We start from the raw sequence: 139,543 nt of genomic DNA on the forward strand, positions 1-139,543 counted from the left end.
CCCAGTTTGCTTGTGGGTAGTGGAGGAAGTCACTGAAAGTCAGCAGAAAGCTGAACAAGCGACATTGTTCCCTCTCAGACTCCTCCCCCACATACAGCATCACAACACAGTGACCTGGGTTGTCCTGCCCTGGTGAATACCTAAGGCTCCACCCCTTACTATATAACAAGTGCACTAACACACACACACACACACAAAGGCCCAAATGAAAGAATGGATTTAAAGCTCCAGAAAAAATAGAACTAAGCAACGAAGAGATAGCCAACCTCCCAGACGCACAATTCAAAACACCGGTAATCAGGATGCTCACTGAAATGGTTGAGTATGGTTGCAAAATAGAGGAAAAAGGCTATAAAAAGTGAAATAAAGAAAAATGTACAGGGAACCAACAGTGACACTAAGGAAACTGGGACTCAAATCAACAATTTGGACCAGAAGGAAGAAATAAACATTCAACCAGAACAGAATGAAGAAACAAGAATTCAAAAAAATGAGGAGAGGCTTAGGATCCTCCAAGACACCTTTAAATGTTCCACCATCTGAATCATAGGGGTGCCAGAAGGCGAAGAGGAAGAACAAGAAATTGAAAACTTATTTGAAAATGTAATGAAGGAGAACTTCCTCAATCTGGCAAAGGAAATAAACTTCCAAGAAGTCCAGGAAGCTCAGGGAATCCCAAAGAAGTTGGGCCCAAGGAAGCACACACCAAGGCACATCATAATTACATTACCCAAGATTAAAGATAAGGAGAGAATCTTAAAAGCAGCAAGAGAAAATGAGACAGTTACCTACAAAGGAGTTCCCATAAGACTGTCAGCTGATTTCTCAAAAGAGACCTTACAGGCAAGAAGGGACAGGCAAGAAGTGTTCCAAGTCATGAAAGGCAAGGACCTATATCCAAGATGACTCTGTCCAGCAAAGCTTTCATTTAGAATGGAAGGGCAGATAAAGTGCTTCCCAGATAAGGTCAAGTTAAAGGAGTTCATCATCACCAAGCTCTTATTATATGAAATGTTAAAGGGATTTATCTAAGAAAAAGAAGATCAAACATACGAACAGTAAAATAACAAACTTGCAGCTATTAACAACTGAACCTAAAATTTTTTTAAAAAAAACAAAAAAACTAAGCAAACAATTAGAACAGGAACAGAATCCCAGAAATGGAGATCACATGGAGGGTTATCAGTGGAAGAATGGGATGAGGTGGGGAAGGAAAGGTACAGAGAATAAGAAGCATAAATGGTAGGTACAAAATAGACAGAGGGAGATTAAGAACAATATGGGAAATGGAGAAGCCAAGGAAGTTATATGTATGACCCATGGACATGAACTAAGGGGTGGGCAGGGGATGTTGGTCAGAGGGGCATACAGGGCAGAAGGGAATAAAAGGGAGAAAATAATGGGACAACTGTAATAGCATAGTCAATAATATATATATATATATATAATTGACTAAATACATTTATTTATTTATTTATTTATTTATTTATTTATTTTAAATCCCAGAGCTAGAATGGATCTCTGAGGTAATCCAGAATATAGACAGATATTCCACAGATGAGGAACCAGAAGTCAGAGAGAGGCTTTGCCCGAAGTCACACAACAGCACAGTGGTGTGGCTGAGACGTGAACCCCAAACCATCAGGACCAGTCACTTCAGTGTCTGGTCATAGCCAATTGTCGTGTGGCCATGGGAATAATTTTCATGTCCAAGTGCAGGCCCCTCTCCAGAGAACAGATGAACCTGGGCTTGAAATCCCTGCTCCACCACTGTGTGTCTAAAAGTTACAACCTCTCTGCCTATTTCCTCACCCAAAAATTGGGGCTCAGAAATTACCCTAACATCCTGTGGTCATCATGAGGCTCACATGATACACTGCAGGTAAAGTCTCAGGGCGGAGTTGGGCCCCTGGCAGGTGCTCCCTGCATAACGAAGATGGTCCTTCATCATCATCCTTAGGTCTCAAGGGGCCCCACTGCCCGATTTGCTTAGGGGTGGGGGACCAGCAGGAGGAACAAGGAGAGATGTGTGTAGGGCTTTGGGGCAAGAGTAAGGCCACTTCCTGCTGGAGGAAACACTGGAAGACTCGCTGGAGAAGGTGGCTTCAAGCGGAGGATTCAAAGCTCCATCTCTCTTGTCCTGAGGCCCCTTAGGGGCTTCCTGAAGACGGCAGGGCTCATAGGAGGCACCCTGCCCTGAAAGCCAATCCAAATCCAAGCTTCTAGCCTGGGTGTCTTGGCGGTAGGTCCCTCACCTCTCTGGGCATCTGCAAAACAGGGCCAGAGAGGACCAGACCACCCTCCCTTAGAGACGTCTTCCAGCCCTGACCTTTTGCAATTCCATCCATACCCATTCCCTGCAGTATCCAAATCTTGCCACTGGGAGGCAGCAGGGAACTGAGCTGGAGTCCCCCTCCTCCCAGCTGCTGAGGCTGGGGCTACTGCTGGACAGTCCCTCCCCCAGCACCCCCACATGCTCCGTTGGCTGTCCAAGGAACCAGAACTGGGTGAACACACGCATCCAGACATTCTATCCTTCCCACAGCCCTGCAGAGCAGCCACTTTTCAGATGGGGAAACTGAGGCCCAGAGAAGGAAGGACTTGTTCAAGGTCACACATCAGACAAGGCAGAGCCAAGTCCCAGCCGTCTTTCCCAGCCCCAGCCCCGGAGCCGAGGCCACATTGAAGGGAGGGTTAGAGTCAGATCAACTTGGGCTGGGACCCTGGCGCCCCACCCCTGGCTGTGAGCTCTGAGCAGGTCACCCACCCTTCTCTCTGATGTCAGCTTATGGAAGTGCCTGGCACATGAAGCCACCACTTCCCCCAGCAGATTTTACCGTCCACGAGAACAGACACTTGTCTATCTTACTCACGCCGGCCTCCCTAGAGCCTGGAGGCCCTCTCCCTCCAGGGCCCTGCCTGGGACTCCATGTAAGGGTCGCCCTCCTCGAACCTGTTCCACCACCCCAGATCAACTCTTTCATTTGCTTCCTCCCCCTGGCAGCCCTGCCTGGTGCCCACACCCACCCAGGCCCTGAGGCAGGGCTCCTGCTCACCCAGCCCCCCTTGCTCCCATCTTGCAGCTGCCTTGTCTCTGCCCCTGCCACTTTCTCAGACCCTCTCTCCTTCTGGGCCCCCACTCTACACAACATGCTGTGTTCACAACAACGGCAGTTTTTTATTTCTCTTTTGTCTCCCTTCCTCCCCCAAAGCAAAACATGCTTCCACACTCCTAGGAGAAAATGAAGCTCCGGAAGAGCAGAGCAAGCAAAGGACAGTGAGCATGTGGGGCCCAGCCACACCGCCCACAGTCCCCCTCTTGTCAGGGCCTCCAAGAAGGGCTCTGGTTTTTGCAGAGTAATTAAATGTTGATCTTTATTCTAGAGGGTAAATAGGGCAGAGGGACACAAGAGCAAGAGGGAGAATGAAGGAAAGGAGAAAAGTAAGCCAGAGGTAAGCAGAGAGACTTGGAAGGAGAGGAGCCAGAGGGGAGAGTGTAGACAGCGAGAGAGGAAAGAGGAGAAGCCGGAACAAGGCTCTCTGCCTGCAGGGAGCTCGGGGATGCAGCTGCCTACTCCGACCACAAGCCCTCCAACCAGCTCCCCTGACCCCGACCCCACCAAGGATGGGGACCTGGAGGGCCGGGGGGCAGGAGCTCCTACTCTAGTCAACTCGTCCTTGGGCAGCTCCTCAGGTGGGCGTCTCTGAGTGCTGGGTCTGGCTTGTCTGGGTGGGCACCCCATCGAGAGGTAGGACCCCAGTGTGGAGGGCTGGGAGCCAGCCAGCAGCAAATCTAACCCCAGGGCTGGGAATCACGCCCCAGCTCCTTCCTGAGCATGGAAATGCTCCTGGTGGGGGGAGCGTAGGGGCCATTCTCTCATCTGTCTACATCATTCCCCAGGGCGCTGGGCAGTGTGAGTGGGCGTGGGCGGACAGGGGCATCTGGGGGGAAAGGGCAGGCATTGTGTCAGTGACAGGTGTGTGTAGTGTATGTGTGGCGTCTAAGGCTGTGTTGTGTGTGTCTCTCCCTGTGAGTGTAGTATAAGGCCAGTGTTTGGGTGTGACTGGTATTGCAGGGGGGTTCTCTGCCCGTGAATGTGCGCACACACACAAGTGAGTGTGTGCAGTACGGGATGCAAGTCTTGTCTCTGTGTACACGGGTAAGGGATGTGAGTTTGTGCACAACCCCTACCCATGTGCTGTCTGTGGTGCATTCATGTTTCCCTCAAAGCAGGTCTCCAGCTTTGCTCCTGGCCGAGGGCCGCCAACCCCCCGGCTCCTGTGAGCCAGAGTGACAACCGGCCCTCAGTGTCTCTCCAGCAACAATAAAGTGACAGAGACCAGCCCCTGAGCCAGTGGCAAGGAGGGTTACGTGACTATAGTTCTACCACCCAGCTATGGCAGGGGCGACCCACGGAGTGAATCCCCTGGAAAGAAAGGAGCAAGCTCTTGTGGGCACCCTGCCGTACCTTGAGACTCATCCACTGAGCCCTGACCTGGCTCGCATCCTGAATGAGGACCTTTATTTAGAGACAGGCATTAATGTCTCATGTGGCCAAAGTTATTTTCCTAGCTCTGCACCTCAGTTTCCTCGTTTTCCCACTGGCAGTCCTTTGGAGGGGTGAGCATTACATCGATGGTGGTGCCCTGTAGCTCCTCTGACCCAGCGACGCGGAAGAGCCTCAGCTGCTGCCACCAGCCAGCCCCCACTCCTACCCAACACTTTCAGACCAAGCATCACTAATTTCTGCAGCCTTCATAATAAATGGCATTGTCAGCACAATGACATCTTCCTCATCTGCTGTGAGGCAGATGAGTCCCTAAGCTTGCTCACTCACTCCCTCTCACGCATGCCCAGCCCAGTCTCGTTAAACTGTGCGGACAGGCACCGTAGCCCAGACACGGGCTCCCGCCACGCTTCCCAGTCTCCCCGCCCCTCATCCATGGCAGGGCCCAAAGGAAGCAGTCATGAACATTTGCAAAGGCATAAATCAATAAAAATATTTAATACTTTCTCTGTGCTAATGCAGCAGGCACCAGCTCTGCTACTCGAGACCACAGTCAGTGGATCGATGTGGTGTAGAAAATATCATCTGTGGGGAGGACTGGGTGAGTGCAGCTGGAGGGGACTCAGTCGTGAATGTCGATGACCAGCGGGCACAGGTGGGGTGAGTGTTTGACACCCATGGTGAAAGCAGGTGGGCAGGGCTTGTGGGCTGTGACCTGCTGGACATCGTGGGAACCTGGGCCAGGCTGAGGTGTGTGGTCCGTCGGGTAGGCAAAGCGCCTGGCCATGCTGTAGATGGGGCTGCGGTTCTGGTAGACAGACGGCTCGGGTCGGCTGTGCATGGCTGGCCCGGGACCTCCTGCCACATCCTTCTGGTAGAACCAGTTCTGGTCTGTGGAGGCCAAGCTGTAGCAAGGAGCAGCTCGGCTGACGGGGTTGCTGGGCCCCAGCAAGCGCGGCAGATGGTAGCTGTTGGGGGCCGGATTGGGGTCCATCACTCTGTATGGGCACCGGTAGCTGAACGTGTACTGCGGCGCCCTGCGTTCCCCAGGAGGGTGGGTCTCCTCCAAGTGGTAGTGGCAGGAGGCTGGGGTGGAGCTCAGGCCTGAAAGTGGGTGAAGGCGGGGAGCTGAGGCCTTGATCAACCTGACGTGACTTCACTAGAACCTCCTTAGCTTTGGGCAGGGACGCAACCAAGTCTGCAGAGGGCTATGGGCAGCGGAGGGACTTGGGCCATCCTGACATCAGAACGTGACACTGTTGTTATAATACGAAAACCACAAGCGTCAGCAGAACATCACCCTTGGGCTATCAGCATTCCGACATCATCCCCGCGACAATACCCTAAAACCACCACCACAGCCCACCAGCTCACTGCTACGGCAATCGTGCTGCCCCAAATGAGCCCCCTTTCTATCATCACGATCGCCCTGTGACATGGGTGCATGATGTTGGCTTCAAGATATTAAGTGCTATGACGCAGACATGGTGGCATCGGCATCTTGATGTGACATTGCAGGGAGATGCCAGCATCCACAGACACACCTAGAGAGGGAAGTCATGGCCCCTTGTCCCTGCTCAGGTCCTAGGGGTACAGACCGCCCTCCTTCCACCTCCCGAGCCCCGTCCCCTCCACCGTCTTACACAGGTTAGAGATGCGTTCTTCCACGGGTGCCTGAAGGCAGCTGGACATTCCAAACCGAGTTATTTTAGGATCCAAGAAGTAACAAGGCCCGGGGCTGCATGTGTCTGTGATCCCTGCAGGGCAGCCAAGGAGCTCAGTCAGCCTCAGAGGCTGCCCCAGAGTGGGCCTGGACTGTGCCCAGGAGAGAACCTCCTCCCGGAGAGACCCTCCTCCCCGAGAGAAGAGCTAAGGGTTCCCTTTCGATCACTCGGGGTCTTTGGTGTTTTGGGAACTTAGGTTTCCCCATCTGTAACATGGGGCTTTCAGCATGCTCAGGGGCTTGCTCAGAAGGACAGACGAGATAGCAGACACACAGTAGCTTGGCTCGCAGGCCAGGGGTCGGCCCAGGGGCCGTAATAGGGCACAGTGGCTATTGCTAGGGTTGGAAAGGGTCCCAGCCTCAGCCAGGGGTTCCCCTGCTGAGGTGGGATGTCACCCCAAGGAGGGGCCTAGAAGCCCCCCCGATCTCAGGCCCCACATACATACCCCTGCCCAGCCTCCCCTTCCGCTGGCCTTGGCCAGCAGCCTCAGCTCTTCTGTGGCTCTCTGCTCCCACCCTTCCAGGGGGTTCTAATCCTCCCCACACTCTCTCCCCACTCCCCAGCTATTCCTACTCAGCTGCTGTGGCCAGTGAACCCACAGTAGCCAGAACTGAAGGGCCCCAGCCAGCAACCAGACAGGAGATCCCGATCTGCCAGCTGGACAACAACAGCATCCTTTCAAGCCCCCTCAGGCAGCTGAGTTGGGAGACACCTACACAGTCGCCTCTGTGGTGGGGCGGCCCAATGGGCATCTCTGCTGACTTCCTTCTGGACCCAGCAGATCACCTTGTTGTCCAGCTCAGGGCCGGCCTGGGTTCCCAGGGCCCTGCAGCTCCAGATAAGGGTCCCCTTCCTCTCCCTGCCACCTCTGAACTTACAACAATAATAACCCTCTACCCAAGGGGGCACCGGGCATGGGGGGCACTCACGCTTCTCCGAGTGCCGCGTGTGCAGACTGTAGGCGGGTTCCCGGAACATGGAGCTGTCGTGGCCCAGGTGGCCCGTGCAGGATGGCCGCAGGTACTTGGCAGGCCCCGGACCTGCGAGGACAGACCAGCAGATCAGAGGCAGGAAGCCCCCATACAGTGCCACATGTGGGTCTTTGCTCCCTCGTTGCCCCAACCCCACCATCAAGCTGCTCCCCTGAGTGACAGGCAGTGCTCCCAGACAAAACATAGTTTCTCTTGGGCAGGCAACGAATAATAAGAAAGGAAGTAGTTACAATTAGCTGAGAACTTATTCTGGGCCAAGTACTACACTAAGCATTTATATGGATTATTTCAGTTAAGCCTCCCAACAACTCTGTAAGATCGAGATGACCATTTTTCCCATTTTACACATGAGAAAACTGAGGCCTAGAAATGTCCATCTGCCCAAAGTCACACTGGTATGTGAACATTCTCAACCAGCCAATAGAGCCCCAACATTTATTCACATACTAAACCACCTTCCACATAGAGCGATAATCAGTCATTAACAATGTAGTAAAAATTAGTATTTTTTTTAGGTTTTATTTATTTGTTTTTAGTGGAAAAGGGAAGGAGAAATAGGGAGAGAAACAGCGGGGCCAAAGAGAAACATTGATCGGTTGCCTCCCATGTGCCCTGATTGAACAGACACCTTCTTGTTCTGCAGGACGACACCCAGCCAACTGAGCCCTGCCCGTCTGAGCTAAAAATTAGTATCGCTGCTTTCATTTGAGAGTAAGAGTCCAGGGAAGTGAGGAAAGCTAGAGCTGGGCTGAAGGCGCCAGTGAATCCCCAGCCTTTTTCCAAAGCTGTGTTCACTTCACGCCTCCTGCTGCCCTTCTTTCCTACCCACCTACCCCCCAAAATTCCCAGCTGCTAATCGCTGCTGGCAAGGCTCAGCTTGGAGGCACAGATCGTCTGTGGGCTTCAAGGAGAGATTGTAGGAGGCAGGGCTAGAGGGCTGGAACACCTTCAGCAGTGCTGAAGAGAGAGGAAGCGGCCCAGGCTCAGTCAGGGCAGAGGGGTCCGCTCTCACCTTTGATCATGCTCACAGGGGGCTGCTTTGCCTCCTGCCATGAAGGCACCGGCGCCTTCTTCTCTGGGTGCTTCCCACTGAGCACAGAGCTCTTGGACCCCTTGGGCAGTTTCATGGCCAGGGCCAAGGAAGGGGCAATAGCAGCTCCTCTAAGCAGCAGACAAGGAACCGGGCTTGTGTGGGTCCTGTCCCAGGTGCCCCTGCCTAAGCCCCTGTGTCCACAGTCTCCCCCACTTCAGAGGTGGCTTGGGGACTGAGAAGGAAGACAGTACTCCAGCCTGCGCAGCTGAGACCGTCTGGGGTGCAGCTGCCACAGGGCCCAGCAGGCAGGAGCTGGAGATGACATCACTGCAGAACTTAGACTGTGAAGCCCAGTGTTTATGTCGGTCCGTTGCCATGGCGCCGGAGCTGTGGTGTAGGGATTCCATGCTGGCAGCTCAGTTATGGAAGCCTGAGAACTTGGCCCCACTGCCCCTTACCCCCACCCTGGCTACATAGCCTAAAGGGTCCCCAGGACCCTGAGTCACTGAAGGGAGAGGGAGAGGTGGAGCGACAGGGCCAGCTCTTTACTCCTAGTAGGTACCCTAAGACTGGGGAAAGGCATAGAAAGAATGGGTCAGTCGTGAGTCAAATGTTCCTGCAGCCCGCACAGCCCCCTAGGGTGACCCTTTACCCCCTACCCCTCCCACCTATCTCCCCAGTTTCCCACCTGTGACCTCCCTTGCACCAAAGTCTGTTTTTCCTTGGGAAAGGATCAAGCCAATTATTTCACACTAAGGTGTAACTGTCTGATAGCTTCCTAGACTCCAATCCCAAGGCCAGTGTCTGTGGAAACCCATGTCCAGCTCAGGGAATACTTGCCTGCTGCTGGTATTTCAGGCAGAACATGAGAAACAGATAAAGGAAGATGCAGGGGTGGTGCCGAGGCCTTAAGAAACCACTTCCTGTGCCTGCGGTCAGGAGCCACCTAGGGTGGTAGGGTGCGAGAGGAAATGCTGAGTGGTAGGGAAGACTCCCAGTGGCCGTGTGGTTCATGTGTGAGCCCCAGGGCCGAACAAATGCTGGAGACTTCTTCATCCCTAAAAGCCCAAGGGTTTGGGGGGGCCGGGGGCCTGCTGGCACCCACCAGTTCATAGCTCAGATGGGATTTGATGGAAGCCAGAGGGAAGGGTTTCCCTCTTGGGAATAGATGAGAGCTGGCTATAGAGAAGGTGTCTGTAACAGCCCCAGCACATAGATAAGAAACTGAGGCCCGGAAAAGAGAAGGACTTGCTCCAAGTCTCCCCTCACATCGGTAGCAGAGGCAGAACCAGGATGAAACCCCATGTATCTCTGGATCTTCGCCTCTCACCGAATGGAAACCAAAATATGCTGTGCACCATTCCCCCCGGCAGGCACAGTAAGGAGCAGACCAGCCCTGCAAGCTCCGAACAGCGTGTAGGGGTCCACCCCAACAGCAGCAGACCTGCCCATGCCCCTCACATCACCCACAGAGGAGCCGAGCCTCTGATTTCTGGAGAGGCAACGCCTGGCAAGGTGGGGACTGGCCCGGCTTCCACTGGCCTGGGGCCACAGGCAGTGCCGCCTCCACACCCCCATCCTCGTCAGATTTTCCTGGAGGAAGCTGTGGGCCCGCCGAGCCAGAGCCCTGATGGTCCCCTCATGCCAACGAGGGCCGGATGTGGGGCTGGGACTTCCACCATCTTGGTCTGGGATTCCCACCCCGGGAGCCTTCCTGACTCTTCCCTCCTCCTGCACCCCTCCTGTCTGTCCCCCGCATGCACACTCCTCTCAGAAAACCCGAGCCACTCTACACCCCTGCTTCTGCTCCAAATGCTCCCCGCCCTCCAGCATTCACAGACACCTAGCTCACCCAGAAGACAGCCATCCGTCCTTTCCAAAGCTTCCGTCTGTCCCCCATTGCCCTGTCCCTCCGAGTCCAAGGTAGAGAGGGCCCTTGTCTCCTCGGGGCCCACCCGGCACTGACTCCTCCCTGTCAAAAGCACCGCTCCTCCAAGGGTTCCGGCATCCAGAGTGCCCCTCCTCACCTCCTCACAGCTGCCCTCTGTCCTGGCTCAGACGCCTGGTGGCCCTGGCTCATGGTCTTCTCCCCCACCTCCCCAATTCCTGCCGTTAACCTTGTGGCTTAGGTCTCCCCGGGAACCTCCACCAATCCTTTGGCCTCCCAGCTGCCAGACCTCCTCATCTCCAAACACCTCCTCTCCCCTCCCGCTCAGCCACCCTCCCCCAGCACATCCTGGCCTTCTCCCCGCCTCCACGGCACTAACCATCTGCCTCCCTTGGGAGCACCAGCCCACAACTCCACCTCGCTCACACTAGTACCTGCTACCACAGAGACCCTGTCCCTGACCCTGCACTTTCTCCCCATCCTTCAGTTCCCTCCTTGCCAACTTTTTTCCTGATGAGTCACCAGGACTGCCTTGTCCACCTGCCCAAGGAAGCTAAAAGCTCATGGCCTCTAAACCCTGGACTTGCCTTAGAGCCACTCAACTGCCCATGTCCACTCAGGTGGCCTCCCTCTCCAGAGGTCATTTCAAGCACGGCTCATTCCCCTGTTCATGCCTGGCCCCCCCCCTCCAGCCCCTGCTCCCCCCCTCAGCTGAGAAGAGAGAGGCCCCTCCCTGCCACACCACCAGTGCCACTGGCTTCCACTGTCACCTGCTTCCACTTCCCGCTGGGGCTGGGAAGGACCCCCCACCCCACTAAGGCTCCGCCCATCTCCTCTGCCTCCTCAAGAACATTTTGCTCTCTGCAGTCCCTTTCTTTGCTTTCACCCCTCATCTGGCCCCCTCACTAGCTCACTCTATACACCCTACGTTCTTCCATCTATCACAGACCAACTCCCTGGCCCCACACACCTCTTCGTCATAGCCTGGGTCCCTCTCCTCCAGTCCACAGGCAAACTTCCCCAAAGTAGCATTTTCCTGTTGTTGCTCTCGCCTCCCTTCCACACTTCACCCGTGCCCAGCTAGCCTCTCAGCAGCCCAGAACCAAACTGACTGGCCTCCCTCCTCCCTGCAGTACCTCCTCCTAGTTCCAAGATGTTCTGGTCTTCCTCCCATGTCCCCACTGCGCCTGCACAAGCTTTCTTCCTGGCTCCTCTTCCTCAACCTGACCTTTCAGTGTTGGCACATGCTTATTACTTGCAAAGGGAAAAACAGCAGCTTTACCGGGAGAACCCTGACAGGCACCACCTCCACCAAGTGAGCTACGTTAACACCACCCGCCATGGGGCAGAGAGGTGCTGTGCGCCTCCAGAGAGGGTGCGCTGAGAAGGCCACAGCATCGCCTCTGGGCTGTTCCCACCAAAGACGCCCAATCTGAATCCAGTTATGAAGAAGCCAGATAAACTCAAATCAAGATTCACTTTACAAAATAACATTCCCATGGGGTGGGGAGCAACCGGGGCGGGGGATTGAGCAAAATGAAAAAGGGAAAGAACTCCTGGGCAGCAGTGTGGGGATTGCCAGGGGGAGGGGTGGGGCCAGGGGGAGGAGGGTACCGGGGGATAAATGGTGATGGAAGAGACCTGACTTGGGGCGGTAAACACACCACACAGTGCACAGATGACGGGTGGTGGAGTCGTGCACCTGAAACCTGTACCGTTTAGTTAACCAGTGTCTCCCCGATGAGTTCAACAACAAGGAAAAAATATACAAACAGAAAAAAATAACACCTGTGAAAGGTCATGGAAGACAAACACGGAAGCACTTGTCCAGATTAACAGTAACCCCAGAGACAGGCCAGCTAAATGCCACACAGGAGCCAGAACTTTCCTTCGCTGCCGAGGATGCTATTGGGGAAATCAGCAGGGCTGGGGAAAAGCCTGTGGCTAGCTCAGAGTATTGTACCAGTGTCAACTTCCTGATTTTAATCACTGCGCTCTGATTATGAAAAAGAAGGTCCTTTGTTCTTAGAAAACACACCCTCAAATATCTAAGGAGAAAGGAACATTACGTCTGCAACTTACTCTCAAATAGTTCAGGAAAACACGTGTATGCGCAGAGAAAAGAATTTAAACTGTGGTGCAATATTAACATTTGGGAAATCTAGGGGAAGAACATGTGAGAAATATTTATAGTGGTCGCGCTAGTTTTCTGTAAGTTTGAAATTATGTCCAAGAAAGTTAAGAGAAAAAAATGTTGATGCGCCCCAGTCTGGGCCTTCCTCTCATCCACCGCCCTCCTTTCGACTGGGTAGTCTCTTCCTCTCTTGTTGCTTCCGTCTCATCATCTGCACCCTAATAATTCCTGGATATATGCCTCTGACCAACACCTTTTCAGGAGTTTTAGACCCACATATCTGACAGCCCGCACAGTGCCGCCTGGGTGTCTCACAAACACCCCAAAATCAACATGCCCAAAGCTTTTGCCATGAGATGCCCCTGAGCCCGTGTATCTCAATGAATGACGTCGCCATCCATCCATGTGCACAGGCTATGTCCTAGGCATCTCACTGTCCCTAATCACTAACAATCATCCACCAATCACTAAGTGACATTGGGGAGCCTGGGAGCTCCCAAAGGCAGAGTTTCTGTCATTTGCTCTTGTGTCCCTGACCCCCAGCGTAAGGTAAGTGCTTGAGAAATATTGTTGAATGAATGAATGAGCAGATCCATTGCTTGATCAGGAAACATCACTCCTCCTCAAGGGAGCGGAGTCTTACTTTCTGAGTCCCAGACGCACTTTAGTTCTGGCTCACGGGACTGCCAGTTACAGCTGGGCAGGTATTAGTTGTCTAGTGCTGCGTGACAAACTGTCCTCAAAACCCCAGCCCTGTCTGTGGGTCAGGGGTTCAGGAGTGGCTTAGCTGGATGGTTCTGGCTCCAGGTCTCTCGAAAGTGGCAGTCAAGACGTCACAGGTAGGGGCTGCAACCGTCTGAAAGCTTGGGTCTGGCAGATCCATTTTCAAGACGGCACTGCCATGAATGTGGACTTGGGGCTGCCCGTTGGTGAGAGAACTCGGTCCTGTCTCCATGGGTCCTCCACAGGCTGCTTAACTGTCCTCGAGTCACCGTGCCTGGCTTCCCCTGCAGCACTCAGTCAGAAGACAGCGAGGCAGAAGCTTCCATGTCTTTTATGATCTCCCCTTGGAAGTCACAGTCCATCATTTCTGCAATGTCCTATTGACCGTGCAGGTCAGCCCTATTCAATGTGGAAGGCGGCTATGCAAGGGCACTCGTGCCAGAAGGTGAGGGCCATCTTGGAGGCTGGCTACTGCAGGGTTTTACTGCACACGCACACCTAGCCACCAGGGCAGAAATCCAAGCCCTGTGTTCTTGTGTAGAGCGGCATACCCACCACTCCCCACCCAGGCTGAGCACGGCCCTGCCCGCTGGTTCCAGCTGGCTCTTGGTTGTCAGTCTTGCCTCTCCTTAAAGGGACTCACAGCAGTCATGCAGACAGCAGGACCCTGGTATTAACACTTCCCATCAACATAACCACCAGGCACTGCCCTTCACAGCTTATGAAGCCCCAGCACCTCCGTTGGAGGACATCATCCAAACACCATGGTGGTTCTACAATTTACAGGTGAGGGGAATGGTGCAGAGAGGTGCAGTGACTCACCAGAGGCCACACAGAAAGGCTTGGCAGAACCAGACTTCTGGCTTCTAACCCTACATTCTTTCCACTGCCGTGCCCTGCCACCAGCTCAGACTCACGTCCCCCGACACCCACTGAAGCCTCATTCACAATCCCGAGCAGGAATTTCTCATCCACATGGGAAGACCTCCCCAGTCCTGGACTCTGAGCCAGGATATGCATGGATTTCCCATTCAAACGGGGACTGACCATCCCCGTCCCGGAGGCTCTCTCTGCAGGAAGCCGGATGTCTGCTGGTAGCGCACGGCAGGGGTTAACAACATGAACCAATATTTAGAAATAGTGCAACCCCAGGGGAAGTCAGCTGCGGCCAGCTGGTCATAGCCACTGTAGCCGCGGCCTTTGTGGACGTGGTGTGGAGGAGGAGTGTCTGCTCCTGGGAACAGAGGCGCTGAGAGGCTCCTCCCACCCCCAGTCTGGCCCCCCAGTAGGGCTTAGGCATGGCTCAGACCCTGTGCCTGGCCAAGGCACAGTCCCGCCACTGGCCTTCAGTCCACAGCCAGCTCCCGAGGGCAGCGAACAAAATTTTTCAGCTCCTAAATTTTGTAATTGTTGGGAGTAGCTGCCACACCCCTTCTGTGCCTGGCCCCTGCACTTGGAGTAGCTCCATCAACACCTTCAGCCTACAGCTGGAGCAAGACCACTCCTAGCAGAGGCCCCTGTCAGAGGCCCAGGCCCGGGGCCCACGCTGTGGAGCTCCTGCCCATGAGACTCCAGGGCCACAGAATCAGGGCCGGAAGCCTGTGTCCCCTTGCATTGTAGTGGCCTGAGTTCTGTGTCTGTGGCTCAAGTACCATCCCATCTAGGGCACAAGCACCCGCCCTTTACCAGCAAACGCTTTGGCTACAGGATCCTTGGGTGGGGCCCAGGCGGTCAGGGTGCAAAACATAGAGGCATTGAGAGTGCCAGGCCCTGGCCAAGGCTACTGCCAGAGCGGGCACTCTCCGTCCCAAAGCATCGAGGGTAAGCGTGACCAGGAGGCCCTGGTCAGCTCTACTCAGGGCCAGAGCTTCAGGGTCTTGGGGGGCACGCTAAAGAGGCTGGGGAGGGAGCAACTGAGGAGCAGGCAGCAGGCACTGCCCAGTCCAACAACTTGCTCTGACACAGTGGGAGGTGGTCAGGGACCAGTTCAGAAGCCACACAGGGTCCCAACTTTCCGCCAGTCTGCCTGGCATCACGGCTCTCAGCACCGCTCTGGGGTGTAAACGCTGGACTGCAGGCTGAGCCGAGGCCAGGCCTGTGTGTGCCAGAGCCCCAGCAACACTCCTCCTCTACAGCCTCAGTCTTCTCATCCGTGGAAAGGGAACACTGTCTCCAGACATACCACCTCCCAGGGTTGTCAGAAGACCAGGAGAAGTTTTGAAAACTGGGAGGCCCAGCAGAGAAGCTGAGTTTCCGTTATTTTTCTGGGCCTGTTTCTCTCCCTAGCGAGCAGCAAGGTAGGTGGGGCTTTGAGCTAACACTGACTCCATTCTGAACTGCAGCTGGAGGCTCCACAGTGGACTGCTGGAGGTAAATCTGTGTGCGTAGCGATCGGGCAGAAGGCAGAAGATGGAGAGGGGGAAGAACGGCAAGATGGGGTGCGTGGAAGACTCCACCCAAGTTTTTGATTCATAAATAAGCAAAGGCCTTCTCCAATCTTCTTTTTTCATTCCTAAAATTAAAGCTCTATTCCTCCAAACACAATCTTCCCAGCAATCCCCACCCCCATGCCCCAGGCCCACACTTGGCCAGTAATTAACCCCTAACAAGCACCAGGTGCCTTACTGACTTGGGGAGACAGAAAAAAAAAGGGACAAGTTGTGGGATCAATGGTTTTATTGCCACTGAGACCAGCTGAGCACAGCCCTGCCCCAGGCCTTTTTTAGGGTGAACAAGATGGGACTTGTTAGATTTGCCAAAATTCCCACAGAACAGCAGCAACTGGCTTCCTAGTCAGCCCCAGAGTGCACTTATTGAGCGCCTACTAGAGGCAGCTGCCTCTGAAGGGGGAAGTTCAGCCTTCAAAGGGTTTTCCTTTAAGGGAGGTAAAGAGTGTAAAACCATGTGTGAACCGGAAGCACAACAGAAAAGGAGAAACAGGGAGGAGCATTTGCTGAGCTCTTGCTTTGCTTTACCCCGGGCCCTGGGCTAGGCCTTCGAGGTACATTAAAGCATTTAACCCTCACAAATCCGATTTTAGAAGTAAAGAAGCCAAGCCACAGATAGGTAAAGCCACTCGATCAAGTTTGGACAGCCAAGTCTTTAGCTGGACACCATGGAATTAAGAATCCTCCCTGCCTTGTAGGTGAGTGTAGACATCTCTCTTTACAGACTGGGGAACTGAGGCCCTCCCTGCATGGCAGAGAAGGTCAAGGTGGACAGCTGGAATTTGAAATCAGGGCTGGGTTCGAGACCAGTGCTCACAACCACCTCCCAGACCTGGGCCGCCACGCTGTGCCATGGTGGGCGGGGTGCTGGGCTGGGGGTCAAAGGCCTGGCTCCAGCTCTTAGCAGCTGTGGATACTTACTCAAGTCCCGTAAGTTCTCTAAGCCTCGGTTTCTTCATCTGAAAATGGGGCTCAATTTTGTTGTAAACTGAAAAGCTTGTAAGCATCGTGGGGATGTGACTGGTCAAGGGGAGATGTTTGGGAGACTGTACTAAGTGGGAGGGAGTTGAGGGTGGGCCGAATCAGGCAGGTGTGACAGAGAGATTGTGATGGAAGAAGGGAGAGCACTCCAGGGGTGCTCTGCCCCCCATTTGCTGGACATAAAAACTGAGGCCTGGCAATGCTGATGCTGGGGCCGGCAGGAAGCAGGCAGAGCCTCTAGGCCCTTGAAGCTCTGCAATAATATGGCATTTTCTCCTCCTATTTGGGACAAGGATGATGTTGTTGCCTGGGAAGGAGCCAAGAGGAGCAGGGCCCCAGCCTGAAGCTGTTAGGTAGGAGCTAAATCCAGGGCCAGATTTCCAGGAGGCAGCCCCAGAAATTTGAAACATCAGATTCAGGAGCCAGGACGCCTGCAGTCCTGGTACCAAATGGCCAGGGGCCTCATCTCCACCTGGGGGCCTTGGAAGGAACTTCCAGCTCTGAGCCGGTTTCCTACTCCATGAAATGGGGGAAGGGTTGTTCTACCCACCTTGCAGAGCTATTTTGAGGCAAATGATACCATGGAATTGAGAACCCTTCCTGCCTTGTGGGTGAGTGTAGAACATCTCCTTTAGGGACTGGGGAACTGAGGCCCTCCCTGTATGGCAGAGAAGGTCAAGGTTGCAACACCAATGAGCACAGAGCCAGTGAGAAACCTCAGGCTGGTGCCTCTCTGCACAAATGGGGTCCGAGGAAACCTCAGAGACAAAGAGGACCCACAGCAGTCTGCGGGGTGGGGTCCTTTCTCCTAGGCCTGGTGTGATTGCCCTGCCACCACCACCAACCCTTGCAAGAGCAAAAGAAGAGAGAAGCGCATGGGCTGGCCCAGCCCACGTGGGTCTGGAGTCCTCTGGGACTCCGGTCCAAGGCTTCAGAGTGGAGCCTGGGTCTGACTGAGCTGTAAGGATGCCCTGGCCCCTGCGTGGGGAAGAGCAACCCAGCACGGGCCCTTTAAGAAGGTTGGGGAGGGGGGCAGGCGGGGAGACCCGGCCTGGTGAAACCGGAGCGCTGGTCTGGTCTGTCCGCTGCCTGCTCCGCCCCCCAGAGTTAAGTAGGCGGCAGGCACCGGGAGCCCAGCCCACACCAGAAGAGCCTCGCTCTCTCAACTGGAGACTTTGTTGCCCAGGTTCTGGATCCTGCTGGGCTCCTCTCAAATCCTGCCACCAGCCTGCTGCGATGCACCCAGGCCCTCGGCTCGCAACTCTAGCCCCTGCCCTGGCCCTGGCTTTGACCTTGGCTATGTTGGCAGAACCAGCATCTGCAGGTAAGTGAGGGGCCTGAGACATCGACCCAGAATGGCAGGAGCTGTGGCGGGTTCCTTAAAGAAAAGGGGCAAGAGGGCCCAGAAGTGGCCCCCAGACCATGAGGCAGGGAGACTGCACTCCTGCTACTCCAGGCTGGGGTCTCTGGGAGTTCCAGCAGCCATAGATGCCCTCCGTCTCAGGGCTGCATGGGCTCTGGTTTCCTGAGCTTGGCCCCAGAGTGGGGTTGCCTAGGGCAGAGCTCTGTCCAGGACAGTTCTCCACACCTAGAGGAGCCACCTCAATGCCACCTGGGCTCCCTGAGCCCAGCAGGCTTTCCGTGACCATGTGGTGTCTGAAGGACACCCAGTGAGAAGTACCCCAGCTGCAGCCACCCGGGCCAGGAATGGGGAGTCCTGCAAAGTGAGAAATGAGGAGAGAGCCACCCTGCCCCACCCTATGCTAGGGGTTGGGGGCACAGGCACCTCAGCCTCCACCTCCTTCAGCTGCCTCCCAGCTCTGCTCCTGCCCCTCCTACTCCTACTCCACTTGTAACCAGGTGAATTTTCTGTCTGGCTTCTTCATCACCACCTTCCTCCTGCCCTGCTCTTCCTCTTTCTGTCTGTCTCTCTCCTCTCTCCTCACTGAGAAGACCTGGTGGGTGACAGGCAGGACCACCCACTCTCCGGCTGCCTAGATGCAAGGATGGTGCCTCTCCATATCCTACGCTCCAGCAGGGGCTCGTCCCCCAGACAGCCCTGGGCAACTTCCCTGTCCCAGGCACTGGTGGCTGACCCCAGCAGAGACCTGATAATAGTTTGCCTTTTGAAGGGTGCTAGGGTATGTGTCCTCTCAGTCACAGTGCCAGAAATCCCACCATTGCGTATTCTCCCTTTAGCTAAGGCATAGTCTAGTTATTCCATAAGAACCATGGCCTCGTGAATGAATTAGTGCTTCAGCCTACAGATTTCGGGACCGTTCCCAAGGGCAGCTTTGAGCAGAGGAAGGGTTGAGTCTCCCTTCCAGGAGCCCAGGACATGAGAAGGGAAATGAGTCAGGGGAAGACCCCCCACACATAGGGTGAGTCAGAGCTGGGTCCCCAGGCTTTCTGCCACCATTCCCAGGGATCCCATCCTCCAAGACCTCAGCGCCTGGGTGATGGGCTGGGCCTTTAAAGAGGTGGAAAAGGGGCAACGGAGGTGACTGGGGAGGTCTTCTCATGTAGTTCCCCAGCCTCCAGCCAAGGGAAAGGCTCCAGTACCACCACTTCCTTGGGCTTCAACTGAAAGCCCCTCTCAGAATATCCTCAGCGTTGACATCGTGAAGGCACCATGCTGGGCAACGAGGAGTACACAGAATGCGCAGGCTGAACTTGGGTTCATTCAGGAGGCAGAACAGCAAATTAAAACTCAAACAGCAATTCCTATCATTTCCTTCAAGATCCAGAAAACAGAGTACGGAAAAGAGAAATGCAGAAGCACGCTGAGGCGAGACAGAGGGTGACCCGTGGGCTAAGACTGGGAGGGTGTGAAGGAGTCGGCACTCCAGGAAGGGTCTCAGGGAGCAGAGGCCCTGAGCGTGAGCACAGAGATGCTGAGCCAAAGGCCTGGCTGCGAGGCTCATTTTGAGCACAAGCCAGGAAAAGCAGTTGCACTTGGCACAGAACCCTTAAATGGCAAAATGCAGCCCACTGCCCGTGGCCTCGTGAGGAGCCACCAGAGGTTTGAGGGAGGAGAGCCGCATGTGGTAGTGGGGCTTTATAATGTTGAACCAGCTCCTGCCTTTAGTTAGGAAGGACTTGAGAATGGATAGGGGGTGGGTGAGCTGGTATCCCCTCCCCCTCCCAGGCAGAGCGGCCACTCCAAAAACCCATCTCTGTCACCATGCCTGTCCTTGCTCCCTGTCCTGGTCTCTGCAATAGGGGAAGCCCCTGCCTGAGGAGGGTGTCCCTCCCACCACCCATGGACACCCCTGGCCCCAAAGGCCCTCCAGATTGACACATAGTAGGCATTCAGGTCTCATGAGCCCTGAGAGTCGAGCACCCTTGGAACCTTCCAATTGTACAGACGTGGACACGGAGGCCCCAGGTAGGAAGCAAAGTGCTGTGAGTCCCACACAGGAGCCCAGCTGCTGGGGAAGAGCTCCCAGTCCTGCTTTGAGGGAGTTCCTGCCTTGTGTGGGGGCTAGGCTTGGGCCACTCTGAGTAGGGGTGACAAGTACGGCATGCAGCCCCTTCAGAGCACTGTGGGAGGCCCTCAGTAGAGTGACAAGTATTGGGGAGACTGGGTTTGAGCTGATGTGGAGAGGCAAATCCGGAGGTCAGAGTAAGCACAGGGCATGCAGGGCCAGTGGCTTGGCATAGGTGCCTTTGACAGGTAGAAGGTGAGGGGCTAAAGAGGTGCCTGGAAGGGAGGATTCCTGTGTAACCTGGGCGGGGGGGACTCTGAACTAACGGGGGCGTCTGAGAGAACATGGGGGGATCAGGTGCAAGGAACTGAACCAGGGCAGACTCTGAGGGTGGTCTGGGGCGGGGGCGGGGGGGGGGGACCAATGATGTTGGAGACAGCCTCTGAGCCACACGCACGCTGCCCTGAGCCTCTGGGGCAGGGCAGGGGCCGGGGCCCTTGGCCCAGGCCACCGAGACTCTGGAAAAGCTGTTCCAGAACCAAGTATAACTGAACCCCCAATGTTTGCCTGCCGACCTGGGCGGGACAACAAGGGCCTTTCAGCACAGCCACCTAGGGGGCCCAGAGGGGCCAGGCCAGGTGGTCCAGGCCACTGGCCATGGCTAGCAGGGAGTGGGTTGTGTGGGGCGTTCTCAGAGGAAGTATATAGGCTTCGTCCGGGAACTGGGCGTGCTGCCCAGGAGGGGGCCTGCAGGGGAGGGCCAGTGGGAAATAACCCTGACTGACGTGCACACTCGGGGACGCACACAGATGGCGGTGCACACGCGAACACAGAGAGCCTAGTGCACAGCCAACCTCACTCACAGACCGGGTGGTGGCTGCTGCCTCCTACCTGGGTGCTGCCTGGGTGAAGCAGGTGAGGTCAAGATGGGGGGACGGGTGTGATGTTGAGACGTGGCTCCTCTTTGGTGCCCGGAGTAAATGAACAATAGGGCCTTTGGGTCCAGAACTTCAGCCCACTCCCTCCGTGGTCCTCTGCTCCTTCGATTCCTGGCCCCGCCCAGCTCCCCTTTGCCTCCAGCCCCAGCATCTGTCCAGTTCTATAGAGCCAGAGTTCTAGAGTTAGGGTTCCCCCTCCAGGGGCAGGCGCGGGCTGTATTTCAGAAGTACTGCATTGCCAATGTTAATGCGTGCGTAGGAGTCATTTTTGAACAAGCTGAATTGGTATGAACAATTTTGTACTTGGATGTTCTCTGGGGCAGGGGGTCCTAGTTCTTCCTGCTTCTCAGGAGAGTCCAACTGCAATCCAGGGGGAGGAGGCAGCTGTGTTATAATAGCAGGCCCTACCTGCAGAGACAGCCCAGGGGAGCGCCCACCACACTGCTGCAGCCTCACAGTCCTGCGCGCCAAGGAAACCCTGTTTCACAGTTGAGGAAATGAGGCTCGAGGCCCAGGCGGGGTTGGCATCAGGTCACTGAGCACACAGCTCCCACAAGGGCTGGCCCTCCAAGTCACAGCCCGGTGGACAGCCACCCACCAGGAGGCTCAGGACCCCAAGCAGGGGAGAGAGATCTCTCCAAGGCCCCTAGATCTCTGTTCCCATCTCCCTGGTCCCCTTCCACACCCCCTCACCTCTCCAAATTTTCTCTGCTTTCTGAAAGAATAGGTAAATACTCTTCAAGAAAGCCCACTCCTCCTCCAACAGCTGAAATGGCAGAGGAAGCCACATTTGTCTCAGATGCAGCGTAGTGGCTCTGGGGATGCCACAGCAAGGTGACCTGGTGGCGTATTTTAGACAGGACCTATCCTGTGGACCATGTCTTCCACCCACTCCGCTCCTGCCCAAGCCCTGCCAGCTCCCAGCCTGTGAAGGAGCTGGCTCTGCCGGGCCTCCCACCACTGCTCACGCTAAACTGTCTCAGTGTGTGTCTCTCCCATGGCTTAACTGTCGTGGTGGGTCAGCAGGACCCCCTCCCCTCCCAGACCTTACTGCAGAGACTCCCCACCCCAGGCCTGCGCCCACGTTCCCAGGGAAACCAGGGCCCAGAGAGGGGCAACTGCTCTCTCAGAGTCACAAGAAAGTCCTTAGCAGAGTAGGGGTTGGGCCTCTCTGCTCTTTGTCCTCGTACCCTGGTTTGGGTGTGGCCACAGGGCCAGCAGCTGCCCAAGGACAGACAATGCCTTTCTCAGGGGTCTCCACTCTCTCGCTGCACACCCGGGACTGGGCCCACAAGGGGCGTAGAGATCACTGAGCCAACCAGGGCTTTGCAGACTCTGCCCAAGGTCCTCCGGGGCTTCACATCCATATCTGGGGGTCTGGGATACATGCTCCACTCTAATTCATGCATAGCAGCTCTGTGAGCATATGGTCATAGATTGAGGGGGTGTTTTTGATAAAGTGTTCTATGGCAGGAAGGAAGGGAGGAAGGGAAGAAAGGAAGGAAGGATGGAAGGAAGGAAGGAAGAAAGGAAGGAAGGAAAGCTTGAAAACCAATAAATTGCTTTGGGTTAAAACATACTGACAGCAGGGGAGATTCAGGTCAGATACAAAGAAGAACTTCCTGGCTTTCAGAGAATCCAGATCGTGATTACAACCAAGGACCCCCTAACAGCTGTCCTTCCCCAGGTGGAGCATAGTCTGGGAGCCCAGCAGCAGGGAATAAAACACAGTCCCAGCTTCCTCCCAGCCAGGCGTGGAGGCCTAGCTTATCCGGTCCCCGAATCCCATTCCTACCCTCCTAGAACCAAAAGGAACATTCCTAAACATCCAGGTAGGCAAGACCCTCATGGTGCCCCCTGCCTGCGAAGGCACCATGGCTGGGCTGGGCCCCTCCTCCACTTCATATATCAGCCTCTACCTTCAAGGTGATCCTGGGCCCCACAGCCTGACCGATGAACTACATCATCAGACAATAATCCATAACCCCTGGGGCCTTCAACCTTTGCCCAACCTGTTCCCCGCAACTGGGTTTCATTTTTCCTCCCCGCCCTTAGAGGTCCAGCTCCAGCACCACCACCTCCGGGAGCCTTTCTGACCATTGGCTGCTGAGGCCCACAGCCTGGTTCTGAGCCCCTGCCCTGCATCTCTACGAGGTCACAGACCTTCCTTCCCCTTCCCACACATGGCCTTGGTCTCCTGGTCCAGGACCTGCGTCAGTACGATGCCCAGCGCGCATAGGCACACAGTGTTGCTCAGCGCCCTGGCTCAGCGCCGAGCAAGAAGAGTGTTCTGCTGCCGCTGAGACAGAAGTTCTGGGGAAAGCCCCCACTTCAGGACACACCGACCCCGCGCCCCCCCTCCCCAGAGCAGAGCCCCTGGCCTGAGCCAGCCTGCTCTCTGGGGACTCAGAGGGGGCTGGGAAGAGGAGACCCACTTCCGTTCCCACCTAAGAGCAACGCTTCCCGCCCGCCCCACCCCCACATTTCAGGAGGGGAAACTATAAATATCAGTGGGCCCAGGATGTTGATTCCCATGACAGCAACCCCTCCTTGTCCCTTCCCTCATGCATAGTGGCGGGACCAGTCCAGCTCTCCTGCCGCTGAAGGCCAGCCAGGCAGGCCTCTGGCCCAGACACACACACACACACACACACTCACACACACTCTTCCCACCGTGGTCAGGGAAGGAACGAATCACCCTTTTTGGGCATCTTGGAACAACTAGAAGTAAGCTCCCCTTCCACCCTCAGTTCTGACTCAGGCCCCACCTCCCCCCACTGAGAGTATTCAGCTCTGGGAACCTCCACAGGGCTGGGGGAGGAAGAAGGCCAAGCACCTAAGGGCAGTGAGCAGTGGTAGAGAGCCTATGATTTAACTGCAGTCCTTTGACCGGAGGCCTTGGGCAAGTGACGTGGCCCTTCTGGGCCTGTTTTCTCCTCTCTGAAATGGACGAATAAGGCCTACCTCCTCCGTTTGTTAAGGATGAAAGCCCTTTGCCTGGAGTAAAGGCTTAGTTAGGTAACTGCTCCCGAGATTGCTGTGACTCTATTCCCATCTCCTTCCAGAATGCGGAAGCCCTCACAGGATGAGGGCTCCTGCCTAGGAATCTGTTACAAAGGTCCCAAGGTAGGGATTGGATGTGGTGGCCCTGCGAGAAGGTCAGTGTGGGACAAAGTGACGTGGAGGAGCGGAGGTAGGCTTCTCAGGGAGCTGTCAGCCAGGACCCCTCAGGAAGGGGGATCAGGAGGGGGACGTGCATCTGAGAGGCCTACTGTGAGGAGAAGCAGGGCAGCCCCTCCCAGCTCCGCCCCAAACCCCAGCAGTCCCTGATGGAGATCACTGAGCCGGAGCAAACTATAACCCATGTGTGTTGAACGAATGACCGAAGGACATTGGGACTGACCCAAGAGCAGATGAGTGGGACAAATAGAGGGCCGGGCCCCAGAACCTCCTACATGATGGGGAGCCTAACCATCTGTCTTGCCCCCATCTGCCCGCCCCTTCGGGGCTGCTCTGGAGGTAGGTATGGGCAGAAGGCCAGGGCCATGAGGTGGCTCAACTGCCAGAGTTCCCATGGGGCTGTTACCACCACTCATTATGCAGTAGAGGCTGCACAGTGAGGAGCAAAACACAGGCTGAGGGAGTGAGGGACCCTCTCTGCCCTGGGCTGTCTGGAGCCACTGGGGTGTTGGTGAGGAGTCCCTGGATGTGTGAGATCCAAGTGGGAGACATAAGGGAAAGTGAGTCTCAGGACATGAGAAGCCCGGGCACGTGCCTGAGGAACAATCCGGATAAGAGTCTGGCCAGGGTCTGGGCCCCCAGCTCGAGCCCCCAGCATGTGAGGGTCCTCTGCCATCAGCACTGCAGGGGCGACTCTTCTCACCTGACCTTGGTGCAGAGCCCGGCTGGCTCCCCAGATGTGCACTCATACAATCCAGGTGCCAGCCGCCGGCTGAGGCTCCATTTCTGGGCATCTGGCGCCCACGTGCTTCCAGCCACCCATCTGGAGCCCAGCTGAGCCCTCTGTGGGCAGGTACAATTGCCCCTCCTTCTCCATGGGGGACGTGTTCCGAGACACCCAGCAGATGCCCAAAACCACAGGTAGTATCAAACCCTATATATACCATAGTCTTTCCTAAACAGACACACCTTTATTGTGCTTCACAGATACGGTGGTTTGTTTGTTTTACAAATTGAAATTTTGTGGCGACCCAGCATTAAGCAAATCTATGGCTGTCATTTTTCATATTATGGATAGCATTTTTTAGCAATTAAATATTTTAAATTAACGCATGTACACTGTTTTTCTAGACATAATGCTATTGCACACTTAGTAGACTATAATATAGTGTAAACATAACCTTCATATGCATTGGGAAACCAAAAACTTCCGATACCTCATTTTTTGGCCATATTTGCTTCATCGTGATGGTATAGATTCAGACCCTCAATATGTCCCAAGTATGCTTGTAGATACATTTTCGCCTAAAGGAGACACTCTATACCTTTTCCTTTTTAAAAAGATTTTATTTATTTATTTTTAGAGAGAAGGGAGGGAAGGGAGAAAGAGAGGAAGAGAAACATCAGTCAGTTGCCTCTCACAGGCATCCTAACTGGGGACCAAACCTGCAACCCAGGTATGTGTCCTGACTGGGAATCTCCCAACCGACTGAGGCACCGCAGCCAGGCCGCACTGCTAACCTTGCACTTCGGGGCCGTTAAGTACAGTCAGGGGGACTGGAACACAGCAGCTGACCTGATCGTGGAGCCAGCTAAGTGACGAAGAGGTGGGAGCATGTACAGCACGGAGGGGCAAAGGGATGACTCCTCACACTACTCAGAACGGTGCACACTTTACAACTTGTGAATTATTTCTGGGACTCCCATTTAGTATTTTTGTATCACGGTTGACCACAGGTAACTGAAGCCACAGAAAGCAAAGCCACAAATAAGGAAGGACTTCTGTACTCAGATGGGAGCCTGTCCCTCTTAAGTGTTGACAGCCCTGGGGCAGGGGAGATGTAGGAACCTGAGCCAGCTGTATAGGTCTTGTGTGAGACACCTGGACTGCTGTGTGGCCTTGGGCAGACTTCTGTCCCTCTCTGGGACTGTGGGTAGAATCTTCATTCTCCAAGGCCAGCTCTAAAATTCCGAACTCAAGCCTCATAGGAACAGAACAGGGGACTCTGCTTCCGTCCAGAGGGAGACAGAGGTTTGTTCTGGGCCACACAGCAACCTGGGCTGGGCCTGGGAAGGGGCTGAGGCGGCCCAGCCCGCCAGAGCTCCCTGGCGTTGGGACTCCACTTTCCTTTGCAGCATGGGCCCTGTGGCTCTCCCAGACTGAGAGTAGTAGCTCCTGTCCATCCCCAGTTCCCGTCTTCCACTCCCTGACTCCAGCCCCACCCTATCAAAAATAAACCCAGACCACCCCACCTTGTACCAACTAGGCCCACCCAACCCCTCCAGAGCCAGCTGAGTCATCGCTTGGAGATGCTTCTTTTTTAAACTGTCTGAGTCACCAGTCCTGGCTTTGGCTCCCTGACACATGCCCCAGGCTACAGCCCCCAGTGGTCCAGCCGAGGGAGGGGTCAGAATAGAGGCTGGCAGCAGGTGTGAGCTCAGACTACAGCCTACACCTGTCTCACCTCCAAGCCTAGGCTCTCCCACCCTAGCAATCCAGAGCTCAGACCTGCCCTGGGCACTCCCGGTGCCCCCCGCCCCTTCTGCCCAGGACAGTCCCTTGGGGGTTTTGGTGACAAAGCCCATCTGCATTGGCTGTGCTCCTACAGGATTTCTCTGCCTCCACATAGGTTTGGGCCTCCCACCCTGAGATTGCCAGGAGCAAGGGCCTTTGGGTACCGGGCCCTGTGGGGAAGGGGTGGGCATGGCCTGACTTTCTGAGGTAAAGGCCATGGAGATGCCTGATCCCTGCCCTTCCCCGCTGGATCCAACTCCGACTCTCTCCGCACTGCCCAGAGACCCAGGGGGACGTTCTGTGGGTCAGACGCCCCACTTCAAACCTTCCCTCGCTGCCTGTGTATCCCCCTTCCTCACCCAGGGCCAACTGGGCTGCAGACCTCCCCCCATCCCTGTCTCTCTCTCCATCTCTGTCAGCCCCCTCTCTGGCCTCACTCTATTCTTCCTTTACCCAGTCCCAGGGGCAGTCCAAAGTGCTCCCTGACATTGGGCACCTCCTCAACTCCTTCTCTGCCTTCCCCATAGACATGACATACCTCACCTCCACCCATTCCCACAGGGACTCGGGGCCCCAGGGACCAATCCAGAGGGAAAGTTTCCATCCTCCTCACCCAAGTCCCCTCCTTCCCCTGTCCCCAATTGCAGCTACATCCTGTCCCAGGGAATGTCAAGATCCCACAGGCACTTCCTTGGCCACTGAGAATGGGTGGGGTGGGGGGTGGGGGAGGCGGGAGAGGCCACACCCCCAGCCCCTGTGGAGCCTGCACAGCCCCAGATCCCATCCATCTCCTGTCTGTGGCTATGGCTTCCAGCTATAAATAGGGGCTGGGATTCTATTTTCTTTAAAAATAAGCACCAGACTGTGTCACCACAGGCCCAGAAAAGCACTCCCTGGCTGGGCAGGGTAGGGACATTGTGTCCAAGCCCCTGCCCCTGGGCAGTGCAGGGAACTGGAAAGAAGCTTTGGAGGTGAGACAAGGTTGGGGAGAGCTGGTCAAGCCCCCAGGCGCGGCCCTTGCCAGCGATCCACCAGCGATGGGGCAGCCCTTCCCACCCTGCTGCTCCCTCCCTCTGCGCTTCCTGTCTCCTCCACCAAGCAGCCAGTCTTGTCCCAAGGCTCACGGTGTTCACGGAAAGAGGTGACAGTGACATGAATCCCCAAGGCACAGCTGAGCACCTGTGTGTCCCCAATGCAGAGGAGCTCTGGGCTGTGGGGAGGAGTGCGGAGAGCTTTTCTGAAGGAGCGTGAGGCCGTTTCACAGGCAGAGAGGAAACGAGAGCTCACTGGGTAAAAGGCCAGGAGCTGGGGCCAAGCAGGTGTAGGTGGAAAACAGCCAAGGCCGGGTGAGGGTACTACGGGGGTGTCCGAGGGGGGTGCACAGGAAAGCCTGTGGAGCAGGAGCAGGGTCACCCAGCACCCGACATCAGTGCTGTGCCAGAGGGTTGGGGCTCAATCATGGGGCAATGGGGAGCCACGAGGGCTTCCAGGCAAAGAAGGATGGTGGAGTGGTTTCCATTTTAGGTTAACTGTGGCTGCTATGAGCAAAACAAGGCGGAAAATGTATTAGGCCAGGCAAGAGATGATGGCCGTCGCCTTGCGGGGCAGCACAGAAGAGCAAGAGGGAGGAATGGGTTTGAAGGAGAATTTAAGGGCAGGATGGGTGGACTGTGAGGAGGGAGGAGGAGACTGTCTGAAACAGCTTTGAGATTCCTGCCCGGAAGTAGGTGGGTGGTGGGGCCTTCGCCGGATGGGGAGTGGGTTCGGGGAGCGATGACACAGACTCTGGCTTGAGGTGGATGGGCTTGGGTTTAGGGGCTCCTAGAGGTGTTCCTGGTACAATGTCTAGGGGGCATTGGCAGGTGCCAGAGGTAGAGGTGTGGAGACCATGGCAAAGAGGTGGTGCCTGAGGCCAGGAAAGAGATGAACTAGCGAGTGTGGTAGGGTGGGCCCAGCTCGGAGGTGTTGACAGACTGGGGGGTCTACGGAGTCAGTGGGGGTGCCAAGAGGATTCAGGCCCATGGGCAGGTGGAGAACTCAGTCTGGGGACCTCTGGGGCAGCTGGTTAGCACAGAGGCCACCAGCAAGGGCAATGAGGTTACCTGGTCTACCTTCCCAGGCCTCACGTTCCAGCCAGCCTGCCGCCAGTACGGGAGCTTCTGCTTTTCCGGTCTGCTACCGGCTCTGCCGATAGAAAATCATTCATATGGGCCAAATGCCACCTCCACTTGGTCCTTCGATGCTGACGTTTCTCTATCAGCACATGTGTGTGGTTGTCCTGGATGACAGACACCGTGGGCCCAGGACACGGGCTCTGGGCTCTATCCTCAAGAGCTTCCAGTGTGGCCAGACCTGTGGTCCCTTAGGCCAGAGGTAGCTCTGCTGTAACCACTGTAGTGACCGCTGGGCGGGGTGGGCTGAGCCAGCCAGGGGCCAGGTGTGTGTCAGTCTCCCACCCCAGGTCCCTTTCCACAGATGGGAAACCGAAGCCAGAGAGGGGATGGCAGCATGTGACTCTGAGTATGTGTGTGTGTGTGTGTGCGTGCGCACACACAGGTGTGCATGTATGTTGGGGGGGCTGTGTCCTCTGTTTCCCCCAGGTCTCCTGGACATGGGACCTCTGTCTGTGCCGTCTTCCTACCCCCTTTCCTGTATTCAGACGGGAGAAGTAAGGCAGGGATAGCGGTGGCTTCTCTGAGGCATGTAGCCTGTTGAGCACGAGCCGGGTCAAAACGGTCCAGACCTCCGTCCAGACCAACAGTCATGGCTTCCACTGTCCCCCGGTCCCAGCTCACACACTCACTGTCTCCAAGCCCAGCCTGCCAGGCTCAGGGAGGCCCTGAGACCCCGGTCCAATAGCCTACCTTCAACTCTTTCTCACCGAAGAGCAGAAGGGAAGGGATTCTGCCAGAGGGGGGTTGGCCCCTCAAGCTCCTGGGAGCAGTCTTCGCACCCTGGGTGCAACCCAAACCTCCCACCACTCGAGCCTCTTCCCTGACCTCTAAGAGCTCAATGGGCTGGTGGGTCAGGGAGAAACGTGCTCTAGGACTGGCTCACTTATCGCTGTTGTCTGGAACATGCCACCCTCAGCCAGCCCCCGAGAAGGTCCCTCCCTGACCCACCAGGCCCCAAACCAGACCCTACCCAGCCACGCTGGGGAGGCCAGCTGCCAAACCACTCATGGAAAGCCAGTGCTTCCCCCTGCCTCCCTCCCACCCTCTCCACCCCACTCCCCACCCCCCCACAACCCTGAAATAAGGAGGCTTGAGGACAGGAGGGGAAAAAGTGTGTCTTCCCCAGGCAGGGGGCCAGTTCTCACACCCAGGCAGATGTTCCACTCCCAAGTTCCACATAGCGACCAACACGCTTCCCTGAGACCCACAGCATCACACTCCACACTGCTCTTTAGGCCCTCACACAAGTAACCGCCCTCCCTGCCTCAGGTTCTACACCTATAAAATGGGAGCAATCCCACAGGGACCCGGCTGGGGTGGGGGGCTGGGCAGGCCCAAGGCCAGGCCAGCTCTCACCCTTCTTTCCAGAACCACTGTCTTAGCCCGGTCACCTGAGATAAGGGACCATATTTCCTCCAGGGCCAGGAAAGCCAGGGGAAAGAGGACGTGAACGAGGGCCTAGGGCTCCTCCCCTGCAAGGAGGAAAATACAAGGCAAGGAAAAGCCTCTCTGGACTGCTCCAAGCCACAAAAGTCCCACCCTTCCGTGCCTGGAGCTTGGAGAACAGTAGGCTCCCACAAACACTCCACTGCTGGCCCTGCTTCCTCCTGCTCCAGCCTTCCAGCCTGGGTGGACTCTGGGCCCCTTCTTCCAGATAAACCTCTCATTTTCTCTCTCACATCCTCTGTGCCCCACGTGGTCCCAGGATAGGGACACAGGGCTGAGAGCCCAGGGCACCAGCCCTGCCCCGTTGGCATCTGTGGGCCAAGCTCAGCATCCCATCCCACTGGTTCCCTGCTTCCTCTCCAGGGGCACTCGCCTTCCAGAGGGGGCCCCTAAGTTGGACATGTTCCTCCGTGCGTGCCCCATAGCACAGGTGGCCTCCAGGCACTTGCTTAGAGGACCATTAGCTGACGTCAGTGACCAGGGTCAGGAAGCCATTGTTCTGCCCTGTCCTCCTTGGCCTGGCAACCAAACACAAGGTCAAGTACCCCGAGACTGAGTCTTGTGGCTCAATAGTTCTCAAAGGAGGGACAGGGCCACCTGGACCACAGCCGAGGTGCCACAGTGCTAAGAGGTAGAGACGGTGGTCTGCCCACAAGCACAGGAGCCTGATGTCCCCACACGTCACTAGGGCAAGCTGTTGCCTCCTGAGGGGAACAGGGGCAGCTGCTGTTTTCAGTGCCCTGTGACACTGAACTCACCTGCTGCTGTCCCTACGGCCATGCCTTATGTGGGCGCTGGCACGCCCTGCATTGCGGACTCAGTCAGGAACCAAGGATGGCGGCGCTGAGCACTGAGGGTCTGCAGCCCCAGCCCTGGCAGGGAGCGAGCCCTCTTCAGCGTGGCTCTTGCAACGCCGATGTCACCACTGCAGGCAGGTGACGTTGTGCCTTTGGTCTGACACGAAGTCTGTCCTTGTAACTTTGCCCCTTGTTACCTTTGAAGGCAACAGGCATGGGGGAGAGTGAAAGTTAGGGCTGAGCTTTGAACCTTGGGGGTGGGGGGCCATAGGACATGCTGAGGGAAGGGCTGACACCTGACTAGACACAGTGACAGCTTCTCCCTTGCCCAGGAGTCCAGAGAGATGGATGTGGCTGGCCAGGAAGGGCCATGGGCCAGTATTCAGAGCACCAAATCCTCCCTTGTCCCACACTCAAATCCACCATTACCCACTGTGCAGGGGTGCGGGGTCTGCGCTGCCCTGTGGGACTGAGTCCTCATCCCGGTGTGTTTGCTCTCCCAGCTCTGCAATGGGAGGGGACAGCCCAGGGATCACCAGCCCTGCCAGGCTGTGAATCAGAGGGAACTTTTCACCCTACTCCTGCCTCCTCAGAGGTCCCCTGGCTTGGGGATCTGGCATGAGGTCCAGAGAGCCTGGTGACCTCAGGGAGGGCCCCGCTGCAGGGGAAGGGCACCTGGCCCATCCCTGCTCTCACACAGGGCCACTCCCACACACATCTCTGAGGGAAAACAAAGAATCCTTCATCTTTGCCTTGGCCCTCCTGGAACACCCCACCCCACAGCCCCTCAGACTCCCAGCCAGGGGGACTCTCCCAGTCTCACCCCCTCCTGCTCTGGGGTCTGGAACCAGGATTTGTCACCGCCGGTGGCAAAAGCTATGGTGCAAGGGCCCAGCTTCACCTCGAGCAGGAGCCCCTCCCTGCCCACTGGCCGGTGGTGCCCCTCCTCACCCTCCTCCACCCTGTCCACAGTAGCAGGCACCCTGCCCACATCCTGCCTTCTCTGTCTCTCGTGGGCTTTTCCTCCTCCATCTCCCTCAGGCCTCAGTCTGGACCCCCAAGCTCAGTCTTTGCGGAGGGTCTTCATTTTCCATACTCAGTTTTAATATCTTTCCCTGGCTTTCTGTCTTTTCCCAGGTCGGCTCTCCTCCTCTATCCCCATCACTCCAGTATTGTATTTGTGAATGATTGAATGAATGAATGAATGAATGAATTTACATTGTTCCACCCTCATCCCACCCATCTCCCAACTCCTGCCCCATCTTGGCACCAATGTGTCCCTCCTCGACACACACGTGTCCAGGTCTCTCACCCACCACCCTGACTGGGCCCAGGCAATCCCCTCCAGCCACCCTGCCCAGTAGCTCTGGGCTCCAAACTCTCTCCCTTATAAAGCCAGGCAGCAGCAGACACCAAGGAATGCTGCTGCCCATGACGCATGCTGGCTGTGGGCTGCCGGCTGCCCCCAGGCCACCCGGAATGCAGCTGGAGCTGGCACACAGAGACTGATCGCCAGGGAGGGGTGTGCTGGGGTGGGGGTGCCCAGACAGGTAGCAGGGCCAGGAATGCAGGTTTTCTAAGAAGTGGAAGCCAAGTTCCCCACGGCAGGCAGAGCTGCAGAGAAGAACTTTGATAGTGTGGAACCCATTGAGCAGGAAGTGGGGATGCAGGGCTAACAGTGTGGAACTGATTCCCCGGGAAGTGGAGACCCAGGGCTGAGGGGGCAAGAGGCCCCAGCCAGGCTCCCTAGACTGCTGTGGAGCAAGGGTGATGCTCCCAGCTACCACCAGGATGGGACAGAGGGAAGAGGGGAGGCCAAGACAAAGACAGGGGGAGGTGACAAAGCAGAGGCAGGACAGGCAACAGGGTGACTGAGAGGCCAAGACAGAGACAAAGACAGATGGGACAGAGCCGGGGAGCCAGGCTGGCTAGCCCTAGGGGTTCTGAAGACTCAGAAGGAGCAGGGTCTGCAACAGCCCCCGGACAAGAAAGGCACCCGTGTGCGAGACCTACCCCTAGGGGTAGGGGCCGCCTGACAGGCACTTACTGTGCCCCTTGTCCCAAGAACCTGTTGACAGGCAGACAGTTGGGCACCATGATGAAAGTAAGCCTCATGTTTGTGGTCCCCCGGGAGCAGGGACCAGATCCCCATTCATGAACACCCTACGAGTGCCTCCAGGGAGCCGGAAGATGCCCACGTGACTGTGCTCTGCAAGAGGGTGGCTCGCTAGGGGCCCATGTCGGAGGAGGGGCTTGGGAGGGAAGGACACAGGCTCTTTCTGTGTTCCCAGCCCTTGTCTTGGGAATAGGGATGGAGCCACCCAACCCTGGGCCCAGACAGCAGTGCCCTGTTCGTGGGCAGGAAGGGTGGGATGTTACGGGTCTTTTCCACCTTCAGTAAATGTCTCGGGTGGATGGGCGCTGAGCAGGAGGGGCAGGAACCCTCCAGGAACACAGAGCTCCTTTCATGGAGCTGGCGTAGCCTAGTCATGGCGGGTAGGCACCGAGGGGCAAGACAGGCCTGGGCACAATCGCCGCTCTGTCCTGGCAGCTCCCAGCCCACACACGCACACATGCACCAACACACAGCCTTACATAAATCCTAAACACACCCAGCAGCCACCCACACACTTGCACACACATGCAAATACACATCTCTGGAGCCCAGGACACTCGCCTATGTGTCTTTTTCCAGGCAGAGAAACCCATACCTGGGGGGCTCTTCCCATGCCTTCCCTTACCCCAGTCCCTGTGGCCGTCCTGCTCCCCACATTTCAGAAGGACCAGCACCACCCACAACACGAACCCTCCACAGATCCACACGCAGATGGGGTGGGGCCTCCATCACTACTCCCCAGCCAGGAGGAGGGAGGAGGGGGAAGGAGTGCTCATTTTACAAAATGCTGAACCGGAGGCCTGCACGGGGCGCTTCTCCAGCCGCTGCAGGCCTGAGCTGGTGTTTTGATGAATCATGGGTCTTCTTCACCCAAGAGTCCAGGGAAGGCCTCTGGGCAGTGCAAATGCCTCCTCTTCCCCCACCACCCAACACCCCATCAGGCCACTAAGCTTGGCTTGTGCGTGTTACCTTCCCCCCTGTTCCTCTGTCTTCAACTTTCCAGAGCCTATGTACTTCTGCCAGGTGCACACTTGTCCTCGCTACCCATTCATTCTCCTCCCTCTCTGCTCCTCTACACCCCCCAGGAAGCCCTTAGGGATTGACCCCTAGTTCATTACTTCTTTTTTTTTAATCCTCACTTGAGTACACACTTACTGATTTGAGAGAGAGAGGAAAGGAGGGAGAGAGAGAGAGATCAGTGTGAGAGAAAGAAACATTGATTGGTCCCAATGGTGAATGGAACCCGCAACCTAGGCATGTGCCCCAACCAGGAATCAAACCTTCCACCTTTCAGTTTATGGAACGGTGCTCCAACCAACTAAGCCACACTGGCCAGGGCTAGCTCATTACTTCTTCATCCTGCACCCCCTCTCCATTCAAAGTCCCTTTCCCACTGCCCTCCCTCCAGGGCAGAGATGCTAGGTTCCAACTGCAGCCCATCAGAGACAGTAAGAGGAGCAGAAGAAGGAGACCAGGAAGTGGGGGGGTGGGAGTGGGGGTGTAGGGGGCACTGTCAGAGTTTCCAAAACCCTGGCCAGCAAGGCCTCAGAAACCTCTGCTGGGGCAGGGTGGAGGGGCTGCCTGGCCTATGCACTCCCAGCCCAGCACAAGGCTGCTTGTGTGAGTCCTTCCCGCCTGGTCCCACTGGGAACGGCAGGGCCCAGCCCCTCAATGAGTCCATTCAGACTCCAGCCTTCTGGAAAGTACCTCTACTTCCTGCTGCCCTCCCACTTAGGCCCAGAGAACCAGGCCAGGCTGGCCTGCTCCGAGGGCACTGGAGGCAAGGTGCTCAGTGGTTAGGGCCAGCCAGCCACTTCAGTTCCTGCCTGGTCATAGCCCTGACCTTGGCCATACTCCAGAAGGTTTATATCCACCTTTAGCAAAAGGGAGTGTGGATGGGTATGTGGGCTCAACTCCCACGCAGGACTTACTCCTTGTGCGTGGCAGGCAAGTAAATGTTTAACAACCGCCTGTCTGGGAAACAGGGAGCCCTAACTTGTCATATTGGCCTCTTTCCCTGGTATAAATATTCTCGCTGAGCAACATCACCTGGCTCACAAAATCTCCAAAAATTTACAGTCAGCTCTTGCCAGCTTCTATGACCTCTGGCCCACCATGATGGTGGCCCTATTCTGCGGGGACCACATACCCCACCCTCTGCTCTGTGGCTGCCCTCAGTGTAGTGTGCTGCATTTTGTTCTAAAGAATCAGTGCTCTGCTTAGCCGGGTAGCTCAGTTGGTTAGAGCATCGTCCTGATACACCAAGGTTGCAAGTTCGGTACCCGGTCAGGGCACATACAAGAATCAACCAATGAATGCATAAATAAGTGGAAGAGCAAACCCCTCTCTCTCTCTCTCTCTTTCTTTCTTTCTTTCTCTCTTTTCCTCTCCCCTCTCCCACTCCCTCCCTCCCTCCCTCCCTCTCTTCCTCTTTCTCTCTAAAATCAATAAGTAAAATTTTAAAAAAGGAATCAATGTCCTTGCATATAAGTCATCCCATAGGTGCCCAGCACCTGCCAGTCCCTGGCCCATCCCTCACCAACACTGAGGTCTTCCGGGCCTCCCAGGCCACAAGGCCCAGATGGTTTCTCAGTTCTTATTTGACTCCTTTAGCTTTCCAAACTAAGGCTCTGATGTGTCCAACAAGTGCTGGCAACGGGGTGATTAGAGGGGATGCCGGCCCAGCCCAGGTACTGGCTGCCTTAAGGTGTGCACGCCTCGGACCCCTCCGGAGGCTACTTCCTCAGGCACGTGTCAACCGACACAGGCTGGCCCAGGCCGGGCAGGTAGGTAGCTGGTGCCAGACCATCCCTATAAAAGCCATAGGCCTTTCCTCACTCACACATAGTTTAAGGGAAGCCCAGCAGAGATGAATCATCTCTTCAACCATTCCTGCCTGCCCTCCCCAGCCCCGGACATCTGTGGGACAGACTCAAAGTTATATTTGGCCCTAGTCTTCACAAAGGAATAGACCAGAAATTGTGGCAGCTGGATGGAGGTCCAGGGAGGCTAACTTCGGGAAAATGCCTGGAAGGAGGTGGTGTCCCAGTGTGAGACACAAAGGACACTGCGCAGTGGCCCTTCTGCCTTGCGAGGCCCGCTGGCCTGCCCAGCAGACCTGCGGCATCCTGTAGGCCTTGACTTCAATATCGGGCCCAGGCTTGGAGAACCCGGCTGCCGCCATTCCTGGCTCCCTGGCCATGGTGGAAACAATGGGGCCGGATCTGACTGCTCATCAGGGACCATTAATAGCTCAATGCAGCGTGGAGGGATGCAGGAAGTTTTGGCCCATTTGGGGTCCAGCACTGCATGTGGCCTCCATCTGGCTTTAGAACCTTTGTTCCTCTGTGGACTCAGGCCAACAAGCCGCCTCTGCCACCCCCCAGAGGCAGCTAGCTGGGAGCATGGCTCAAGAGAAAAGCGAAGATGGGTGGGCTGCCTGACAACACCAGCAGCAGGCCTCCGCCATGGCCCCAGCCTGCCCACAGAGGTGGGGCAGAGCATGGGAAGCGTGGCCAAAACGTAAGGGCACTTAGGAGAAGGACTCTGAGTGGGGGTCAGTGTGGGTTCTTCTGGAACTCCAGTCCTGGGATCTGCAAACACCAGGCAAGTGGTCAAGCCAGTCATGGTTTCCCTCTGGGCCAGGGAGGGGCCAGACCCAGGATGGAGATTCTGCTGGACCCCAGGGGAGGAGAGCCATGGCTGGCAGAGGCCCCTAGCCCTGGAACCTCTGAAGAAGAGACCCAAGTTGCTTGGAATTGCTGGGTCTGGCCTTCTTCAGAGGTAAGATCTAGGCTGGGCCTTACAGCCACATGGAAGAACTATGAGGGTGTGCAGCATAAGACCCTTCCCCGAAGCCCACCTATCCACTCTGTAGCACCTCCTCCTCCTCCAGGCAAGGGCCTGGGACTTGACCGAGACCCCACTCTCACACAGCCTCGTTCTTCGGTGAAAATCACCTGGAGGTGTTCGTGGCCACGGTTCTGACCGACATAGACCTACAGCTGCAGTTCTCCACGTCCCAGCCCGAAGCCCTACTTCTCCTGGCCGCAGGCCCAGCCGACCACCTCCTCCTGCAGCTCTACTCTGGACGCCTGCAGGTCAGTGACAGCCCCCGGCCGGACTCTAGCTTTCGATGGCCCCTAACCAGCTGTGCGGCCTTGTGCAGGTCGTTCTCCCCTTGGGGTCTCAAGTTCTCCACCGTGAGGTGGCCAACAGCATCCCAAAGCTGCGAGTCCCTCCTGCTCTCCAGCCTCACGTCGCAGCACGACCGAAGCTGGCCCTTTGGGGGCTGAGATGCCTTTCGGTTCCCTGGTTGTCTACGGCCTCTTGCTGCTAGGCCTTTTCTCACCCCACTCCCTCTGCCTGGTGCCTGCTCACCCACTCCCTGCACCTTCCTGCCTCTAGCCTGTCCTCAAAGTCTCAGTGTGAACCCTCCAACCCCACCCCAGAGCTAACCCGGGCTCTGTGTAACCCCAATCATGCCATGACTTTCTCACCTTTCCATTTCATCCTTCGAGTCACCACAAGCTATGCTGCAAGGATTCTTTGGCGCTCTCTTGAGGCTCCCCCCTAACCATGAAGGGTTTGAGAACCCAAGGTCTTGGTCCAAGTGAGAGCCCTCTGCTTCCACACCCCACTGTGGCCTAGTCGTCCACCAGTCCATCTGCTGCTGCCATTGCTCCTCCCTGCCGTAAGGTGTCACTATTGAACACGGCCTGATATAGCCCGGTCCTTACAACCTTCCTCTCGGTCAGAAACAGTGAGGCCACACCCCTACCGAGGGGCTCCATACCTGGACTCCCAAGGTCTCGGTCCTTAATGCTCTGCTATTTCAGCTCCCCTACTCTGCCACCAACCGTCCTACTATGTGGTTGGGGGGAGCACTGCACCAGAGTCAGCTCTGGTGTCCATGTTCCTCCTCTGCCCCAAGGATCTCCCCTACTTTAGGTCAGGGAGCTCTTCTTACTAAACCTTCATGACGCAGAGCCTCTGACTGGGCTCCCCACCCCTGAACAGTGAGCCCAGCCGCCTCTGTGACTGCCGCCCCCGCCCCTACCCCAAGTTTGCCCCACTCAGGGCCCTCAGCAGAGAGTTTCCAGGTGCCCATGATACAATCTTATGTATTCCAAGGTAATTTTTCTGGCACCTCTCACCCAGAAAAAGAGGGAAAAATAGCCCAAGCTGGTGTGGCTCAGTGGGTTGAGCGCCGGCCTGCAAACCAAAAGGTCACCTGTTTGATTCCCGGTTGGGGCACATGCCTGGTTTGTGGGCCAGGTCCCCAGTTGGGGGCATGCAAGAGGCAATGGATTGATGTTTCTCTGGCACATCATTATTTCTCTCCCTCTCTTTCTCCCTCCCTTCCCCTCTCTCTAAAAAATAAATAAAATCCTTTTCAAAAAAAAAAAAAGAGAGAGAAAGAATAAAAAACCCAGGTTGAATGTCTAGGACAGCATCTTCTACATGTCAGGTATTGGTGGGCAGGGACCACCTCTGACTCATATTGGGGTCCAGAGCCTGTCCAGGCCCACCAGGGATAACTCTGGTGAGTGCTTATGGAGTGAGTAAAGAGAGAGCGGGAAGGAGAGAGGGGTGGCGTGAGAAGCCTTTCTCCCAGGCCCTCCTCTGCAGACCCCAAGCATTCCTGGGAACCCACCGTGCTTTTGCAACAGAAGGGCTAGACTCACAGTGCCATCTGCCCCAATCACTGTCTCTCCTCAGGTCAGACTTGTGCTGGGCCAGGAAGAGCTGAGGCTGCAGACGCCGTCAGAGGTGCTGCTGAGTGACTCTGTCCTCCACACAGCGGGGCTGAAGGTATCCGACGGCTGGGCCTTGTTGTCAGTAGATGGGCTCCTCAACACTTCCGCCCCAGTGCTGGGGGGCCCTCTGGAGGTCCCCTACGGGCTCTTCATGGGCGGCACTGGAAGCCTGGACCTGCCCTACCTGAGGGGAGTTAGCCGACCCCTGAGAGGTTGCCTCCATGTAGCTACCCTCAATGGCCACAGCCTCCTGCAGCCGCTGACCCCAGATGTGCCTGAGGACTGTGCTGAAGAGTTTTCTGCGGGGGACGACGTGGCTCTGGGCTTCTCTGGGCCCCACTCCCTGGCTGCCTTCCCTGCCTGGAGCACTCAGGTTGAGGGCACCCTAGAGTTTACACTCACCACGAGGAGCCAGCAGGCACCCCTGGCCTTCCAGGCAGGGGGTCAGCGTGGGGACTTCATCTACGTGGACGTATTTGAGGGCCACCTGCGGGCCGTGGTGGAGAAGGGCCAGGGCACTGTGCTGCTCCACAACAGCGTGCCTGTGGCTGATGGGCACCCCCATGAGGTCAGTGTGCACATAGATGCTCACCGGCTGGAAATCTCTGTGGACCAGTACCCAACACGCACTTCCAACCGTGGGGTCCTCAGCTACCCGGAGCCTCGCGGCAGTCTCCTCCTCGGGGGGCTGGATGCAGAGGCCTCTCGCCATCTCCAGGAACACCGCCTGGGCCTGGCACCAGGGGCTGTCAGCGTCTCCCTACTGGGCTGCATGGAGGACCTCAGCATCAACGGCCAGAGGCAAGGGCTCCGGGAAGCCTTGCTGACTCGCAACATGGTGGCCGGCTGCAAGCCTGAGGAAGACGAATATGAGGAGGACGCTTATGGCCCCTACGAAGTTTTCTCCACTCTGGGACCTGAGGTTTGGCCAGCCATGGAGCTGCCTGAGCCCTGCGTGCCTGAACCTGGGCTGCCTCCCATCTTTGCCAACTTCACCCAACTGCTGACCATCAGCCCCCTGGTGGTGGCTGAGGGTGGCACAGCCTGGCTTGAGTGGCGGCACGTACAGCCCACCTTGGACCTGAGGGAGGCTGAGCTGCGTAAATCCCAGGTGCTGTTCAGTGTGAGCCGCGGGCCACGCCACGGCAAGCTGGAGCTGGACATTCCAGGCGCACAGGCTCGGCAGATGTTCACCCTCCTGGACGTGGTGAATCGCAAGGCCCGCTTCATCCACAGTGGCTCCGAGGACACCTCGGACCAGCTGGTGCTGGAGGTGTCAGTGACGGCTTGGGGACCCGTGCCCTCCTGCCTCCGGAGGGGCCAGACTTACATTCTGCCCATCCAGGTAAACCCCGTCAATGACCCACCCCGCATCGTCTTCCCGCACGGCAGCCTTATGGTGATCCTGGAACACACACAGAAGCCACTGGGCCCTGAGGTTTTCCAGGCCTATGACCCAGACTCCACCTGCGAGGGCCTTACCTTCCAGCTCCTCAGTCCCCTGGCTAGCAGCCCTGTGGAACGCCGAGACCAGCCCGGGGAGCCAGCAACCGAGTTTTCCTGCCGGGAGCTAGAGGCGGGCAGCCTGGTCTATGTCCACCGTGGTGGGCCTGCCCAGGACCTGATATTCCGGGCCAGTGATGGGCTGCAGGCCAGCTCCCCGGCCACACTGAAGGTGGTGGCTGTCCGGCCAGCCATTCAAATCCGCCACAACACAGGGCTGCACCTGGCCCAGGGCTCCGCTGCACTGGTCTTGCCCGCCAACCTGTCAGTGGAGACAAATGCTGTGGGACAGGACGTGAGTGTGCTGTTCCGAGTCACCGGGGCCCTGCAGTTTGGGGAGCTGCAGAAGCAGGGGGCGGGAGGGGCAGAAGGCACAGAATGGCGGGCCACACAGGCCTTCCACCAGAGGGACCTGGAGCAGGGCCGGGTGAGGTACCTAAGCACTGACCCACAGCACCGCACCGAGGACACGGTGGAGAAGCTGGCCCTGGAGGTGCAGGTGGGCCAGGAGGCGCTAAGCAATCTGTCCTTCCCAGTGACGGTCCAGAGAGCCACTGTGTGGATGCTGCACGTGGAGCCACTGCACACTCAGAGCACCCGGCAGGAGGCCCTCACCACAGCCCACCTGGAGGCCACCCTGGAGGAGGCAGGGCCAAGCCCTGCCACTTTCCACTATAAGGTGGTTCAGGCCCCCAGGAAGGGAAATCTGCGGCTCCAGGGCACTCGGCTGTCAGAAGGTCAGGGCTTCACCCAGGATGACTTGAAGGCTGGCCGGGTGACCTATGGGGCCACAGCTCGTGCCTCAGAGGGGGCTGAGGACGTCTTCCATTTCCGCGTCACAGCTCCGCCACACTTCTCCCCCCTCTACGCCTTCCCCATCTATATTGGCAGCGACCCAGATGCTCCGGTGCTCACCAACGTTCTCCTGTCAGTGCCTGAAGGTGGTGAGGCCGTCCTCTCCGCTGACCACCTCTTTGTCAAGAGCCTCAACAGTGCCAGCTATCTCTATGAGGTCATGGAGCGGCCCCGCCACGGGAGGTTGGCATGGCGAGGGGCACAAGATAAGACCACCACGGTGACATCCTTTACCAACGAGGACCTGCTGCAGGGCCGGCTAGTGTACCAGCACGATGACTCTGAGACCACGGAAGATGACATCCCGTTTGTGGCTACCCGCCAGGGGGAGGGCAGCGGTGGCATGGCCTGGGAAGAGGTACGTGGCGTCTTCCGAGTGGCCATCCAGCCAGTGAATGACCACGCTCCTGTGCAGACCATCAGCCGCATCTTCCACGTAGCCCGGGGTGGGCGGCGGCTGCTCACTACAGAGGACGTGGCTTTCAGCGATGCCGACTCTGGCTTTACCGATGCCCAGCTGGTGTTGACCCGCAAGGACCTCCTCTTTGGCAGCATTGTGGCTGTGGCTGAGCCCACGCGGCCCATCTACCGCTTCACCCAGGAGGACCTCAGGGAGAGGCGAGTGCTATTTGTGCACTCAGGGGCTGACCGTGGCTGGATCCAGCTGCAGGCATCTGATGGCCAGCACCAGGCCACCGCACTGCTTGAAGTACAAGCCTCGGACCCCTACCTCCGCGTGGCCAATGGCTCTAACCTTGTGATCCCTCAAGGAGGGCAGGGCACCATCAACACAGCTATACTCCACCTGGACACCAACCTGGACATCCGCAGTGGGGACGAGGTCCGCTACCACGTCACAGCTGGCCCACACTGGGGGCAGCTGCTCCGAGCGGGACAGCCAGCCGCAGCCTTCTCTCATCGGGACCTGCTGGATGGGGCCGTTCTCTACAGCCACAACGGCAGCCTCAGCCCCCAGGACACGCTGGCCTTCTCTGTGGATGCAGGGCCGGTGCACACCGATGCAGTCCTACGTGTGACCGTTGCCCTCGAGGGGAGCCTGGCTCCGCTGCACCTGGTTCAGCACAAGAAGGTCTATGTCTTCCAGGGGGAGGCGACTGAGATCCAACGGGAGCAGCTGGAGGTAGAGGGGGTGTGGGCCTTCGTGCGCGTGTGCTTGGTGTGCCTGTGGTGGTTTCAGAGGACGGGTGTATATGCTTTCCTTGCATGTGTGCGTGCCCAAGGGTTTCTGGGGAATTCGCTGCACATAGCTGCCTGTCTGTGTGTGACGTGCTGCGACTGACTGTGCAAATTCCTGGGCCCCCCCAGACCCCGAAATCTCTGAAGTTGAGCCTCAGAACCTGTACTCTACTAACAATAATTTCTCTGAGGAGTTTTCATGGGAACAACTTTGAGGACTGTAGGCCTTGGAAACAAGACCTTAGCTGCCCCCTGGGCTCCCATCGCCTCAGCCCTTTTCCCAGACCCCAGATGCCAGGACCCATGGGCTGGAGAGGGCTGCTGACCCCCCGGGAGCCTCATGGAGCCGCTGTGGGCCTCCCAGCAGGCCCACCAACCTGCTATGTGACCTCAGGCCAGTCTTTTGCCCTCTCTGGGTCTTATTCTCATGCACCGCCAGTTTCTGAGCCCCTTGCGGTTCTGGCTGTCTGGACTTTCGGGCAGAATGTGAGTAAAAATGTCTGGCGTCAGGCTGTCTTTGCCCTGGAGGAAGCGGCGTTTAAACCAGGTTTTGAAGAGTCTTCCTGGGTTTCCCTATCGGGAGATGGGGAGAACTGTAGCACAGGCCGAAGAGACAGTCCAGGCAAAGGCACAGAATCAGGAATGGAAATTCGGGGGTGACGATCAGGTGAGGGAGCACCCGGCAGCCCTTGGTCTAGACCGAGTCCACCATCCCCGCAGAGCCTATGGCATCTCAGCGTCTGGTGCCTCTGAGAAGAACGGGGTGCTGTCTGGCGGTGGGAAGTGGCAACAGTGGGGGTGGGGCGAGCGTGTGTCCTTGTTCAGACGTCAGTGTTTGACGAGGTCACATGTTTGTGTCACTGAATCTGAGGATGTGTCATTGTGTGCATCTCAGGCAGTGTGTCTCAGAGGCCACGATGGCCTTCTTCTGTGCCTCTGGTGAGTCCCCCTGACCCTCTGTTAACCAGGCAGCCCAGGAGGCAGTGCCGCCTGCAGACATTGTGTTCTCAGTGAAGACTCCCCCGAGGGCCGGCGACCTGGTAATGCTGTCTCATGCCACCACTGCGGCCGAGCTGCCCAGCCTGGACCCCGTGCGAAGCTTCTCTCAGGAGGCAGTGGATGCGGGCAGGGTCCTGTACTTGCACTCCCACCCTGAGGTCTGGAACGACTCCTTCTCCCTGGATGTGGCCTCAGGCCTGGGCGCTCCCCTTGAAGGTGTCCACATGGAGCTCGAGGTGCTGCCTGCCACCATCCCACTGGAGGCACAGAACTTCAGTGTCCCCGAGGGTGGCACTGGCACCCTGGCCCCTCCACTGATCCGCATCACGAAGCCCTACTTCCGCATGCTGCCAGACCTCCACCTGCAGGTGCTAGAGTCACCTCAGCATGGGACACTGCAAAGAGAGGGAGACCCTCAAAATGAGACCCTCAGCACCTTCTCTTGGAGAGAGGTATGCTGTCAGGGAAGCCCCGGGGGAAAGCCCAGTTCTGGGGGCAGAGTGGGGTCTCACACACACACATGCCCCACCAGCCCTAGGGATGCCCAGTCTGGGGATGCGAGCAGAGAGGAAGCATGGAGCCCACCTTTGCCGGGCACGTCTGTCCCAGATGCCTTAGCTCATTCCTTCTTCACTGGGCAGGTAGAAATGACCATTCCCCATTTCCTTCATCCCTTTACTTCCTCCCTCTGGGAGAAAGGGTTGTCCCCACCGGCAGAACCGGAAGCTCTGAGGGACTCAGTCTCCTCCCGCTCCCAGGGCAGAGCAGGAGGAGAGCTGTATGTGACTCCTAGCTCTGGGCCGGCCCGTAGGTGGAAGAGCTGCTGATCCACTATGTCCACGATGGGAGCGAGACTCAGACAGACGGCTTCATCCTGCTAGCTAATGCCTCAGAGGTCCGCCGCCAGAGCCATCCGGTGGCCTTCACCATCACCGTCCTTCCTGCCAACAACCAACCCCCCATCCTCACCGCAAACACAGGTCTGCAGGTGAGAGCGATCTAGGACTTCCTCCTGCTCCCCCTCCTGGAGAGAGGCCCACCACACAGCGTCCCCTCTCTGAGCCTGAGTTTCCCCCACCACCACCACCTTAGAGTAGGGACACTGCCCCGTGCCCCAACAAGTTGTTGGGGAAAGAGACGAGCTGTTGCGCTGAAAATGGAACACAGGTGTGAGGCTTTGCTCCCGGACACTTTGGAAGACCTGTAGACAGCCTTGTGAGTGGCCACACTCGGCCCTGCTCTCTCCAGGGCTCACCCTCAACAGAAGGGGTTTCTGTGGCTTAGGACCAAACTCCTGAAAAAAGTGCTTTCAAGCCCTCGAGGGCTGACTCCAGGTGCAGAGCCATTCCGTTCCCCACTTCCACCCTCAGCAAGTGAAGCTCACAGCTCGGTTTCCCCAGCCCCTGCCCCCTACACGGGGCACAGTGCTGCTGCTGCTGCTATCCAGCAGAGGTGAAAGTTGAAGCAGACAGGTGGCAGAACTTCTCCGCAGTCTTGAAAGGAATCATAGGTGGAACAGAAAGAGTGTGGCTTGACCAAGGCCACCCAGCAGGAAGGCAGATGGGTAGGACCTTGAATGCTGACTTCTAGGGTGTGGGCTGCAGGTCAGCAGGAGCCTTGGAAGCTTCATAAGAGGGCTGACAGGCTGTCTGTGACATGCACACTGGGTATTTTGTGGGAGCAGACCGGTGATAGGGAGACCAGCAAGAGCCGTGAGGGCTGACGGCTGCCCAAGGACCACAGGCAGGCCATGCTCTGTGGAAGCTCAGCCACCAGGTGGCGCTATCCACATTGTTCGTGCCAGGAACCTCTATACAAAGTGACCCTCCTCCTAGACCTCTGGCGGGGTCAGCCTGGGGCTGGGAGAGGGAGCCGGGCATCCCAGAGGGCTCAGTTCTCCAGGTAGGGAAGCCCCTCCCCAATATTGCTCACAAGCCGCTAACTCAGCAGGATAAGTCACAGGGCTCTGGGAACAGATCCTGCCCTGCTGGCAGGTGGGGGCGGGGGGGGGGGGGGGGGGGGGGGACTTCTGCATCCAGGTGCCCCTCACCCTCCCTTGGGGGCTGCTAACTGCCTTGACCCCAGTGCGGCTTCAGCTCTTCCTGCCTCCCACCTGCTCCCTCACCTGGAAGGGAAGCCCATTTCTAAGTACCCTGGGCAGGCAAAGTCACTGTGCCCATAGAGTGCCCCGCCCCACCCGCACTCACTGTGGAGGGTCTTGGGGACACCTGCCCTACCCCTGAGACAGCCAGACTGAGCAGCGCTGTTGAGCAAGCTTTGGGGTCTTTAGGGGTGAGGAGTCTGTGAGGCAAGAGCTGGGAGCTTCCTGAGGTGGAGGGATGTGAGCTGCCCTTGAGGGACAGCCCAGGTTAGGGCAGATGGGAGCAGGGAGCCTGGGCGTGGGGCCGGGCAGCAGGGAAAGGTAAATAGCGTGGGGCACTTTGTGCAGGGGGCCCAGCATGGCCGGGGGGTGGGGGCAGAACCTTCACAGCCCTGTGTCCCCAGATGTGGGAGGGGGCCACAGTGCCCATCCCTACCGCAGCCCTTAGGGGCACGGACGGGGACTCCGAGCCCGAGGACCTGGTCTACAGCATCGAGCAGCCCAGCAATGGACGGGTAGTGCTGAAGGGGGCCCAGGGCACCGCGGTGCACAACTTCACACAGAGCCAGCTGGACAGTGGGCTCGTGCTGTTCTCACACCGAGGTGGGTGCCAAGAAGGGGGGGCCCTATGAGGGTGGGGCCCCCGAGGGTGGGCATGGACAGTGAGACGCAGCTCTACATCTGACCTCAGGGGCCCTGGATGGAGGCTTCCGCTTCAGCCTCTCTGACGGCAGGCACACGTCCCCTGGACACTTCTTCCGTGTGACAGCCCAGAAGCAGCTGCTCCTTTCGCTGGACGGCAGCCGGACGCTGACTGTCTGCCCAGGTGGGTCTGCCAAGGGTAGGTGGCACGCCAGGGTCAGGGTGCCTCTCCAGCAGTCACAGACCTCGCCCTGGCTCCTGGGAAAGTCTGACGGGCCCCTTTTGCCTCTCACAGGGTCTGTCCAGCCGCTCAGCAGCGAGAGCCTGAGAGCCAGCTCCAGCACAGGCACCGACCCCCACCGCCTACTCTACTGGGTGGTGCAGGGGCCTCGGCTTGGCCGGCTGCTCCACACCCAGAAGGGCAGCCCTGGGGAGACCCTGGGGAACTTCACTCAGGCCGAGGTAAGGGCCCAACTCTCAGCCATGGCCCAGGTGGCCCGCTCTGCCACAGACTCGCACGTGGACACGGGTACCGGCTCCAGCACCATTTGCACACTTCCCTGGGCCTCCTGCTGTCCGGGTCATGCGTGCCTTGCCCTCCAGAAGCCACTAGGCCCAAGCAAACAAGGCTTAGTATTCTATAGTGAGAGTCGTTTTTTATCACCATAAAAAACGTCCAAACCTGCAAGAATTTTTATGAGTTTAATTGAGCCAATCTGACAATTGCCCGGAAGCAGAATCTCAACTGATGAAGAAAAGGCTCCATAGAATGGCAGTTATTTTATATATCAGAATCCAAGGGGAAGCTATAAGGGGGTTACATAAAATTCATTGATGATAAATTAGGGAGGTGGGGAAAAGCAAAGTGGGAAAACCCTGGGATTGGATAAAAGGGAAAAAGAATAGACACAGACTTCTTTTATATAGACCAGTATAAGACAGTTAACAGTTATTAACATGATAGTAAGCCCTGGCCGGTGTGGCTCAATGGATTGAGTGCCAGCCTGAGAGCCAAAGGGTCACTGGTTCGATTCCCAGTCAGGGCACACTCCTGGGTTTTGGGCCAACACTCCAGTAGGGGGCGTGCGGAAGGCAACCACATATTGATGTTTCTCTCCCTCTCTTCCTCCCTTCCCCTCCCTCTAAAAATACATAAAATCTTTTAAAAAACAAATAACATGACAATAATAACAACATATTCTGGTGGGAGATTGTGCCCTGAGGGGTCTGGAAAAGGGATTACTCAGACATTCCAAAGGTGTGTTGTTATAGGTACAAAAAGATAACAGACAGGCTCAGTCCAGGAGGATACCAGCCTGGGACATGACTGCCTGCCATGACTCACTTTCAGTTCAGAAGTTTTCATTTCAGACCATCCTATGTGGTTACTTTAGGTCTCTGAGTTCGTAAGGCTGCCCTGCAGGGTACAGGCCTCCCCTGAGTTTGCCAGGTTTAGTATATGGCCCCTTTTTTGTCCACACATCCCCCTTTTGCTCATAAATTAATCCAAAGGATGCATCGATGACCAACCTTTTGGTTGGATAACAGGGTACCACGGTGTTAGGAAGCCTCATTCCTAGAAGTCTTAGTTCGTCTTGCCAAACAGTGGACCACTGGGGAGGGAGCAAGACCGGAACCTCGGATGGAACTCAAGGCTGAATTTTTCTCAAGAAATGAAAAGCAGATCAATGGGAGGCAGTCAGGTCTTAATAAAGGTCTGATGGGCCTTTATTAAGAAAAACACTCTGGCCCTGGCTAGGGTGGTTCAGTGGATTGTAAACCAAAAGGTCGCTGGTTCAATTCCCAGTCAGGGCACATGCCTGGGTTGCAGGCCAGGGTCCCAGTTGGGGGCGTGAGAGAGGCAGCCTATTGATGTATCTCTCACACATTGATGTCTCTCTCCATGTCTTTCTCCCTCCCTTCCCCTCTATCTAAAGAAGGAAGGAAGGAAGGAAGGAAGGAAGGAAGGAAGGAAGGAGCTCTGGATCATTTCTAACCTATCAGCTATCGTGGTCCAGCTTTTGCTGTCTGTCTCACTTCCCTGTATTTTGCATCTAGTAAAACATTTTCTTAGTCTGAGAGCATACCATACACCTTTTCAGTTTTCATAATCTGACCGTGAGACGGGTTTCTGTTTACTGTGGCCTATCTACTGCCCATTGGAAGCACTCAGGTGTTGTTATTAATCTGATTCCCCCTAGTTGTGCAATTGGAAGCTGTAACCTTAAGGTTTAATCAGGGCCAAGGCTGTAAGTACACAATGCTGTAAATTACAATTACCATCTACAATTCCAGAGGCCAGGAGAACAGTAAGATTTTTTTTTAAGAGAGAGAGAGAGAAACATCGATCTGGTTTTCCATTTATTTATGCATTCACTTGTTGATTCTTGTCTGTGCCTTGACGGGGATTGAACCTGCAACTGTGGCGTATCAGGACGATGCTCTAAACTGAGCTACCTGACCAGAGCCAAGAGTTCCATAAATAAATTTCCGGGGCCTCAGCAGCAGTTACAGAGGGCCATGTTTTTAGAGACATTTCAGCTTCTATAGTTAGCAGTCCTGTTATCGGTGAATTTGGGTTTTTGTCTCCTGGATTAAAATAATTTAGACCAGGGGCACTGATCCAAGCAAAGGCAGATTTATTGAAGCTCTGCAGAGGGTGAGAGAGATAGGGCCTCGGGTTCCGTCCCCCGGATATGGGGCTTAGGGATTTTTATCTTTGGGAACAGGGAAGTTGCTGGGGTTAACCGAACAGGGTGTGGTTTGGCTGGCTTTTTCCTTTTTAGGAATGCTGGGGTCCCACTGAAGTCCAGGTATGCATCAATAAAGAAAGGCATTCTGGGATTGTGCAAGACTTACTATGGGATGCAGGAAGGGACTTTCCAACCAGGCACTGTGTTTGTCTCTGGGGTTTGTGACTTGGCTTTAGATCTGAAAAACAAACTTAGAAGAAGTTGCGATCATTTCTGCCCTGTTGTTGTATAGCTGCCTGTTGAGGACTGTTACGGTTCCGACAGGGCTAGACTCGGTGGGCAATTTGGGGGAACATTTTATTCTACCTGTTTCAGTCCCTGTTGGGTTAGGGGGTAAGCATATTTCCATAATTAGGTTCTGGCATTTATACATAAAATTTCTTTCTTTTTCCTTCTTTCTTTCTTTCCTTCCTTCCTTCCTTCCTTCCTTCCTTCCTTTTTCTCTTTTTAAGAAACAAAATCCAAGTCGACTCGTTCATTTCTTGCACTTGAAGTACTCCTCAGTGGCATCCTTCACTGAGACTTGGCAGGGAAAGAGTGAATTTCTTTCTTAATATTCTTTTTCCACTAACTTTCTACAACTTCCCTGTTTATCTGTCTGTCTCTTTTTACTCATTCAGAAAAAAATAAAACAGCTTATTAGGACAAACTACTTCCGTTTAACTTCTCTTAAAAATATACACATCCTTTTCCTTCTCCTTCCAAAAGCATTTCTTCTAAATTTCAAAACAGAAACCATAGAAAAGGTATTAGGGATAATACAAAAGTTATTTTGTACACCCTCAGCAATTATTAACATCTGGACTGTACACACAAGTTTTGAAAAAAGCCTAAAGAACAAGTACGGTTATTATTATTATTACTAGTGTGAGCAGACAGGAAGAACAACCAGACGGCCTGACTGGTGTGACTCAGCCAGTTGGGCAGCATCCTGCAAAGTGGCTTTGACCCCTGTCAGGGCACACACCTGGGCTGCAAGTCTGGTCTCCATAGTTGGGGCACTTCGAGGCAACCAATCGATGTTGCTCTCTCATATCTATGCTTCCCTCCTCTTTCTCCCCCCCTTCTCCTCTCTCCTAAAATAAATATATAAAATCTTTTTCTTTTTAATCAAACAAAGTTCAACATCCATTTGTAGGTATACAGGCCTCGTCAATGTCTTGAGATAGCTATCTCTGATGTCCAAGGCTTCACATCCTTGAGCAGTCTTTGACCTGCGCGGTAGGCAGAGCAAGTGTCAGAAATAGGGCAGACGTCCGTTCTAGGCTAGGTGTCTGGTAAGGGTCCTTCCCACAATGTTGCAGAGAGTCTTTCATTAATGTGCGGGGGTTTTTTTCCAATGGACAAGAATCTCCTGATTGTAAGTTGTGGTCTCCGAGGCGTCCATCACTGGGAGCACACTGTGAAATGATTGTTACCGATTTATCAGTCTCTATAGGCTGATTAATGAGCCGGTGATAATAATGCAGAATATCTCCTTTCAGAAAAGCTGATTTGCACGTCCCTTTACTCAGAGTCATAGAGTGACTATTTCATAAGGAGAAATTCTATGTTTACCAAAAGCACATTTCAGGTTGAGGATCAGTATAGGGAGAGCTTTTGGCCAAGGGAGTTTAAAAGCTTCTGAAAATTACCTAGTTGAGTTTTAATTGTCCCATTTGTATGTTCTACCAATCCAAAGAAAGGGGGATGATAAGCACAATGAAAATAACGTAGAATAGGCCAGATATTACGAACGAATTGCATTATTTGCTCAGTAAAATGAGTCCCTCAACCGCAGTAACTCAGAAGGAATTCCCCAATTGGGAACTAATTTTTCCCTAATAATTTGCCGCCCATAAGGCTGTTGCTTTCCTGCAAGGAATGCCTCAACCCATACAAATCATAATGAACACATATTCGTAGTCTTGAAATGGTAGCATTGGAATAAAATACAATTACGGTCCCTCCAATGGACCTAAAGAAAGTGGGAAATGTTCTCGAGGCCCATGGAATGATTTTCCAGGGTTACTATTGGACACATAAAACATCTGCTGATGGGCTGCAGTACTGATAATGTTGCTTTCCCCACGAAATCATTTTTTCACACTCCGTTTTAGCTCGCGCACATGTTAGAGTGTAGGTGATTAAGCCCCTATTGCTAAGTTTGGTTTCTGACTGGGTCCAAGTGGTATCTGTTTGCCTGGGACAGAGGTCCCCTCTTTTTGTCCCCATGTCCTCTTTTCTTCCGCAGCTGTCCACTGGAATTAAACAAGAGGGTCTTTTGTTGGTTTAGTAGGAAGCAAGGAGCAATCTCAGGTCTGGATAATTTGGCTGTTCAATGTTGCCGGTCTCGCTGCAGCATCAGCTAAGTAACTTCCTTTTGCTTCCGTGGTGGCAGTTGGAGAATGTCCTGGAATTTTCGATAATTGCCAATTGTTTTAGTTTCTGTATGACATGTAATAATTCTGCAACCTACTTTCCATTCCTTCTGGGCTGCCCTGCGAAAAGGAAGAAGACTCGCTGATTTATCAATATTCTAAAGTTGCGAGCTATGCCAAAGGTATAGATAGCTACTATCAGTGTAAATATTGGCTGTTTGATCTTTGGCCAATGGGCAAGCCCAAGTCAGAACTATTAATTAGGCTTGTTGGGCAGATCTATTCAGGTAAATAGAACCTTCGGTTACGTCCACCAGGGAAGTTACTGTATATCCAGTTCAGTAACGTCCCTGTTCATCTTTCAAAGACCCATCTGTGAACTAAGTCAGCGTTATCAACTGGTGTTTCCTGTAAACTATTCCTAGGAGCGAAAATGTGGTCAGTAAGCAAAACGCAGTTGTGGATGTCTCCATCCTACAAAGAAGGTAGCAAAGTCCTTGGGTTAAGACTGTTACACAGAGTCCCAGTTAGGTGCAGAAGGCAAGAGCCAATCAATGAAGGAAGTGGTAAGTGTGACAAAAACTCAGTGGAGACTTACCAGTAACAGAACGGGGAATATAAACAAAGGAGAGCCCGTAACCGTCTTCTCTGCTTGTTTGCACAACGTGTCTACAGCAGACATGGCGGTCATGCGGGGAGGGGGCCGTCTGGCTACTGTGTCTGGTTGCTGACCATCATACCCTACAGGTCTGTGATGATGACCATGTGTGAGTTCAAACTTCTAAAGTAGTTCCTTCGCTCTTACGTATAAAAAGTTACAAAGTTCATAATTAAGGTGTCCCAGAATGGGAGTTGTAGATAATTCTTTAGAGATTGTACAGGTTGTTTTCCTTCTGGGTTCCACTGAATTAGGTCAGGTCAATTTGATTTTGATAAACCATACAAAGGCTGGGCCATTACTAAAAAATTGGAATCGCCCTGGCTGGTGTGGCTCAGTGGACTGAGCACCGGTCTGCATGAGAACCGAAAGATCACTGGTTCAATTCCCAGTCAGGGCACATGCCTGGGTTGCAGGCCAGGTCCCCATTTGGGGGCATGCAAGAAGCAACCAACTGGTATTTCTCTCCCTCTTTCTTTCTCCCTCCATCTCCTCTCTCTAAAAGTAAATAAATAAAAAAAAATTTGGAATCCAATTGTGACTATATCTAGTCAAACCCAGGAACTCTCTAAGCTGTTTTTTTCTGCTGTTCATTTGTTTGTTTTTAAAAGAAGAAAGGATATTATTCCTCCGAGTTTTCAGGGTTAATTAGTAACCCGTGTTTAGATATTAGATACCAAAGTATTTTACCTGGGGTAAACAGAACCAGAACTTGTCCTTTAATATCCTGTGTCCCTTTATAGCTAGCTGTTGTAATAGGTAAGTTGTGTCCATTTGGGAGTCTAGTAATTTCCTAGAGCCTAAAAAACTAAATCATCCACATATTGGATTAGAGTGGAATCTCTAGGAAATTTAACATCATTTAAATTAGCTTTTTAAAAATATATATATATTGCTCGATTTTAGAGAGAGGAAGGCAGAGAGAGAAACATTCATTTTTGTTGTTCCGCTTATAATATTTATGCATTCACTGGTTGATTCTTACGTGTGCCCTGATCAGGGATCAAACCAGAAACCTTGGCACTTCAGGACAACACTTTAGCCAGCTAGGCTAAATCAGCTTTTAGTATCTAAGACAAGAGGCGGGACTCTGAGTATATTCCTGGAGCATTACTACCCAGGGAAACGTGCAATCTTCCCAGGTGAAAGCGAAGGGGTACTTCTGAGGGTTTGTTGTTGTTATTGTTTTACAGAAATGCTGCAAAGGCAGAACGTAAACACCTGCAGTCCTCAGGAATAGTTGATAATAGGCTTGTGGCTTTGGAACAACATGATGTTTGGGAAGAACTATTTATAGCCAGGAGATTCTGTGCCGGTCTCCACCCTTTCCCACTGACTTACTAGAAGGATAGAAGGATTACAGGTGCTTGTATGTGGGATTAGAAGCCCCTTGTTAAAAGCAGTCCTGTATGTTGGGCTTAATTCCAGCTCATGTATAAATGGTATCGGTGATGGGGAAGTCCTGAAGCTGCCCCCAAACACCCTGTGCAAACGTTCGTCTCAAGACGGTATTCCTCCTGTGCAAGTTCCTTTAAAACCATTATCTTCCCATTGGTTCAGTATCTGATTGATTTATTTCTAAATACATTGCCCGCTCTGGAAAAAGGATATGTGGGCATCATGGGTTCAAGAAAATCTTGCCACATCGGGTGAACTGGGGCAGATTAGATTAGCAAAAATATATTGAATATACTGCCACGTAACATTCCCTAGTTGGAGGGAACAGGTTCTGGATTACTTATTTATTTTAAAGGATTTATTTATTTCCAGAGAGAAGGGGAGGGAAGGAGGAAGAGGGAGAGAAACATCAATTGGTAGCCTCTCACATGCCCCCAACTGGGGACCTGGCCCACAAGCCAGACGTGTGTCTGGACTAGAATCCAACCAGGGACCCTTTGGTTCGCAGGCCCGCGCTCAATCCACTGAGCCACACCGGCCAGGGCTGGGGAGATGTAGAACAGACAGAGGGAAAGGGACAGGGAGGGCGAGTCTAGCCAAGGAATCTCAGAGAGCAAAGAATACAGTGGAGAGCTGTAGAAGGGGCAGGAATGGGGTGTTGGCATTTATTAGCTTCAGAGCCTCCTTTAGTTCAAAGACAGTCTTTAAAATTTCTTATTAACTTTTTAAAAAACAAATATATCTGTGCTTCTCCTGGAAGCTTCTAATCTCTAATCAAGAGGCTTCCCTTTCATTCAGTGTAATTTTAGAACCTGCATTTTCTTTTTTTTTTTCTTCCTTTAAGAGTTTATTTATTTGTTTTTGGAGAGAGGGGAAGGGAGGAAGAAAGAGAGAGAGAGAAACATATCCATAGTTTGCCTCCCTAGTGCCCCAACTGGGGACCTGGCCTGAAACCCAGGCATGTGCCCCAACCAGGAAATCAACTGGCGACCTTTCAATTTGCAGGACATTGCCGGACCCACTGAGCAACACCAGTCAGAGCTAGAACCAGCATTTTGTAATTTGGGATGTAAAAAATTAATTTAGCTCCCCCTCCCCCAAAACAACCCCTCCATTTTGGCCTTAAGTTGATATAATTTCTAGTTAAATCTTCCCGTTTCTGTAAGCATTTGCAATTCAAGCCTTCCTATTTCTTTCGTATCTGCAGAAGTGTTCACGGGGGCTGGAGGCTGGGGAGTTTCTGGCCTTGCAGGCACGATTTCCTGTGTTAATTTTGTTTCATTTGGGGATCTGTAGTCTGAACACATTTCGGGGGATATTGTGTGGTGGGTGGAAGGGTGCGACTCATGGGCTGAGTTCCAAAAGGCTGTCGCCTCCCGAGTCACTTCAAACAGTCTTGCAAGTCTCGGTCTCTCTCATCAGCTGTCTATCGGATACAGCCGTGAGGACCCAGAGCGTTAGGTGACCAACCTTTGTGAGCACCTCCCGGGACAAGTCAACTTAATTACAGTCGAGCTGGAAGTTCGCATGGGGCTCTTGCACAGCGTGAGGTGTGCCCTCTGACACCTCCACGCAGATTCTTGATAGCCTAAGAAGACTCAAAATTTGAGCTGGAGGGAGGAAGTGCTTCTTATCTCTGGACCCCAGCGAATTCAGGCTGTCGTATGTCCAGCAAAATGTTTTTTTATTCGGACTCTCAGAAAGAAATTGCAAATGAAAAGTCCAAGTTAAAAAAACAGCCACCTGTTTTTCTTTCTTGTACGGCCTTAGCCTGGGTTCTCTCAACCCTTAACCTATAGTTTTACCTCAAGGAATGTTTTAAAAATTAAAAAAAAAAAAAAAAAAACGAACAGCTCAAGTAAAACCAGAGCCTCTTACCTGAAAACAGGGAGGTCTGCAATTCCACGTGAAACTCACCCAAGTTCACCTGATGCAAAACGGGGAGCAGGTGGAACACAAGGGGTCCCTGCAGGGGGTACCTAGCATGGGCCCTGGGCAGGCTTCTTTGGACTCCTGTCGCCCTATGCCAAGTAAATGTCAACATAAGAAACGTCCAGACCTGTAAGAATTTTTATGAGTTTATTTGAGCCAAACTGACCATCGACAATTGCCAGGAAGCAAAATCTCAACTGATGGAGAAAATGCTCCAGAGAATGGCAGTTATGCACCTTAGTTTATACATCGGAATCAAAGGAGAAGCTGTAAGGGGGTTTTGGAAATCCACTGGAGATAGATTAGGGAGGTGGGGGAAAGCAAAGCCCGCGGTGGGGAGGGGGTATCTCTGGGACTGGATAAGAGGTAAAAGGAAGAGACAGACACACCCCCCTTTTACATGGGGGGGGGGGGGGTTACAGGACAGTTAGCAGTTAACAATTAACATGATAACAATAACAATGCGGGGATCCCTGGTTTTGCACTCTGGTGGGAGATTGTGCCCTGAGGGGTCCGGAAAAAGGGATTACTCAGACATTCCAAAGGTGTGTTATCATAGAGCAGAAAGACAACAGATAGGCTCAGTTAAAGTAAAGACTGACCTTTGTCAGGGAGGATACCTGCCTAGGACGTGACTACCATGGTTCGCTTTTACTTAAGAAGTTTTCATTTCAGGCCATCCTGTGTGGTTCCTTCTGGTCTCTGACTTTGTAAGGCCATCCTGCAGGCCTCCCCTGAGTTTGTCAGGTTTAGTGTGTGGCCACAGAAGAATGCAGGAGGTCAGGATAGAAGGCGTTCTGATCAGGGAAGCAGCAGTTGAAACCCTAGGGGCTAGAAAACGTGTACTGGGTGGCGGACACCAGTGGCTGGTGAGGGGCAGCGCTTGGTCCAGGGACGGAGTATGAGGTGAAGGCAGCTGTTGGGGCTGTGGACAGAGGTATGAGCCTAGGGCTCAGGTCAGCGGCCAGCAAGAAGCAGAGCGGGTCCTGGGAGCTTGCAGCCAAGCGCGTCTATCACTGCAGTGGCCGGGTGTGGCAGTCCCAGAGCACAGCACAGGCTGTCAGTAAACACTCTGACAGCAGGGCCGCTGGGACCAGAGCTCAGGGCTCACTGTGCCCTGCCAGCAGCCATCACTTAACGCCCCTTCTAGGGCAGAGGAGGGGAGTAGCTTTCTGGCCTCAGGAAAGGAGGAGCTTTAACAGGGGTGGGAAAGGTTTATTGAGTCTCTTGTATCAACGAACGCCAGGCCTGGGTTCTCTGTCCTCCTGTAGTCCTGGCTTCTGCTGTGCCCCCCTTCCTGCCCCTCCCGACAATGAAATACTCGGCAGGCTGGTGGCTCCAGTCTCTGTGCACCCTGAGACCCTGGGAGCCTTTGTCATCAGATGCCCCGGAAGTGGGAGGGACTGACCCAGCCATCAGAGCCCTGCCCCCATCCGACATCGCTCCCCCCCCAAACCCCAGCAGTCTGAAGGACCATGTTGAAGGGCCACCAGGAGATGCGCTGGCAGTGTCTTGAAGGAAAGCTGGGGGAAGCTGCATGGCAAAGACCCATCTGCCCCAGGGGAAGGGGGCTGGGCAGGACTTGCTGGTGTCTGACATCACCACGGCCCCACAATACCTGAGCTGGATGGGATAGGGAACAGGCACCCCATTTGCAGATTAGGAACCTGAGGCTCACAGAGGTCCGGTGAATTTATTCAGAGCACATGACTAGTAAGAGGCAAAGCCAAGAATGTGCCTTCTGACTGTTGGTCCAAGGTTTCCTTCCGCAGATGACACGCTTGCTCTCAGAGCTGTGGGACCCTCCCACCTTGTCTGTGACTGGCTCCGCCCTCACCAGACCCCTCCCACCCTGATGCTCCCATACCCAGGCATCCAGCCTCCCACCCCCAGCTCCCAGGGGTCTTCATTTCCTTCTTGCCCACCCTTCAGCCTGAGCCAAAGGTCACAGCTGGCCATCCTTGCCGGCCACATCTGGCCAACAAATGTGTTTTAACTGGCCTGCATATGCATTTAATATGTTTTAATTAATGGTCAACATACAACCTTTGGGAGATTTCACCAAAAAACCTAATTTCCAGTTTCTAGGCCTGCGTTCCCTCTTACAGCAGCCATCTGAGAAGCCGCCACCCTTCGGCGGGGCTGGGCTCCCCAGTCGCCACAGGCCCGCTCTCCTAGAGGTCTCCCACACCATCATTTCCGTCTCGCCATTGCGCAAGTCCTGTTTCTCTGTGAGAAGGAAAACAGTTCTGTGTCTTCTGAAAGGAGAAAACAAAAGATGAGCCGAGAGGACGCATTTGGGTCAGAAGGGGGAAGGGCCTTGGTTCTTTATAGCAATGAAAGTGAAGACTACGCACACATGTAGTGAGCAGCAGGTTGGATGGACTGCAGTTGCTGGGGGCAGGGGTCAGAGGTGAAGTCACAGGGGCAATAGGGTCACAACAGGGTTTCTGCAGTCCAACGGTAGGTTACTGCACCACCCGAGCAAGGGTGATATAACCTTATTTTTCAAAAGCTTACTCTAGATTTTGTGTTAAGAACAAACTGTAGGGGAAGGGAGCAGGGGCCAAGGCTGGGCCAGTTAGGAGGCTACCTCCTTAATCCAGGCAGATATGATGAGGTGTGGGGAGAGGAGGGAAGTCAGGAACGACGCCAGAGTTTGGCCTGAGCCGCTGGAAGAACACAGCTGCTACCTTCCACAGCGGTAGGACGGAGACGTGGGCAGATTGGGAGCCCACGTGGCACATGCGGAGTCGGAGACGCCCACTAGACAATCCCTCCCTAGGAGCTGCCGAGGATGCTGGTGGATATGAGAAGCTAGGGTTCCAGAGAGAACAGGCCGGGTAGGAGACACACATAAGGGGGTCATCCATGTAGCTGGCATGAGGACTGAATGAGTGTTCCAGGGCCCTGCCTGCCGATGGAGAAGAGTCTCAAGGCCAAGCCATAAGTGCTGGGGAGAAGTGGAGGGACCAAGAGAGTCTGTGAAGGAGCAACTACTGAGATAAGAAACCAAGAGTGGAGTATTTCTTTCCCCTGAGGCTCGGAGAAGAGATTTGCCCGAAGTGGCAGAGTCCAGATTTGACGCAGGCATCTGGCTGTAGAGCCTGGGTCTTCACTGCCACGTGAGGGTCCAGTGGTGACCCACTCAGCCAGTGAGGGAGAGTGCAGGTGACAGACAGGCAGGTAGGCACAACTGGGGGAGCCTAGAGGGAGGCTGGCACTGAGGGGTGATCTGGGGGCGTGGCAGAGAGCTCAGTGCCAGCCTGGGAAGGGGCTGCTGGGCACACGGTTTGTACCTGCCTCATCCCAACAACAGGGGTCTCCCACAGGTGTACGCTGGAAATGTTCTCTATGAGCACGAGATGCCTGCTGAGCCCTTCTGGGAGACCCATGACACTGTGAAGCTCCGGCTGGTCTCGCCCCCTGCCCCCGATCTGGCCACCACCCTTGCTGTGGCTGTGACATTTGAGGCTGCCTGTCCCCAGCGCTCTAGCCGCCTCTGGAGGAACACAGGTGAACAGCATGACAGGCTGACAAAATCAGGGGGACACTGGGAGAGGACGAGAGGGGAGGGGGCACAAAGCCAGGGTCAGCCCACAGGACCTGGGATGTTATAGGGAGGGTGGACAGATGGAGAGGCTTTGAGGTCAGAAGGGAGACATGGCCCTTATTCCTACTGGGACCTCTGAACCCCATCTTTGGGTACCTGGTCTGGTGGGGCGGGGGGAGGCAAACCATGCCTTGGGGGCCCCAGTCTGAGGGTCCAAGGCTCTTCAGTGGACTGGACCTCCATAGCCTGTGTTCTACCCCCAGGTCTCTGGGTCCTCAGAGGCCAGCGGGCCAAGATCACCACAGCTGCCCTTGACGCCTCCAACCTCCTGGCCAGTGTCCCAGTGCCGCAGCGCCTGGAGTATGATGTGCTGTTCCAGGTCACGCAGTTCCCCACCCGGGGCCAGCTGTTGCTGTCCGAGGAGCCCCTCCACGCTGGGCAGCCCCACTTCCTGCAGTCCCAGCTGGCTGCAGGGCATCTGGTGTATGCCCACAGTGGTGGGGGCGCTCAGCCGGATAGCTTCCGCTTCCGTGCCCACCTCCAGGGGCCAGCGGGGGCCTCCCTGGTGGGACCTCAAACCTCAGAAGCCTTCACCATCTCGGTGCAAGATGGGAATGAGCAGCCGCCTCAACCACAGGCCTCTGCCCCGCTCCAGCTCACCCGCGGCTCCCGCGCCTCTGTCTCCCGGGCCCAGCTGAGTGTGCTGGACCCAGACTCAGCTCCCGAGGAGATCGAGTTCCAGGTGCAACGGGCACCCCACAATGGCTTCCTGAGCCTGGCAGGGGCCAGTGCAGGGCCTGTGAGCCACTTCACACAGGCTGATGTGGATGCAGGGCGGCTGGCCTTCGTGGCCAATGGGAGCAGCGTGGCAGGCATCTTCCAGCTGAGCGTATCTGACGGAGCCAGTCCACCCCTGCCCATGTCCCTGGTCGTGGATGTCTTGCCATCCACGATTGAGGTACAGCTGCAGGCACCCCTAGAGGTGCCCCAAGCCTTAGGGCGATCCTCCCTGAGCCGGCAGCAGCTGCAAGTGGTTTCAGACCGGGAGGAGCCGGATGCCACATACCACCTCACCCAGGGGCCCAAGTATGGGCGTCTCCTGGTGGGTGGGCAGCCAGCCACAGCCTTCAGCCAGCTCCAGGTAGACCAAGGCGAGGTGGCCTTTGCTTTCACCAACTTCTCCTCCTCCCACGACCACTTCAGTGTCCTGGCGCTGGCCAGGGGTGCCAACACGTCAGCCACAGTGAATGTCACTGTGAGGGCTCTGCTACATGTGTGGGCAGGCGGGCCGTGGCCCCAGGGTGCCACCCTGCGCCTGGACTCCACCATCCTAAATGCGGATGAGTTGGCCAACCGCACAGGCAGTGTGCCCCGTTTCCGGCTTCTGGGGGGACCCCGATATGGCCGCCTGGTCCGTGTGCCCTGGGCCAGAACACAGCCTAGGGACAGCCAGTCTGTGGAGCACTTCACACAGCAGGACCTTGAGGATGGAAGGCTGGGGCTGGAGGTACGCGGGCCAGAGGGTGGGTCCCCAGGCCCTGCAGGGGACAGTCTCACTCTGGAGCTGTGGGCAAGAGGTGTCCCACCTGCTGTGGTCTCGCTGGACTTTGCCACTGAGCCTTACGATGCGGCCCGACCCTACGGCGTGGCCTTGTTCAGTCTCCCTGAGGCTGCTCAGACGGAAGCAGAGAGAACGGGGAGCAGCCCTCCGACTGGAGAGCCAGGCCTAGCAGCCTCCAGCCCTGTGCCCGCTGTGGCAACAGGGGGCTTCCTGGGCTTCCTTGAGGCCAACATGTTCAGCATCATCATCCCCGTGTGCCTGATCCTCCTGCTCCTGGCACTCATCTTGCCCCTGCTCTTCTACCTCCGCAAACGCAACAAGACAGGCAAGCACCATGTCCAGGTGCTGGCAGCCAAGCCCCGCAACGGCCTGGCCGGTGATATGGAGACCTTCCGCAAAGTCGACCCCAGCCAAGCCATCCCACTCACAAACTTGACTGGCCAAGGGCCCTCGCCGGGGGGCCCTCCTGACCCAGAGCTGCTACAGTTCTGCCGGACAGCCAACCCTGCCCTCAAAAATGGCCAGTACTGGGTGTAAGGCCTGGCCTGGGCCCAGACACTGAAGGGCCAGGCTTCCGCAGGCCCCGGCCCCATTGCTCCCATGCCCTGGTGCTGTCTGAGTGTCCCCAGAGCCACAGAGACCTGAGGATGCCAGGGGTGGAGGGTGCTGGGAGAAACCTACAGGGGTCTGGGACGGAGTACAGTCAAGAACTGCCATCTCCGCAGCCTGTTCCACGCAGAGAACTGCAGGGGCCAAGGGCAGAGGCAGGCTCAGGGAGTCAGTCCCTTGCCCTGGAGCTACTTTGAGCTGTCAAAACCAGAGGGACCTCCTACATGGGTGAGGACTCTGAGTCCTGGGTCTGTGACCTTGGGTGAGTCACCCCTTACCCTCTTAAGGACAAGGAGAAGAAAGGAAAGGGAGGGGCAGACAGGGATTCCTGGGAGTTCCCTCCACACCAGGCCTCCCCTTGTCTCTGCCCCAGGGTTAAGAGCAAACTTTCCCCTCTGGTCTTTTAGGGAGATGGTGTTCCCCAGAGCAGAGGGCAGAAAGGAAGAGACCTTCCACTTCTTGGAAGGCATAAGCCAGTAGAATATGTTCAGAACGCAAGGTCGGTGGGTTGCCCTTGGGACAGGTTTATTTAAGGGGGATTACAAGGAAGCTGTTTAACATGGCCCTGAGCCTGCCCACGCTGACGGAGCCCCTGGCAGTGTGAGATGGAGGCCAGTTCATTCGCGGGCTGAGGGCTAAGCGAGCATGGGTCTGTGGCCCTGCAGAGGGTTGGGCGGGGGACCATGCGGGGTCTGAGGCCCCGGACACTGTAGTGTCTGTGTTCCCCTCACGACCAGGGGGCAGGCCGTTGGGGACACTCGGCTCCATGGGGCCTGGATAAACGGTGCTTCAGAGGTTCTGGACAGCTGCGTGTTGTTTGTCTGAGTCTGCACTGGACCCTTGTCCTCACCAACCCGCACTCCCTTACGCCTCAACCAGCAGTGTGGCCAGGGCCACAGGAGCCCTGAACTCCTACCTCCTGGGGCCTTCCTTCCAAATCTCTGCCCCCTCCTTCTGGGATGGGGCCAAGCCCTTTGGTTTAGTAGACATAGGCTAGGCCCTCTCCCGGGAACTTAAAGCAAAACAGGAAACTAACAGATGTTCAGCGTCCAGCCCTAGAATTTTTAGCCTGAGTTTTGGCCTCCACAGCTCTATCCCTCCCCACCCACCTCTCAAGAGGTCAAACAGAGAAGGTGAGGAAAGTGAAGGAGACGTGGGTTCCCAAGCTTGGACCCTGGTGCTGATGGGTAGGCTGAGGCACTGCACCCACAGGTGCCTTCCCTCAGCTCGGTGCAGATTTCCACAAGGGAGATTTCTGCCGGCCTCTGCCCTTCCAACAAGAGGCCCAAGGGGCACTCCTTCTCAAAGGCAGAGTAAGCAGCACGGCTTCTGAAAGCTGTCCCTGTGTGTGGCCTGAAAGGTGGTCCTTTGGTTAGGAGTGAGACCCCCTGTGAGTTCCTACGGGGCCACCACCCCCTGGTTCTTTCCCTTCCGAGGGTCTCTCCCAGGGTTGCAATGGAGACAGATTCTGGGTCCCAGGGGGTAACCCAAGTGAAGTCCTCAGAAGAAGCATGAGAGGCGTCTGAGCTCTGGGGTGGGTGGGGGCAGGAGGCAGGTTTCTGAGCACAGCCAGCCTTTGGCTGTTGACCTGCATCTGGGGAGGGGTCACCTCTGTCCTGTGCTTTGGCATCTGTAACATCGAAACCAGGAACCAGGGAGAGAAAGAAGATCCCCTCCTCTCCACAGGCTGTCCCTGGACCACCCCTACCTCTGATACCATTTACATCTCAACACCTGGCTGCCTGGATCCTCTCCACTCTCTCAGAAGGTTCAGGAGGGCCCCTGCAATCCGGCGTGTCACTGCTGAGAGAGCCCAGAGGACACAGGGAGACAGAGTCAGAGAGGGAAAGGGTCACACTCAGCAAGGCTACATGCAGTACAGTAGCCCAGACCCCTAGGCCCAGCCAGCGCTTGTTGCCACAGTGAAAAGCCTGCCCTAGAGGGCAGCCAAAAGCCGTAGTGGGGAGGCCCACAGAGATCCCTCCACACCCAGAGCTCGAAATCCTGGCCCCACTTCTGGGTCTCTTCAGTGGCCTCAAGGCCAGCCTCACACAGGGCCTTGTCAAGGGTGTCTACAAGCCACACCCCGTGCTTTGCCCCGCCTCTCCCAGAAGCCCAGGGCTGGATCCTCGGGGCCCTGATATCTGGGACCAGCCTCCATCCAGAGCAACCAGTTTCCTTGGAACCGTAAACTGAGACAAGGGTGACAGACCTGCGACACAGGATGTGGCCTTGACTTGGATTTCCCCTGAGGACTGACCCAACCCTCTCTGTTCACACGGGCCAGCCTGCCCTGCCCCCAGTGTCCACTCCAGCTCCTCTAAACCTCTGTCGGCCAGTGCACTGGCCCCCGAGGCTTCGGGCCAACAGCTCTGCAAATTGCAGATATGCCCCCGAAGCTTAAGGGGGTTGCTATCCACTCTACAAAAAAACTCACCAACCCCTTCTGTTAAAGAGCCAGCTCCTCCCAGGCACTGAGGATGGAAGCCGACCTGTATACAAGCGACCGGAAATGTCTGGGAGCCTCTGACCCTCTCTCACACATGCACACAATGTGCACTTGCACAAACAGCTGTGCGCCTCCAGGTCTTCAGACATACAACACAGATAAATACCTGCCTACAGAGTACATACACGTACACACAAACTTTGGGAAGACCTGTGGCCTTCCACAGTCCCAGCAACTAGCACATAGAGCCAAGGGCCAAGATGCCCTCCCTGCCCACCCAGGGACCCCAGATGCCATCAGCAGATTTGGGCAGTGCCCCACAGTGGGAAAGGTGGCATTGGAGTGGGGAACAGGATTGGGGTTCCAGAGAGACCCCCAGCTTGGGAGCCCTGCCCACCACCATAAGTGGTTTAACCTCTTAGGTGCCAAAGAAAGGGCTCACTTTCAGCCCCTCTCCTCATTCTAGAAGCTGGCCCTTTAGGTGGAGTTGCTGTTGACGCAGTGAAACCCTCAGAGCTAGAACCACCATCCTCTGCTAGGAAGCAGGAGAAATGGGCCCCTACCACCACCTCCTGCTGACCCATGTGAACTGCTGACATCTCCCTCTGGGGCCTGAATATTCCAGATCTGAAAGGGATGGACATACCTGTGCAGCCCCCCCCCCCCCCCGAGCTCTCTGGTTGGGCCTCCTGTTCCTGGCCATAACATGTGTGGGAGCCCTGGCAGGTGGGCAGAGCAGGAGCTCGCTCCACAGCTCCTGGCCCACCGTAGGGTCCTCTCAGTTAATGTTGTGTAGTTACTGCTGCAATCAGTCAGGTGTTGCCGAGCTCATTTTGTGCCAAAACTGCTGTGGGAACTGCAGGGAGGAATCCCTCCATCCCTTCCTGAAGAGCCCCAGCCCTGCCAGTGGGTACCTAGCACGCCGTGAGGAATGCCCTCGCCCGGTGGTTGCAGCTGGCTGATGAGGGGGAGCCCAGAGGGAGAGGGCAGCTGGCTCTGCCTGCATCCTTCTCTCTAGAGAGTGTGCGCTTTTCCTGGGAAGAGGCAGCTGTGTAGCCACCAGGCCTAGCGTGTCCGGCTTACCTCCTGATCACGTTTCCATCTTAAGGACAGTTGAGATGCATTATTTAACTGAGAGCCGCTATCCTCACACCGGGTGCCAGCTCCTCGGAGGGCACCTGTGGCCTCTAGGATAACTTGTGGACTTTAGTGTTCATTCATGTTTCAGGTGTCCTACGAGCTCCTAAAGACAGGAGCAGCCCTTGGTTAAATCAACCAGTGGCCAAGAAGGGACTTCTCGACCTGAACACAGCCTCGCTGGGGGCTAGAGGGGCTCCCCTGCTCCTGACCTCTGAACTGCCAACCCTGTTAGCTGGGAGCTAATCCCAAGGCTTCCTTCTGATGGCTGGGAAGGTCACAAAGGACTCAAGTGACCAGTCCTGAAGGCCCAAATTCAATGAGTTCTCTAAGTCTTTACTGCTCAAAGTAGGGTCGAGGGACGAGCAACACCTGGGAGCTTGCTGGAAATGAGGAATCTCAGGTACACCCGGAGCTGCTGAATCCCACGCTGCATTTGAACAAAGTTCCAGGTACTTAGAACACAACCAAACAGCAAAATTGGAAGACACACCAAGTCTTCCCCCTCAACCACTGGGGAAACTGAGTCAGAAGAGGCAGGGACCAGGCAAATGTCACACTGAGGCAGTGATTTTCAATCCTTTTTTTCATCTCATGGCACCTACACTAATTACTAAAATTCTGCAGCACACCAAAAAATAAAATTTTTGCCGATCTGACAAAAAAAAATAGGTATGGGGAGCAAAGGGTGGAAATCAGGACAACTGAATAGTATAATCAATAAAATAAAATTTAAAAAATAAGTATAATTTTGATTCATTCACACCAAATAGCTATTGTTGTGTTAGATGCTGTCATTTTTTTTTGTTTGACAATCTGAGGGAAAAGAGGTCAGTGTCCCTGACCAAACGGTCAGGTTCTGCAAGTTGTAAAAAACTCGTGGCGCATGGGAACCTCGTTGCACTCAGCCGGTCACTCAGCCTGGAAGGAGGTCAGACCTTATGTTCCATTGCCTTTCGCTCCACTGGCAAGAGTCGTTCACTGAACGTCGACTACTCTCTCCTCAGCCTTTCGGCTCAGATCAAGAGTAGTGTCTGAACACCTACTAACCACCTAACCCTGGGCTCCCTGTCCTTCTCCCCCACCCTCTTTTGAAGTGCCTATACACCCCACATATTTGGGGCGATAGGGTTCATGTTATAAATTTTTTTTTAAGATTGTATTTATTTTTTAGAAAGGGGAAGGGAAGGAGAAGGAGGGAGGAAGAGAAATATCAATGTGTGGTTGCCTCCTGCATGTGCCCTAGTGGGGAGCTGGCCTGCAACCCAGGCATGTGCCCTGAATGGGAATCGAACCAGTGACCCTTTGGTTTGCGGGCCAGCATTCAATCCACTGAGTCACACCAGCCAAGGCTGGGAAAAGGGTTCTGATGTGGGGGTTCCTACTCCAGGGGCCTCCAGTAAGGCAAAGAGGGAAGCAGAGAAAGGTGAGGCTGGAAGCCAGGGACGACCCAGTGGGGAGGGTCTTTAGGAAGAAGCTCACTCTCACCCTTACCTCCCAAAGACTGGTCCCAGCAAAGTGCAGCAGCTCCCTACACCCTGCCTCCTGCAACCAAAAACCAGCTGGTCCTCTCCCTGGCTTCACCCCACCTGTCTGGGTCTCACAGACAGAGTGAAGGACAAAGGGAGGTGTCCAGGCAAAGTCACCTGTCTCAGCCATGTCAGAGCAGAGGGGTCAGCAGAGAAAGGGGAGGAGCTGCCTGTTTGTCAGGCTTCCACCAGGTCTGGTCAGGAAGGAGGGGTTGGGCTCCCAAGAGCTCTCTGTCCCACAGAGGGTAGAAACTAGAGACACTGCTACACTAACTGTCCCTTCTGCCCCCCAGAACAAATATCGGCCATGGCCACCAGTCTAGGTGCTGCCCTGGTCCTGGCACCCAACTCCAGGTTGCTATGGCCCTGGCATGAGCGAAGGTCCTCAGTACCTTTTATAGTAAACATAATTCACTGCTGTGTGCTCCTTCAGGGCAGTCCCCAGCCTGACTCAGGGTTAGGTGCACAGTAGATGCTCAGCAAACATCTATCGCCCGACTATAGCCCCTCCCCCGCCACAGGCCAAGAAGTCCCTAACCACCAATCCCAACTGGGCCTCCTTTCTTGAGTTGCCACTGGTTCCCCTGGCTTCCCTCATTCCCAGGGATTCTGGCTGGGCTCCCAATTGCTGCTCTGGCTCCCAGATCCCTTTCAGGACCCAGGCAGAACTGACCCCAGGCCCTAAGTATCTAAGGAGCAAGGTTAACCTGTCCTTCTCACACTCTTCAGAGCTCACTCCTCTCTCTCTCTCTATCCTCACCCACAGCTCCCTCCAACCCAGACATCCCAGGTCTATCCACTCCGAAACCCACGGGCTTCTGCCACTTTCACCAAATCCCACACGAGAGCCCACCACAAACATAATGAAAGTTGATTCCGTGGGGCAGGAGGAGGAGACAGTGCAGAGCCCCTCCTACTCAGCCTCCTCCAGCCCTGCATCCCATCCTCGAATCTCCTTTGCCAGCCGATCTAATGATTACAGCACTCATTTGACCTAACCTTCAAGAGCAAGGAGCACAGTAGAGCCGAAGGTGTCCCCACTGCTACCCACCCAGAGGACCCTGCATGCCTTATGGGAGTGAGTAACTGTCCCAACCACACAGCACAATTTCTGGAGGCTCAGAGCCCCTCCAGATGCCAAGGACACATCTCTCAGCGGTGGAACTCTGGGCACCAAGAGCGGCATTGGGTAAGTGTGAGTGGGCCCTCAATACCAGACATGCTGGCCTCAGCAGTGACCTCCCAGAACCAGGGGCTTGCTGGGGAAGGTGGAGCCTGTTCTAAAGGGTCATTGAGCAAGCAGGCAGGTAGGCAAAGCTGGTAGAGTCCTGGAAGTGACTCTGGAAGGGGCAGAAAGGCCCCTTTGGAGTCAACCTTGCTAAGAGGTCGCCTTGTGGGCAGGGCATCCAGACAGGCAACTGGGGCAGAGTCCGTGAACCCCAAGAAGATTCCAGACCACAGGACCTCAGCCCCTCTGTCCCATGATCTGCCCTGAGAACCTCAGAATCTAGGGACAGAGCCCATGACCTGAAGGAGGGAGGGCAGGGGTGGTGACTGCCTCTGCTCAACGAACTCCTGCAAGTCCACCTCCCTACTCTAACTCGGGTGGGGTCATTAACCCCAGACGGTGTGGATCTAAGCCTGGAGGAGCGTGGTGCCTGCTTTCTGCCGAGAGCCCCACCTCCTGACTTTATTTCCACCCCACTGCCCATCTATACGGGTAGCCATGAGATGCGGCTAGCAGGAGGCCCCAGCCCAGGTCCCACGTCTCCGCTTGAGTTAGGACCTATCAGAACAGAGCAACTGACCAAGCTCTCTTTTCAAAGGGCCGTTGCTGTGGCAGCGCTCTCAGAACAGCATCAGACGCAGTAAACGCTCAGTAAATATTGATCGTGTGATGCATGTTGTTATAAGCGTGCTGATTTCAAATTGCCTAGCGTGTGGGTCTGGCATATTCCGGGTGCTTAACAAATGTTCAAAGTGAATGTTCTTGTTATTATTATAACTTCTCGCAGCCATCACAGTGCCTGGCACATAGTAGGCGCTAAACAAATGCTCGGTCCTCCTGGAAAGTCAAATGCATGCGTTCCCCTTCTGGGAAAGAGGACATCGAGGCACTGGTCTCTGCTGGGTTCTGGAAGGGAGAGTAAGGTGTGCAGCAAGGAGTCAAGTTCTGGGGCAGAAGCTAGCATTCGCACTCTGACCTCCCTTTCTCCACCCCGACCCCGCTGATTCCGAGGACTATCCCTGAGGTTGGGAGTGGGGTGGGCGGGGACCATCTGGCCTACCTTGGAGGAAGAGGGCGGGATGGGATGGGTGGGTCCAGGGAGGGCCAGAACACAGGCTTCCTGGAAGAGGCAGGGGCTTTGGGGACCAGGCTGAAAGAAGCTGTGAAAGGCCCGATCTGGTAGGGAGCGGCCTCCAGGAGTAAACCTGGTGCTGGACTGGAGGCATGTTCTTCCACCACTGCCCACCTTTCAGGGCCCAATCCTTTAAGATGAAGAAATGGGGGGAGGGACTGCAAAGACCCTGGCCCAGAACTCTGTACCCAGTTGCCCCCAGTTTGAGTGGCCTCAGTTGTCCAACTACCCAGGGGTCATCCTAGAAGCCTCAGGAGTTGGCCAGGAAAAGATACCCCCACCCTGCATACATGCATACCCCACACCCCACCCAGCTGACGCCAGCAATACCGGGCTGAGCTTCAGTGCCAGGGAAGTAGGAGGTTGTCCACTCTGCCAACTGGGACAACACAGCCTCCTGTTGGCCAGAGGAGGACAGGGAAGGGCTCTCTAGGCCACCCTGGCTTCAAGCCAGCCCGCCAGAGGTGGGGCAGGGACTGGTGCTTACCCCCTCCCATCCCTTCACCCCCATGCCTTGCTGAGGAAGAAAGGAATACTCCCCAGAGCGAGTCCCGGGTCCTGGAAGGTGGGAGATGATGTCAGGCTGGAAGCATGCGTTCGGAGAGCGGTGGCTGTGGCAGCGTGCATGCTCCTGGGGCTGCCCCGTGCAGCTGTGCACGGCCGTGTGAGGGCGCGCTCACCCGCTGCAGTGGGCCTGTGCAAACGAGGGCCTGCACACACCCTCCTCGGAGACCTGAGACACAGCCTAGCAGGCATCCCAAGTCACCTGTCTTGAGCCAGGTACTGTTGTTCTAAGCACCGAGAACACAGCAGTGAGCAGGAAGGATGGGAAGCAAAGGATTCGGGGGAATAAAATGTTGCCCGGGGTCGATAACTGCTGAGTCTGGGGCACAGCACACGGAGACCCACTGCGCGGTATCAGTTTCTCTACTGCGGCATGTTGGAAGCTTTCCATGATCAAAAGTCAAATACATACACGCATGTCATTGGCAGTTGGTAGCAAGTAAAACAAAGAGAAAAGGGCAGGGTGAGGGGACGGAAGACTGACTAGAACGACTGTTTGGAGGATCAGGAAGGCTTCTCCAAGGAGATGACATGTAAGGAAGACCTAAACTGACTGAAGTGTGAACCAAGCTGACACGGGGAGGAAAACCATACCTCACAGAGGGGACAGCAAGTGTAAAGGCCCTGAGGCACAAGCGAGCTTGGCCTGTGTCGGGAATAGCCAGCAGTCCAGTGCGCCTGCACTTCTGTGTCCGCAGTGAGATCAGAGCGAAGCCTTGTGGTCTGTGGTAGGGGCTTGGAATCTGTGCTACAAATGGCAGGAAGCCCTGGAGGTTGAAAGCAGGGGAGGGACGTAATCTGATTTAGAACGTGGTTTTAAAAGATCGCTCTGGCTCCTGTTAGACTGACTGACTGACGTGGAGCAGAAGAGAGCAGAGAGCAGCGTGGGGGCTGCTGCAATAGTCCAGGCAGGCGTGTCTGTGGCTCAGCTCAAGCAGCAAGATGATGAAATGGGTCAGGTTTGGGACCCTTTTGAGGATCTAACAACGTTCTGCTGGTGGAGGAGATGTGGAGCGTGAGAGAGACAGAGGAGCTGAGCGTGACTCCAAGGCGGGGCTGGAGCTCTGGGGTGAGAGGTGGCCCATCCTGGCTGGGAAACATGCAGGTACGACGTGCCCCCGCCAGGACTGCAGAGTCAGGCCCAGGTGCAGGCAGACGCACTCGGCCACCACACAGCTGGAGGCGCCCACGCCAGGGCAGCAGGCATAGGCACAGACCCCACCACTCAACAGCTGCTGCTTCACTCTCTCCCACAACGAAGCTCCCGGGTCAGAGCCCTCACCCCACCCCATCTTTCCCAGCTCAGCCTTGGCACTCACAGGACATGCCCCCCACCCCGTGTTCCTCTGTCAACCCTCACTCCTGCCCATGCTGGTTCCTTTAGCAAGGAGGTTCCTGACTCAGATTCTTCTGAGACCAGAGCCTGGCCCCTGACTCCAGCCCCCTCCTCCATGACCAGACCCTGCTCTCACACCCCAGCCTGAGGCCCTACAGAAAATCATCACTCAATAAATATTTGCTCAGTGCTCTCTCTGGGCCAAGCCCTCCGCCTTTTCACCTTGACTCGAAGGCCCACAGCCACACTCACCCAATATATACCACCTGCCCCCACTCTCCTCATTTCCCAGCACCTCTGCACTCACTCTGCAGGGTGGCCGCTCCCCACCCTCCCCACACCGTGGAGCTGCTGCACAGCCCCACACAGGGCACTCAAGCCTCTGAGCCTCCATCTGCAGGGACAGGTCAGCAACAGTTCTCACCTGCCAGACTGTCACGGGAGACCCTTAGTATGACGCCCAGCGCATACAGCTGTTGTGCGCTCAAGCCCACCCCTACCTTGCGGCCTGTGTGGCTTTGGGGGCGGAGCCCACCTGGGACAGAGGCAGCACCACAGTCATGACTTCATGTCCCTGTGTAACCATGACAACCATAACTTGAGTGATGGGGGGAACTAAGACTGGGTGGTGACCTTGCCTGAGGCCCCCCAGTGAACCCAGAGAGGTAGTCCTGAGGTGTGAGCCTGCCTCACAGCCCCCGGGCCACGCGGTCCCGTGCGTAGCACAATATGTGACAGCCCATGGCCCGGTGGACGCCTCCTGCCCTGAACTGACAAATAATGTGACAGCCTGGAAGCCCCAAGAAGTCAGCTCTCACGAAGACGGGGTGGCAACATGTGGCAAGGCTCAAGGCCCGGGAGTAGTTGGGGCCTGGTCCCAGGCCCAGCCCTGCATTTACCCTGTATGTGGCCTCGGAGGTCTCACCCAGTCTGTTTTCTCACCTATGAAGCGAAGCACCCATATTCTTGGCCTGAACCGCTCTAAGTTTCTGCTCAAAGGCGTGTAATCCCTGAAGCTCATTACAGAGGACTGGCACTGCCCAGCTGACCCGTTTTGCTCATGTGGCTTCTTCTTGCTAAAAGCCGTCTGACATTCCTGTTATAAATGGGCTCATAGAAACATGGGTCTGTTAAGAAATATCCCTGAAACAAGTATATGCAGGGCAGCATTTGTGCTTGGGCTCAGCCACCCGGGGCCTGCCTCTGGAAAGAGCAGGGAAAGAAGCCAGAGAGCTTATTGGTATCTGGGGGACGTCGCGGCTGTCTAGCGGACCCTCAGACTCCCCCACCCCACCCAGAGCCCTCCCGCCACACTACCCAGCAGCAAGGGGCTTTGGGTAGGAGCAGAAGTCTCCAGACTCCTAGAGGCTCTAGCCAGCCTCCTACCTCAGGCATCAGCTACCTCCCTCCCAGCACCGGTGGCCCAGGACAGCACGGGTGGTCTCACACCAGCCTTGGACGTGCCAGCCCCTGCCTCACTGGGCCTCACTCATTTCCTGGTCCCTTGTGCACAGGGTGGTTATGAAACGCTGGCTGCCCAGTGTCCATCACGGTGCTGCCCGCACTGGGGTAACACAGGGTTGCAGTGTCTCTAAGCAGCCCCCAGAGCTCCTTTTGCTTGGGCGTGAGGTGGGAGCTTTGGATCGACGGCCACAAGCCCGGAAGGGACACTGCCACCCCTGACCCCACAATTGGGAGAGCCAAAGCAGAGAAAGGGCCAGCCCCAGAGGCCTCGGGGTGGGAATCAAAGCAGGTGGGAAGGCTGCTCGTGGAGGAAGCCGACCGGAGAAAAGGAAAAAGAAAGAAAAGACAAAATCAAAATTAATAAAGTTTAATTAAATATCTGTAAGACAAGACATTGTCGAGTAGCAATGAACCCAGCTCAAATAGGTATATATTAATGACTTTTAATGTGGAATGCCAGCAAAATTTCCCGTGTGACAGAGTGTGGGGCTCGGCCTCTAAAATTCAAAGTGCCAGGGGCCTGCCTGTGGTCTTCAAAAGTGCCACCCCCAAAATGTGGGCGCACCCCTCAGGAAAGAAGCGGCCCCCATGTGACTTGAGGTTAATTTTCTAACATGTGGGGCAATGCAACAGCAGGAAAGGAATTCGGGTTAGTTACAGAAAAATGAAGTGGTGGCACTCCTCCGACGTTCATCTGCAGTGGAGTCCGAGCCCCCGCGAGGTGCCGCCAGCCTCTTCACCTCCGGGGCCTGGAGGGGCCACCTACCCTCGAGCCCTTCACGTTTCCGCAGTTGGGTTCTCCAGCCTTCCCATTCTTTCCCACCTCTGAAGTAGCAATCTGCCACCCCCTCTTCCTTCAAACCTAAACGAGTTAATTTAAGGAATGAAGCCAGAGCTGGATTCAAGCCTGAGGCCTCAGGCTCACCGTGTGAGTCTAGGCAGGTCCCATCCTCCCTCTGGCCCAGTCTTGGACTCTTGCCCACGAAATGGAACAACGAGGCCTACCTAGCAAGGTTGCCGTAAGGACCAAGGAGGCTGTGGCCTCCTGTGGCCTCCACAGCTGTGTGAAACACTGCTTCTTAAACAGACTGGACTGCACTGAGCTATGACGGACAAAGTAAAACCCAAGGGAAAAGGTTTGTGTTGAGCTACGCTGAACCTCAAAGAGGCATTCCACAATAGGCCTTCCTGAGCTAAGTCTGGGGAGGTGAATTCTTATTGTTCCCCATGATGTTTTAGCCAGGGCTCACCATCCCTTTCTACCCTTCCCAGTGAGAGAGGTACCGGAGCCGAACTGGTGGGGAAGCAGGTTTGGCGGGGAGAGGCAGGGAACTGAGAAGGCTTGGCTCCTGCAGATCTGAGTCAGCAGGCAGGCAGGCAGGCAGGCAGGGCGGGCCCAGTCCCTGCGTGCTTGGGGAGACGGTGCAGGAATGGCCGGGGCTCTGTCCACTGCATCCCAGCTCCTCTCCTGTTCTTATGGACACAGCAGCCTCAGCTCTGGTTCAAGGAATGGGAGATGCCTGGAGACTTGTTTTGTGGCTTCATCCAGGGGACTTCAGAGGCAGCCTGAACCTATTGACTGGCCTGGGGGCAGGGGGCAGGGGGCAGGGCAGGGAGGCAGGCAAGACCAGGCCACATAGCCTACAGGGAGCTTGCAGCATCCCCCACCCCCCGGGGACACTGGGTGATGCAGCCAACTTCCAGCAGCCACTAGACCTCAAGCTCCTCATGTGCGTGTGCGCACGAAGAACTGAACGTGGTAGTGGGTGAGGGACGATCCTAGCCGGCTCCCCCAGAAGCTGGTCCAGGTACAGCCACACGTGTGTGACACCTCCGCTATGTGCGTGTGCGACTCTGTGGCAGTCTGTGTGTGTCACAGTATGAGGGTACGCCTGTGTGCATGAGACTGTGGAATGGCTGTGACAGCACAGTTGAGACGGACGCCACAGAGATGGCACGTGTGGACGTGGCAGTGAACGTGAGTGTGGCACTGTGGCTAAGAGTGCAACTGGGAGAGCATGTGACCGTGCATGCGTGTGCATGTCTCCTGGTGTGACTTACATGCCTGTGGAGGAATTGTGCAGCTGTGCATGGCTATGCATGCTTTGGGGTGTGCCGAGGTGGACAGCTGTGTCACAGGATGGAGGGGCAGTGGTGAGCTGGGCCTGGGACCACGTGCCTCCCCCAGCCCCGGCTCTGCTCCAGATGCAGCTCAGCGGTTCACAGCCCTCCTGTGTCCAGGAGACAACAGGGTGCGGTGTCTGAGAACCACCTCTCCCACCACCCCACATACGGCCACAAAACAGACCCCTTCCCTGGATTGTGCCAAGACTGGGTATCAGGGGTCCCAAACCCTCAGGTCCTGGTAGGTGCCCAGGGCAGAAAGAGTGACCCTGTTTTCCACCTCTCTCAGAGCAAAATGACAGAGGGAACTGGAGGCAGCTTGGCCCAGCCCAATCTGGAACATGTGCCTGGCATGTACCTGAGGCCAGCCAGCAAGCCATGTCCCCACCAGGGCACTCCCCACACTATTCCCCCGGCCCCAACAGACCTCAAATTCCCCCAACACCCCAACCCACACACAGATAGGAAGAAACCACAGAGAGGGGCTCACCAAACACACGCTATCTCAGCCTAGAGACCTCAGGATACCTAGAGCAGGCCTGGCCCACCCCAAGACTTCACATTCTGGTTCTTCTCCTAGGTCCAACTCCCTCACCCTGAGGACACAGCTGTAGGAGACAGCCCCTCTCCAGGAAGGGTTGCCAGAGGGCAGTCCAGGGCAGGAAGCGTGAGTGGGGATTTTCCAGGCTCTGTGGGTTTAAGAGCATTCCCATCCCACCCAGACTGGCCTCAAGAAGGAGCCACCAACCCCCCACCCCCACCCCCCACAGACCCCTCACTGTGGTCAGGTTGCCCTCTGCAGATGGGACCTGAACATCAAAGGTAAGAAAAGATTAAGGTAGGAAAGGTCCTCAGAGGAGACGGAAATAAGGGGAGGAGGGCGGGGAGGAAGGAGGGGCAAGGTCCTCAGAAAGTCCCAAATCTGACCTAATTTTGACCCAGGATCAAGGGCCCATTCCAGAAGTTCCTCTGAGGCTGTTCTGCCCTGAACAGGGAGCCCTCGCAGCCCGCTCCCCCACTCCACCTGCCCCGAGCTCCTGGGCCCCAGCCTAGCCAGAGACTCCGCTGATGCCTGGACCGCAGGACTCCTCCCTCCGCCAAGTCTCCCTTTCCCGAAAGAGCACCGTTTCGCCACACTCCTCCTTCCCAGGGGTGAAGATTCCTGTTCATGCTGCCTGGGGCAATCCCAAGGGCAGGGCTGGGGTGTCCTCAGTTCCCAACACGGAAGCTACCGCATGGCTGGGTACCCAGCACTGCCTGGGAAATGACACAGTTTCTGAGCTCTGTCCCCTTCTCCTGGACTGAGGTCTCCTGGAGACAGGAACCCCACCAATCAGGCTGTCCAGGGACATAGCCTCCCATCCCTTCCTCCTGCGACACTTAGCCATAGATAAGAGCAGCAGGCCAAACCCCCAGCAGAACTCCACCGTGGGTGAGATGTGAGTGAGGCCTGGGGAGGGCGTGCATCCCGCTGGGGTCCTTGGCCCCCCCTGGATCCTCCGATAGCACCTCCCACCAGCACAGCCCTCCCCCCAGCTGTTGAGGTTCTGGGGTAAATTTTGTGCCTCGGGAACAACCAGGGTTCTATCCTTCCCCCACCCTCATCCTCTCTAGGATCTAAATTAAAAAGTCATGTGTTTCTTATCTTAATTGTAAAAGGTTTATCCAGAAAAAAAAAGAAAAAATATTCCAGCAGCAGCAGCAGCAGCCAGGAATGGCCATGACCTCCTGGAAGGGCCAGCAGTGTGCTTGTCAGTTCGACCCAACCCGGTGCTGGACCAGACCCTGGCCTGGGGGGTAGGAGCAGCCCCCTTGAGGATGTAAACAACTGGCCAGGACCCAGGCGGGCACTGTAGTGAGGCTGGCCATGGGTGGGTGGGCCCAGGGTCCCTGGGAGAGTAAGCAGGCCAGCCTATCTTTTCCCCTTGGGTTTCCCACCGTGCACCAGGAAGGAATCCAGGATTCACAGGGTCGAGGACCCCAGCAGCCTGGGGTGTGAGCCTGCTGGAGTGTGAGGAACTGTTGCTAGTGAACTCGAGTATCTGGTGCCTTTCGGACATCCCCACCAGGAAGACAACAGCAGGGTCCTGGAGCCCATGCCTTGTCTCAGCGCCTGGAGCCCGGGGGGAAGGTGCTGCACGGTCCCTGACCAAGGGCAGCAGGGGCTTAGCAGGGGAGTGGGGGGTCAGGAGGGAGTTGTTGGCCAGCAGCCCATCCCACAGGGGTGGGAGTTGGACAGAGACAGGGACAGGGACGACGAGGGAGCAAGGAAGATCCTTCCCCATCAAGGCAGGGAAGCAAGGCAGGAAAAGTGAGGGGGAGAGGAAGGGTGTTTCCACGCCTCCATACCTTTGCTCATACTGCACCTCTCTTCTGCATGTCCTCCCATCTACTGCACTCATGTACTGTCTGGCAGGTCCTTGTCATTTTTCAAGATATCACTTGAATGTCACCTATACCATGGAGACTTCCCTGACGGGTAAAATGAGTGGTCTCCTCTGTGAGCCTCCAGGGACCCCTTATTTACTATGGGTAATTCTGCACTGCCCCCATCTGCTTCTGTGTCTGAACCCCATCTTGACTGGGGACACCTTGCGGGCAAACATGCCACGGCCCTGGTGTCCAGCACCTGACCCAGGACCACAGCAGCCCCGGTGTCTGCTGAGTGAGCAAGTGGGTGGCAGCCAGGAGAACAAGGTCTGAAAGCTCGAAGGTTGGCTAAGACCCTGGCCTGGCCTCAAGTGACTGACCAGCAGCCCAGGCTTCAGCCTGGAGGGTTCCTGGCTCTGTTCTCGCCGCTGTTGTGCCCCAACCTCTAAGGGGTAAGAGACTTCCCCAGGGGTAACCCTGACTCTTCCAGAGCCCACCCCCAGCTACTGCTGGTGCAGGAGGTCTGGAAGCCAGAGTGCGTGGCAGCGACCGGGCGGGAGGCGGGGCGGGGCCAGGCACTTGAGATCAGAGGTTGTCGTACATGCGCAGCGTCTTCTCCAGCTGCTGGCCTACCCGCTGGTAGAAAAGGATCTGCTGGCGCAGGTAGCTCTGCATCATGTGCTTGAAGTCGAGCTCACGGCGCTGGTGGAAGTGGTTCATCTCAGCTTGCAGGGCGAAGCCCACCACACGGCAGCGCCTGCGAATGCCATCTGCTTCGTCCTGCACCATGCGGCCCTCGTCACTCATGCGTTGGCTCTCCTTTACCTTGGCAAAGGCGCCTGGCACAGGCAGAGCGGAGGACAAGGGAGGTTAGGGCTCTGTTCTCCCCAATATGTTCCCTAAACCCTCCATGAGTCTCCTCAAGGGCAGACAGTACCCTTATCAGACAGTACCCTTATCAGCTCCAGCTCCAAGGCTCCAGACCCCTGGCCCAGCCCCTGGGTATCTCCACCAGGATGCCCTCAGTCCTCACCCAAACCTGTGGCACCATCAGCAGCCCACACCCACGTAGTCACAGCTCGGCTAGCTACATGGATTTCTAGGACCAGGATGTCCTAATTCAGCTCAGACATGACCTCCAGAAAGCCTCCCCAGTACCCCCACTGCGTTAGGTGCCTCTCAATGCTCCCCCAGCTCTCACCCCCCTGTGGTTTCTCTAACTGCCTCCCTCGGGGCTGCGAGCTCAATGTTTCAAGCACCAGAACAAAGCCTAGCCCACAGCAGATCCCAAAACGCGTCCACTGAGCTGATCCACCCTGTTCCTCACTGGACAACTACAACAGCCTCCCACGGGCCCCCCCACCTCAGTCCCGACCTCCGAGAGGTTTCCCATAGCACCGGAAGAGCAGCTAGGCTGGGCACCCGTAGCTCCAAGCCTTCCCTGGCTCCCCTGTGTCTGCGGATCAAGGTCCACACTCATTTGTGAGGCCCTCTGGGAGCTGGACCCTGCACCCGCTCCACACTGACCCCGTGTTCACCAGATTCACCCCGCTCTTTCCCAGCTTCATCTCTCTGCCCCCTGGACCCCTGTGCACGATTCAGTGCCTTTCATCAGGTACACCGGAAGCCTCCCTCACAGCTCCCAAGCATAATGCTTCCCACCCCACCACACTGAGGATTCTAAAACAGAGCCTCAAAGGCCGCCTGGAGATTTCCTTTGCGTGTGTCTCCCCCCCAGACAGGCCCTGGCCCCTCCTCACTCCAGCTCCCAGGGGACTAGAGGCGGCCATTGTAAAAACCAGGTGACAGACAGATGGAGGGCAGGAGATAAACCTGGGCAGGTGACCCACTTTGGAAGAATCTGAATGAATCAACAAGCAATTGGTGAATAGATTCCAGTTCTGAATTAACTGGAACTTGACTAATTCTGCATTGAAGCTGATGGGGACCGTTGCTAAGAAGGGGAGGCAGTTTGGCAGTGCCTGGCACTCACTCCTTGAAGGGCTGTAGAGAATCCACTGTGCAAAGAATAAGGAGATGGGAAGGGCTGGCACAGCGGGCAGCACCCTCCCGAGTACTTCGAAAGGATCCACTGTGCAAAACTAACATGCTCAGTATCCACGCTTCCCATTTCCTCTTTAAGGAGGCTTCTCAAGGGTCTTCAAAACGTATTCTTCTTACCCTCAAATTGTTTACTACATGCCAGGCCCAGGGCTCTGACTCTGGAAGCAGCTCTGGAAGCTGTTTTTAGGACCGGCAGCACCCATATTAGTAAACGAGCACAGAGCTAATTGGTTAATACTGGCATTTCGAGCAGACCGACTCGAGTTCAGACAGTCTCCAGGCCGGCTCACAGCACTCGCGAGAACTCTGCAGTCATCAGCTCCCAGCCCACGCAGTCCTGTTTCCCCCCCAGTTGCCCCAACCTGAGCAGCAGAAGCAGCATCAATACAAGACTTCAGAGCGGGAGAGGCCCTGGAGGCCAGGTACCCTCCCTATCTCCCGTGCCTCTGCTATACATGTATGGGAAGGGACTTGCCTAGGGGCCCCCACCTCCTCACTGCCCCTCACATAGGAGATGCCTGGCCCAGAGGTATCCCTCCACAGCTGGGGGGTAGGCACGACTTCTACTGCAGGGTACCCATACCAGGTCAGCCAGGCATTCGTGTGGGGCCCCCAGACAACGGACTCAGGGACTGGAGAAAGTCCCAAGGGATAAAGAATGACTACAAAAAGGAAGGTAGAAAACAACAGGACAAAGAAACTAAAGTTAAGCTTTAGCAAAAGGAACCTACTAGAAGAGGAGACACTAACCAGCCTGGATTCCACCTGCCTGAGAAAGTCCAGGCACAGTGAGGGTGGACCTGTACTCGAGAGGGCACTTCATGCCCACGGCCTTGGCGGAAGGAAAGACCCCTTTTGTTGACGAGGAGATTAAGGCCCAAACAACAGAAATGAATTTACTGCAATTGCTAGGTATGCAAAGGCAGGCAGACAGGCAAGGAGCCAGGGAGTAAGGGGAAGGGGGAGGCCCCACCCTGCTCTCCGTCACCTCTCCACCCTGTGACTCAGATCTGGGGCCTAAACCAGCGAACACGAACATGCCCCAGAAACTGGCTGGGAGTCAGGGCTCAGGCCTGTCTGGCACCCACCCTTCATTCTAGTTTGAACTCAGCCTGAGAGCCGAGGACCCAGGGGAGCCTCCTGCTGTGGCAGTCGTCCTGTAGGCGGGGTCCCAGAAAGAGGGAAAGGGAGGGTGGAGCTTCAGAGTTCTGGGGTCCCAGGCGTAGTCCTACCTTAGTCTACAGGTCTCAGTCTCGTCCCACTTTTTGGAGATTGTTACCATCCGCTCCAGGTTGGGGGCAGGAGTCCTGAGTCCCAGTCCTCACGGTGACACCTCTAGCAAGCTACTCCTCTTGCCTGGCCTACAGGTCTCCCCACGTCACGGGGGTCAGGGCGGACTAGACACGATGCTACTGACAACTGCTCACAGCAGAATAATGCTCTCGCTTCCACATGTGAAAAAATGGGCAGGAGTACCTACCCTCTAGTTAACTGAGGTTTGACTGAACTAATATGTATGAAGTTCTGAGAATGGCAATAAGATGCTACGAGCAGTTGTGTGCAAACTGCTTTTTAGTCACAGCAAGAACCAGCTGGTGGAGGTTCAGGGCGATGATTCTCTTTGTTTATGGAAGCCTAGGATGGCTGGCAGAGGGATAGATGATGGCCCAGAACAGAGGGCGCACCTGAGCCACAGGCAGGTGCCTGGCCTGCAAGGGCCACTTTACTTTGGCCAATCTAGAAGCTCCTTGGCCCCTCCATGCATGCTCTGTGATTCTAGGACTGCCTCCAGCCCATCGAGGATTCTAGCTAAGTTAGCGCTAGAACATCTAAGCCGCCCTTCCTTCTCCTTCCCCTCTGAGCTCATCTACGCAAGGCAGCCATCCCTGGGGGAGCTCCTTCCCTCATGTGCCAGGCACGGTGGACCCAAGGCTGTGGCGTCAGACACACCTGGGCTCCAGTCTCTGCTCCGCTCAATATCCCACCTTACCACACCTCCTCTGTAAGATGGAGGGTACCACATCGGCCTTCCAGGCTTGGATGTGATGAGTCTTAGGACGGAGCCGTGGCTCTCAGGTGGGAGCCCTAGACAGTCACTGCTTCCCCTCATCCCAAGGTAACTACTTTCAGAGCCCCCTTACACCCTCAAGACGGCCCTGGTTTCGACTGAGTGCAGGGGCTGGGCCAGTGGGCAGACAGGCTGGTGAACCTCACCTTAGCGTCACCCAGGCTGTGCCCTGTTTTACTGCGGGACACACCGATGGGAGAGGGCTCTCTCAGGGTCACCCCAGAGACACTGTGTGTCCGAATCCTGGTCTCCTGATCCCATCTCGGCCTCCCATTTCCTCTCTCCCATGGCCTCTCCCACACACTCACCACATTTCAGATGTCCAGACAAGCTGGACAGAATCTTGAGCACCCACATTTTCCTGCTACTTCCTCTGAGAAAAGGCTCTAGTGCAGGGCCAGCACGGGATCCCTCCTCCTTGCAGCAGGCCACCTGCCTGATTCTGTGTCAGCCAGATTCCAAGCCCCCTCCCTAACTCACCAGAACACAGGCCTAACAATGGCAGTTGCAGAGTCCAGAAGGAGAAAGAATAAGCCCAAAGGGGGCTCGCTTATTGGGGAGGTGGGCTCACTCTGCCTGAGCTTGAATGCATCATGCCAGAGGACTGCTGGCCCCTCATTCTTAGAAACACCTCAAGTGGAAAGTCAGAAATGGCCTCCCTTAGCTCTGTCTCCCTGTGCGAGGGTCAGAAAGGCCGGTCTGGCTTCACTCGCTTCTATTTCAGTACAAGCCTGGGAGCCTGGGGTATGGGGCTGCCTCACGTGCCTAGCAGCGGTTTAATTTAAAAGCACTTTAGCCACTGTGACCCTGCTCCCCCCTCCCATTGCCCACACAGAAACACGCCACCCAAGGAACTGGTTGAACCAGCTTTCCCAGCCCTAAGGCAGCAGTGGGCGTGGCTCCACTCTGAACCAGGGAGACACCTGCCCCAGTGGGCCCCCACCAGCCAGGCCACCCCCCCTGCCCTACCCCTGCCCAGAGCTCAGAGCTAGATCGCTGTCCTCAACGGGACCCTCCGTGTATGTCTCCCGCCCCAGCCCTGGGCCTGAGAGCTCACTGAGTCCACTCTTGTTTGGTTTATAGATCAGGAAACAGCCCCAGAGACAGGAAGGCACTTGGCAGGGGGAAGAGCCAAGACTAGAACTCAGGCCTCATGTGTCCTAAAGCTGAAAGAAGAGGGAAGGTGGAGGAGAGGAGTGGGGAGAAGAGAGCAAAGGGCAGAGAAGAGAAAAGAGAAAGTGAAGGAAGAAAGGAAGCTTGTAGCCGCAGAAGTCAACCTCCTGGCAAAGGAGAGCAGGGCTGCTTTGCACCAGACTCTCCTGGATACTGAAAGCCACCTGGGCCACCTGGGGGTAGCTTTGCTGACCCTCATGCATAATCCAGAAGCCTGACTCCTGGCCCCACCCAGAGGAAAACTCCCAACCAAGCCAGGCCTGACCTCAAGGCCTAGGGGCCAAGGAGCCAGCCCCACGCCCTACAGTCTTCCTGAGTTACTAAGCAGCCCCAGGGAGGACCACGCCTTCTCCTGACATCTGACCTGCCTGTTGTCTCCAGAACTCGGTCACCCGCTAGGTCCGGTCAGCCCACTCACTGCTCAGACAACAAGACAGTTCAGGAAGGGGGATTCCGATGGGCCATGAGCCCCTGGTTCGTCCCCGGCCCAGCCTAGGTGCCCCTGGGTAACCCGGGATGAGTCACTTCCCTGGCAGTTCCTTGACGGCCCTGCAGTACCCGAGAGGGGCCCATCCTGTCCCTCCCCTACACAGGGTCCGTGAGAACGGAAAACACGGCCAGGTTTGGGAGGTGGCCAACACGGACGTGTGCTGGGGAGGCACAGAAGGAAGGGGCAGCCCAGCTGGACCATGGGCTCCCTGTGCAGCCTCTCTTCTGCGGACACCGCCTTTTTCATCTGCACAGTGGGGACCAATGACCTTTTGGTACACAGACTAGGGGCTTGCAGAGAGGACGTGCAGTGGTGAGAGCAGACCCTGAAGGGAGGTGAGCTTGGGAGGCAGTGCGAAGATAGGCCACAATGGGCTCATCGTCTGGGTCTATGGCTGTGTAGGCTCCTCGAGGGCAAGGTCCGGGCCCTGGCCATCTCCACGTCCCCAGACCCAGCCTGACTCCTCGAAGGGCTCATTGCACAATGCATAAATGAGAGTGAGACAGAGACAGAAGAAAACAATGGAGGAAGGAAGGAAAGGACAAGAAGGTAAACAGCAGGCTCCATGAGGACAGAGACCAGATCTACGCACCCCACGATCATATCCTGACACCTGGAATAGCACCTGCCTCATAGCGGGTGCTCAGCACGCTTGTTGCATGAATGAACGAGACAGACAGAAAGACTCGAGGGGCTGTTCCATCTGTGCAGGCCACGTTCATACCCCCGCGTCCCGCAGAGTGCAGACTCGCAACAGGCCTGCAGACACGCTGCACTGGCTCTTACCTTTCTGCAGGTGGATGATGTCTGGGAAGTTGGAGAGCAAACCCTGGTAGAGGGACAGCATGTCGAGCATCTGGAAGAGGTCGTTCTTGGGCTGCTCAGCAAACATCTCCCCGACCGTTTCGTAAGTACGGCCCGTATGAGAAATGGCACTGTTGAGGGCCTCCGAGCTAAAGAGCGGGTCCAACTGGAAGGCATGACTGATGGCTTGGAAGGCATTGCCCAGCTTCTGGAACTCTTTGCGGAAGCCCCCTGCATGCTTGCGCACCAGCTCCAATGCCACAGTGCTCAGCTGCAGCACACTGTCGTCCATCTTCTTGCTGAAGGCCTTGAAGGTGTCCACACGGCCCTCCACATCCTGCAGGTCCTGGTGCTCCGTGGGGATCTGGAAGGTGAGAAGGAAGCTGGCCCCCACCATCTCGTCCCTCTCTGCCCGGCGCTTGCCCATCTTCCACTGCTTGTCGTCCAGGCAGCTGAGAAAATGCTGGAAGCCCTCATACTGGGATAACACGGGGTGGCTGGTCATGTGGTCCATCCAGAGAATGAGCCGCCGCTTCCGCTTCTCAATAAAGTCCTCCTCAAAGCGGCCTGTGGCCTGCTTCTCTGGCAGGTGGGGCACAGAGATGACGGTGAATTTGTGAAGCAGGCGGTTATAGAGCCAATCAAAGTGCTTGTATCGCCGGTAGACAGGGGAGCTGGCATGGGTGGGTGTGAGCTTGTAGGAGATGTAGCTTTTGATGCCCTTGAATTTGGTCTGTTTGGTGGGTTCCTCCACAGAGCAGGCAAACGGGTGGGGGTTGGCCTTCCACTGGGGGCCACGAGGGCCCATTTCAATGGAGTATGTCTCAGTGATCTTAGCCATCACGGGCACATCGCCCAGAATGAAGGCCTCCACTCCAGAGCGTACAAAGCATGAGAAACGGTTGAGGTTGCGCCCCACCACACTACCTCGCTTGGCAGACGCCAGGCTGTCCTGTCTCTCCAGGGGTGGCTTGGGCCGGAAGACCATGTGCTGGCTGGGGTAGGCACCAGGGTAGGAGAGGTTGAGTGGGGGGTGCCCATTGGTGCCCAGCCCACCAGCCCGTGGCTCCTCCATGACTGTGCATCCATCGTCCCAGTCATCCCAGTCGTCATCATCGTCCTCCTCGAAGCTACCCTGGTTGGAGAGGTAGCCACTGCCCCCACCGCTCCCAGGGCTGGCCATACTGGGGCTGTCATACGAGCTCACCTGGGTGCCTGGAGAGCCTGCTGGGCTGCTGGAGTAGTCAGCATGGCTGAAGCTAGTGCCAGAACGGAGGATCTCCACGTAAGAGGCGGGGAAGAGCCCTGTCTCACCACGGCTGTTCTGGCCCTGCAGCCAGCCGTCCAGCGAGGTCTCACTGAAGACGACCAAGTCCTCACCCTGTTGGATGTTGATTTCCTCCTTGTTCTCGCTGTGGAAGTCATAGAGGGCTCGGCCTTTGAGTGCCATGGCTGGGCCAGCAGTGGAGAAAGATGAGGAGAGGGTCCTGCCCAGAACTGAGGTGTCCAAGAAGGTACTAGCAAACCAATGTCTGCCCCAGCAGTTCAGTCTCTCAGTCCCTAAGGCAGGGCTCAGCACCCAGAGATGCTATCCAGTCTCCTTCTCTTCAAAGCTGTGCCCATGGTCCAGAAACGTCCCTATCAAGTCCCCCAACACGTGCCTGGGGGCAGGGGGACCTCATATCCCCAGTTGCCCTCCCTTCCCTTGGCAGCCCCTGAAGGGGAGTCTCTCCCCCCTCCCACTCCCAGAAGAAAAGTCAAGTGACTCGGGGAAACCAGCTCTGAGAGGGCAAGAATTCCACTTTCCACTGGAACAACTGGAGACAGTTTAGAAACTGTCTAAAACAAAAGAGAATCACCCTGAAACGGTTCCGGGACGCCCGCCACTCTGGCTCCCAGCTCCTTCTGGCTCCTCAGGCCTTGGAAGACTATCACATTCCTCCGAAGTTCTGCTCCTTCCTCCTTCCTCCTCCTCTCCGGCCACTGGGTTTTCAAAAATCCAGAAAATCCAAGAAGGGCAAGGAGAAAAGCAGTGGCTTCCTGAACGGAGTCCAAGGGTGGATGTGTCCAGCTTCCCAACGAGCCAGGCTGGGGAAACAAGGACCGAGACTTACACAACAGGCCGCCAACTCTCGGACCAGGCGGGCCAGGGGGCCGCAGACGGCTCGGGCGCCCGCTCCTCACCCAAGTGGCCAGCCCCCACCCAAGGGAAAGAAGGGAGCAAAGTGGCGCTCAGGCGGTTTCTGTCCACCAGCTGAGTGGACTCTTTTGTTTGCCTAATTATTCAGCAGTTTATGAGCCTGAAGCTGACCCGATCCGAGCCCGAGGACCCCGTCCAAAGGTAAGCCGCCCAGCGCCCGGCGTACAGAACCCCCGCCCGGCCCTGCACGCACACACTCAACAGGAGTTTGCAGAGTGAGCTCCAGCGAGCAGATGGCGCGGCGGGCCAGTCGGCCTCCTTTCCGTGGGTCCCGCAGTGGGCGGCAGTCTGCAGCCCCTCGCCCCAGCCCGCTCCTCCAGCACTCGTAGACCCTCGGCACAGCCAGCGAGTGGCCAGCTCCAAAAAAAATAAATAAATAAAATAAAATAAAATAATAAAAGCAGTGGATTCCGGGAGGTGGCGTCCTGGAGAAGGAGGAAACAGCCGCGGGGGAGGAGCTGGGTGGGGAGAGGCATGGAGGGAGGGAGAGCAGGCAAACTCCTCGGCTCTCTCGGGCTGCGCGGGGCAGGGAAGGGTAGGGCAGCGCCGCCGGCTCCGCCCTCACGGCCCTCCTGCCCCTTACTTACCGCTGTGCACCCGCGGCTCACCAGCTCTGCTGAGATCGGAAGCGAGAAGAAGGAGGAGACCCGAGCCCAGGGGGAGGCGGGGGCGGGGGGCGGGGTGCGAGCCTCCAAGAACAGCCGGCCCCGGCGGAGGGGAGCCTCTCGCCCCGAGGGCCTGGAGCATCTTGAACTCTCCTGCCGCCTCCTCTCTTCCTAGGGTCCAGCCGCCCTCCGTGCCTTTTCCGTGACTCCCGTGAAGGAGAACTCTGCAAGTCTGCAAAGTGAGGGGCTGCAAGGAGGGTAACCAGAGCCGGGACCGCGAGAGGCGATTAAAGAAGGGTGCCCGGTGAGTCCCAGACGTTCCCCACCTCAGCTCTGGTGGGGCTGGGCAGTGGGGGTGCAGCCCGGGATTTTTCTCCGGAGGGGCGCCCAGAGGCAGCAGCAGCCTCACAGAAGCAGCCTCGGTGGCCTGGGATAGTGGCCGCTGCGGGTCGAGCATTCCTGCCTTGAGAAGTTTCCTTCATGGAAGCTGTTTGAGTGACATCTTGTAGCGACAGAAACAGGCCCAGGCACCACACCTGGTTCCTTGTTGCTTCGTGCAGCGGAGGGGACCGGGTGTTCTCTCTGCCAGCAGCTGCAGCAGCGAGGAGAGAGAGGTGGTCAGGGTAGGCTTCCAGGAAGAGGCAAGGGGAATTTGACCCTTCGTTGGCCAGCCCATCCAGAACATTTTTGGTACTGACTGCCACGCACTGTTCAGGGTCCCGGGCATCACAGCACAAGGCCGTCTGGGTTCCTGCGCTGGAGGGTTTGCAGTAAATTCACTCTCTTGACCTTAATTCGTCCATTCTGTCTCTGTCTCAGTCATTCCAGTCATGCGCTCAAGGAAACATTAACTAAGTAGCTTTTTCCGTACCAAGTCCCTGGGCTACAAAGGGGAATAAGACATTGTCCTTACTTTCCTGGAGCTTAGGTGTATCTGGAGAGGTAGACAGATGCTCCCTGCCCAGTGCGACCAGTCCCATGAAATGTGCTGCAGATCCCAGCCTGAATGGAGCAAGGAGCAAGGATCAAGGAAGTCTTCCTGGAGGAGGAGGTGTTGTGAAGCAAAGGCTTCAGTTCCTACTCCCCTTCCTGGCCATGCCCTGGAGCTTTACCTACGTTTCTAGCTAGGATTTACTTCCCACTCATTCTCACTCTTCCCACTTGTTGCAGATTAACTGGTAGAAGACAGTACTGCTGAAGGTGGACACCTTTGGCTATTTTGAGGGATGTGATTTGCAGGCTTCTGGCTCCAAAACTCAAATTCATTGGTGCAGTGAATAGATCCAATACCCTCCCTGTGCAAGGCTGGCATTTGACCCAAATAAAGTCTTTTTTTTTTTTTTAAGATTTTTATTTATTTACTTTTAGAGAGAGGGGAAGGGAAGGAGAAAGAGAGGGAAAGAAACATCAATGTGTGGTTGCAAAAATCCAAATTTTTGCATCAATAGATCAAGGCAGTTCGGGCTGCTGCTTGGGAAGCCCAGGTACCAGAAGGTTAGCACTGTGAACCTGGAACCCCCAGGACGGGAAAAGAGAGTGGTGTTCAAGTCTCTCAACCAAGAAACTGTAAGATCTTATCCCCCTCTGTAGGGGCAGCCTTGATTCTAAGGACTCAGTTTAGCCTAGTATCTCAGTGGCCAGGGCATGAATACATGTTCCTCCCAGCTGCTTGGAGATGCCTCTTTTCTGTGATCTCTCTTCTGTTCGCAACGCCTCTCTCCGAGCTAGGTGTAACAATAGCAGCTGCTTCCTTAGTGGCTGGCGCTGTTGTAAGCATTTTATCTTTATTAGCTCACTTACTACAATTGGGATTTCTGCACTCACACATCTAGGGTCCTAGTCCAGCCCCATCCCCTTGAAGGGCCCCCAGCCACCGCCTTGATGGTCTTTAGTTGGTTCCCAAACACTTCAGTCACACATTTCGGTCAACTGTCTTTGACTTACTCCCACATCTGCTCTGGGTGGGTTTTTCTAACCCTTATTTCCGAGTTCTTAGGGGAAACTCACTCTTCAGCCTCACAGACATTTCCAGAGCTTACATCTTCCATTCCCACCCTTCCAGGGACTCTCTTCAAACCTAGGAGTTACAGAGCCTCTGGCCACACATCCCAGGAAACCACCAACCTTTGTGGTTTCCCTACACGCTGCTCATTCGTTTGGGAAAAGTTCCTTTATTAAATTCTCTTCACGTTATTGTAATTGGAGTTTGTCCTCTTTCCTGCTGGGCCTCTGATTCCTGCACAGGAGACAGCATCCATCCCCCCATCCAGGCATCCGACTTCCTTCCCTAGGAAAGGAGTCAGCAAGGCAGAGCCATGGCCAGTGGTTTCCAGGGTGACCTGGCCCATGGCAGCCCCGCAGACACACTGGACAATTAACTACAGTAATGCAGACAAGAGGTGATGAGGGCCCGAAACAGGGCAGGAGCAATGGGCTAGAGAGAAGTAAATCTGGGAGTTTATGGAGGTAGGACAGACAGGAATGTCAATCAACAATATGTGGGTATTAAGGGAAGAATCAACCCACATAGTAAAAAAAAAAAGAAAAGATTGGTTCCTCTTCCCCCACAGGCTACTGCCCCGTTTCTCTACTCACCTTTGCAGCAAAGCAAAGGTAAGCGTACCAACCAGTTGCCTACAATTAAACCCTTTTTCTTCTTAACCCTCTCTAGCCATTCTTTCACCTTCACAGGCCACGGAAACTAATCAAGGTCATCGATGACTCACTAGTTATTCTCAGCCCTCCTCTTCCGTCTCAACTTATCAGTAGCACTTGACCAATTGGGTCATTCCTTCCCCTTGCTTAACTTTCTTCACTTGCCTTGGGGAGACAATATTCTCCTGGTTTCCTTCTACCTCCCTGATTCACCCTCTTCTTTCCAGTAATTCTTAACACTGCAGTGACTCCGGCATTGGGGTCCTCATCTTCTCCATCCGTGTTCACTCCCTTGGTGACCTCACTCAGACTCACAGCTTCGAACACCATCCATTTGCCAATAACACCCAATTTCTTTTTCAAATCTCCACCCCAGCCCTTTCTCTAAAACTCCAAATTCACATCCTTCTCTTTGGCTTCTCCACTTGGACATACACGCATCTCCAGCCCCACACGGCCAAGATTGCATTTCTGATCTCGCCCCGCAAAACTGTCCTACTTGGCACCCTTCCCTATGTCAGATGATGCGTACTTCTTTTTCAGTTGCTCAGGCCAAACACTGGAGCCATCCTCGACCTCCCTCATTACCCTGGGACGCCTCGAGTCGCCGTCTCACCGCTGCTGCGGCTGCTCTGCCGGTCCATCTTTCTGGCCTGGGTCACTGCAACAGCTTCCTAATGGTCTGTTTCCACCCCTGCCTCCCAATAGTCTGTTCTCAACGTGGCGTCAGGGTGATCCTTTTAAAACATAAGTTAGAAGTCAGTCCTCTGCTCAAAACCCTGTAATGTTCTTTTCTCAGTCAGCATAAAAAGTCCTTACAAGGGCCAACAAGCCTCTTTATGTGAGTCCCCTTGCCTCCCTGCCTAGCCCACTTTGCTTCAACCCACATGGCTGTTACTCCTCTTCTGACCTGCCAGCCACATTCCTGTCTTAATCCATTTGTACTGTTGCCTCTTCCTGAGATGCTCTTCCCCTAGATATGCACATGACTAAACCCCTCCTAAATACCACTTCAATAAGACCTACCCTGACAGGCCCTATTTAAAATTATAGCCCATCTTCACCCCAAGCCCTTCTAAATCCTGAGTTGTTTCATGACACCACCTGGTAACAAATAATTTACTTATTTACCATGTTTGGGGAGAAGGAAGTTAGCAGCGAGTCCGGCTGCAGACACGCTGAGCGAGAGCTAGAAGGGAATGAGCCTAGGGGAGTACAAAGGGTGGAGATAAAGCGCAAACTGGGAGAAGATATTTCTACCGTACATAACTGGTTAAGGATTGATGTCCAGGATGTGTAAAGAACACCTTCAAGTCAACCAGAAAAAAAAAAAAAAGCAAGCAATCTATATAAGTCTGTTACTGTAGTTGTTGTAACAAATTACCACAAACTTAAGGACTTAAGACAACACAAATTTATTACTAAATTGACAGTACTGGAGACTGAAAATCCAAACTCGCAGGGCTTAAATCGAGGTGTTGGCAGCACAGCTGTGTTCCTTCTGCAGACTCTGGGGAAAATCCATCTCCTGGCCTCTGTGGGTTTACTGAGGATGACCATACATGCCCCCTTTCGTCTTCAGAGCTGGCGATCAAACCACTCCCACTTTTGCTTCCACCCCGTCTCGCTTCTGGTTCCCCTGTCTCCTTCTTTCACTTGTTAGCACCCTTGTGACTACAGGGCACCCACCCAAATAATCCAGGATAGATTCATTGTCTCCAGATCCTTAATTAGTCACATCTGCAACATCCCCTTTGTCATGTAAGGTAACACACTCACAGCTTCTGGGTGGGCATCTTTGGGGGGGGGGCGCATTATTCTACTTACCACACAGTCTAATAGAAAAATAGACAAAAGACATTCCAAAACGGAGTAAACACATATGAAACCTTTATTCATCAGGGAAATGAAAATTACAATCACAATGAAATACCATCACACACTCCCCAAATTGCCAAGATATTTTTTAAATAATTGAGAACGAGGAACAAAGGACAACACTGTCATTAAATATTTGACAGTATGTAGTAAGTTTGAACATGCACATACTTTACAACTCAGCAATTCTGCTCCAAGATATTAGAAGTTATTGTATGTGTGTGTTCAACAGAAGACCTACAAGAATGTTAACTGGCAGCACCGCTAAAAAAATAATAGTCCCTCCAGCCCTGGCTAGTGTGGCTCAGTGGATTGAGCACTGGCCTGTGAACCGAATGGTTCCCAGTTCGATTCCCTATCAGGGCACATGCCTGGGTTGCCGCCAGGTCCCCATTTGGGGGCAAACAAGAGGCAGCCAGGCAATGTTTCTCTCCTTCACTTTCTCCCTCCCTTCTCCTCTCTCTGAAAATGAATAAATAACATGGTTTCTTTTTAAAATAGTCCCTTTAAAATAATCCAAAAGGAAAAAGATTAATAAACTGGATAGAGCCAAACAATGGAGTATTATGCAGCAGTGAAAAACAACTACAGCTACGTATAGTTCTGTATGGTGTGATCCCTTCTAAGCAACACTTCTCAAATGTCAGTGTACATACAAACCACCTGGGGGTCTTATTAAATGCAGATTCTAATGCTGTAGCTCAGGAATGGGGCATGGAATTCTGCATTTCAGTGAGCTCTCTGCTGGTCCACAAGCTACACTTTGAGTGAGAAGGATGCATATTTAGGGATGCATGTATACTGATAAAACTTTTTCTTTCTCTCTCTCTTTTTTTGGGGGCCAGGGTGAATGCAGCCCCCCACTACCAAAAATTATGCAGTGGTGTCCTGGCCAGTGTGGCTCAGTTGGTTGGAACGATGTCCTGTAACCAAAAAGTTGCGGTTTCCGTTCCCAGTCCACCTAGGTTGCATTTCGATCCAGGTCCTTGCTCATACGATCCCGCTCTAGGCGTGTATGGGAGGCAACCAGTGGATACCTGTCTCTCACATTGATGTTTCTCTCTCTCTCCCTTCCTCTCTCTCTAAAAGCAGTGAAAAAATGCTCTCTTGAGGATTTAAAAAAATTTTTTTTATTATGCAATCGAGTTTCCCACATTTGGGGAAATTGCAGGGGTCAGCACATCCAGGGTGCAATGGATAAACCTCACTCTGGGAAAAACCACCTTCGTGATTATAGCATTTCTCCGGCCAGGTAAGTATAAAATTATTTTTCTTTCACTTAAAAAAAAATATGTTGCTTATCTATTTTTAGAGAGATGGGAAGTAGGGAGAAAGAGAGGGAGAGAAACACTGATGTAAGAGAGAGATACATCGACCGGCTGCCTCTCGCACGCCCCCAGCTGGGGACCCAGCCAGCAACCCAGGCCTATGCCCTGAATGGAAATCGTATCCTCAGTCTTTCGGTGCGGCACTCAATCTACTGAGCCATACCAGCCAGGGCTAAAATTTTTTTTTTTAAACAAAAAATTCAGCGTAAAATACCTTTACCTCTAATTGGGAGACTGGGTGGGAGACCTGGTGACATTATCCTAAACTGGTTGTTGGGTTTATAAGTATTCATTATACTTTATAAGTTACATATGACACAAATTCTATTTACCAAAATATTATACTTAAAAAAAAAAGCGTACAAAAAAATGATCAGCGAAGAAGCTAGGTGGCGTCCAAGGCTTGGGCAAATGAAGAGGTTAGTCTTGCAGAAATAACTAGCTGAAAGAGTTACCTTTGTTAACTCAGTACTAGGTGACTGGATATCCACCCTGTCAAGCAAATTCGTTTGAGTCTGCACTGAAGGGTCAGGACTCGTACCTACTACCCAAGTTTCTCAAACTTGCTGGGTTTTATGAATCAAGTGGCCCTCCTGCCAAAATGCAGATTTCCAGGTGGCTCCCGTACAGATCCCAATTCTGTGCGTGTAGGAAGCGGCCGGAGAATCTATATTTCACAGGTTCATTGCAGCCCAGCCCCATTTAGGAGGAAAAAAACGTTCCGCCCTCCCGCGAGGTCCCCTACAAAGTGAAAGGAACCTAACGGTCAGCACTACATAGACCCAACGAAACAAGCGCCGTCTTCCCCCTTCCTCGCTAGTGGCCTCTTTAGCTCTTGTAGTGATTCTCCTACGAGTCCCTAAAACACCGCCATCTGAATGATAAAAAATGACTACCGTACCAGGAGACTGACTCCCGGCATTTTAACATGGCTCCGCCCTCCCGGCCCCGCCCAGCTCTGTCCCCGCCTGGTCGGGTGAAGGAAGAGAAAATACGCGAGATACAGTGTAGAGGCGTGGCCACACTCTGACCAATGGAGGCCGGGGGCGTGGCCATGCGCCTTTCCCTCGTTGGCTGGGTCATCCGAGCTGGTCTTCGTGCGCAGAGACGGAAGTCGCGCGGAGCCCGGAACCCGTGCTCTGCCTAGCGGCCTAGGGACCCTGCAACCGCCGTCATGGTCCGGAAGCTTAAGTTCCACGAGCAGAAGCTGCTGAAGCAGGTGGACTTTCTGAACTGGGAGGTCACTGACCACAACCTGCATGAGCTGCGCGTGTTGCGGCGTTATCGGCTGCAGCGGCGGGAGGACTACACGCGGTACAACCAGCTGAGCCGTTCTGTGCGCGAGCTGGCGCGGCGCCTGCGCGACCTGCCCGAGCGGGACCCGTTTCGCGTGCGCTCCTCCGCTGCGCTGTTGGACAAATTGTACGCTCTCGGCCTGGTGCCCACGCGGACCTCGCTCGAGCTCTGCGACTTCGTCACGGCCTCGTCCTTCTGCCGCCGCCGCCTGCCCACCGTGCTTCTTAAACTGCGCATGGCGCAGCACCTCCAGGCCGCCGTGGCCTTCGTGGAGCAGGGCCACGTGCGCGTGGGCCCCGACGTGGTCACCGACCCCGCATTTCTTGTCACCCGCAGCATGGAGGACTTCGTGACCTGGGTTGACTCATCCAAGATCAAACAGCACGTGCTGGAGTACAATGAAGAGCGCGATGACTTTGACCTGGAAGCCTAACGGGCCTTCTTCCCGCCACTGCTGCATTTTGTATGTTGGGAAGCTGAGACCTGATGCTGGAGATTCTGTAAGGGCGCTCTTCCCCAAGAGTGTGTCAGCCAGTTCTAGCACACTCGACGCCAAAGGGTACGCCCCTGTTTTCCACGAAATTTTCTTAGTCCTTGGACTATTGATAATTAAATGTGACTGTCTTGAAACAATGGGAGGCGGTTTTGTGCTGCGCTGGGGAATTATTAGGCTCTTGTTCCTTTAACATTGTAATGTGAAAGCAAAAACTTCGTATCCCACCCCTGCTTTCCCCTTCGATCCTACCGGGACAGTTTGGTTCATTTAACTCTAGTTTTTGTTGCTGTTCATGATTAAGCTGTGTACCAGTGTAGAGAATTAGGTCTTAAGTTTTCATAAAATGAGTAAGACTTTAGTGTGCAGTATCCCGTCCCTTGTTTAAATGAACGCCTTCTTAATGCTAATAAATGGTCCAACTTGCTTTGGAAGTGCAAATTTTTACCTGTCTGATTTTTTTCACGTGAGGTCGGAACTGCAGGTGTCCTTGGCTCAGGAACCTAGAGAGAAGTACTAGGGTCAGCAGCTGCCTGCCGGTAAGTGAGGCCCCATATAAAAGTTGCAGGGTGTTTGTTGTACAGGCTGGGCAAATTTGTCATTTACCAATCTCCTTCCTCGGAATGTGTGTTTCTGCAGAGCTCTTTCCCGCAGAACTTCCTGTTGATATTCCAGCCCAATACCATATTAAAGGGCTGAAGTGTTTGCTTGCCTACGGAAATAATCGCCCTGTAGCTTGGCCATCCAGCAGTGAGTAGTGGCCCAGGAGGTTCTCGGAAATGTAGACGTTACTAGGAGTGGGAGAGCATTGGAAAGAAGAGTAGGGAGACACTTTGTTTTTCACACAAGACTTCTCCAAGGAGAAGAAACAGAATGCCCAAACCAGTGGGATGGCTTTTACATGTGCCTCCTCCGTATCCCCTGGCGTGAGGCAGCTCTTGAAGAAACAATGAAGGGATGGCAATAGCAAATGTGTTACATGCCGGGCATGGTTTTAAGTACATTACATACATATCTTACCCACTTCATCCAATACTCCTAAGAAGCAGGGAATCCAATTACTGTATTCTCTACTTTTCAGGTGAGGGAACTGAGGCAGAGATGGGTCACATTACCGCAGACCGCATAGCCAATAAGTGGTGGGGCTGGAGTCACGCTCCCTTTAAGAAACGCAATGTTGCACTGCTGACACTTAGGATGTGTCAGGGTTTTTTTTTTAAGGTCTCAACTATGCCTCAAATATCAATAAGATGCCCTATAGACACATTTACTTGCTACTAAAAATTGGAATAGCTCACCAAGAGATATATTGCGATTCAGATTTTTGAAAGCCAGAGAATTTGATTAATGCACCCTGCACTGATCACACTCTAGCCAAACCGCTCCGTGTTTTCTTTTTTATATTCCTTCCACACAGGTCACTTGCTTTTAAATCTTGATGTTGGGTGTTATCTTACTGACTTCGGGCTTTTAAAACACAACAGACCTAGTAGTGCTTCTTTCAGTCAAATGAAAAAGGAACTGAAGTGTACTGAAGTCATTCAAATACAAACCACATAGATTCTTTATAAATTACTGGTATCAAGGTAGACAAGAAAAAGACGCAAGAAGTTGACATCACAAAACTTCTATCACAGGTTGTTAAAATACTGATATGCAGCCCTGGCTGGTATGGCTCAGTGCAATGAGTCCTGGCCTGTGAACCAAAGTGCTGCCGGTTTAATTCCCAGTCAGGCCACATGCCTGGGTTGCTGGCGTTCTTTCCTTCTCTCCCTCCCCTTCTCTCTAAAAATAAATAAATAAAGTCTTTTTAAAAATATTGATATGTAGTTTAGCCTAGCATAGAGTAGCTTTCCCAAGCTGCTGCGTAATGACCTTAAAATGACTAGCAAAATAAAGTACAAGAATGAGGTTTATGACTAAATTGACTCCATGTCATAGTTATTCCCCATGCTGATATTGTCAGAAGGATCTCCATGATACAGGCGATAATGACAGCTACTTCTACATCTAGATTTTCGGAATCTTGATTCAGTCTCACGTTTCCTCTCCTGTGAGTTTTGTTTGTTTTTAGAGAGAGAGAACGTTTATTAGAGCTAGGGAAAGTAGAACACTGGACCAGCCTAGGATAGAGAAGCAACAGGAGAGACCTAGGTGAGGCTGCCCTGGCTCTCTAGAAACACTGTGGGAACGAAGTGAGCCCCGGCAGAGGTGCTGTCAGCTCACTGAGAAGTCAGACCGAAGGGGCTTAGGGAACAGGTTCAGGGGTTGTCCCAGAACAAACTGCTGCTGCCCACTGCCCCCTTGGTGGCAAGTCTCATGGAGACCCTTCAGAGTTTAGGAGATGTGTGGAAGGGAAGAAAGACATGGGTATGCTTCCAGGAGGGGGAGCGTGCTGGAATGTGTGGGTTCTGGCCTTCATGCGGAAAAGAATTCAAGACACTAATCCAGGTGATTTTGAGAGTACACTTATTAAATCTGGGGTCAGTGGAACAAAGGAAGGGATTAAGATGAGAGAGACAAGATCGCAGCCATGAAGAATGAGACTGGGGCGCCTAGACCCAGGAAAGGAAGTCACAGTAACAAGTGAGCTGGGCTGCATGGACTAAGGAAAGGAAGTGACAGAGGCAAAAGGAGGGCCCCTGGAGACAGATTCAGGGGGTTAGACCAGGATGGGCTGCCACTACCTGCTGCTCCCCTGGTTGCAAGTCTCCTGGGAACATTTAGAGCTTGGGAGAAAGAAAGCAATAGTACCTGCCTGAGGAAAGGGGTCGGGCTGGGCGTGCCCGAGGGACAATACACACTGGTCCTTTGTCTTCAGGGTTCTTATCTGTTTGGGCTCTTTAAAGATTTTATTTATTTGCTTTTAGAGAGAGAAGAAGGGAGGGAGACAGCAAGAAACATCAGTGTGTGAGAGAGACATCAGTTGATTGCCTCTCACATGCCCCCAACCAGGGATCTGGCCTGCAACCTGGGCATGTGCCCTGACTGGGAATTGAACCTGCAACCTCTCAGTTTGTTAAGGCTGGAGCTCAATCCACGGAGCCACACCAGCCAGGGCTTATTTGTTTTCCGAAGGCAGGAGTTTTAGGGGACGATTTCAACAATATTCAGTAGGTTTCCAGGTGTGTCCTTTAATATGCTGATGCATCAAAATGATCACAGAGGGGAGTTTGGGCTCATTCTCTGGTCAGCTTCACTGCTTTACTTTTATCCTGGATTTGAGTCTAATTGAGCTTTTTTTTTTTGTCATTTATTCCCCTGACTTAATTTACTCTGAGGTTTGGCTGGCACCAATGGCACCAACTGGGTCCCTGTTATCCATCTCTTTGGCCAGGGTGATTTAATTTACTCACTCTAGGGTTAGGAGAGTTGTAAACCATCTGTTCCTAAGTATCCTTGGTTAGGGAAGATAAGATCTTGTGACTTATTAGCTGGCTATTAGTTGCTCAGCCTTATTTAACTATCTTGTCTCAGTTTTCCTCATTCCACTTGTCAAGGAATTTTCCTAGCTTCTTACTGGCCTGCCTCAAGGCAGCAGTGACAGCATGGAGTGGGCCACTCCAGAATGTCATGTCCGATGAGAGTGCCTTTGTCTGCCTGGTGTCCTGGGACCAGCCCAAGAGCAGCAGTGGGGGAGGGGGGCTCTGAGCCACACCAACAATGGGATGTAGGGTGGGAGCCTTGGGTCCCGTGGCTGGACTTCTTGACAGACTGGAAACTGAGATCAACCTTATGGGCAGTTAACTGTTCCTGCGTGATGAAACCTTTATAAAGACTGGACAACACGGCCCAGGGAGCCTCTCCTGGTGGCAGCACCCCACACACGTCGTCACACGTCAAAGCTGAGAGAGGTGTGCTGTCCTGACTGTGTGGACAGAGCACAGTGGGAGCTCTGCGCTGTGCGCTTCTTCCCTTGCTCTTAAACTTGTGTCCCTTCCATTTCCCATAACCATGACCGTAGCAGCTTTTTGTGAGTTGGGGCAGCCTTTCTAGTGAGTCTCCAAATCTGATGGCAGTTTGGAGGACCCCCTGAACTTGCAAGTGTTGTCCAAAATGGGGACAGTCTTAAATTTAAAAAAAAAAATGAGGACAGCCTTGTGTGGAAGGGCTATATGCCCTAATTTTACAGTTGGCTAAACTCTTGTAACAATTATTTGCTCACTAATTTTCTTTACATCATATCGCTTTTCTTTTACTTAAGTTTTGTTTAAAAGGAAACTGTCTAAAGAAAAGCTTTAAGGATGTTACACAGTCATGTCTGAGAGTGAAGGCAAGACAAATCGCCTTGATGCCTTTGGACTTAATCATAAGTTCAAGGTGTTCCATAACAGTGAAACTACAGAATTTACGGAATAAAGGGTCTGAAGTCATAGCAGGTGGGCCAACACGTGTCACTGTAACTAATACCTGGTAGCATCTGCCTGAGGCGAATGATACATTCTGCAGGTTATACCTAGCAGCTTTTGCGGTTCGGATGTTTCCAAGGAACTTTTTTTGTCCCCTTCCCTTCTTTAATTTTTTTTTCTTTTCTTCTTATTTTTACCCCCAAGGAACTTCTTGAAGACAAATTAGCCAGGCCATTTCAAGAAAACGGGAAAGTGAGTAAGCATAAATCAGACAAGAAGGGACCTTCAAGGTAATATTATTTTTACTTTTATTGTAATCAATAAAAAATGTACTTTAAGCACTTACCAGTTCTTCTTTCTCCCTTTTTCTCTTGTGAGGTAAAATGCTTGTAACGGGAAATTTGCCATCTTAACCATGTTTAAGAGTTCACGGGCATTGTATACACTGACATTCCTGTGCGTCATCAGCACCCGCAGTGGCCAGAACTTGTCCGTCCTCCCCACCTGAAGCTCTGTCCCCATTCAGCGCTCACTCCCATCCTCACTCCTCCACCCCCTCCCCCGCCCCAATGCTTCTGCTTCGGTGTGAACTTGACTGCAGCGGTTACTTAAAGAAAAGATCTTCTCTTTTCTACCGCAACACTACTCATAGAATACTTCACTTCTGACACTCTGGTCACCAAATGTATGTGTGGGGGTGGGTCACACATCAAGCAATTCTGTGAGAGGAGTGTCCCACAGTTCAAAGCCAGACGTCTGCAATTCAGTTCAGTTCCAATACCTGGATGTGGTGTGAGACTGATACAGAGAGATCTGATCAGATCACTGGGAAGGTAGGGAGGGGCTGTAGGAGGGGGTTGCCCAAGGCGATGGTAAACAGCCTAGGACCAGACTGGCTGAGAAACTGAATGCCACCAGAGCCCATGGGATTACCGGTGAGAAGATTTGAAATAAAAGAAGCTCTCTCTTTCTGTTGATAAAAACCTTCCCTTTGCACAGCTGCACTTGGAGCAGCTCTTCCAGTTGCTGCAATCTGTTAATCACTTAATAAAGCCAATTAGATTTCCAAATTTATTCAGGTAATGTTTTTTTTTGATTTTTATTTATATTTTAGAGAGAAAGGGAGAGAGAGACAGAGAAACAGTTTGCTGTTCCAGTTGTACATGCATTCATTGGTGGATTCTTACATGTGCCCTGACGGGGAATCGAATCCACAACCTTGGGGTATTGGGATGATGCCCGAACCAACTAAGCTACTCACCCAGGGATGGTGAATTTTGTTTTTAAACAGTGTATGCCACATTTTTAAAAATCTACTTATCTGTCTCTGGACATCGCTTTTGTTTTTTAGCTATTTCGAATAATGCTGCTATGAACATGTACATACAAATATCTGAGTGCCTGCTTTTAATTCTTTTGGGTACATAGCAGGTCCTCTTTCTGTCATTCATTGTCGTTTTGTTGTGATATTGACATGCTGTAGAAACTTTTAACTCTTGTTTATGTCAGTTAACCTGTGGTAAAATTAATTTTCTTGTGCAATTGACCCGTGAACAATACGGGTGTGAACTGCAAGGGTCTGTAGCAGACAGTCAAGACAGGCATGAGCAAAGCAAGGATGACAGGCCAGGTGTAGAAGGTCACCAGTGAGGAAAGCCCTGCGTACCTTGCAATGGGCAAACCCGTGAAAACAAGGGCTTCACCCCTGGGGCTATCTCTCTTCCCCTAGCGTGTCACTGGTCATGCGGTTTGGACCATATCATTGGTCATGTGGTTTGGACTCTCCCCTGACCATTTCTTTCCTAGCATGTCACTAGTGATGTGGTAGACTCCCTTGGGGAGGAACTAGAGGGCTAGAAGATACATATTTTGCCATGTATAATACCCTCCCATGTATAATGCACATCCGCACTTCTGTGTGCATTATACATGAAATTGTTAGACCCCATCATTAAACCCAGGGTGCATAACCATTGTACCCAAGTATAATGCACATCCTTGTTTTTCCCTCAAAAATTTGGGCAAAAAAGTGTGCATTATACACGGCAAAATATGGTAGCCTCATAAGACTCCCATATAAGCCCTTGCCCTTAAGCATTAGGCCCTCGGGACAATGAGGTTATGACCCACATCAAAGACTCTTAGGAACAAGGCCTCAGGTCTGGGTCTGTTGACCACAGAGATGGAGTTTTGGTCAAACTAAAGATGACATTTAGGCCTCAGTTCTGTTTCAGCTCCAGGCTCACAAAAGCTGCAAAACCAGACACCATGGCTGACATCAGGACTAGCTTCCTTGATTAATCACCCCCCTGCCCTGGCACCAACCAATCAGCAGAGACCATGACCCTGAAAGGACCCACCTGGAAAAGCTGATGAATATTCCATCGAGATTCTTCCCTGGGATGTTCCTAAGATCCCCACCTTTAGAGAGTGGATAAAACCCTCAAGAAGTGCCTTTCCCCACCTCTTTCTTTCCCGGGGCAGGGTGGAGGGGGGTCTCTCTCTCTCTCAACTCTCTCAGGCTCTTGCCTTTCTCCCTCTTTCCTTCCCCCTGGTGCATTTTCTTTGCCTTTCTTTATGCTAAGTTCCAAGGGCCCTTCTTCTGCCTCTGTAGCTTGTTTCCTGAGCCTGTGAAGCCCAGCTGGTTCACTTCTTCCAGGCCTCACTTATGCCTCTGTGACTTTCTAAATAAACTTTTGCTTGTATTTGAGTCTTGGCTCTGAATTCTTTCCTGGCCAGAACTCAAGTACAGAGGTTGTTGGACTGAGCTCCAATTGTTGGTATTCTGGTGCCATTTTGCTGCTAAGGAGTCCACTTATACGGGGAGTTTTTTTTCAATAAATATACTGTTAGCCATCCGTATTCTTGGGTTTCACATCCAGGATTCAGCAGCCTACTGTGGATTGAAAAAATATTTTTGATTCTCAGTTTGGAATCCTTGGATTTGGAGGGCTCACTTAAATTATGTTAGGCTTACAGGAAGGGGGAGTGGGGTGGGGTGGGGTTCAGTGTCCCTAATCCCTGCAGTGTTCTTAACCTATTGTATAAAGTAAGTGAGGACTTACTGTGTTGACATAAGAAATCTCCAAACCTGTAGAGAATTTTTACAGGAGTTTATTTGGGCCAAACTGGTGACAATTACTGGGAAGCAAGATCTCAGACACTCCCCAGGATGAGATAAAAAATGTGACTACCGACACTGACCTGTCCAATTAGGACCTGATGATCAGGTCGCTCTGTGAGGTTACTTTCCACGACTGGACTTGTCAGTTTTATTATAGAATCCCTTCTAATCCACCAGTGTATACTCAGAAGTGCTAATTACTGGATCATATGGTAACTTTATGTTTAATTTTTTGAGGAACCACCATCTGTTTCCATAGTGGCCGCACCATTTTCTATTCCCACCAACGATGTGTGAGGGTCCCAATTTCTGCACATCCTCACACCATTTATTTTATTTTTTAACTTACGTTATTTATTATTTCTTTTTTGCTTTCTTTTATTTCTCTTTAACTTTTTTGGTTTTTTCTTCCTTTTTTGTCTTCTTTCTCTTTTTAAAGGCAGAAATGTTTTTTAAAGATTTTACTTATTTTTTTAGAGAAGGGAGAGACAAAGAAAGGGAGAGAAACATAAATGTGTGATAGATATGTCGATAGGTTGCCTCTAGCATGCCCCGGACTGGGGACCTGGCCCGCACCCCAGGCTTGTGCCCTGGCTGGGAATCAAACCGGGGATCTTTTTGTTCGCGGGCTGGCACTCAATCCACTGAGCCACACCAGCCAGGGCTGTAGACAATTCTTGTAAGAGTTAATTTGAGCCAAACTGCCTGCACATGCAGGGAGCAAGTTCTCAAATGCTCCTGAGAATAACAGTTTTGCATCTTCTTTGATGCATTTGAAATTAAGGAGGGAATGTAAGGAAGATTGGAGAAAGCAAGGCTGGGACCAATTACAGGATAATTAACAAGATTACCTGCTCAGAGTTAATATCTCCTTCAAGGTGTATTACTTCTGTCATTCCAAAGGTGTGTTAACCTAGATGCTCCAGAACAATGGACAGGACAGAGCTATAACATCTCTAAAGAATTTATAGGCCTGAGACACGACTACCCACCACGCCCTGCCCAGTTAGCAATATATGATCAGATCACCCCTGAAAAAGTTACTTTCCATAAAACCCCCCTTTTTTGTCCACACCGTGGACTCAAAATGTGCCAACTTTGCATATTTTCTTTCTGTAGGGCAGTAATGTCTAATTTCTAGGTCAAATATTCAGCAAATTCAAATATTTTAATCAAAAGTTGTTGTGACTTAGGAAAGTTACTTAACCTGTCTGAGCTAGTTTCTACTTCCTTGTGTTTCTTGCAGATTGAGATAACGCATGTGAGGCAGTGTCTGGTAAATGTAAGCATTCAATAAATGTATTCCTATTTGTATTTTGCATCTCATTAGTCCTCTCCTGTACAGGCCGCAGTGTAGTTTGAGTAGCTCGCCTTGTATCTGGGCGGCTTCCCCAGCTTTGTACTGGATGCTCACTACTTAAGCAGGAATCTGCCGTCCCTGCCGTTGCCCAGCCCACCACCTGCTAGGAAATAGCCTCCCAATCCAAACACGAGAGGTAATCAGGACCGGTCCCGGGGTTGCACCAGCGAACCGGGAGGGGGAGTGAGGGGTTCGGGGATACAGTCAGGGACCCAGCACCGAGAGGGGCGGGTTGTGGGAGCGCCCTGCACCCTGAGCGGGTCTGGGGCGGGACCCATAGCTGGAGGGCTCAGAACGCTCGGGACGAGGTCGGGGCTCCGCCCGTGGGCGCGACGAGCGCAGGAGCTTGAGCTCCCCGAGGGGGCAGCAGAAAGGCCCAGACACCGCACACAAAGGGCCGGAGCGGATGAAGACACGGCTACCCCGGAGGACGGAAGTGACGAAATGCGGAAACTGCGCGGCGGCAGGAGGGCCGGAAACTCTGCGGGCGGGGCGGGTGGGCGGGCCCGAGGGGCGGGCCGTCTTTTCCGGGCAACTGATTGGCTGGCCCCTGGCGACGGGCGGCGGCGGCAACTAGGCGCGTGGAACTGTCACCTCGGCCGGGTGAGCTTTGGTTCGATCCTGGGCCCCACCAGCTCGGTCTGCCCCTCAGTGCAGGCTGTGACTTGCTGCGGCCGGCTCTGTACCGCAAGCCTCCCGAGGCCTCCCCTCCCCTGAGGCGAGGCCAGCCAGGCCCTCCTCACGGGCGCGCTTCCGCTCTTCTGGGCACGGCGGTGGGGCCGGGCAACGGGGGAATCCCGCTAGGCCAGAACGGCCCCATCCCGAGTTAAAGGCAGTGGCGGGGACAGAAGTTGGAGCGGACAGAAGCTCGGTGAGAGATGCCCAGAAGGCCTCGACCCGGGCTGGAGATGCGCGACTGGGACCTCGGCGGACGAGTAGGGGGGCGCTGGAGCGCAGGGGAGGGGCTTGGGTGAGTCGGAAATTTGGGAGTTAGTAGGGGGCAGACGCAGCGGGCGGATGGGATCACCCACCCTGGCTAAGGTGAGAACCCTTGAAGAGGAGTGGGTTCAAAGAGCAGGAGCCAGCCAAGAATAGTACCGGGAGCCTTCCCAGTATCCAAAGCTACGATTAAGGATTTTTGTGGTTCTGGGTACAAGCAGGAACCCACAGCTTTTATTATGGAAGTGTTCAGACTTATACAGGAGTACAGAAAATAGCACACCATTATGGTTTCCAGCTACTCATCACCTAGCCTCAACCACAAATGACCACCCTGGTTGCATTACAAGTGTGTTAAGCCTCAAATCACCGGAGGTAATATGTTAATTTCAATGGGTTATGTTTTGCTAGATGAAAAGACTTCTGGAAATCGATTGCACTAAAATGTGAATGTACTTAACACTACTGAACTGTGTACTTAAACATGATTAAAATGGTAATTTTTTTTGTTTGGTTTGGTAAAATGGTAAATTTTATGTCATGACTTTGTAACCACTTTTTTTTTTTTAAGCTCTTTCCCTTTCTTTCCTTTTTTACTGACTTTATTGGGGTGACACTGTTAACAAAATCACACAGGTTTCAGGTGCCAGTTTCACCACATGTCAGCTGTACGCCGTGTTGTGTCTTCACCACCCCAAGTCGTCTCCTTCCATCACCATTTATGCCTCCCCCGTACCCTCCTCCACTCCTTTGCAGTCCCCACACCGTTGTCGGTGTCTGAGTTTTTTTCTCTTTTTTCTTCGTTTTTGCTCAATCCATCCACCCTCTCAACCAGAACCTCCCCATCCCCCAGCTGTCAGCTTGCTCTCTATGAGTTTGTCTCTATTTTGTTCATTAGATTCCACACGTGAGTAAAATCATATGGTATTTGTCTTTCTCTGATTGGCTTATTCCACTTAGCATAATGTTTTCCAGGTCCATCCATGCTGTCCCAAATGGTAAGGTTTCCTGCTTTTTTACAGCTGAGTAGTGTTCCATTAACCACAATTTTTAATAAGCTCCTTTCAAATAAAAACATCTAATGATGAAAGTTAAAAAATATCTGACTTCAAGTGCATAGTGGAAAGTAAGTCATTGCCAAGTAGAGGCCCATGAAGTTGTATTTTTAACTATAGAGGCTCTGGAATGAACCTGTTAGTTGCAGTGGTCCGAGCAGTGGGACCTGGCCTGAGGTGGACTTTAAGCTCTGTAGTGCCCTCTAGAACTGAAGGGTTAAGCCAGTGCAGCTGTGCGTGAATCAGACTTCTCTCAAATGTTTCTATTTTCTTACCTTCTGAGGCATACCTTTAACTGTTAGCTTCAATTTGCCACCTCATACGTTTATTCACAGGAGAGTGATTGAAGTGTGAATTCACCTCTATTTCCACTTTCATTCTTTAGGATCTACCTGGGTAGTCTCTCTCCAATATGACATCTGCTCTTTGCTCTCCCAAAAGTACCACATCATCCTTCACATTATTTTTTTATCCTCACTGGAGGACATGGTTATTGATTTTAGAGAGAGGGGAAGAGAAGAAGAGAGACAGAGAGAGAGAAACATCCATCCGTTGCCTCTCATCTGCGCCCCAACCTGGGGCTGCACCCAGGCATGTGCCCTGACTGGGAATCGAACCCTCAACCTTCTGGTTTATGGGAAGACGCTCCAACCAACTGAACCATACCGGCAGGCCAGGGCCTGTCCTTCACATTTCTAAAGCACACGGTATTAGCTGGTAGACAGCCTTCCACATTCTATCATTGTTTTTGTCTTTTTAACTATCATTTTTCAAGTGAGTCCTACACAGGTAGTCCTGAAACCTTTCTTCTGCCCACCCCAAACAAACGAAGCATAACACGGGAAAGTAACTGCCAGGTTTGGGTTTTTGGCTTCTCTTGTCTTCTTCCAGGGGTCCCAGAACCGGTATTTTTCCTGGAGCTAAATTTTCTTAATATATGTTGTAATGTATTAGAGAGTTAAACAACCAATTGAATAAAATTTGCATCAGAAAGTTATGTTAGTTAGTAAGTAATGACCAGTTAGAACTATTAAGGGAAAAAATTAAGTACTTGACCACTTCACGGTTAACAATGATGGTAAGAAGGCATTGGTGACGTGGTGATGGATGGCAAAGAGCAGAAGTTAGATCAATCACAGGTGAGTTTGCTTAGTGACTAATGGTTAAGTTTATACACTCAAGTGTCAGAAGGAGCATTATTGAAATATCTGCAAGAAATAATGTAATTGCTCCGCTGTAACTCATGTTAGCCTTTAACCTTCATTTTTCCATGGAAAGAGTTAGGATTTTGGATTAAGTGAGTTTTTTAAGGAACGTAGCCATCATGTCCCATTATAACTACCTGTACATAGGAGGTAATATGAAGTGAATGAACCATTTTCTTGTGTTTTGCTTTGTAGGGAAAATGGAAGAGCTGAGTCAAGCACTGGCTGGTAGCTTTTCTGTGTCTCAAGATCTGAATAGCACAGCTGCCCCACACCCCCGCCTGTCCCAGTACAAGTCCAAGTACAGTACCTTGGAGCAGAGCGAGCGGCGCCGCCGGTTACTGGAACTGCAGAAAGTGTAAGGGATGCTTCAACTCCCTGGCCTTTTTCTCTGGGCTGGGCATTATGAACTGTTCGGGAGGTTCTAGGCTTGCTTCTGCAGAACCGCCTTCAAAGTAGACCCTTCGTAAGCTGATCATCTTGCCCACAAGGTTGGGAGCAGTAAAGCCTGGCAGAGGTAGATGTCCTTTACACCCAGAGCTTAGGAAAAGGTGAGGAAGTTTAAAATTAAAGTTCAGTTATGTGGTAAAACACTTCTTTTCTTTCCCTGGCAGCAGTACTGAGCTTGGTGATTTATGGACTTGTGAAAGTCACACCCAGACTTCCATGCCCCACAGTCCCCGTGTGGCTTCTCCCGCACGCTGAATCCCCACAGCGGTGGGGTCTCCCTGTCTGCCTGCAGTCCGGACGTTTCTGTGGAGCTCTTGGGAGCTCCCGACAAGTCATTCCACAGGGAACCTGAGCACATGTCTTCCATACACATAATTCTCAGCGCCAAGATGAGCACACAGGCAAAGAGCAGGATGGGAATGTGTGAGGCTGGTCTGCTCTGAATGTAGGGCCTGTCCCCCTGTTCCCAGAGCATCACGGGCCTCTTCTGGGTAACCATAAGGGAGTGAAGATCCAGAGCAGCTATTCAGAGCTGTGTTTGCCCAGTGCCGCATCACTGGGTGTATTTAGCAGAAGTGGTTCCCGTGGCCTCCAGGCTGCTTGCAGGTGACATTCCCAGATCATCCCCCCCACCCCTTTTAACAAAAATTATAATTTATATGTTTTGAAATTTGAACTATAAATACGTTTAGTGACTATTTTACCTTGCAAAATGATTGGCGAAAAGTCTTCCTCCAAATTCTGTCCCCAGCCATCCAGTTCCTCTCCAATAGTATTAGTTTCTCGTGTATCCTTGCGAAGACATTCTCTGCTAATATGAACAAGTGTGTGGTGACCTGATTTTCTTTAAACGGAAGTAGAGTGTACGGTACACTGTTCTGCACTTGTGGTTAACGGTGGTATTTTGCAGAGGGTCTGTGTCAGTTCATAAAGTGCCAGTTTTCCATTGAAGGGACAGTTCTGACCTACTCCAAGCAGTCCCCTACAGACAAGCATCTGGGTAGTTTCCTTGTGTAGTGCTGAAGACACTGCTTAGCAAATAACCACAGAAGTGCACCCTTGTGCACGTGTACAAGTACACCAGCTCTTCCTATTGTTGAAACAAAAGACCGTTGTGCTCACGTGTGCTATCTGGTGTGCACCTTCGTGTGCATGAACACACGTGTGAGAAGAAACCAGCTGAGCTGGTCCCACTCCCGCAGTGCTTGGTCTCTGGGCCTTAGCATCGAGGAAACCAAGCTTAGGAGGTTGTGTGATATCTACACATCACTTTGGAACAATTAGGTTCCGCAGGTGGTTTTTCTTCCTTCTCTTCCTAAACTTTCTACAATATGTAGTTTTTTATTTTTAAGATTTTATTTATTTAGAGAGGGGGGAGAGAGACACCCATCGGTTGCCTTCTGCACGCGATTGCAACGCAGACATGTAGTCTGAACGGGAATCAAACTGGCAACCTTTTTCTTTGTGGGATGGTGCTCAGCTGACTGAGCCACACAGGACAGGGCCAATATGTAGTATTTTAAAAAGAGGAAGATAACAATAAAGGGAAAGAAATAAGTAAAAGACATTAAATTGTAAACTAAGTGTTTTTTTTTTTAAAGTTAGGGGCTGGAGAAAGGCCTGGCTGCTTCTCAGAAAACTGTATAAAGTGAAAAGCCCCAGAAGCTGCCCTTGTTTTAACATCCTCACTACATCTTAGTCATTCCTCTCTTCCGTCCCTGGGAGCCTTTGGACCAGATACCTGCCAGACAGAGAGTGTCAGCTGTCACCCAGATTGGAGGCAGGAGGGAGGTCAGTCTTTCCAGCTAGTGAACCTTGAAAGTTCCTTACTTTGCTCATTCGAAGGAAACTCCGAGGAAGGTAGTATGAGTTCAGAGTGGGTGTCCTATTAGGACCTGCAATGAGGTGGTCACTGGTTCAGCTCCACAGAGGAAATTCTGTCATCTCTTACTCCCATCAGAATGCCCAAATTTCTCCTGAATTTGGGGCCTTTGAATTTAATCAGTCTGTCACATTGTAAGGTGTCTTTCTACAAGACATAAAGATCTGTCTGTATGCCTTTTCTTTGAATAAAACAACAAAGAATTTTTATTTAGAGAAGGGGAGAGGAAGAAGGAGATGGAGAGAAGTATGATGTGTGAGAGAAACATATATCGGTTGCCTCTCGCACGCCCTCATCCCGGGACCTGGCCCGCATCCCAGGCATGTGTTCTGACCGGGAATCGAACTGGCAAACCTTCGGTTCACAGGCCAGCACTCAGTCCACTGAGCCACATCAGCCAGGGCATGTATGCCTTTTCTTTCTGCAGCAAGCGGTTGGATTATGTGAACCACGCCAGAAGACTGGCCGAAGATGACTGGACAGGGGTGGAGAGTGAGGAGGAAGAAGATAAGAAAGATGATCAAGAAATGGATGTTGACCCTGCCGAGAAGTTACCGAAGCGCTACGCTAATCAAGTGAGTGTCCCGAGGGTGTCAGGCCCAGCCCTTCCCACTCCCTTTGCTGTGCAGTCAGGCCCCACTGAGTAGATGTTGCTGGAGAGATTGAAGAAGGAGGCAGGAAAAAGGAGCGAGGCCTGCAAGGAAAGTGCTGATGCTTAGTCAGTTTACGGAGGAAGAGAAGAGACCATTGACGGTGCCATGTGCTGACCAGGGATCGCTGATGAAGACCGAGTAGTGGGTGTGGGAACCATGAGCCCGGGCTGCTTCTGACGCTCCAGTGGACCCCATGCACTGTCACTCGGTAGTCATTCCGAGCTGTGCTGGACTGCACCTGCCCCATGCAGCACGCCTAGCCTTTCCCAAGCAGTGGACTAAGATGTCTGTCCGCCTTGGATCTTCGCCCTCGTGTGGTGGAAGATGGGAAGTAGAGTTGCCTTTGAATGTAAGGAGCCTGAGCAGCCACCGTGGGCCATCCAGCTGGCCTGCGTGGGGCTGAGACCATGAAATGACAGGCCACTGTCACAAACCCAACTGAGTGTCCTGCTGGTCCAAGAGAGGAAGCCAGTGTGGCTTGTGGTGCCGTAGGGGAAGCAGGCAGGGAGGCTGCCCAGTGCTCTGGGCAGTGTGGGTATTCCAGAAGGCAGGGTGGGGGCCGAGTGGGGGCAGGGTCTACCCGCTATTGTACACTCTTCTGTAACCTAAGTGTCTTGTTGCCCGAAGTCCTCCGCCTTTAGCACGTGGTTCCTGAGTGCACACACTCCTGCCCTCTCTGCTCCAAGTGCAGCGCGGATCACATCCTCTATGACAGTACGGTTGAGTTCTGTTCGGCAAGCACTGCTGAAGGCCCTGTGTTCAACCAGGCCCAGCTGTGGGGGAGGTAGACATGGGTCAGAAATATCCCCTGTACTCCTGGAATAAGTGTAGATGATGGTTTTCGCTGTGAGAAAGCGAGGTTAACTTCCAATAGGCAAGAAAGCAGGATTGTGAAATCAGGAAAAAGTTAATGAACAAGGGGCCAGCTTTGAAGCATGGGTAGGACATTGATAGGCAGAAGTGCAGGGCATTCCAGGCAATAGGAATGTTCTGAGCAAGAGCCCGGAGGTGGGAGAGGGGTATATGGTACGTTCAGGGGCCGTGAGAGCAGGGCAGCATAGGGCAGAGGGAAGATACTACAGAAATACATGCAGAGTTCAACTGTCTTTTAGGTTGTGGGGAACCACTGGGAACTTTTGAGCCAGGGACAGAGTTGGGACTTGATGTGATGATACCCACATCAGTGTGTAGCAGGGTCTGGAGAGCAACAGGGAGCTTAGGTCTTGTACAGCTGTCTGATGATGGGTGGAGTGGGTGGGAAGGAGGTGAGGTCGGGACTATGAGAAATGTCAAAACGTTACCAGGAAGAACAGACGGGATTTAGCAGTGGGTGGAAGAGGCACTGTGAGAAATGATGGAGGGTTGAAACTCTGAACTGACCCCCAAGCCAGGTTCTTTGCTGACTTTGAGCAAGTTACTTGACCACCCTAAGTCTCTTGGGTTTCTTACCTGTAAATGGTACCTGACTCACCGGACTGGTGGAAGGATTAAATGAGATAGTGTAACGTAAATTCCCCATGAGTGTTGGTTGCTGCTACTACTTTTTAGCAGCCACAGTGAGACATAATTCACCTACCACACAATTCACACATTTACAGGGTACAGTCCAGTGTTTTCAGTATATTCATAGGGCTGTGCAGCCATCACCACTAATTCCAGACCATTTCACCATCCAGAAGAAACCTCACACCCATGTGCAGTCCATCTCCATTCCTCCTTTCCCCCGGCTCCTAGCAATCACTAATCTCCCGTCTGTTTCTATGGGTTTACCTATTCTGTACATTTCATGTAATTGGAATCTCATAGGATGTATCCTTTTGTGTCTGACTTTTTTCACTCAGCATAAGTTTTTCTTTTTCTTTTTAAAAATTGCTTAAAGTATATTTTATTGATTATGCTATTACAGTTCCATTTTTTTTCTCCCCTTTATCCCCCCTCCTCCCTACACCCTTCCCTCAACTCTCCAGTATCCCCCCCCAATAGTTCATGTCCATGGGTCGTACATGTAAGTTCTTTGGCTTCTACATTTTCTATACTATTCTTAACCTCCCCCTGTCTATTTTGTACCTACCATTTATGCTTCTTATTCTCTGTACCTTTTCCCCTATGCCCCCACTTTGCTGATAACCCAACATGTGATCTCCATTTCTGTGATTCTGTTTGTGTTCTAGTTGTTTGCTTAGTTTATTTTTGTTTTTAGGTTTGGTTGTTGATAGTTGTGAGTTTGTTGTCATTTTACTGTTCATATTTTCCATCTTCTTTCTCTTAGATAAGTCCCTTTAACATTTCATATAATAAGGGCTTGGTGATGATGAACTCCTTTAACTTGACCTTCTATGGGAAGCACTTTATCTTCCCTTCCATTCTAAATGATAGCTTTGCTGGATAGAGTCATCTTGGATGTAGGCCCTTGCCTTTCATGACTTCAAATACTTTTTTCCAGCTCCTTCTTGCCTGCAAGGTTTCTTTTGAGAAATCAGCTGACAGTCTTACGGGAACTCCTTTGTAGGTAACTGTCTCCTTTCCTCTTTTAGGATTCTCTGTCTATCTTTAATCTTGGGTAACTTGGTGATGATGTGCCTTGGTGTGTTCCTCTTTGGGTCCAACTTCTTTGGGACTCTGAGCTTCCTGGACTTCCTGGAAGTCTATTTCCTTTTCCAAATTGGGGAAGTTTTCCATCATTGTTTGTTCAAATAAGTTTTCCAATTCTTGCTCTTCCTCATTTCCTTCTGGCACCCCTATGATTCAGATGTTGGAACGTTTAAAGTTGCCCTGGAGGTTCCTAAGCCTCTCCTCATTATTATGAACCTTTGTTTCTTAATTCTGTTCCAGTTGGATGTTTGTTTCTTCCTTCTGCTCCAAATCATTAATTTGAGTCCCAGTTTCCTTCCCTTCACTGTTGGTTCCCTGTATATTTTCCTTTATTTTGCTTTGTATAGCCTTCATTTCTTCCTTCATTATGCGACCAAGCTCAGTCACTTCTGTGAGCATCCTTATTACCAGTGTTTTGAACTCTGCACATGATAGATTAGCTCTCTCCTCCTCACTTAGTTCTTTTTTCTGGAGTTTTGATCTGTTCTTTCATTTGGGCCATATTTCTTTGTCTCCACATACCTGGTATGTTGTAAGGGGCGGAGCCTTGGGTAATCTGCTAGGGCGGGGCAACCCACATTGATGCTTTGTGGCACTCTGTGTGGGGGAGGGGTCAAGGAGGGAACAATGCCCATTGCTTGGCTCTCGCCCCACTTCCCATCACTTCCTTAGCTTCCCACAAGTGGATTGTGTCTTTTCAGGTGCTAATTCGCAGGTACGTGGGTTTAAGTACATTTTGGGACCCCGTAGGCCTCTCCAACGAACTCTCCTTTGAGGCTAGGAGTTCCTCCCACCACTGCAACCCCCACAGATTTTTATAGGCAGAGTTCCTTCCACCACTGCAACCCCCACAGATTTTTACAGCCACAGTTCCTCCCACCACTACAAACCCCACAGATTTTGAGTCTTTAGTTTCCTGCACTGAAACCCTGGGCTTCAGGGGCTGTCTCACTCCGTGTTTGTTCCTCCTGGCTTACATGTGCACAAATGTGGGACAGCCGGGCCTGCCAGCCTGTGCCTCACTAGCGTGGTCCACTCACTGTCTTGTTGCATGTCCCACTACCCATCTCCACCCCTCCTACCAGTCTGGATGAGGGTTTCTTTAACTCCTTGGTTGTCAGAATTCCATACAGTTTGATGCTCTAGCAGTTCTGGTTAGTTTTTGTTTTTAAATTGGTTGTTATCCTTCTTTTGGTTGTTTGAGGAAGCAAAGCGCTTCTACCTACGCCTCCGTCTTGGCGAGAACTCCAGCATCAGTTTTTCAGAGTTCATCTGTGTTACAGCGTGGCCCATTCATTTTTTGTAATCACATTTTGTTTATCCAGTCATCGGTCCATGGCCATTTCAGCTGTTTCCACCTTCTGGCTACTATGGCTGCTTGCTGTGAACATTCCTTTACAAGTTTTTGTGTGGTCGTATTTTCATTTCTTTCGGGTATATACCTGGGAGTAGAATTACTCAGACATTTGGTAACTATGCTTAATGTTTTGAAGACGGCCAGACTATTTTCCAGAAGGGTTGCGCCATTTTACGTTCTCACCAGTAGTAGGTGAGCATTCCAGTTCTCCCACATGTCTGTCAGTACTTTCATCTGTCATTTTAAGGACGGCCGTCCTAGTGGATGCGAAGTGCTCTCTCACGATTTTGACTTGCATTTCCCTAATGACTAAAGATAGTTAGCATCTTTTCACGTGCTTATTAGCTACTTCTATGTCTTTTTTGGAAAAATGTCTATCCTTTGCCCATTTTTACTTTTATTTTTTTTAGAGATTTTATTTGTTCTTTTTTTAGACCGAAGGGAAGAGATGGAGAAAGAGAGGAAGGGAAACTTCAGTGTGTGGTTGCCTTTTGTGTGCCCCCTACTGGGGACCTTGCCTGCAACCCAGGCATGTGCCCTGATTGGTATTCGAACCCGCCACCCTTTGGTTTACAGCCCAGCACTCAATCCACTGAGCCACACTAGCCAGGGCCCTTTACCCATTTTTAAATTACATTATTTGTCTTTTATTATTGAGTTGTAAGAGTTCTTTATTCTAGATACAAGTCTCTTATCAGATAAGTGATTTTCAAGTATTTTCTCTCATGTTGTGGGTTGTCTTTTCTCTTCCTTCCTTCCTTTCTTCTTTCCTTCCTTATTTTTCTTTCTTTCTCCCTTCCTTCCTTTCTCATGTAGTTTCTATCAAAAATGTTCCCTGGCAGGGAAACACCGCTAAGAGCAACAGGACAGACAGAATGTGATGATGAGTCTCACTGGGCCTGACACTAACGTACGAATCCATCTTTCTCCTGGGTCTGGGGTTTAGGCTCCAGTTTCTATGCACTCTTTACCCCCCGTCTTAGGGTTTTAGATATCAAATATGTTTACCATGTGGCTTTTCTTTTGCCAGTTTTTGTATATGTGAAGTTGAACTCTGCAATTCTTTTTCCCTCACCCAAGGACATTTTTTTTCTTTGCTTGCTTTTTTTTATTTTTTAGAGAGTGCACAAGGAGAGAGAAACATCGATTGGCTGCTTTCCATACATGCTCAGACCAAGAGTCATTCGCACCCGGACCTGGGATTGGACCTGCAATTGGACCCACAACCTAGGTATGTGCCCTGACTGGGAATCGAATCTGCAACCCTTTGGTTATGCAACGATGCTCCAACCAACTGAGCCACACTGGCCAGGGGAGAACCCTCCTGCTTTTAACAGGCCACGTCTGGGTCTTTGTCTACCTGATGGTGTATTGAACTTCATGTTTAGGTAGTGCTCCAGTCCAGTGTTTTTATTGTGCCACAGCACTTGCGGTGTTCAAGCTGTGGACACTTTTTCATCTTTCCCACTCTTTTTCTCATAAACGCTGAGGCCTGACATGACGGGGAGTTGTGTGCTCTCCATCAGAGCATAAGTAAAGGATTGCAAGGCTGGTGGAGGCCCACTCTGGGCCTGTCCTCGCTGGGAGGTCTGTTTCTCAATCTGGTCAAAGTGGCCTGTCTCTAGCAACTGACCCTCATTGCTGAGGAGGACAGCCACCCCCCGTGGCGGGACAAGGCTGAGCTGTACTGCAAGGAGCGCGGACGCCAGCCTTCGCCACGGCCCGAGCTGCGCATCCGCAGCGGGGGTGCTGCATCAGACCAGGGGTCCTGACAAGGGCACATGACACCTCCCTTATGACATGGCTTTCACTTTAGCTTCATGGCCTTCTCAGCACACAACACTGCTGTGGAAGTAATTTCTTAAGGACAACTATGCAAGTTTTGATGCAAGTTAAATGCAAGTTTTGATGCAAGTTTTGAAAACCTGAGAAGAGCCTTGGCCGGTGTGGCTCTGTTGGTTGGAGCATCATCCCATAACTGAGGGGTCACAGTTCGATTCCCCGTCAGGGCACATACCTGGGTTGCAGGTGAGGCCCCTGGTCCAGGTGCATATGGGAGGCAACTGATCAATGCATCTCTCTCCCATCAATGTTTCTCTCTTTCCCTTTCCTTTCCTCTCTCTCTAAGAGCAACGAAAAAAAATGTCCTTGGGTGAGGATAAAAAATTAAAATTAAAAATAAAAACCTGAAAATAACAAAAGCAACAGGGTGTAGGCTGGACATAGAGGTGACGTGCTAAGAAAACAGACCTTCTCACACAAGCTGGGTCTGCCCTACTAGGAGCCCCGGATGGAAGGAGACCCCTCAGTGTCTCTGTGGCCCAGGATGCAGACTCCCACTTTCTCAGTGGGAAACAGACTTGACACGTATGTTAAAAGGTACGTGCTGCACACCTTAGGTACAGATAGAGCACCTCGGTTTCTGCTTCTGTGAGCGGACGTGCCTGGCCGCTCAGCAGCCAGCTCTGGTGGCGGGCGAGGTTTTTGGGTAGTGGGGCTGGTGGACTGACAGCGCTCTCCCCACCCCTCAAAGCAGCAACATTCTTCACTTACTCAACTCTTGCTTATTCAGGCTAAACCCATATTGTCTGCCAGGTGTTGGCTCCTTTTTCCATCATAGGAATGAATTGTGTGTCCCAGCCTGCTTCTGAAATCAGTTCTCGACTCTGTGGCTTGGGGAAGGGAGGGAACTGTGAACCTTGTCTCAGCAAGTGAGCTTCCTGCAGAAGTGACTCAGTTGTACTGCAGGGGTGAGGCTGTGGGCGTCCCGCCTTTGGGCCATGGCTGGCCATCACATCTGCAGGCACCAGGGTAACTGAACTGGGTGGAGCCCCTGCCTGAACCTGGTCCTGGAGGCCTTGGATCGGCTGTCCAGCTTCTGTCCCGCTTCTGAGAACAGTATCTTATGTGACAAAAAGAAGAAATTAGGGAATTTTATGATTTCTGTTCAAGTAAACTTGATCTTAAGAATCAACTAAATTTTCTCTTGCTGTTAGGTGACTCCTGGGTTCCTTCATCCTCTGGTCATTGGAAGTGCCACAAGTGGAGGAGCTTCTGGGGAGGGAACTTCTCCCTGCACAGGGGGCACTCTGTCTTAGTGTCACACCACTGGGTTCTTTTCACTTTTTTTTTTTTAAGATTTTATTTATTTATTTTTAGAGAGAGGGGAAGGGAAGGAGAAAGAGGGAAACATCAATGTGTGGTTGCCTCTTTCTCGCCCCCTGCTGGGGACCTGGCCTGCAACCCAGGTGTGTGCCCTAACTGGGAATCCCACAGCAACCCTTTGGTTCACAGCCTGCGCTCAGTCTACTGAGCCCCACCAGCCAGGGGCTCACTTTCTTGATGGTGGTGTTGGCAGCACAGATATTTTAAATTTTGTGTAGTCTGGTTTATTTTTTGTTGCTTATGCTTTTAGTGTGGTATTTGCCACTCTTCTTTATGGGAGTGTTTTGTTTTGTGCCTTGGGTTTAAGATTCTGTGGCAGAGACAGTGGTGGTGCAGTTAACAGGGCTACAGAGTGCAGAAGGAGGAGGGAGGCTGTTTCGGGGTTGGCAAGTACTGGGGCAGCAGAAGGCAGTGAATTTAGTTTTGAATATACTGAGTCTGAGCTGGAGAGAGGACAGAGAAAGATGTATCAAATGGCCAGCCTGAAATACACGTGTGCAGGGAAAAGGAAGGAAATGTGGATGCGAAAAAGAAGGCAGTTGGGAGGCATCCTCTTAGAGTGAAGAGTGAAGCTATGTAGATGATGAGATCCACCCACAAGGGGGCAGTGTCTAAGGGGAAAGCAAAGGGGGGGGGGGCGGCCAGGGGGGGCGGGTGCCAGTGGTAAAACCGCCTCCTGCAGATTCTCTGCGTGTTCGGGGGAGTGTACGAAGCACTGTTCGGAGGAGAAACAGTAGTGCTGTGTCATAGGGACAAGGGAACCCGCGTCGAGGAGGACGATGGGCCGGTAGCATCGCGGCGGGGGGGGGGGGGGGGGGGGGATAAAGAGGTGAGGGAGGAGACACTGGATAGCGAGGAGGTTAGCTGTGGCCTTCAGCAGGGCTCGTGGGGGTCGCAGTTTTCCACTGAGTGGCAGTGGGCAAGGAGGCAGCAACCGTAGTTTAAAAACAAGGAGGAAGTGGAGTCGCTTAACAGAAACGCATAGTGATGAAAGGTTTTCATTTTTGTTTTGTTTTTAAAGCATAGGGGTTCATTATTTGATAGACTAAGGGGGGGAAGGAGAGATGAAAGATCCAGTGGGATTAATTGATAGGCGTAAGTTTATAAAGATAGGAGGGAATATAAGTGATGAGTGGAAGTTAATCTTTTCAAATTCATTTCACCACAGCCTCCCCTCACCCCCTTTTTCAGGCTGATTCCCTAACATCCTTTAATACAGTATTTGTGTCATTACAGTTTGGGAAATAAAGATCTAGTTTAAAGGCATTGCAAGGTCAAGGTCCTTATTCATCTCTGAGGTAGAGTCCTTAGAACATAATTATGGTAATGGTAGGTGGGCGGACAAATGAGAAAAGGAAGAGGCTTCCATCACCTGGACACAGAGGGTGAGGTAGTGAGAATGGGTATCAATTCGGGTAACGAAGGTGAGGAGAGAAGTTCAAGTTCACAGTGAGTGGCCTCCATCCTATCAGTTGAGCAGGCGACGAGTGGACTGCTACGAGTAAATGGGATGGAAGTTCCACTGTCAGTCTTTTCTGTCCTCATTCATTAACTTGTATTTTCACTGTAGGACTCTTTATTGTTGTGAATAGTGGAACAGCACACCTTGTTGATTTTTTTTCCCTGTTAATCTTTAACACCACATTTTGTGTTGCCAGCTGATGCTCTCTGAGTGGTTAATTGACGTCCCTTCAGATCTGGGGCAGGAATGGATTGTGGTCGTGTGCCCTGTCGGAAAAAGAGCCCTTATTGTGGCCTCCAGAGTGAGTAGCTGCCTCCTTCCTCTATGTCACCTCCCCAGTCTGTAGCAAGAGGGATTCCTTTTTTTTTTAAATCCTCACCCAAGGATATGTTTATTGATTTTAGAGGGGTGGGGCGGGGAGAGAAACATCAGTGTGAGAGAAACATTGATCTGTTGCCTCCCATACATTCCCCAACCGGGCATCGAACCTGCACCTCTAGGTATGTGCCCTGACTGGGGATCAAACCCACAACCTCTTGGTGTATGGAATGATGCTCCAACTAATGGAGCCACCCAGCCAGGGTGCAAGAGGGATTCTTTGCACTCCATATTACTCGTCTGCCACAGCAGCTCTGCCTGGCATGAGGATCAAAACACTTTCCTTTAGGAAGATTTTTTGAGAGCCATCTTTGGGCTGCTGACACCCCTGCAGAATGTGGAGGCAAGAGGGTGAGGAGACCAGACGCCTAATGAGAATGGTGTCTTTCCTTCCAATCAGGGCTCCACCAGCGCCTACACCAAGAGTGGCTACCGCGTCAACAGGTTTCCTTCGCTTCTGCCAGGGGGCAACCGGCGAAACTCAACAACAGCAAAAGGTACCTACAGAAAATTCTCTTTTAAAGTTTTTTTAAAAATATAGTTTATTGATTGTACTATTAACGTTGTCCCAGTTTCCCCCCTTTGCTCCCCCCTTCCTTCCAGCAATCCCCTCCTTAGTTCATGTCCATGGGGTGTCCATAGAAGTTCTTTGGCTTCTCCGTGTCCTATATTACTCTTAATCTCTCTCTGTCTATATTGTACCTACCACTTATGCCTCTTATTCCCTGTACCTTCCCCGCCACCCTTCCCCTCCCCGTCCCCACAGAAAACTCCGTATTGTTCTTGGGTGCTGTTTCTGTTATAGTTTGCTTAGTTTTTGTTTTTTGTTTTTTAGATTCAGTTGTTGATAGTTATGAGTTTGTTGTCATTTTACTCTTTGTGGTTTTTGGTCTTCTTTTATTTCTTAGATAAGTCCCTTTAACATTTCATATAATAAGGGCTGGGTGATGATGAACTCCTTGAACTTGACCTTCTGTGGGAAGCACTTTATCTGCCCTTCCATTCTAAATGAAAGCTTTGCTGGATAGAGTCATCTTGGATGTAGGTCCTTGCCTTTCATGACTTCAAATACTTCTTTCCAGCCCTTTCTTGCCTGTAAGGTTTCTTTTGAGAAATCAGCTGACAGTCTAATGGGAACTCCTTTGTAAGTAACTGTGTCCTTTTCTCTTGCTGCTCTTAAGATTCTCTCCTTGTCTTTAATCTTGGGTAACTTAATGATGATGTGTCTTGGTGTGTTCCTCTTTGGGTCCAACTTCTTTGGGACTCTCTGGGCTTCCTGGACTTCCTGGAAGTCTATTTCCTTCACCAGATTGGGGAAGTTTTCCTTCATTATTTGTTCAAATAAGTTTTCGATTTCTTGCTGTTGTTCTTCTCCTTCTGGCACCCCTATGATTCCGATATCGGAATGTTTCAGGTTGTCCCAGAGGTTTGTAAGACTCTCTTCACTTTTTTGAATTCTTGTTTCTTCATTCTGTTCCAATTGGATATTTATTTTTTCCTTTTGTTCCAAATCGTTGCTTTGAGTCCTGGTTTCCTTCCTGTCGCTGTTGGTTCCCTGAATATTTTGCTTTATTTCACTGTGGGTATTTTTCTTTTGTTCTTTCATTTTGCAACCAAGCTCAATCAGTTCTGTGAGCATTTTGATCACCAGGGCTTTGGACTCTTCATCAGGTCGGTTGGCTATCTGCTCATCGCTTAGCTCTCTTTCTGAAGTTTTGCTCTGTTCTTTCATTTGGGCCCTATTTCTTTGTCTCCACGCATCTGATAAGTTGTAAGGGGGTGGGGCCTTAGGTATTCACCAGGACGGGGCAACCCTGTTTGCTGTGTTGTGGCGCTGCCTGTGAGGGAGGGGCCAGAGAGGGAACAGTGCTGCTCCCTTGCTCCACTCTAGCCCCACTTTCCAAGGAACTTGCCTGTGAGATGGGGAAGCCGTCGCAACCCCCACAGTAGTTTACAGCTAGCTTTGAGTCTTTAGTTTCCCGTCCAGCCAGCCCCACCTCACCTGTGCGGTCAGGGCCTTGCTATGCATCCTCTCTGCTCAGCTGCCAATGTCCTGTCTCTGCTCCTCCTGCCCGTCTGGGTGAATGTTTCTCTAAGTCCTTGGTTGTCGGAGTTCCACGCAGTTTGATTTCCTTGCACTTCTGGTTGTTTGTTGTTTTTAAATTGGTTGTTATCCTTCTTTTGGTTGTGAGAGGAAGTGAAACATTTCTACTTACACCTCCATCTTGCCGGAACTCTCTCTTTTTTTTAAGCTTTATAATTATTAAGTCTTATAATCAGTAAAAGATAGTGTAAGTTGCTCAGTCAGTTGTTTTAAAGTCCAACTCTGAAAGCACACCTTTGAAATTGCATAGACACTGTCCACCGAGCTCAGGCCATCTTCCCCAATGCCTGCCCGACACAGCCGCAGCCTGGACGCAGCCCAGTGGGGCCTGCTGGGCAGAAACACCCCTGAGTGCAAGTCAGCATGCCTTTCCCATGAGCCACCATTACAGGCCGGCAGCTGCCATTGGGGAAGGTCCCTCAGAATGCTGAGTGTAATGTGCAGTAAGCTGTTGCTGGGGCTTCCCTGCCCAGTTCCCTCTTCTCCTTTATTGTTACCCTAACCTAAGATTTTCCCTCCCACCTGAGCTTATCTGAGGAGACTGTACTGTGGAGGGTAAATAATTTGCCCACCCTGGGCTGAACCCTGCTCTCTCCCCACCTGCCCAGCTCCCCTGGTGGTTCCTCGTACCCTCCACACTGAGCTCGGACTCCTTTCTTTCTCTCTTGACTTTCAGAGCCCCTCACAGGGTGGCTTTGCTCCGCCCATCCTTGCGTCTTTTCCCTGCTCTCCATGTCCATCATTCGCTCTGTTTGTCTGGTTTGCCTCCTTGCTCCCCAAATATACCCAGTTTATTCTACCTCTGGGCCTTTGCTCGTGCAACTTTAATACTCTGGCCTGGAATGCCCTCCCACCTCCCCTCTGCCCTGTTGTTTTAATTCTCTTATCCCAGAAGACTGTTCATATCACATGTCTTTAGTGAAGCATTTCCTGCTTGCTCCAATCCCTCTATTTTTCTGGAATTCCCACTGTTCTCAGTTTGTGCTGTATAGTTCATCTCTCTCCGTCTCTCTCTCTCACTCTCTCTCTTTTTTTTTTTTTTTAAAGATTTTACCTATCTACTTTTAGAGAAAGGGGAAGGCAGGGAGAAAGAGAGGGAAAGAAACATTGACTGGTTGCCTCTCACATGCTCCCAATTGGCCTGCAACCCAGGCATGCGCCCTGACTGGGAATCTAAGCAGTGACCATTTGATTCCCAGGCCAGTGCTCAACCCACTGAGCCACACCAGCCAGGGTGATCTCTCTCTTTTTAAAAAATTATTTATTTATTTATTTAGTGAGGAAGGGAGGGAGGAAGAAAGAAAGGGAGAGAAACATCACTGTGTGAGAGAAACATCTATCGGTTGCTTCCTGTGTGTGCCCCCAACCAGGGACCAAACCCAAAACCCAGGCTTGTGCCCTGACAGGGAATCGAACCGGCAACCCTTCACTTTGTGAAACAACACTGAACCAGCTGAGCCACACTAGTCAGAGTTGTGTAATTCATCTCTTGGTTCTTTCCTGTGTGATCATCTTACCTCCTTAACTGGATTGTAACTTCCTAAAAGGCAGGGACTAGTAGTTAATATCCCCGTATAACACAGTGCCCAGGAGAGGAACTCAAAAATTAGCTGTAGCACTGATCAGCGCGGCTCAGTTGGTGGGACGTCGTCCCACAAAGCAAAGGTCGCTGATGGATAGCCAGTCAGGGCCCAGGCCTGGGTGGCAGGGTTGGTCTCTAGTTGGGGCCAGAATGAGAGGCAACCCATCAATGTTTCTCTCTCACATCAATGTTTCTCTCCCTCTCTTTCTCCTTCCCTTTCCCTTTCTCTTAAAATAAATAAATAAAATCGTAAAAAGTAGTTGTAAAGGTGATCTTCTCCAAGGTGAGTAAGTGTCCCAATTTATCTAAAGTTCAGAATTTCCACCTGGCTTAAGGGTTGCCTGGATCCCTCTTGCGCTGTCCTAGCCAGGTCTCCCTTCAGCGGCCTCATGAAGAAGGCACTCCCTGCTGAGTTCTGATTCCTCGGGGCTGGTGCTTGCTGCCAGCAACAAGGACTACTGGGCTCAGTCCCCAAGCCCTAAGATGCAGCTCCCTGGATTGCGGCGTGGGGACCCTGATTGGAGGGGTACCCTGTAACGAGTTTCTGCACTGTGTCCCAGACTACACCATTCTGGACTGCATTTACAGTGAAGTGAAGCAGACCTACTACGTGCTGGATGTGATGTGCTGGCGGGGGCACCCTTTTTATGACTGCCAGGTAAGGGTTGATGAGCCCTCGTGTCTTTTGTTCTCTTCCCTCCTCCTGGGGAAATGGCTCCGTATATGGGTTCTTGGTGTGTGGAGGATGTGTGTATAAAGAACATGACTCAGTGCTTCTTTGAGTGTGTTTAAATTAGCTTTTTCTTTTTCAGTCCTCACCCGAGGACATGCTCACTGGTTTCAGAGAGAGGAAGGGAGGGGGAGAGAAACACTGATGTGAGAAATGTCTGTTGCCTCTTGTACGCTCCCTCACTGGGACCAAACTCACAGCCTGGGTACGCGCGCCGACCAAGAATCAAACCTGCAGCCTTTCATTTCAGTTTTCAGGGTGACGTTAATTGATTTGCTTATATCAATTAACTCCAACCAACTGAGCCATGCCAGCCAGGGCAAATTAGCTTTCTTTCTTTCTTTCTTTTTTTTTTTTTTAAGATTTTATTTATTTATTTATAGAGAGAGGGGAAGGGAAGGAGAAAGAGAGGGAGAGAAACATCAGTGTGTGGTTGCCTCTCACATACCCCCCATTGGGGACCTGGCCTGTAACCCAGGCATGCGCCCCGACCAGGATTTGAACTGGTGACCTTTTGGTTCGCAGTCCTGCGCCCAATCCACTCAGCCACACCAGCCAGGGCTGGGGTTTTTTTTGTTTTTTTTTGTTTTTTTAAAGGAGAAAGTAAGGGAAGTATAGCAAGTTCTTTTTTTTTTCCTTAAGACTTTATTTATTTATTTTCAGAGAGAGGGAAAGGGAGGGAGAAAGAGAGGGAGAGAAACAGTAGTTAGTTGCATCTTGCACGCCCACAACCAGGGACCTGGCCTGCAACCCAGGCGCGTGCTTCCCTGACTAGGAATCAAACCGACGACCTTTCAGATCACAGGCTGACACTCAATTCACTGAGCCGCACCAGCCAGGGCAAATTCTTGACGGGAGGAAAGGAAGAAATCGAGCAGAGGGTTAGGCTGGGACGTTGCAGAAGCTGCAGCTTCCCGTTGTCCTTTCCAGAGTGTGGGAGGACTGCTGGCTGGGAAGATTGTGGGGGAAGGGGACGCCTTTGTGCGAGGAAGAGAAGGTGGAGTGTGAGACGTCATCCGGTGGGCTCTTGCCACCTCTCCTCCTTCACTAGCTACATCCTGACCCTGAAGATGGCAGCACCTTTCAAACTCAAAGCCTTGAATCTCTGAGGTGGTAGCTATAGAAGGAGATTTTCCAAGTGAGGAGAGGCCCCAGCATTCCCTCCTCAAGTTTCAAATTCCCCCAGTGTTTTTCCTGAAATTGGTGATTCTTATAAGTGACAGTACGTCATCATGATGAGGCAGAGTCAGCCCCTCAGGCTCCATGTCTGTTCCTGACAGTCTGCCAGCATTGTCCCAGTTTTATAGTGGGGAACTTTATGCTCCCTACCAATTAGTTTATTGTGGTGGTTCTCCACGTTACTAGAAATGCAGATTCCCAGGAGCTCCTGTCACAGGGGTGGAGTAGGTAAGTGCTGTGGTCGCCTCCTTCCACGACCACATCAGAATTGCAACTGAATTGGAGAACCATGTAGATAGAAGCTGAACCGAACAGCTATAGCTAAGATATACAGAAGAAGCCATACCGAGACTGTTAGGAGGGGCAGAGCTGAGGAACAGGCTGGTTCCACACCCATGAATTGGAGACATCTCAGCCGCACAGGACCCCCTTAAGAACCAGAGGTCACGGCCCCACACTGGCCACCCCAGCCCTGAGCACTAGGGCCGGGAAGAGGAGTGAACATCTGGCTATGAAAATCAGTGGGGATTTCATCCATATGGGTGAGACGGAAGGCTGCTGGAATACCAGGTGTCCTCCTAAAGGGCCTGTGCACAGACTCTGCTTGCAAGCACTCACCCTGGGCTCCAGGGAAGGGACAAAAGCTTGGGCGATGTCGGAGACATACAGGGAGAAACTGAGAGTGTGGTTTCAGGGTGAGGGCGGGAGGGACAGCCGCCGTTGTCCCTGTGTTGAGCCCTTCTCCCATTCAGCCAAATCAGACTCGCACTAACCTGGTGAGCTCCACTCGCTCTGGCCTGATGATTCCCTGGACCCCACTCCACCTGCTTCACATTGTCCCCATGTATAATTCACATCCTTATTTTTCCCTCAAAAATTTAGCCAAAAAGTATGTATTATACCTGGAAAAATATGGTAAGTAGATTAAATGTTCCAATCAAAAGACAGGGTACCTGAATGGTTAATAAAATAAGACCCACACATATGCTGTCTACAAGAGACCCGTTTCAGGTCAAAAGACACACAAACTGAAATAAAGAGATGGGAAAAGATACTTCACGCAAATGAAATGGGAAAAAAAGCTGGGGTAGGAAGACTTATGTCAGACAAAATAGACTTTAAACCAAAGTCTGTAACGACAGTGTGGGGATTGCAGGGACAGGGAGGAGGTGGAGGTGGAGGCGTCTACGGGGGATAAATGGTGATGGGGAAAGGCTCTCGTAAGAGAAAACGAAGGACATTTCATAATAAAGGGATCAATCCAACAAGAAAAATTACCCTTGTAAACACTTATGCAACCGACACAGGAGCCCCGCAGTATATGAAGCAGATGCTGACGGGCACAAAGGGGGAGACTGACCAAATTACAGTCACAGTGGGGGTTAACACCCCATCGTTCTCAGTGGGTAGGTCTTCCAGACGGAAAGTCACCAGGGAAATGCGGCCTTAAATAACACGTTAGGTCAGATTGATTTGATATTTTTGAGCGCTCTACCCCGAAGCAGCAGGAAATACATTCTTTTCAGGTGCACATGGAACATTTTCCAATGTTAGGACACAAAACAGTTCTCGATAAACCTAAGAAGATTGAAATCATAGCAAGCATCTTTTCCAGCCACAATGGTATGAAACTAGAAATCAAATACAATTTTAAAGATTTTTATTTATTTATTTTTAGAGAGAGGGAAGGGAGGGAGAAAGAGAGGGAGAGAAACATCAGTGTGTGGTTGCCTCTTGGGTGCCCCTTACTGGGGACCTGGCCTGCAACCCAGGCAAGTGCCCTGTCAAACTGGCGACCTTTTGGTTCACAGGCCAGCACTCAGTCCACAGAGCCACAGCAGCCAGGGCTCAAATACAATTATTTTTAAAAAGTGGAAAACACTCAAAACACATGGAGGCTAAATAACATATTCTTAAATAATGAATGCAGCCCTGGCTGGTGTGGCTCAGTGGATTGATTCCCAGCCTGTGAACCAAAAGGTCGCCGGTTTGATTCCCGGTCAGGGAACGTGCCTGGGTGGCAGGTTAGGTCCCTGGCTGGGAGCTTGCAAGAAGCAACTGATTAATCTGTCTCTTGCACATTGATGTTTCCCTCCCTTTCTTTCCCTCCTCCCTTCACCCTCTCTCTAAAAATAAATAAATAAAATCTTTTTTTAAAAAAGTGAATGCATTAACAATGAGACTAAGGGTTTCCTGGGAAAAAATGAAAATGAACAAACAGTAACCCCAAATCTATGGGACACAGTGAAAACAGTCAGGAGGGCCAAGATGGAGGCGTAGGCAGACACACTTTCCTGCTCTCAAGACGAAAAGAAGGACAACAAATTTAAAAACAAAAAATAACCAGAACAACCAGAAAAGTCAAACTGTATGGAAGCCCGACAACCAAAGAGTTAAAGAAACACTCATCCAGACCAGTAAGAGGGGCAGAGATGGGCAGCCAGTGTGGAGAGGACTAGCAGCAAGGCAGCGGCAGATGGACCAGGCAAGGTGGCAGTGGGTGGAGTGGACGGTCCCACATTTGTGTTCAGATAAAGCAGGAGGAACAATTAGGGAGCCACACTGACCCGGGAAGCCAGGGTTCCAGTGCAGGGAAATAAAGCCTGAATAAAGTCTCTGACTGGAAAAACATGTGGGAGTTGAGGAGGCAGGAGAAACTCCCAGCCTCACAGAAGAGTTCATTGGAGAGACCCACAGGGTCCTAGACCCTACACAAAACCACCCACCTGTTGTTCAGCACCAGAAGGGCCCTATTTGCTTGTGGGTAGTAGGGGAAGTGACTGAAAGCCAGCCGAGAGCAGAGCAACCAGCATTGTTCCCTCTCCGACCCCTCCCCCATGTACAGCATCACAACATGGTAACCTGGGTTGCCCCCGCCCTGGTGAATACCTAAGGCTCCTCCCCTTACAATATATATAATAAGTGCACTGATACAAAATAATGGCTCAAATAAAAGAACAGATCAAAGCTCCAAAAATAGGACTAAGCAATGAAGCCAAACTATCAGATGCAGAGTTCAAAACACTGGTAATAAGGAGGCTCACAGAAGTGATTGAGCTTGGTTGCAAAATGAAGGGAGAGATGAAGGCTATACAAAGAAAAATAAAGGAAAATATACAGGGAACCAACAGTGAAGGGAAGGAAACTGGTACTCAATTAATGATTTGGACCAGAAGAAAGAAAGAAACATTCAACCAAAACAAAATGAAGAAACAAATTTTTTTTTTAAATGAGGAGAAGCTTAGGAACCTCCAGGACATCTTGAAACGTTCCAATATCCGAATCATAGGGGTGCCAGAAGGAGATGAGGAAGAGCAAGAAATTGAAAACTTACTTGAACAAATAATGAAGGAGAACTTCCCTAATCTGGCAAAGGAAATAAACTTCCAGGAAGTCCAGGAAGCTCAGAGAGTCCCAAAGAAGTTGGACCCAAGGAAGCACACACCAAGGCACATCATCATTACATTAGCCAAGATGAAAGATAAGGAGAGAATCCTAAAAGCAAGGGAAAAGGAGACAGTTACCTACAAAGGAGTTCCCATAAGACTGTCAGCTGATTTCCCAAAAGAAACCTTGCAGGAAAGAAGGAGCTGGAAAGAAGTATTCCAAGTCGTGAAAGGCAAGGACCTATATCCAAGATTACTCTGTCCAGCAAAGCTTTCATTTAGAATGGAAGGGCAGATAAAGTGCTTCCCAGATAAGGTCAAGTTAAAGGAGTTCATCATCACCAAGTCCTTAGTATATGAAATGTTAATGGGACTTATCTAAGAAATAGAAGTTCAAAAATACAGACAGTAAAATTACAACAAACTCATAACTACCAACAACCAAACTTAAAAAAGAGCAAAGACAAAAACGAACTAAAACAACTAGAACAGGAACAGAATCACAGAAATGGAGATCACACGGAGGGTTATCAACAGGGGAGTGGGAGGGGGAGAGACAGGGAAAAGGTACAGAAAATAAGAAGCATAAATGGTAGGTAGAAAATAGACGGGGAGGGTAAGAATAGTATAGGGAATGGAGAAGCCAAAGAACTTACATGTACGACCCATGGACATGAACTAAGGTGGGGGAATGATAGTGGTAGTGGGCTATAGGGCAGGAGGGAATAAAGGGGAGAAAAAAAATGAGACAACTGTAATAGCATAATCAATAAAATATATTAATAAAAGAAAAAGAAAACAGTCCTGAGAGGGAAGTTCACAGCATTATAGAGCTAGCTCCAGAAGCAAGAAAAATCTCAAACAACCTAACACTGCACCTAAAAGAACTAGAGCCCTGGCTGGTGTGGCTCAGTGGATCGAGTGCCAGCCTACAAACCAAAGGGTCACTGGTTCAGTTCCCAGTCAGGGCACATGCCTGGGTTGTGGGCCAGGTCCCCAGTTGTGGTGGTGCAAGAGGCTACCACACATTGATGTTTCTCTCTCTCTCTTTCTCTCTCCTATCTCCTCTCTAAAATAAATAAAATCTAAAAAAGTAAAAGAAAAAGAACAGCAAACAAAGCCCAGAGTAAGTAGAAGGAAGGAAATAATAAAGGTCAGAGTGGAAAAACTTGACATAAAGTCTGAAAAAACAATATAAAAGATCAATGAAATCAGGAGATGGTTTTTTGAAAATATAAACAGGGTTGATGGACTTTTTATGGGACTCATCAAGAAACAGGGGAGGACCCAAATAAGTAAAGTCAGAAATGAAAAAGAAGTGACAAGTGACACCACAGAAATGCAAAGGGTTATAAGAAAATATTACAATTGTATTCCCAAAATTGGACAATTTGGAAGAAATAGATACATTTCTAGTAACATACAATTTTCCAAGAATGTTTCAAGAAAAAACTATCTCAGTAGACCGATTACTACCAACCAAAATTGATTCAGTAATCAAAAACCTCCCAAGAAATGAAAACCCCTCCACTGAATGTCTCACATGTAAATTTTACCATATATTTGAAAATGAATTAAGACCTGTCCTACTCAAACTATTCCAAAAAATTCAGGAGGGAATGTTCCAAGCTCATTTTATGAGGCCAGCATTACCTTGATTACAAAGCCTGACAGAGACATTACAAAAATGATAATTATAGACCAATATTTGTAATGAACATAGGTGCAAAAATCCTCAGCAAAATACTGGCAAACTGAATTCAGTAATACATTAAAAATATTTTTTAAGGACCAAGAGAGAGTTATTCCTGGGATGGAAGGTTGCTTCTATATATGCAAATCAGTTAACGTGATCCACCACTTAAAATGAAAGATAAAAATCGTATGATCATCTCAGTGGATGCAGAAATAGCATCTGACAAAATTCAGCACTACTTTAATATAAAAACTCTCAGCAAATTGGGGATAAAAGGAACATAACTCAATACAGTGAAGGTCATACAGGTATGACAAACCCACAGCTAACATCATACCCAGTGGAGAAAAGGTAAAGGTACGTAAGGTGAGGAACAGGACAAGGATGTCCATTTTCATTACTTTTATTCAACATAATGTGAGAAAATGAAATAAAAACACCTAAATTTCAAAGGAAGAAGTAAAACTTGCTTCCCTCGGCAGCAGATGTACAAAAAATGGAATAATGCAGAGATTAGCATGGCTTCTGGGCAAGGGTGATGTGCAAGTTCCCGACGTGGTCCACACATGGGACAGCAAGTACCACGTACCGATTGGCAGCTACAGAACAGTCATGTGGGTATGGAATCAGGATGTACAGCATCGGGAATGTGGTCAATAATAGTTTAGTAACTGATGCCAGATGGACAGTAGCTATAGCAGGGTGATCACTTTTTAAGGTGTTGGGGAAACTGGACAGATACATGTAAAAAAGAAATAGACCACTTTCTTTTTTAAAAAAATATATTTATTGATTATGCTATTACAGTTGTCCCATTCCCCCCTCTCACTCCACTCCATCCTGCCCACCCCCTCCCTCCCACATTCCCCCCCTATAGTTCATGTCCATGGGTCATACTTATAAGTTCTTTGGCTTCTACATTTCCTACACTATTCTTACCCTCCCCCTGTCTATTTTCCACCTATCATCTATGCTACTTATTCTCTGTACCTTCCCCCCCTCCCCCTCCCACTACCCTATTGACAACCCTCCATGTGATCTCCATCTCTATGGTTCTGTTCCTGTTCTAGTTGTTTGCCTAGTTTGCTCTTGTTTTTGTTTTAGGTATCTAGACCACTTTCTTAAACTGTATACAAGAAGAAAGTCAAAATGAATTGAATACTTAGGTGCTGGACCTGATACCATAGAAGTCCTAGAAGAAAACATAGGCAATAAATTTACTCTTTGGCATTGCTCTTAGTAATATTTTTTTCTGATGCATCTCTTTGGACAAGGCACACAAAATTGCAAATAAAGAAATGGAACTATATCAAACTAAAGTTTCTGCACAGCAAAGGAAACCATCATCAAAACAGAAAGACAAACCACTGAACGGGAGAACATATTCGCCAATAATACATCCAATAAGGGGTTAATATCCAAAATTTATAATGAACTCATGCAATTCAACACCAAAAATCAAACCATCCAATTAAAAAATGGGTAGAGGATCGAAATTGACATTTCTTCAAAGAGGACATGCAGAGGCCAACAGACGTATGAAAAGATGCTCAATGTCTCTATTCAGAGAGATGCAAGTTAAACCACAGTGGGTATCATTTCAGGCCTGTCAGAATGGCCGTCATCAATCAATCCACAAACGAGTGTGGGTCAGGATGTGGCGGAAAGGCAACTCTCGAGCACTGTTAGTGGTATTGCAAATTCGTGCAGCCACTGTGGAAAACAGTATTTGGAGTTTCTTCAAAACGTTAAAAATAGAATTACTTTATTACCCAGAAAGTCTACCTCAATACTTATCTGAAGAAATCCAAAACACTAGTTCAAAAGATAGATGTTCATTGCAGCATTATTTACAATACCAAGATTCGGAAGCCGCCCAAGTGCCCGTCAATTGACGATTGGATGAAGGAGAGGGGGGCACGTTATTTGGCCACGAAAAGGAAATCTTAGCATTTGTGACATCTGGGGATGGACTTAGAAGGTAATGTGCTAAATGAAATAAGTCGGACAGGGAAAGACGAGTACTACATGATTTTACTTACATGTGGAAGCTAAAGAACAAACGTGATCAAACAGCAGAAACAGGCTCACAGATGCAGAGAACAAACTGATGGTTGTCAGATTCGAGGGGCTTGAAGGGCTGGTTTAAAAGGCGAAGCAATTAAGAAGCACAAATTGTCAGTTACAGAATAGTCACGGGGGCGTCAGGTACCTAGGGAATATAGTCAGTAATCTTGTAATAATTGTGTGTGGTGTCAGGTGAGGTAATAGGCTTATCGGGGGATCACTTCATAAGTTACATAAATGTCTAAACACTGTTGGCTGCCAGAAGCTGATATAAAATAATGTGGAATTTCAACTGTAATTGAGAAAAAAAGACAAGAACTGCAAATTCTCAGACCTGCAGAATCAGAAACGACGGGTGTGGCGTATGTTTTTTCGAGCCTGCAGGTGATGCGGGCCCAAGTTTGGGAATCCCAGGTTATCACCACGGGCAGCTGTTTCCTTTCACACTCCGCAAAGCTAGGTTTCTTCATTCCGTGCCGTGGCGGCCCTTCATAGCTCTCACACCGGCCTCCTTCTGACAGTAACTGCCAGGGCCTGAGTCGCTAAACTCTTTTAAGGATTGTCGCGTTGAATTCCTTATAACATCTCTGTAAAGTAAGTACTGTTATCCCTAATCATATAGATATGGAACTTGAGAGCCACAGATTTAAGTACTTTGCCCAAGTGCAGAGGCAAGCCTAAAACTCAGAAGTTGTAAATTCAGTCCAGAACATATTTTCCTTCAATTGTGTTGAAGGAAATTTCCTAATATGCATTTATAACATAGGAATTTGATACCTAGAACCACCTGTTTGGTTTGGTTTTTTTTCCCAAAACATTTTTTCGTTGCTTTTGGAGACAGGGAGAGAGAAACATTGATTGGTTGCCTTCTCATGTGCTCCCCGACCAGGGGTCAAACCTACGACCTGGATATATTCCCTGACGAGTAATCGAACCCACAACCTTTTGGTCTATGAGACAATGTTCCAGCCAACACAGACACACCGGCCAGGGCCCACCAGTGTTACAGTATGGAGAAAAGACTGGGCCTGGCTGGTGCGGCTCAGGGGACTGAGTGCCAGCCTGCGAACCAAAGGGTTCAATTCCCAGTCAGGGCACACGCCTGGGTTGCAGGCCAGGTACCTGGTTGGGGGTGCATGAGAGGCAACCGATCGATGTCTCTCTTGCACATCGATGTTGCTCACCCTCTCTCTCTCCCTTCCCCTGTCTCTAAAAATAAATAATTAAAATCTTTAAGAAAAAGAAAAGACTATTTTTTTAATTTCCAAAAGCTAAATAATGGAGGGGGGAAAATGACATAGATAAGTACAGAAAGGTACGTATCAGTGATTCAGAGAACAAAGAAGTTTATGAGAATTTGCAACTATATCGTAGTTTCTAATCCTCAGGATTAAAATAAAACAAAAAGACGACCTAATGTGGTTTGGAGCTGGAGAGTCCTGGTCCCTTATGTATTTTCTGTGTGCACCTGGGCAAGTGACACAATGTCTCCGAGCCCCCGACCTCTCACCTGTAAAGTGGAGACAATGGTAACACAAGCCTCACAGGGTGGTTGAGGGTTAATGAGGTTACGTGTGTAAAGTTCTTAACTTGGTGCCGGACACACCATAGGTTTTCCATAATAAATGTTGGGTCTACTGCTATTAATAATCCTACTCGATTTTAAGAAAAGAATATTCAGGCCTTCTTCCTTTTCGCCAAACGCTGCCAGCATGGTGCTCAGGTGCCTCCCGGAAGCTGGCTGGGTGGCCTACGTGTCCTTCGGGCTTCGGGCCAGGAAGCTGGTCGTGGTTGTAGGTGCTTCATCAGAGCTGGGCTTTAGTTGATGATCTTGCACTAAGTAAGGAGACGAGCTTTGCCTTTCAAATGCACACAGCTCACTGACTTTATCCCGGAGTTCTCACAAAGTGCCCGCCAGAAGTATCTCCAACAAGCCTGGCAGAAAGCAGATATCAGTACAAAATGGGCAGCCACACCACGGACCAAGAAGATGGAAGCCAGAGAAAACAAAGCCCAGATGACTGGCTTTGATCATTACAAAGCATGAAGGCCAAGAAAATGAGGAACTGCATAACCAAGCTTGAAGTTAGGATGCTTCAGGAGGCAGCTCTCCTGAAAGCTTTTCCCAGAGAAGTACGTGCCGCTAAAGGTGTAGCTGCTGCAAACGTTCCAGCAAAACGGTGACTGCTGCGGCCAGGAGGCAGCGCCCCCGGACGTTCAGAAGGGTCCGAAGTCTCCAGCCCGGAAAGCACTTGCTCCAAAGGCATCTGGCGAGAAAGTGTGAGAACATAGGAGGCCATTATAAAAGTAATAAAGGTTCTATGGCATGCTGGCACATCAAAAGAAAAAGAAAAACTCTTCAATGATTTTATAAGTATCTTCCTGACCTTAGGGCAGTGTGTTTTAAGGGATATGAGGGCAATGATAGAAGGGCTTGGGTCTTAATAAATGTAGAATTGGGTGTTTTGGGTGCAATTTAGAATCGGGTGTTTCTGTTTCTGTTACACTTTGCGATGAGCAGTATTTTGTCTTTCTCTTTCCCTTCTCTGCGGCAGACTGATTTCCGATTCTACTGGATGCACTCAAAGTTACCAGAAGAAGAGGGACTGGGAGAGAACACCAAGCTCAATCCTGTAAGGCCTGGGGTTAGGGTTGCAGATTTCTGTGTGGGATTGGTTTGCATTGGTCTACTATCTAAATAGAAGCATTATGAATGAAGTTATCTGTTTTTGAGACAGTACGGCATACTAGGAAGGTTATAGGCTTAACAGTCATCCAGACCTGGATTCTGGTTTTGGCTTTAACGATTACTCGGGTAAGTTAAAAACATCACTTGGCCTTAGTTTCTTCGTTTGTATAATAAGGTTAAAAACACCTACTTGACAGTGTTATTCTAAGAAGCAAATGATGAAAATATGCACCTCCTCCTGGGCTCTCAATAAATAGTAGTTGATGTAAAATGCCAAGAACTGCTTTCACTGATAGAGTGTTCAGAGGGCTGGCACCTTGGTTCGCTCCTGTGGCGTGCATCAGCAGCACCGAGGGGCCTGGTAAAAAAGACTTCTCTGTCTGAGTACCAGGGTTTCTGATCAGATTTACATTTCTAACACGGTCCCCGGTGACGCCGAAACTGCTGGTCCGCGGACCACATTTTGATAGCTGAGAGTGACCTCGTCTAGTCACTTCCCTCATTTTCCACCTGCAAACACAGGCCCAGCGAGGGACTGCCTTCCCCAGGGTCCCTCGGCCCAGGCGGTCGTCCCAGTGTGCTTGCTGTCCGCCCGGTGATTACATATGTGACCGCTGTTGTGAGGGCGTTTCAGTGGGTAAGCCCTGCAGGTCGGCGTTGCCTGGATTGCTTACGACACATTTAAAGGCGATTGGTTAACGGTTAGAGGACACTAGACAGGGTCAGTGTAGTACTTCCACGGATGGATCGACAAGGCCCTGGAAGTGCGCGTTGAGGAAGGAGAACAGGGAGCTGTTTTGTGTGCTCTGCACACATTGTTATCTCACTGTGTCCACAGGACAACCCTGTTAAGCAGGCACTTAATTATCCTAAGTAAATACCTTTATTAATCCATTTTACAGATGGGGAAATGGAGGCATATAGAGATTAAGTGACTGGCAGAGCTGGGAGTTCAACCCAGCAATCTGACTTTAGAATTTGTTGTCCTATCCCTTCGTTATACTGCTTCAGTCCCAAGGTCCTGGCCGCTGTGAAAGAACTTTCCCTGGTCCTTTATCAGAAGCGACGACTGTCAGAGGCCTGAGAGAACAACATGCGATGCCCAGCGCTAACCCGGGGCCGTGGTTCTGTGCCCTGATTGCGTGTTCAAGTTAACTGGGGAGCTTAAGAAAAGGAATGCCTGGGCCTCTCCCAGACCGCTTCAGTCAGCATCTCAGGCTAGGGCCTGGGCATCGGTCATTTTTAAGAGTCCCCAAATGGTTCTCCTGTATAAAGCAAGGCTGAGGACCACTGGCCTAGAAATTTAGTGGGTAAAGGGAGGACAGGTGGTTTGGGAGGAAGAGACTGAAAACTTTTCTTCTTTCATACAGCTTTTCAGTTGCTGGGACCGCATTTGTAATATTCACTAATTTGTTCTAATTTGTGTTTTAGTTTAAATTTGTGGGGCTAAAGAATTTTCCTTGTACCCCAGAGAGCCTGCGTGAGGTGCTGTCTATGGATTTCCCTTTCGAGGTAAAAAAAACCGCTGTCTTTGTTGCTCTGATGTGACTGCGTGACACAGAGTGGTCACCCAGAGTCTCGAGTGGCCTTCTGACCTTGCTGGGTCCAAGCATCGGAAACGGGCTGAAAGTCACTGTTGGGGAGGGATGCGCTCACTGCTGCGGAAGTCAACGCCAGGCCTGGAAGTCAATGCCAGGCCCAGGAGGGCCCTGGACAGACAGCTCATCTCACTCCCTCATTTTCCAGATGCAGAAACTGAGGCCCGGATCCAGGCAAGGCTCCCACTCCTAGGTCACTCTTTGTCTGCCTGCTGTCGGCCTGAGAACCAGGCCCTTTGTTTGCCTGCCGTGCAGGTTATAAAGTCTAGAGGGGCTTCTGTGACTGCAGGGGTTTGAACTCGTACCTTCCTTCCTCCCTCCGTAGGGAGAGCAAGTGGGCCCTAGGTGTATCAGTGCTCACAGAGCAGCGACGTGGAGCAGGTGGCCCCCTTGTCCCAGTTTGTGCCCCAGACTTTTCCAGTCTTAGCGTTGAAAGTCTCACATCTCCAGAAGGTCCTCAGTCTTGGGCAGTCTTTTGTCAACCTTAGAAGCTGCAATTATTCTCTCCAGGCTCAACAAGCAAACTTTCCTTTGCCCATCATGTCCTTTGCAATTCTGGCTGGTGTATCTTTCCACACCATGCCCTTCTCCTTTCTTGGAGAGTGAATAAAAACTTTATTCTCTTAAAAAAAAATTCTTTCTAGTTACCCACAAGTTTTTGCTTGAACTGGATATAATTTTGCAGAAAGGATCACAGCTTCCTGCATGAGAAAATGGCAAAGGCTGCATTGCCTTCATTTCTGGGAGTCAATTAAGCAGGTGGTGAGAAGGCGTCACCTTATTTATAGCAGAAGGGCTACACGGACAAGAAATGCTTTTAGAGTGGAGTCGATGACTTCTGGGAAAGAAAATTTGGGACTACAGAAGGCCTTCGTGTTGAGGAAAACTGAGTTTCCCCGAATGCAGCTCACAGGCAATTTAGGGGGAGGGTTAGGCAGCCCACAATGGCGTGGGAAGCAAGGCTTCCTGATAGCCAGCTTCCCCTGTGCTCAGCAGCCCAGCGTCTCGTAGGGGTCAGTCCAGTTCTCCTGCTTTGCTCCCTGTGTGGGACACACACCCCACTCTGAGACGTCTGGGCGGTGGAAGTGCAGGGATTTGGGGCGAGAGAAGACCTGGGGTCAGCTGAGTTTCTGCTTCCTACTCACTGTGTGTTTTTGGAGAATCCCCCAGGACTTTGAGCCGTCTCGAAAACACCCTCATGGGGCAGAGGGTGAAATAGTGGTGGGGAAAAACACCCTACAAGCAGGAAAGTGCTATTTATGTTTTTATTTTCTAAAATTTAGTTTTCTGGGCCGTTTCTTCATTTAGAGAAACTGTATATGTGAGAAACGAGAACTCTTTCCCTTGGCAGTGAGCCAGGAACAGGATTTGGACCACAAGAGCCGTCCTGTGTGTACAGGCTCTCCTGGAAACGTGTGGCCCAGGAGTCATTTTGATCCCTGGTCTCCCTTCCCGTAGGTAGATGGACTTCTCTTCTACCACAAGCAGACCCACTACAGCCCCGGAAGCACTCCTCTGGTGGGCTGGCTGCGCCCGTACATGGTGTCAGACATTCTTGGTATGGCCGTGCCAGCTAGCCCGCTGACCACCAAGCCAGAATATGCTGGGCACCAGCTCCAGCAGATCATTGAGCACAAGAGGAGCCAGAAGGAGAGCATGAAAGAGAAACCCACACACAAGGCCTCTGACAACGGGCACTATGAGCTGGAGCACCTGTCGACCCCTCAGCTGGAGAGCAGTCCCCACAGCCCAGGCCAGCCTGGGGCCCTCATGGAGAACTAAAGTGGGCGGCCTCCTTGGGGAGCTTGGGATGGTGCTTGGTCCCAGAAAGAAGGTTGAGGAGGACGACAGGTACAACAGGTGACTTCATTTTAGAGTGGACTTTCCAAAGCCACGCCATTGGAAACAGTTTAATTCCTGTAAAAAGTGTATCCTGGATCCACAATGTAAATATATGTGATTCTTAAGAAAGAACTGGTGACTCTTTATTTTTTCAAGGGACTTTTTATTAACAATCTGGAAGGTTGCTTTCATGGTCTGATAGCCAGGAGCTGGCCCTGGTCCACGTGGCTCTGTTGGGTGGAGCATTACCCTCTAACCAAAAAGTTGCTGGTTTGATCCCAGGTCAGGGCACGTCCCTAGGTGGCGGGTTTGGTGTTTGGTCTGGTTGAGTACCGGAGGCAACCAGTCGATCTCTCTCTCCCTCTCTCCCTCTCCATCTCCCTCTCCCTCTCTCTCTCCCTCCACCCTCTCTAAAAGCAATGGGGAAAAAAACATTCTCAGGTGAGGATAAATAAAAATAAAAGCCAAGAACTTGTGACTCCGAAACCTTGAAGTCCCAGGCTCCCTAAACCATGGCCCATTTCACTGTGGTTTTAGCACTTAAGCATTCTGCTGAGTGTGCAGTTGCTACCGTTGCTAATGTCATTTTCTAAAAGGTCTTACCAGGAGGTGCACTTCTTAGTATTTGAATATCTTCCATCTTCTGAGAAGACAAGTGTGACTGTTTTTGGTTTAGACATTGCCAGAGATAAAATGCAAATGGTGTTCATTCACTACTTCAACAAACGTTTGAGCACCTTCTAGCAAAGAAGCCCTTGTGCTAGGCCTCAGCGATGTAGAGTGGGCTATGGAGAGAGAGGGGACCAGTGAGGAAATAAACCCACCAGCACAGAGAATGAGTGAAGATGGTGAGCTGACCGCTGTAGTACTGAAAGGCCCTTAGAGCCTTGGGCACTGGAAAGGGCGGAGGGAGGTTTCGCAGAGATCAGAGCACAGAGGAGGGATGGCAGTGTGCTCTGCAGACAAGGTGGTTAGGAGCTCCTCGCTGAGGCAGGAGTGTATGCAGCCACCTCCTGCAGGCAGGGCAGGGTAGGACTTGCTGTGGGGCCTGCAGTTGCTGTGGCGTGGCTCGAGCATGATGGAGAATTGGAGGGCTGTGCGAGAGGAAGCCAGAAGGAGAGACGCCTGATTGTGTTATGCAGAGGTTTTGAATTTCAGGTCGTGAATGTAAATGAGCCGATGAAGAGCTTTGAGCAGACAAGCCCATTGAGATTTATGAAATAGAGCTCTTTGGCCGCTGTAGGAATGGAAGGGGGTGGCGTCTGCCCTGTGTTCAGGAGACATGTCTCATTTCCCATTGGCTGTAATCTGCCCCCCCACTGCGTTCTGCCTACCTAGCACTTACCCTATGGGACAGAATAATTCTCTACTGCATTCCAGCAGCAGTAGTGTCCCGTGGACAAAATTGTAGAGGGATCCGGGTCATGGGTGTGACACGCAGTTGTCCTTTTGTGATTAATTCTGGGAACAAATCTTGGCGGAACTTGTGGGTGAGAGGAGCCCGATTATAGATTCAGCACAGCATAGACAGCTGCTTAAGCCAACTCTGTGGAATCCAAGGTGAAACCCTGACTGGTGCGGCTCAGTGGACTGGGCGCTGTCCTGCAAACCAAGATGTTGCGGGTTTGCTTCCCAGTCGGGGCTGGGTTGCAGGCCAGGTCCCTGGCTGGAGGCGTGCACGCAAGAGGCAACTGACTGATATTTCTCTCTCTCTCTTTCCCTCCCTTCCCCTCTCTCTAAAATAAGTAAGATATTTTTTAAAACTCCGAGAAGCTGCCTCCTCCCCCACACCCAGTGACGTTCCTGCCGCCCGCAGATGTCAGCATGTCTATCAATACGCTCTTCCCTAAATTCCGAAAGGGTCAGTTCTGCAGTAAGAACCCCCTGTTCCTCCTGTCAAGAAGCATGTTGTTGGCTGCCTAGATGTTAAGTCTGTTCGATCGCCTGCCTTCTGAATCTGTAGTCTGTGTTCTCAGCAGCTAGCTGTGTCACTGCAGGCTCTGCCCGGAAATAGCCCGGTCTGGAAGGACTGCTTCCCCCTAGGGCACTCTGGGGACGGATACATGAGTCAGAGAATGTACCGGCCAAAATTACCACCACGCAGAACTTGATATGGTTGAATGGTTGCTGGAAGGATGTTTCTCAAAGGAATCCGCTTCCGTTTGTAACTGAGGAGCCAGTATTATCGATCACTGAACGGAAAGCACGTCTGGTAATATTTCTTTGTGAAGTGCCACCTTTTACAAAGATATCTGTGTTACACGGTCCTGTGGTTGGATACTAGTTTTCTGGCCACTCCCAAACAGCTCCCGGCTTCTCTTTTGTGGAATTACCTCTTTCCCCAGACAGTACAGTGTGGTGGGAGTATCACTGGGGGAAACTCCCTCCCTTAGCCCACCAGCAGGCTCATGGCTCAACTTGGGACAACCGCATGCTCCTCGCCAAGAATCCGTGTCTTCAGCAGAGAAACAAAGGGAGGGATCACTAGGAATTCATTTATTTGGCCCACCGAGGGGCTGGGAGTGTTGCTTGTTCTTGTTACAAACCTGTAAACATCGAGTACATTTTGCCTTATTTAAAGTAGCCAGAACTGATTTCCCGATTCCGCTGCTCAGTGGGGCCCTGCGTTGCTTGTCTTGACTGGGGGACCAGCTTGGCATGAGGTAGCAAGGAACTACGGCAGGAGCTGAGATCCCCTATTTTAGCAGAAGTGCCCTTGGAACCCATGCACCCAGAAAAGACCAGGCAAAACAAGAAGTCCTGGTTACTTTCATGTTAGCCGAGGAAAGCTGTGCTGGATTCCAGTGCCTGCACGGAAGAGCTGACGTCAAACAAACCCACTTGTGTTTAGCAGCCACCTATGCCCACTGGTTACCTTCTCACTTCCGTTTCAGCCCGCTGAAGTCTGACTCGTTCATCGACGGACTGGTTGTCTCCTGTTTTCCAAACCTAAGGGATAGTTCCCAGGATTTCTCTCGCCTGACTTTGCCTGCCCCATGTGTGCTGGAGCCTCCTCTCTCTTACTGTTGGCCGCGTATATGCATCTAACTTATTACCAGACGTTTCCCGTACATCTCAAAGTCAGCATGGTCCAAACCGAACTCATTGCCCTTCTCCCTTAGTCAGCTCTCCCTGAGGTCCTTGTCCCTGTTAATAGCGCCTAGTCCCCTTGGCTAGGCAACTTCCTCGTGATCCGGCCTTAGTGTGTCTGTCTGGTCTCATAAACAACCTGGTCTCTTTTGCTGCCTCCTTTCCAGTGATGCGGCTGTACATTCTCCGTACATATCTGTTTCATAGTCCCTTTGCCCCCCCCTCCGCCCCCCGCACTATTCCTCCTTATTCTGATTGCATTTACCGGGTGACTATGCCTACTCATCTTTTAAAAACTCCATTCAACAGATACCTACT

At 52.4% G+C, this 139,543-nt stretch overlaps 5 protein-coding genes and 2 pseudogenes across 9 annotated transcripts; 4 read left to right on the forward strand and 3 right to left on the reverse strand.

Annotated features, from left to right (window-relative positions):
• Positions 1-5,101: 5,101 nt before the first annotated feature.
• On the reverse strand, positions 5,102-8,634 carry CIMAP1C (ciliary microtubule associated protein 1C). The gene is made up of 5 exons (XM_024557139.4): positions 8,471-8,634; positions 8,237-8,385; positions 7,162-7,272; positions 6,152-6,265; positions 5,102-5,612 (listed from the first exon to the last, which is right to left on the reverse strand). The coding sequence occupies exons 1-5, from the start codon at positions 8,632-8,634 to the stop codon at positions 5,131-5,133; spliced, it is 1,020 nt and encodes a 339-aa protein (XP_024412907.2). The 3' UTR covers positions 5,102-5,130.
• Positions 8,635-15,974: 7,340 nt separating this feature from the next.
• Positions 15,975-65,199, forward strand: CSPG4 (chondroitin sulfate proteoglycan 4). Of its 2 annotated transcripts, XM_045192824.3 has the most exons (11): positions 15,975-16,147; positions 17,617-17,754; positions 36,961-37,124; positions 38,746-42,282; positions 43,307-43,789; positions 44,149-44,325; positions 45,843-46,041; positions 46,130-46,264; positions 46,376-46,542; positions 58,514-58,697; positions 58,998-65,199. In XM_045192824.3, exons 2-11 carry the CDS (start codon positions 17,667-17,669, stop codon positions 60,830-60,832), a joined length of 6,969 nt encoding a protein of 2,322 aa, XP_045048759.2. In that variant the 5' UTR covers positions 15,975-16,147; positions 17,617-17,666; the 3' UTR covers positions 60,833-65,199. The 2 variants fall into 2 exon arrangements, with proteins under 2 accessions (XP_045048759.2, XP_071078020.1); XM_071221919.1 differs by lacking the exon at positions 15,975-16,147 and having other exon boundaries at positions 17,513-17,754.
• A 6,895-nt stretch (positions 65,200-72,094) lies between these two features.
• Positions 72,095-85,510, reverse strand: SNX33 (sorting nexin 33). Its single transcript, XM_024557393.3, has 3 exons — positions 85,230-85,510; positions 82,819-84,924; positions 72,095-77,076 (listed from the first exon to the last, which is right to left on the reverse strand). The coding sequence occupies exons 2-3, from the start codon at positions 84,284-84,286 to the stop codon at positions 76,823-76,825; spliced, it is 1,722 nt and encodes a 573-aa protein (XP_024413161.1). The 5' UTR covers positions 84,287-84,924; positions 85,230-85,510; the 3' UTR covers positions 72,095-76,822.
• A 5,794-nt stretch (positions 85,511-91,304) lies between these two features.
• LOC112301977 (U1 spliceosomal RNA) lies at positions 91,305-91,434 on the reverse strand (annotated as a pseudogene).
• A 115-nt stretch (positions 91,435-91,549) lies between these two features.
• Positions 91,550-93,732, forward strand: IMP3 (IMP U3 small nucleolar ribonucleoprotein 3). Its single transcript, XM_024557341.4, has one exon. The coding sequence runs from the start codon at positions 92,677-92,679 to the stop codon at positions 93,229-93,231; it is 555 nt and encodes a 184-aa protein (XP_024413109.1). The 5' UTR covers positions 91,550-92,676; the 3' UTR covers positions 93,232-93,732.
• An 8,912-nt stretch (positions 93,733-102,644) lies between these two features.
• SNUPN (snurportin 1) lies at positions 102,645-136,270 on the forward strand. Of its 4 annotated transcripts, none has more exons than XM_024557371.4 (9): positions 102,645-102,727; positions 105,519-105,681; positions 108,083-108,230; positions 117,081-117,185; positions 117,663-117,759; positions 121,509-121,606; positions 132,562-132,639; positions 134,127-134,207; positions 135,752-136,267. In XM_024557371.4, the coding sequence occupies exons 2-9, from the start codon at positions 105,524-105,526 to the stop codon at positions 136,073-136,075; spliced, it is 1,089 nt and encodes a 362-aa protein (XP_024413139.2). In that variant the 5' UTR covers positions 102,645-102,727; positions 105,519-105,523; the 3' UTR covers positions 136,076-136,267. The 4 variants fall into 4 exon arrangements, with proteins under 4 accessions (XP_024413139.2, XP_071078022.1, XP_024413138.2 ...); XM_024557370.4 differs by lacking the exon at positions 102,645-102,727 and adding an exon at positions 102,734-103,094 and having other exon boundaries at positions 135,752-136,268; XM_024557372.4 differs by lacking the exon at positions 102,645-102,727 and adding an exon at positions 102,734-102,995 and having other exon boundaries at positions 135,752-136,268.
• Positions 128,888-132,537, forward strand: LOC123479430 (large ribosomal subunit protein eL14 pseudogene; annotated as a pseudogene).
• Positions 136,271-139,543: the final 3,273 nt, after the last annotated feature.

Source organism: Desmodus rotundus, chromosome 7 (assembly GCF_022682495.2).
Source record: "Desmodus rotundus isolate HL8 chromosome 7, HLdesRot8A.1, whole genome shotgun sequence".
NCBI lineage: Eukaryota > Metazoa > Chordata > Mammalia > Chiroptera > Phyllostomidae > Desmodus > Desmodus rotundus.

Bases quoted from the DNA above. Each gene is read 5' to 3' on its own strand.
- CIMAP1C (XM_024557139.4), bottom strand. From the start codon at position 8,634: ATGGCAACGGACCGACATAAACACTGGGCTTCACAGTCTAAGTTCTGC. The intron at 8,386-8,470 runs GTGGGGGAGACT...TCTGCTGCTTAG, and splicing joins GTCCCCAAGCCACCTCTGAA to AGGAGCTGCTATTGCCCCTT. The intron at 7,273-8,236 runs GTGAGAGCGGAC...CTGTCCTCGCAG, and splicing joins CCCTGTGAGCATGATCAAAG to GTCCGGGGCCTGCCAAGTAC.
- CSPG4 (XM_045192824.3), top strand. From the start codon at position 17,667: ATGCACCCAGGCCCTCGGCTCGCAACTCTAGCCCCTGCCCTGGCCCTG. The intron at 37,125-38,745 runs GTCAGTGACAGC...GTCTCTCCTCAG, and splicing joins TCTACTCTGGACGCCTGCAG to GTCAGACTTGTGCTGGGCCA. The intron at 44,326-45,842 runs GTGAGAGCGATC...CTGTGTCCCCAG, and splicing joins CCGCAAACACAGGTCTGCAG to ATGTGGGAGGGGGCCACAGT.
- SNX33 (XM_024557393.3), bottom strand. From the start codon at position 84,286: ATGGCACTCAAAGGCCGAGCCCTCTATGACTTCCACAGCGAGAACAAG. The intron at 77,077-82,818 runs GTAAGAGCCAGT...TGCCTGTGCCAG, and splicing joins CATCATCCACCTGCAGAAAG to GCGCCTTTGCCAAGGTAAAG.
- IMP3 (XM_024557341.4), top strand. From the start codon at position 92,677: ATGGTCCGGAAGCTTAAGTTCCACGAGCAGAAGCTGCTGAAGCAGGTG.
- SNUPN (XM_024557371.4), top strand. From the start codon at position 105,524: ATGGAAGAGCTGAGTCAAGCACTGGCTGGTAGCTTTTCTGTGTCTCAA. The intron at 121,607-132,561 runs GTAAGGGTTGAT...TCTCTGCGGCAG, and splicing joins ACCCTTTTTATGACTGCCAG to ACTGATTTCCGATTCTACTG. The intron at 134,208-135,751 runs GTAAAAAAAACC...CCCTTCCCGTAG, and splicing joins CTATGGATTTCCCTTTCGAG to GTAGATGGACTTCTCTTCTA.